The sequence below is a fragment of the Thunnus albacares genome, chromosome 12 (assembly GCF_914725855.1).
Source record: "Thunnus albacares chromosome 12, fThuAlb1.1, whole genome shotgun sequence".
Classification (NCBI taxonomy): domain Eukaryota; kingdom Metazoa; phylum Chordata; class Actinopteri; order Scombriformes; family Scombridae; genus Thunnus; species Thunnus albacares.
Genome location: NC_058117.1, coordinates 18628964 through 18773142, shown reverse-complemented (window position 1 = coordinate 18773142; position 144179 = coordinate 18628964). Strand labels below are relative to the sequence as shown.

The following is a 144179-nucleotide window of genomic DNA, read 5'->3' as shown; positions in this document are numbered from 1 at the left end:
GTTACTCTGTGGCTGCTGGATGTCTAAATACAACTGTGTGATGATCCCTCTGCTTGCTTGCCTTGCTCACTGCTGTGTTTTCTGGCTACAAGGGTGGAAACCTGAAGGTAACATGATTGGGACAGACCTGGGCCTGGTGTGTCCCATGCATACATAAGGCCAGAGTCCACAGAGGTCTCCCCTTCCCTAAAACTCGTATCTTTTTCACATTACAACACACTGTCATTCATCCACTTCCTACTCTACTGAAACTACAGACTTGTCATGCTTACTTACACTTAGGTGTGGTATAATTTGACTCTTTCATTAAAATGAATGTACTCTCTTTGTGTACTTACTTTGTATACCTGTGTGTTATCATTTTTGCCACAGATCTGACAACTGTTTGCTAACACCTTCACCATATCACATTTGTAAGGTGGTAATATGTCAATGTTGTGCTTACAGAAAAAAAAAAAAAAAGCAATTCATTGGAATAACACTCAGAATTGTCTGATCCTCTTGGTAGCTGATTCATCATTCACTCTTCACTGATCATGCATACACAGTCAACTGTGCAAATATTCCTCCAGAGTAAAATACTGCTTTAGAGAAAAATCGAGGAGCAGATTACCAAAGACCTCTGACAAGGACAAAACATTATTGTGGAGATTGCAAGCCATCTTGTTTTTAAATGTGCTGCTTAAATTTCCAGCGAACCAGCCCTGCTAATGGCATTTAGTTTCTAATGAAGCCTCTGCAAAGACTTTTAGCTGAAGAAGATATTCTGTGATTTACCTCCGTTGCCAGGGTGCTGTTTGTGGAGATTCTCTGCTCTTAACTCATACTCATATGTTATAATTATGTTAACTTGGCACCTGGGAACACCACATGGCCACATGGTGGATACAGAGCAGAAAATGTTTACCATGACAACATAATTTCACCACAAATTGTGTTACCATCTCTCACCTGAGCAATGAGAAACAGCAGATGTCTCAAGTCTCCGAAGGTTTGAATGAGAGCGCCAACAGCATCGTGGCTCAGCTTTATTGGCCAGTTTTATAGAGCAAAAGGCACAACATGACATCTTTTACAGTTGAACTGAATTTTGAATTTGTGTAATGTGCATCTTTAATGCCACAATGTGTTGTCATCGAGTGCTCCGGAGAAGTGTTTAAAACAGGCATCTCATGCAACACAGAATACTCTCCAACACTGTGACATGTATGGTGCTCACCATCACTGAAAAAACAAGCACAAGGTTAATCTGAGGCAATGGGAGTGACATCCCGTAAGGCGTTGCTCTTTGTCAGGCGATTTCACAAGGGCACCCAGGGCGTGTCAGTCTAGCACGCAATATTATGATGAAGATCATGGAAGGAATCAGCCTCTGGGAAATAAAGTGGCTGTGACCAACATATTTCTTCATCATCAGTGAGTAGATGTAGTGTCTGACATGCCAGCTCACACAAGCTGACTCACAGAGTGGCAGTTTTCGTATTATACTGCTGTATGAGCATTTCTCCACACAACATCATGAGCTTCTGGAAGGTTTTGATTATTGAGTTACATACCTTTAGATAAATGAAGAAATATATTTCCATGCTCACACTGGCAGTGCACTACACCTCCTATTCATTTTAAAAAGACAAATGGAGGAGTCTATGAAATAACACCAAATTGCTATTAAATTAGAAAGCATTGAGTTGCACTCTGTAAATGAAACAAAGCTTAATTTGCGCTGCTAGCTATGCTTTTAAACTGTGTTTGAATGATAATTTCATGCACAAAATTAACTTTGTTTTTCCTTCTGGGCAGAGCAATCTCTGAAACACTGTTTTTATTTCAGTGTTCTGTTACATTGGATGCTTCCTTGGAGGTTGCTGGGAGAATAAACAAAGCGATGGTGATTATGGCTCATTTTAACCACAAGGGCCAGACTGAGGCCAGCTATTCTTTCAGAAGGTCCAGTTAAATTAACCCTGAAACTAAGCGTGCTTGCTTTGGCAATGTTGCGGTGAAGTGTAGGAAGAATTTGTGAGGAAGTAAAGTCAGATTGGTCTAAAAATAAGGCATAGAGTGGGACATGTAGCCCACGGGTATTGTTTTGTACAAACAAATACATTTCTATTTGAAGTACCTTTGCATGGTGAGTAGAATAGAAACAAGGCATTACATTCAACCATAGTAAACCACAGAGGACACAGGAGGACCGTAAGAGGAAACTGTACACATATCTGGTAAGCTCAGTGCTTATAAAGTTACACTATATATATGTTTCTGGTCTGTCACCTCATGAGAAATTAAGCTTAGTGAAAGTTCAATCAGGAAGACTTAGAGGATTTTTGCATGATTTACAGTTCAAAAAACTGATTTATCTTATAGTGGTCCATTATGCAGCCCCTCAGTTCAACCTCTGTCTGAAACAGGCCATATGAGCTCCTGTCTCTTCAAGGCCCCCCTCCCGATGATCCCGCTCTGTTCTGATTAGTTAGGCTACACAAACAAACAATAGCAGTAAGATCTCACTTCTTTTTCTTGTTCTTTACTTGAAATAGAAACTTCTCAAATACACCTGCACATGTTCGAGCCCAAACCCGATCCGAAAAATGCGAGTGGACGATGTGAACAACTCGTGGAACAAGATTTGCAACAGAAAGTGGACAGCTATTTGTGGGCATGCTCCAACAATCTGATGTCATCAAGAGGAGGAAGTAGAGGTGCATTGCAAACAAAGTGTTGCAGGTTGAAGCCCTGGTTTTTGACTTGCAGGGAGCATTTTATATACCTTCACCTCAACTTTTGGAACTTTGACCATGACATCCAACGTTATAACAGAAAATAACAGAAAATCACAAAAATATATGTCAGCTGGCTGAGTTCACATTTTTCACTTCAATCAATAAAAGTTTTATCACAATCTCTGAGTCAGTCATCTTCTTACTGTCAAACTTTAGAACTACAGTGTCAGATCAATATAAGCCACCTCCACCGCATTCACTTCCAATTTCATCAGAACCAGCTGTCCATTGTCTGGACTCCATGGGGAATATTCCTGCACAGTTTATGGCGTGAATTTCTGTGTAAAAAATATCTCGTTGCCAGTTGTTATCAGAACAGATGTGAAGACTTGACTATATGCAGCATGTACATGGATACCACTCCTACTGTTTGAAACCGAAGCCTTTTTGCAATAGAGGTTGATTGCACATAGCAATCTGTGTTGTTGGTCCTAATAAGTCTATAATAATAAATAAAACACTAACAGCCACAACAGATTTATTCACATAGCACTATTCTTGTCAGGTACACTCTATATTCTTTGTACAACTCAAAGGGGAAAACATACACACCCTGACACAAAGGCTCTGGAAAAACAAAGACAACAGCTGATAAGTCATTTCCCATCTTCACCCTAATAACTCACACCTCCGAATCCCGAGAGTCCTGGTAATAACACAAACAACTAAAAGTCATTTCAGATCATCCACTTGAGCCCCACTTGGATTATCAACCACTTGGATTATCCTTGCTGCAGCAAAGAAACAAAAGACATCCAACAGCACACACTCGAGGGCGCGGGTGCTCGCAAACAGACACAAACAAACAGCACAAACACATCAAATTGGATAAAGAGTCAAAGCTTGAGCTGGACATCCACAAAGTTGGGCTGGTCTCATTATAGAGTTTCCTCCTATACCTACAGACCCCTTTGCCTTAGAATTTTTATTTTCTTGAGCATATGTTTTCCTCTTTTCCCCGCTCTGTTTTACAAACTGAACACCCTCAGGCTAGTTTCTCTTCAACCCAGTTTTTTTTGTCTTTAGGTACTGTGACGCGATGGTTAAACACTTGCAGAACGTGATTATAAAATACCTTCTTTTTATACAATTCAAGTGAATGTTTATTCTGGAATGTATATTCAAGACGCTAAGAACATAAATCAGCATTCAAAGTTGTTTGTAAAGTACACTTCAAAGTGATGCGAGACACAAAGCCAGCATCAATAGGACGAAGCCGTACATTTATCTACAGTGCAACAGCAGGATTTGCAGCATCTCCGTTTGAGCTCAGCCTGCTATAATGATCTGCTTTTGCAAACAATTTTGAGCAAATATGGGATTTCCATTCACCCGTCATAATGCATGGACAGTTGTGATAACACTATATTTGTCACGGCTCAGCACGGAGGCAGAGTTAGCAGTACAATATAAGCAGATATATTTACATAGATCCCAGTGACAACAGTTCATTTAGTTTAGCACATTAATTGCAGTACAGTTGCCTGCCATAGCCCACAGAGAGGTCATTTACAGTCTTTTGACATGGGGGTGTTTTTTAAACAGTGCAATGAACTTGAGGATTTAACCGCTGCTTTATGTACACACTACAGACATAGTAAGCAGAGGGGTCAAAGATTTTCCTCTGTGAGGCATGTGTTCAACATGTCATCCTAGTGCTTTGTGGCACAGTGACTCAGAGGAGTGGGTCATGGCTGGCAGCAGCAGGAAATAAACAGACTGGACTCAACTGCTCTGATCCTCAGCCAAATGAACTGTCTGGGAGTCAAATGGCTACAATGACTATGGCTTATCACTGGTGCCACCTGAGCGAGGCTCAGAATGTGACTGCTGAGCTGCACTGTCACACGGCTTTAAGCTTTGATTAAGTCACCTTGAGGGCTTGTACCACTGTGCATGAGGATATTTATTCGGCAGCTGTCATTTCACTGAGTACAGTGGCTCATACTAAACCCAGCAGTCATGCAAAGCTGCTCAGGCTGACTCATGAGATCATTTTGCCCTTCCATACTGTAGGGAGTCATGTTAAAGCTTAATCAAATCCTGCCAGTGTGCACAATAATACAAAGCTGTATTGGCTTTTTATATTTTACACAATATGTTATCACACTGACCTTTTGTTGTCTTTAGCCAATGATATTGTTTTGTTGTGTCTCATTTAGGCAATTGTTCTGAACCCAGTGGGTCCTTCAGGTGCTCCAAGGTGCACTTTGCGTTGCCTCCCCTCAAGTTGTCTCTCCACAATTGGTTTCTCCATGCTGTGCCCTTGCTCACAGCCACACCTCCATAATCCTTCCACTCATACTCAGCCTACAGATTTTCTCATTCTTTGGGAACTAAAAAGGTATCTTTTTACTGAGCAAAAAGGCTCACTTGCACAAAATAAATTCATTTGAATTAGGTCAAGTAGACTCAAAGGGTAAAGGATTTCGTTCAAAGGGATTTCAATGTGCCAGTGGCAACAAAACTGCCAGAGAGGGACTGGGATGTCCCATTAATCTGGAGTGACTTATGTGGTTTGTAACCATATGAACGGCCTCAAAAAGCACATGTGAAAAACAGCAATAATCACTAGTAACATCTCTCAACGTTCCACTATACACCTGATTAGTCATCCCCCAGCCAGATGAAACTGGCTTCTTACTCACAGCCTATACTTACATTACCAAATAAAACTCTGCGTTATTGAACTCCCTAAGGCTCAGAATCACCAGAAGCATCCCACACAAAGCAACACCCTTTGATAAATCGGCAATCCGTGGCTGAGTTGAGTTAGGTGGCATTAGGCTTAAATCCCTTCGGGTCTCGAGATACCTTATTTGATGTACAGTCTGTTGTTGAAACAAAGAGTAGAGAGAACATATTATATTACAATGTTTTGTCATGTAGGCAGAGGAGAAAAGTATCTTATACTATTCCCTTTCTGCTAAAGATACAAATCTTTGCTGAGCTGAAATTTTGGGCAACATGACAGATTACACATTATCTAACAAATGCGCTCTTCAAGCTGATCCTCATTATTGTGATTTACAATTCCCTTACCTCCAGCAAAAAGAAGCCCAGAAGATGGCAATTTTGAGCTATAAACAAGTTTAAATGGTAATTTAGCAAAAAGCTTTGATTAATCAGTACAAGACTGTGTTTGTGTCTAGTTTAAGTGAGCAGAAAAGCATCTCAAATCTCTCAAAATTTACATTTTTTATGTTTGTAGTTGAAATAATAATAATAAAGTTTAAATAATGCATATAACATTTTATCTGGCTTCAACATTATATTATTTAAAGGATATATTATATATATATACTTTATTCTGATACGTAAAGTAATTGCAGATTCTTTATATGTAATTATACATAAAGCACTCTGCAATCTGTGAAGTTTCATGAGATATTCAACCCTATATGAACATCATGGTCATTACCATCATTATGGTGGTGATTATTGCGATTTTGCCGCATCTAAGTGTCTTCAGATGAAGAATGAGAAGGATTGAAGTCCACAATTGTTCAGTTTCAATTCAAATATTACATAAACTTAACAATCTCAGAAGCATTGTGTGACAACATACAACAAAATAAAACAATATAGATTTTTTAAATGTTACAAGATGTTTTTCCATCACCAGTAATCAGATTTAAAAGAAGCAGTTGTGACAAACACAAACCTTTTTCCTCCCATCGCAGAAAATGGTGTAGTACAGAGGGGGTGCTGTGGGAGAATTCATTAACTTTTTTGTGTACTATTAATAGCGACGGGCAATTAGAATATTCATGTACACCGCATGGCCAAGTCAACATTCAGATGCTGAAGTTAATACTGTGTGTTACAGATCTATGAGTACGTGATCTGAAAGCACAAGGAGGTAAGATGAGATGCTGCGTGTGGAAGCTTAGAGGGAGCTCGCAGAGAAAGCCTTACGCTGGCGAAAAGGTCATGTCTCAAATTTAACAGGTAAACAGCCAAGATATTAGACTCAGTTATGAGGCACATGTCTAGTCTAGACACTTTTGATTGGACAGGTTTAAGGTTTTTGGCCCTTGAGTTTGAATATTTTATTTACGGCTTATATTTACAATTTTATCCTTATGACATTTAAACAAAAAATGTAAGTGAACTGGTGGAAAGGAGTACACTTTTTGTTGGTGCTCTATGAGATTTTAACATTGTGACCCTATTTTTGTTTTGATTTATTTTATTTAGTGTTGCTTCTTTGCAGAAACAGCTGGAAATGGAAAGTCCAGGGGAGCTGAGTAAAGGTCAGTTTGTTAATATCACAAAACTCAATGACTGAACTGAAGTTCAAGTTCAGACTGCAAATGTCTGGCTATAATGACAAGTGTTTATTTGACTGATCCACAAACTAATGTGCTGCATGTGTGAAGGGTTTTAGTTTACATGTGACACATACGTAACTCTTACACCAAACTCTACACCCAGCTGAATCTGTACTAAATGCAACAGTTGATCATTAGACAGGAGAGACACTCAACCTTATTGTAACCTGCAAATTTTGGAAAAATGTTAAGTGGTGAGAGTATTGAACTGAATGCTAATTTTCATTGTGATCATAATTATTATTATCAAATAGGCCTCTTCCATTAAAGGGGAAGGCCATCTATTTTAAGAACTCTCACTCTTTCTAAAGCTATAATCACTGAAGTGTAAAATTAGGCTCTGTTCCATGGAGCGCTGCCTTTGTGGAGTCACACTTAGTTGAGCAGTCACATTAAATTATTTTGTTTGTATTCCAGCATTGCGGACACATATCAACCAAAACTCAAACAAATATCATATTAGGCATCAAAAGAGACTATCCTTACTAGAAATACGATAGTATCTGTGGTTTTTCCACTGCTTAAAACAACCTAATGTTTTCCAGACAAGTGACACTTTCTGGTTGTGTGAATGACTGTCCTGTCTCAAAAGCAAAGGAAGAAGTAGTGTGACATTGTTATGGTGTGTTGTGGTGTAGGAACAGGTTGAGGTGGAAGGGTCGGTTTATACTCTATCAGTTTGCACAACGTGTTCCCCAGAATTTTATTCCTGGCAGTATGGAGAGGACTTCAAAAAGGCATTTGCACTTTCATGTTTGTAGATAAAATTTGCTCAATTATAATAGGACAGGTAACTAAAACATAAAAGGAACAGTCCAAATAAATTTAGACTTTTTATCATTTGGTGGTCAAACTTTTCTGAGGGTGTTGGGGTGTGTTAGGGGGATGCATCTCTTCAGTATTTCTAAAAATCCCCGCTACAGCCCTGATCCTACAGTATGTAATCATTTAGGTAGGAGGACTTCATTAAGCCCCAGTCATTGCCTGTGGAGCAAACATAGATTATTGGCTTTTAGAGCACAGAAGCGCATGATGTTCATAAACATTACCTAAGACCTACTGTAGGTATTAACAGGTAAATTAATTGATAACCTATTAAGCCATTAAGTATTATGTAACTTTAACCAGAAAATAAGGCCTTCTAAAGAGAGAATGAAAAATCTTTTTGTAAACTTTCAATTTGGAGGTGATAACTGAGTTGAAGCTGGCAATAACAATTATTGCGTCTTTTCTGACAGTGGGACACATTAGTTGTCTTTTTTCTTGTATCTTGTAAATGATCTGCTTTCTAAAAATATTTGTCAGTACAGCCTTGCACATTCAGGTTACATCAACACTCATCAACAGGTGTGCCTTTCATTCTATATCTCACCCACACTTTCTCATGTGAATGCAGGAGCCCTTTTTCCAACATAAATGATCATGACAGGTGGGTGGCAGGTGTGAAATGTCAGAGTGACAAAGCCCATGATCTGGTCAGTTCGCTGTGTCGGCTGTCTTTCGTCGGGGGTTGCTGCAGCATGTGGATGGATGAGCGGTTCCGCGCCTGTGATTGGCCAGGGACGCGGTTCCCAGCAGGAGCACTGGGCTCTCTACTTGTCATTACTGTTGCTCCGATTCACAAGCCCCATGAACACCGCTGGGCTCAGTGTGCCCATCTTCTCTGCTCGGACTTGGGATTAATCTCATTATTAAAGCGGCGCTTCGCACCATGGATGCCACCATTTATCAGATCATATTTGGAGAGCTCGGAGACCTTAACTGTAGTTTGATAGATGCTTTTCAAGACACTTTTTTGGAAAACGCTTCATTGTCACTGCTGAGCACTGATGGTAAGATGGAATGTCTTCATTTTTCTTGTTCAACACTGAGAGGTGTTTTCGAAAACAATCGAAATTATAGCCTAAGCGTCCGCTTTTTTGTTTTACTTTATTTTTTATCCAAGGTTTATATTGCAATGCCACAACCGATGAGATTGGAACCTGCTGGCCACGGAGCAGCACCGGGAGGATTGTAGAGAGACCCTGCCCTGAGTACATCAATGGGGTGAAGTACAACACAACGAGTAAGATATTTAACTGTCATGGCAAAAGTTCCTCATCATGCATTTGTTTGCAAAACCGGCGAGATTTTTTTTTTTAGAGCTGGTTTGTCAATCATTAAAAAGAGATATTTGGAGGCAGAGATGTGCTAATTTCAATTAAAGGTAAAAATAAATAAATAAAAATCTTTAGGGCAGATGTAACTACTCCTTCAATATAAGAACACACAGACAGCAAACAAATCCAGCAACTCAGTGACGCCCAAATATGAATTTTCATTCATAATTGGATGATTTTCCTTTTCTTGGTCTGTTGAACTACCATCTGTTCTGACATGAAATGATGGCAGTGAAACTGAGTGATCATTACACCTCCCGTCACTGGAACAGCTGCACCACAATGAGCATGTGTCTTGTTCACGCAATATTAAAGGACAAATCCAACAAAATTTCACAATCCTCATTAAAAAGAGCTACTTGTGATGGCAATTCTTGGTCTGGTTTTGTGAATTTTGGGTTATTCCATCACATAACCGGCCAGTAACTTGGACAACATGGACAATGTCACATCATATTGATATTTGTGGTGCAGTGGACTTTTACATATAGAAAGAAACACCAGCAGTAAAATCCACCATTATGTGTAGTTTTGCACTTATGCTCAACAATAATTAACAAACAAAACAAAACAGGCAAAGAACAAAACCACACAAACAGGCAAAGATGCATATTTTTTCATTCGCAACAGCCTTAAAAACAGCATGTATGCTGAAGGTCTATCAGCCCGGCAGCACCATTTTCTGGCCACCTAGTTGAGTTCATTCATGCGGTCTCCTCCTGCTGAATTTAGGCCACAGCAATTTCAGAAGGCTGGATTAATGGCATTTCAGCTGCACCTCAACCACCCCTGTCATTATTTAACTCATGCATACAACCCATTGGTATACTATATCTATGAGTGTGGTAACTGTTTTTATACATTGTGACCTGATAAAGATCCAACTGGAATCGAAACAATTTCAATAATTTTGGAGCCTAAAGCGTAAAGTTGCAGTCAAAGTCACCTGCACTATCTGTTGTTCCCAACAACAGCCAACTAACACTTTCAACTTGCTGATAAAATCAACAGTGAGGTGAAGAAGGGATGGTTTTATCTGCTGGCTTGAAAGGGTAAGCAATTCCAAAATTAAACTGTATCAGCCAACAGTTTTGCCAAGAGCTGCGAAAAATGTATCACAGCTCTCAACCACACCAACACTGTTGTGTTATGTGTTAATCATAAGACAGATGAAGATGTTGAAACACTCAGAAAAGTAAATTACACCATTCATTTTAGTAAATAACTCCTGTAATGCTTCAAGCACAAGAGTTCAGGGTGACTGTGTCTGAGGCAGGATTTCTCTTTTAACACAGCTGTTATCCGAGTAATAGGCTTAGGTGCAGTGTCATTGCCCACTAACCCCCCACCACACACACTCACACACACCCTGCTGTCTACCAAGTCACCTCTTACTGCATTGATTTACCCTTTGCCCTGCTGGTGCTCGGTATTAGTTGGACATACCTGGTAGTTTGATCCACTTGGTGTGAAAAGCTCAGTCATTTGCCATGACAACATGTGCTAACACCTTCTCTGATGTATACCTTCACTTGTTGATGCCCTTGTGGATCGATATAATAATATTTTTGACAGGATGAGAATTAGATATTGCGGCAGGATCGCAGTGATTGAATATTTCTGTAAAATGTAACATTTGGCTTTAGTATAATGGAATTATATATGTGCATCTCTAAGGCGATCATGTGAATTCATCTCCTGTGGCCTCCTGCTCGTTTTAACAGATTTGACAAATCAAAAGAGAAAGAATGAGTGCAGTAATAAAAGAAAAAGTCAACTCTTTTAAACTTAAGTTAATGGACCAGATGACAGATTTTTTTTTCTTTTGTTCCCTTGTGTAGAGCCCATGCTTAAGGTAATTATAGGGATCAGTCTTCCTGACGGCAGATTGTACAGTTTTTATTCTTGCGCTGTCAACAACATTTATAATCAAAAGTGTGAGTTTATTTTTACCACAGATTAGAGGGTAGATTAAAATTGATAAATCACATACATGTGTTTATTAATGTGTGTGAAATAAGGGTAGATGCCATTGTAGCGTATTTCTGTCAAGAAATACTAATGATCATTACAATGGTGTGTAAACAAGTCATTCTATTTTAGAGCTGTTAATATTGTTGATTTTTCCTGACACATTATGACCAAGACTGAGAACCGAGAACTGAGAACAACATGTAGAAATGGGATATGAAGGAATGTATATTTTGCAGTCATATAACAAAGGGTATTTTAACAGTTGTTTCACACATTCACTGAAGTATCTTGGGACTGTCAGCTGTCCAATTGTAGTGGAAGATAATGGACTTGTGGATTATGGAATAGTTATATCAGAGCCGCTGTGGCATACTTGATCGGTTTAGGTGTCTATGATCAATTCTCATATGTGAAACAAGGCCCCACAGGAATCACGATCAGGAATTTTAATTGGCTGGTGAGAATTCACCGTGAGAAGCTTTTTAATGCACTTTTGATCATGTGAAAGAGCTTTACAGTCTCTGTAGATTATGGCACCGATGTATGCAGGTCTTTGGGGGAGGTTGATGAGACTGCAGCGCGATGTCGCATGCTTAGTCTTAGCATGCACTTCTCAAAAGATCAAAAATAGGTTTAAATCTCTGGCACTGTTCTGCAAAGTATACTATAGAAAATCTGTATTTATTAATTTAGTATTTGATTCAATGTGTTTTTTCATGAATATATCATTTGTACAGCAATAAATATTCACTTAGCTGGATATTTAAAGGATAAGACTGACAATTTTCTATGTTTTTCTTACTGTCAACAAATCTTGTGCAGAGCCAAACCAACAATGAAATCATCCTACTTACAAGTATTGTGTGTGTAAAGCAGATGCTACTGCACATGTGCGGGAATGTGGTTAACTTAACAGTACCTCACTAGCTTGTTGTGCAGAAAATATCACAGCCTCTTGACTTTGTTTGAGAAGTTTCTTTGAGAAATTTACAATGTAGTACAAAGTCAAGAAGCTGTAATATGTAGCTTCTTTAAATGGAACCACCACATGTTGTGTGGCGTCTGCTTTACATTGAACTACTCTCTGGAGACCGAAAACGTGATTGCTGTCATTAGACTTTGGAGCCGTTTCTGACCAAACAACTGCCCATGCTCTGCGGGGTTAAGGAACAGGTCACACAGTGCAGTGGTGTGACATATTGACGTGTTTTTAATAGTGAACAGAACTCCCTATGCACAATCAGTATTTTCAATCAGGTGCTGGTCGGTCACAGGAACATCTTAGGTGAAGATCAAAATTAACCACCGCACACTGAAATGACTTTACTGAGATTTTATCAGGAGTGAACAACATGTTTCAGATTGCATGTATGTTTGAGATTTGTTGACAATAATGTAATATAGAAAGAAGAAATACAGAAAATCTCCAGCCATATCATTTAATTATGGTTATGGGTGTTGAATGTTACATATAGCTTTGTTTTAAAATACTGTACATTACTGTACCGTGCACTGCCACATTGCACCATGACCTTTTACCACATGCTGTATATGTACTGTATTTGCAGTGTGAAACTCTGTAAGGTATCAATACTGTAGGTCTCCACATGTACATCACCGAAAAAACACAACTCACTGATGTTTCTTCATTCATTTCACTCTAATTTCAGTTAAATAGTATTTTTGGATTATTCTGAGAAGATAAAGCAGATAGAGCACATATGGACAAATTATGTCAAAAACTGAAACTGATGTAAGCGATTACCTCAAAGGAAATCATCTGGATGTTAAATTTCAAGGAAAAACTGTATCAGGATTAATGCATTAATGCAAGTAGAGCAGTTTATAAAGCAGATTCTGGTTAAACACAGTGGAGGTGCAATTTGCAAAACTTCTGATTGCATAATTGATACTTGAGATTCTGCATACTTTAGATTTACAATAACGTGACATGGGACAATAGAGGTGATTATCTTGAACCTGCTTGGTCTCATTAGCAGCACCCATCTGCAACCGTAGATAAATAAAAATTTTAAACGAGAAAATAGGTCAGACTAAGAATAGATGTAGGCTTGAACATCACCCGAGCAGGTGTTAATTAAGACAATGCAGTTACACAGAGATTCTAAAAGTACAATTAGAAAATTAATTTGATGTGATGCTGCTTCACATTGTTTGCAAACTAAGGCAAAATGGATGCATGTTCTTTTTAATTCACTCTCTTTGGCCACATACAAGATCTGACCTATGGGGCTTACAGCAGATTCTCTTCCATTTGCTTCCTTGGTATGTCTCAGAGCTAAACGTTTAATGGCCTGCATATTAGAAAAGCGTAAACCAGGATGGACTACTGTCCCAGTACTTTGTTCTCCCAGTTGTTGAACACTGCGGGATATACTGTAAATGCCATATCTTCTGTGGAACCTCATAGGTTTTCTGTAGTACTTTAAAATGAACGGCTGAGTAAGTTTAATGTCAGCAAAATGGTGCAATTCTCTACAAAAATCAGAGTTTTCGTAGACTTAACAGGCCTGCACAGGTAAGGGGCTATAAATTCCTTTCCATTTCTTCAAGCATATATAAATATTAATGTCTGTGCAGAGTGGCTTAAGAGGTTTATGCATTTTTAAATCTTCCCGTGTCCCTTTTTTTGTGTGCATTTATTCAGGTCTCTGGTTTACATGAAATGCACATCACCACTGTTGGGGCAGAGTTGTTAGATGCGGTTTTAAGTCATTCATTGTCTCTGCTTTGTCACTACGATGTGACGTGCTTTCTGTCAAGCCTCAGGCAAGACAAGATGTTCACAGCGGTATAGATGAATGATATCAACAACAGAGTGTCAGTTTTGCAAATTCAAGCCATATCTCGGTGGCCCATTTGCTTTCTCTGTTCAGTGGAACCCAGAGACCTGTAACTGTAATTATTCAGTGAATCACATTTTCTTCCTTTGGTAAACACACCTCATCCCCCTGTCCCTCTGTTCATTGTCACCGAGGACACATCCTGTTAGCACATAATGTACCTTTCTAGTCAACACAGCTCAAAGTCAGGATTGCTGCTCCTACAATGGAACGTTATTGATTTTCTTATCTGGATTAATAAAGACCAAGTCATATCAGTGTTGCAGTGTTTATCAGCTTCAGAGAAAGGACCGGAGCTGCTGCAGCATAGCATGTTGGGAACACAGCTTGATGTTTTATTTTAAGTCAGAGATGAGTCTGTGCAAAATACCTTGGTCTTTCCAAGGCAAAAATTAAACTGAAATAGAACGGTGAATACATCGTGGCAGGTATTACCATTAAACATGAAATTGTTGGCTTTCTTGATCAAAAGCGTAGGAAGTTCACGGTGATGCATATGTGCATTTTTGTTGCATGGTTTTATCTGTCAGAATCCACTAGAAAACTGCATGAAAGAAAACATGGAAGTCACAATGAATAAGATGCTTCATTGAGAATGGGATAAATGTCTTATTAAATTTGAACCACCGGTGACATTGAAGCAGTGGATTCTTGGCACAAATCGTTTAGAAGTGTTTGAAGAAGTAATGTAGATACTGTCAGGAGGTATGGTTCTTTAACCAATTAAAGAAATGGAGGACATTTACTCAAGCAGTGTAATAGAAATCCTTCCGCTTGTCAAAAGCTTACTCAATGTACTGTCTGCATAATTTAATGACTCACTAATGTTTACCACTATAAAGTTTGATGACAGTCTAAATGACCATAATGCTGCTTTGCCTCTTCTTGTCAGTCATGTCCCTAGAGTTCCCTTGTGGAGGAGTAAAATGAAATCCACATTTCTAACTTAAAAAGCTGTGAGAGGGCATGCAAAGGCTTGTATACAGACAGTGAACAGTTGAACTGTATTGGTTTGGAAATTTCCAAACCACAGAACATCCTATTTTAGACACTCATCCTAACTGACGCAATTAACTTCCCATGCACAGTTTCTCATGCTGGGAATCACACACTTCTAGTTGTTACAACGTGGTATTTTTCTTTTTTGAATCCAATGATTGCACCAAAGTTTTCTGTAAAGTACCTCCCCTGTGGTGTATGTACCCCCTTGAAACCTTTGATCCACTTCTTCACGGTGAAACTGGGTAAGAGGTTAGTCAGTCAACAAATTCAGGTCGAGCGTGTGAAGCAAACATTTCACTAGCCATTGCACACTAAATTCCCCATGGGAGTCAATCAGCACCAGCCTCCTCTGACAGCACTTAGGACTGGCTCAGCATCCACGCTACACTACAGTGCAAGAGCTGGACAGCCATTTTTAAGCTAGACCCATGCAATACTCACATCCAAATAGTAGAGAGAGGACCTCTTCTTAGGGATTAGCTTGTGTTATTTAAAGGTCCCATGTTGTATAGAGGGAGATTTCCATTTCTTTTTTGATTTTAAAGCAGGTCCAGGTTCTACATAAATACTGTGAAAGTATCAAAATACTCAGTCCACAGAGAGATGACCACAGCCCGTATTCAGAAACTGTGCTTTAAACGAGCTGTCTGGACTTCTGTAAGGTTATGATGTTAAAACTATACGCTCAGCGTTTGCCTTGGAAGGGTGGCCTGCTCCTCCAATGGGACCACTGCCCCTCCTGAAAGAAACAAAATATGTTTATGTTATTTACCTAATTTATGTGCACTTGTTTCATTTAAGCTCAGTGTGAGAGTCTCCACTGCGTTTTGCTGTCATTTATGTTTGCGCTAGTTTCTCTCCTCTCCTCTGTTCTCTGTGTTTCACTGGGGGCAGGGCTGCTCCTCAACACACACATGGAGCGGAGCAGAGGAGAGACCAAGCAGCAACCTCCGGGGCTGGAAAATGAAGTCAATGCGGAAGTGCCAAAAAACTGCAGTTCCTCGAATGGCCACTTGAGGCTGACTGCAAAAGCGAGTCAATCCCCATAGATCCCCATGTTAAAATGCCCAACTTTACAGCAGAAATAAACATGTGTATAGCCTGGCACAAAAAACAGTTTTGGTCTCTATAGCTAATTTCCCCTTTCATGACAACTGTACGAGGGGTGAATTTTTTTATAACTCACACGTTTAAATTTTATTAAGCCATAAGGTTATGCATAATTAAGGATGGGGCTGCTTTGAGTGACAGTTCGCTAGCCACTAGGTGGCTTGTCTCAGCAGCCAGGCTTCATTTGGCCCACCTCAGCTCCACCTCTTAGCCCGGAGTTAAGTGGAGTCAGGCACTGCCAATATGGTGATGGCCGGAGCCACCCACTTTGAACTTCAAAACCACTCTGGGTGACGTCATGGTGACTACGTCCATATTTTTTACAGTCTATGGGAGAGACAGACAGTGGCGCAGTTGTTGGATGTCAGGAAGCAAATATGTCATATAATAACATTATCCTCAGCTGTGGCCATCGCAACTTATCAGTGAGTTTTACCCAGAGCCCTGGTTTTCCTTGCTACAAGCTAGGCTACAATCTGTTACCTGTGGTTGGCTTGGGCATGTGTCACTCAGAAAACAGTCAGCCAAGCAGAAGAGCGGGACTTTGAACAGACACAAAACAGCCTGTTCTCTGTAGCGCTCCAGAGAGAGACTTCAGAGAGATGTAAAACTACACAGAGATGGTTTTTGGTACTTAAAACCACAAAAATATCTTCTCATGATATCAAGACTTCAAATAAAACACCGGAAAAGTGTAAAATATGGGACCTTTAAATAATCGCAGTCAGAAGAGTTAGTCAAGTACCAGTCTTTGATTGTTTCCCTTGCAAAAAAAAAGAAATATACAATGAATTGTTCCTGATCTTAAATGCAAGGTTGCCTTATATGGCAGTCAGTCACGTTTAGTCTAGACAATTTCTCCAAATGATGCTGATTTACCAATCCTGTCTTGATAGATGGGTATGTTGTGTCTTGCATCCCTGACACCCCTGCCTATCCTACTCCAAATTAGTGTTTTCACACATCAAAACACAGAGGACGGGCCTTGCTTGTTAAGAGAGCCTAAAATCTCAGCACCCATTGAGGTAACAGTGGTCTCTGGTATTGATCAACACTTGTAAACTCCTGCGGTTCTGTGGCCGCCAGTGTAATGCCGTCAAATAACGTTATGTCTTTCTCATCGTCTATTTCTGGAGATGCTTCTCCCTCTACTCTTGTTTATGTTATCATGGTTAAACAGTTTTCTTCACTTTTTGACACACTTTCAGAGTGTTTTGGTGTGTTCCCTTCACATTTGTAGTTTACATATGATCAGTTAACTACTAGAGTTTAAACTATATTTGTCTTTTTCATATTCCTCAATGAAGCTTGCATGCAGGAGGAACTGCCCTAAAGTCTAAAGTCAAATGAAAGGTTTCAACATTATTGGCTGCATCTCTGGCTATTTTAGTCAGGTACACAGTAAATCCCCCTGCCTATGAGTTTATGAGATATAAAACATGTAACAACCACTGCACCTCTTTTTCATATATAACTAATTTACATTTAATATTGGTAGGAAAATAAATAACAATTTCACTTTTTTTAAATCAACATAACAAGGAAATGTTTATATTGAAATAAAATGCAAACTCTTCACTTCTAATTCAAAGTCTTCACTGTCAACATATTTAACATGTATTTCTTCCGGTATCTGCCAACTAAAGCATGGTGCATTTTTGTATATGTATGTCATTTTGTATATTTTTGTATAAGCCCTGTGCTTTGTCTAACCATCCACCCTGACCTTCTCCTCATGACCAATGTGCAAAAGGACATCATCCTTCTGAAAAAAAAAAAAAAATTGCCAGTGAATGTCAGTGAAGAATCTCAGTCATCCAGGTCATGAAGAAGGAAGGCAGGTAAAACATTTCAAGAATCTAAAGCCAGTCCACTTGCCCTTTATTCAGGCCTTTTGTTGCCAGTGAATGTAATGCAGGAAGCATTTTTTTTTTGCAAAAATGTATTCGGCAAAGCAAGCTAGAAGGCAGGGTTACATGTCTTGGGAGTGCTATGTTGTGGTACCAAGGCCACAGTACCAATACAAATTAATTGTTTGATTTTAACAATAACGGTCAGACTGAAAAGAGTTTTTTCTTATGGTCATGACCTACTATAAATGAATTGCTTATAAAATCTGACAGCATATGCATGCTTTTTAGTTGTGTAATGTAGTATAATATGTTCTCATTATCCAGACATGCTATCCTCCATGTTTGGCTTGTTGGTTTCCCTCAGGGCCAGAGACTTGTAGCGCACGCCATTTTGCTCATTTTCTCTCACCAACTGGTTTCAATGTAGCTGTGAGGTGTGAGAGTTTGACAGCAAACACGCAGGCAAACATTTGAATCTATGACCTACAATTGGAGTTATTCCTAATGTGCCATGAGGGCATGAGGAGAAATGGGATAGTTTAAGAGACACAGCTGTGAGTAAAAGATTACCCAGCAACTTCTCCTAAGGGTCTGTTGGCCTGTCTGCTTCAGTGGTCATCACTAAAGGCACAATGTTTTTTAAGAGGGATCTAGTGTTCCCTGCTAAACAAGAGGAAATGGACTGACAGTTTCCCAAACTCCCTCTCACTGCCGTAGCAGTTTGATGCTTATAAGATGTGTGCTACTTGTATCCAAAGCTGTACAATGTTTGTTTAACCATCCAAATGATTTTGATCTGTATTTGGATCAAACTGGACATTGATAGGGTTTAATCAATTAGTCAATCAACAGAAATTAATCTGTAGCAATTGTGATAATTCATTGTTTTAATCATTTTTTTAAAAAGAAAAACCAAGCAAAATGTATCTGCTTCCAGCATCTCAAATATGAATGTCTTCTGTTTTATGTTGAATATGTCACCTTGAGCTGATGGGCATTTTTCATTATTTTCTGATATTTTATGGACAAAATTCATTAATTAAACAAGAAAATAATCAGCAGTTGCAGTCCTGTTTGTATCATTAGCTCTGTCCCCTTGAGATAATAAAGCATTAAACTCATAGACATGGTATAGTGAATAACAATGACTTATGAAACATATTTAAATATATACAGCAAAGAAATTGGACAAAAGTGGAGATGTTTCTTTTTGCAACCATAGACATTGTAGTTTTGTTAATCCATCATTAAACAGCCAAGTAATTATGAATATGAATAAAAGTTTCACCTTGAACTATACAGTGTATCATTGCTTGAACTTGTTGTTCATCCTGGATCATAAACTTAAAAATCCAGGAATGACCTTCACAACCTTCCAAATCTGCATATTCATATATTGTATACAAGAAAAACAAAATCTTTACTTAAGGTAATAATAACAGTTTCTCTACCTCCTTGCATAAGTCCAGCAATTCAAGGCGACTGACTCTGAAACTCAAACAAAACCTGCCCCCTTCTCCTCTGCATTGAACTGAGAAAAGTCACTTTCTTTTCACTTCTCTTCTTCTTGAAAATACTCACTGAAAATACTAAATATCCTCTAGAGGATATTTATTTCAAGGATGTGTGTCATGGCTATACAACCTCATCATAAGGCGTAAGCTAGAAAGACATTAAAACTTCTGTCACGTACTGTATGTACATCGTGTTCCTTCCCATTAGTTCATTATGAAACTCAATGAACCATCACAGTGTCAATCACAGCCCCCACCCCCATCCCTTCTCAGGAGGAATTTATAATTTGTCAGTCTTGTCTGTTCAATTGATATGTTAAGAGACATAAAATATCCTTAAAAGTTCCAGCAGGATCAAACTAGAATGTGAATGTGTTCAGAAACATCCAGCTGTCTGCTGTCACCCTATTCCAAGATGTCTTTGAATGCAGCCAAAACTGAACAAGCTATTCTTTGTAAAGTGGCATATTTTCCACAAGGTTGCTCAACCTCTATTATGCCTCTGAGAAAAAAAACCTCTGGTGCTCAAGCAGAGCAGCACAGCTCCCTGATCAGGTCACCAAGTCACAGGCAGCTGGTATGTTTTCCGAGGCCTTCAGAAGATATAAAACATCACTCTCTATACTACACTGCATGCGCAGTTATTAGGCAAATTGTATTCCTCATAATTCATTTGTATTGTTGAATAAATACAATACTCCCAGTCAATCCAAACTGTTATTTAACCCCAAACCTGAATGTTTAACAAAGGAAAAATTAGTTTTGTTTTTCTCAGGGGAATATATAGGCTAAATGTGCACAATTATTAGGCAACTAAATTACAAAAAGAATTTTTCCCAAATCACATGTTTATTCTCAATTAAGTGTAACAAATAAATAACCAATATAGCTTCTTTTCAGTAACTGCCATGAACCTTCCATCCACAGAGTCTGTTAGTTTCTTGATCTATTCACGATCAACTTTCTCTGAAGCAGCAACCACAGCCTCCCAAATGCTGTTCAAAGAGGTGTATTGTCTTTAGGGCCTACCAAAGATTTTCCTAGTCGACTTGCAGTTGTTAGTTCAAGCCATTAGTTGATTAGTTGTTGCATGTTTATGGTATTATGTAATTATTTAAATATATGTATTTTTGGGGCATCATAAAATGGTTTGAGTTCCAGGGCTGAGAAAGAATGTTATAAGTAACATTGTTATGATTGTCATCTTTGGGAAGGGCCCACAAGTTCTTAATAGGATTGAAGTCAGGTGAGGAAGGGGGCCGGGTCATTATTCGGTCATCTTTGAGGCCTTTGCTGGCTAGCCAAGCAGTGGAGCACTTGGATGCATGTGATGAAGCATTGTCCTGCATAAAGATCATGGCCTTCTTGAATGCTGAGGACTTCTTACTGTACCACGGCTTGGAGAAATTATCTTCCAGAAACTGGCAGTAGGTTTGGGAGTTGATTTTCAGTCCATTTTCAACCCGAAAAGGTCCAACTAGCTCATCCATAATGATAGCAGCCCATACCAGTACCCTCCTCCCCTTGCCGGTGCCTGACTCGAAATGGTGCCCTGTGTCCATTAGTGATTCTATCTTGCCAGACTAAGAGAGATTCTCCCAGTTTGGTGGAACGCCATATCTTTTCAAGTTTTTGTGGGTTTGGGAGTTGTATCATGGAGCTAACCTCTTTTGTTTTATTATCTTCTTTTTTAGAGGGTTGCAATGGAGTCAAGTATTATCTGCAGTGAGCCTGTGGCACTATCAACAAGATGATCAATTTGAGAGGGATTAAAGTTAGCATAACCGTCCTTTGTTTTGAGACATGGAATTGAATTAAATGCTGATGGAATCACTTCCTGTGATTTAGCTACAGCACTATGAGATACACATCTTGTGAAGACATTTTTTGTCTAATGGCATGTAGTCCAGTAACAGGAATTCAAAAGTTATGAAATTAATGGTCTGATAAAAGAAGATTCTGTGGAAAGACTATTAAATGTTCAATTTCTATGCCATATGCCAGAACAAAGGCGAGGGTGTGGTTAAAACAGTGAGTGGGTTTATTTAAACTCTGAGATAGAGAAACCAATTTAGTCTCATAATGAGATAAACACAGTGCTAAGGATATCATTATCAACATCCACATGAATATTAAAATCGCCCACTATAATTACTTTATCAGTACTAAGGACTAAACATGATAAAATCTCCGAATTCCGATGAAAATTCAGAGTATGGGCCATGAGCGCGGTACATCATAACAAATAGAACTGGCTGTAAAGTTTTCCAGGTTGAGTGTGAAAAACTAAGAACAAGGCTTTCAAATGAATTATGATTAAGTTTAGGTCCAGGGCTGATTAATAGGCTTGAATTGAAAATGGCTGCTACTCCACCTCCTCGGCTGGTGTCTCAAGGAATGTGAGTATTAATATGACTGGGGGGAGTGGATTCATTTAGGCTGACATATTCTTCATGACACAGCCAGATTGCAGTAAGACAAAATAAATAAACATGATAATCTGATATTAGATTGTTTGCTAATACAGCTTTAGATGACAGAGATCTAATGTTTAAAAGTCTACATTTAATTCACCTGTTCTGTTGTACTATTTCAGTGGTGGTGTTAATTTGTATTAGATTTCTATGTATAATGCCTCTTCTGTTTATTTTAGATTTAATTGATTTAAGTGATTGGGGGGAAGACACAGTTTCTATGGGGTTTTAGGTGGGTAACTGCTCTAACAGAACCACAGAGAGGCGTGTGGGACTGCAACTCTGCCTCTTGGTCTCAACTCTGGGTTGTCATGCTTTTGGTCTATTAATAAACTTGGCCATATTTCTGGATATGAGAGCTGCACCATCCAACGTGGGATGTTTGCTGTCTCTCCTAATCAGACCAGGTCTTCCCCAGAAAGTCTGCTAATTATCTACAAAGCCCACATCATTCGCTTGACACCACCTTGACAGCCAGTGGTTGAATGATGACATGTGGCTATATATATCATCATTGGTCCGATTTTGGCAGGGGCCCAGGGAAAACTACAGAGTCTGACATTTTCTTTGCATATATACAGTACACGCAGACTCAACATTAACTTTAGTGACCTCCAATTGGCATAACTAAGAGTCATTACCGCCAACGTGAATAATAATTTTATCATATTTACGCTTATCCTTAGCCAGCAGTTTTAAATGGGATTCTATGTCACCCGCTGTGGCCCCGGCAATACATTTGACAATGGTCACCAGTCTCGTTAACTTAACTTGGAGGACAATAGGAGCTACACTGGGAGCTCTGCTGGGTCGGCCTGCACTGACTACTGGGGGCTGGCCAACAACAGTAGCTAATGACTGAGTTTTCATGGTGCAGAGCTGCGCTTTTAACTCACTGATGGTGCAGACACACAGACGTCGGTGAGGATGCATCTGGATGGACTGGACCACTGAACGCCCTGGCCGTTGTGTGACGTGGTGGATGACATACCATGAGTTGGACGGTGCTTGGTTTTTGCTCTGCGGTTTTCAACAAGGTGGCCACGTTACAAACTTTCTCATTTTACAGCTGCAAAGTAGACTAAAAGAACAGTAACAGAATCTTGATTCATATTTGATCAGCACTGCCTAGTTTGATAGTTTGATCTGAATTTCGTAAGCCGGCTGCATTCTGCTGGATGGACCTTATTTGCATAAAGTTCGGGATGAGTCATGATCATATAAATTTAGATATGGTGGTTGGTCCATCAACTCATCGTGCCATATTCATTATGCACTGTGCGGCCAGATCTCCTGCTTTAAATAGAAAATGAATGGGATCCGTCGACTTGACATCTGTCAATGAATCTGGTATGTCTGCACCTTGAGCCTTGATTGACAATGGTCAACAATGGTTTTAAATGACAGGGGGCCCCAAGCAAGGGTAAATTTGCAGAATGCATCTTAACCCATTGACAAGAAGTAAAAATGACAATAATGCCTATTTATACTTTCCATCATGTTGGAGGAAAGGCTGCTTGAGACACACTTAGGCTACAAAATGACTGTTAAGGTCAAATCGAGTGAAAAGAGACTGGACTTTCCCTTTGCGTACTTCTGTGTCTCCAAAATGTACATTTAGCCAGTGAAAATGCACATCCCTAGCATTTATTTGTATGCTAATATATGTTAGATCTACTAATGGATCATCACTAATAATTACATGCTTAGCTCATGAGAACATTGCTTCTGCAGTACGTTACCACTGATGCATGTAATCCCTGGTCTGTAATGAAGCTGTTAACATATTCTATGCTTGGATGATTTTTTTTTTAGCATTTGGCTCCATTTACAATGATTGTGGAGTGACCTAATGATCCCATATCTGGGGAGTAAAAATTCTGGGTTGCAATTACTGTACATAATTTAAAAGATTTGTTTTAGTCATATCGTGTTATTTCTCATCTGAATACAGAGATAATACTACATAAAGCTTTTTAAAAAGAAAGCTGTGTGACTTTGCAGGTGTCTTACTGATAAAAAATCTGCTTTTGAGGACTCTTGAAACAGTAAGAGAATGATAACACCATGGAAGAATGTGTCTGTGATTGAGCTGTTGTTACATGTTGTTAGGCCACTTCTCCTCGTAGTTACACTGGCAGCTTTTCTTGTTCTGTATAATCAGTTTATTCATGACTTGACAATTCCTGACTGAGAGCCAGATGTTTGATGGGAGGGTTAAGCATTAAAAGCTAATTGTTCTCTTGGTTTCTTGGCCTTTTGCTAAATTGTGTAGCTTTCTATATATCTGTGTTCAAGGGAGCTGCAAGTGCCACTGGGATAAATTTAAGCAAGGAAGGGAAATTTTCATCCGAAAGCAGTGAAGCTCTTTACAACTTTCCGGCTGCACACTTGCTTTATCCTCAGGGGGCAGTGCATGAAAAAAACATGTATTTTTCTAGCCATTGGAGTAAACCTTTTTTTTTGTTTTGAATAAGAATGTGATTTTTTGTTTGTTCCTAAGTTGCCAAGAAAGTTGTTCCTGCATTCTTTGTGAAGCATGGATGTAGGAAAAAGACATCTGACATGTGACTGTATTCCTTCAGCAGGTTGGTCAGGCAAGCAGCCAAAGCTTTTAGACAAACCCCATATGTCTTTTGTTGATTGGATCAGTGGAGGTTGACCACAGCTTGTATGGTAAGGTGGTCCATGACAGTGCACCAGGACACAGTCACTTTGAGAAATGTCTCTCTTTTAACCCAGTGCAGCATTTCTGCAGCCACATCTCCAACTGCCATCTCAATTGTCAGGTGAAGGAGGAAGAGTGTGGCACAGAGGCTTACAGTCACTGAGAGAAAACAAAACAGGCAGCAGAGATTTCTATTCTGGTTGGTCCCCTGTGCACAATTCTACCTTCCATCTTGTTGGCTTTCATACAAATGATTTTTGGTCTTTTTGGTATCAAACTGAAATCTGCACCCACGTTAGTTATGTTCCTGAGATTTATTTTCAACTGCCTCTTTATGGTAGAAGTGGGCGTCTAATTTTGTCAGCAAAAAAATATGTCGCTAACGTTTCAGCACAAACCACAAATGTGTTTGACACAGAAAAAGCTTGAGCGTCTTTCTTTAGAGCTATTCCTCCCCCTTAGGCTGTTCCCTTTATATAAGACATGGGTGTGTAACAGATTTCACAAAGGAAACAGATGACAAAACAAAGCAATTCGGTACAGGTTGTCCATGTGTATTTGATTTCTAAACTTTTAAACAGTATAATTTATATCATATGCAGCTGTTTAGTGCAACAGCTTTATTTTCCTGGAGCAATTCAAAGGACATCAATAGATGCATAAATATTCCTTGGCAAAAAGAAACAAAAATGTATGTAATGAGACAGGACAGGTTACAAGATAATAGGCTTTTTACTATGAGCATATTTAAGCAATGATGTGCTCATTACTGATAGAACTCAGCAGGCAGTGCATATATCTGAAGCTCAGAGCATCAGAGTAATATTGTGTAGCTGTAGTGCCAGAAAACTCTTGCCTGGTGAGATGAGCTTAAACACTTTGTGATCTACATGTGACTTGTGATCAAATATCGTCGAATTATCAAATATTGTCATAGAATAAATAGCCCTGAGACTTATTTTAGTTAAACCAGTCATTTGGAACATGTGCTGATAATGCCAGGGAGAGCAAGGGGAGTTTGATTTCTTTGACAAGGATCAGCACCTCTGACAAAATGTATAACAAAGTGAATGTGACAAGGGCGGGACAGTATTATTTTTTGTGAAGCGGTTTAGCTGCCACGTCGCGTTTGATCAAACTTGGGTCAATCAAGGGTTTTGGAGCAGTTGCATTTTAATGCGGTGATGTTGGCATGTTAGTGTTGACAGGTTAGAGTAGCTGGAGATATGATATGATCTGAACCACAGGTCATCTAGGTCATAAATATATGATTTTTGGAAACTCGAGGCTTGTGATAGTTTCTCTCAAGGGTAGAGAACACTTTGTGTTTTCCATTATATATTGTGCAGAGGGAGAGCTCTCACTGCTTTCCTATGAAACTTAATTCTGCATGCGTCCACCTTCTGGGTTCATTTAGGGTAGTCCTTTTCCAGCCAGATGATAAATACCAGAAACATGTGAGGAAAAGAAAAAAAAAATTACTTGCCCTTTGAAAAGGACAATTTTGCATCTAGGACAAAAAGGGCAGGGACGGTCACTGACACACACAAAAAAGCAAAAACAATAGCCTTAGCAATGAGATTCAGGCCCCAAAATGGTGTGAACCATCCTGACAATGCAAAAAACATACCTCAGTAACTCACATTATTATACAACAGTTCCAGACAAATATCAAAAAATGTGGCACTCCATAAAAAAAAAACTGCAGCCCTCATTTTCCAGTTTATTTGCTCTCGGTCTCTTACAGTGACGGAGATAGTTTAACTCATTCATCTGGGATATTGAACAAATGTTAATTTCAAAATCTTACTTCCTATAGCTGATATTACTGACACATACACTTAAGAAATGATGATGATTAAAGGAATATGACAAAAAAAAATGCAAAATGTTTAAGTATTTGTTTTGTATCATTAATGTTTTTCCATCTATCATCCAGATTCAATTTCTTTCCTCAACAAATTACTGCTGGTAGTACAAGAAGTAAATAACTAAGTTCATATGCAACTAAATGGTTTTACTTTGTATGATTTGTGAAGTATTACGTTCCTGTATTACGTTCCACACAGAAGTCGTAACGAGGTGGTCGAGTTGGTTGCTGGAAGAGAATTTTGACACTGGAAACTGGGGCTTGCGTCTTGCATCCTGTGTGTGATTAGTTTAGATTTAGGCCGCAAACTGCTTTGATGAGTCAAAGATGGCGATTTGGTCAAATATTTTTAAAAGTAAACACGTCATATCTTGTATCACCGTTTGCTTTTCAGTATTCAGCCAAGTGGCTAGTTGCCAGGAGTGAATATTGTCATGTCATGATCAATGATTGTCATGATTTTTATGTTGTCATGTTGTATTTGCACCCTCCTGCCTCCATGTCCTCACCTGCCCTCTGACATCTGTGTATGTAACATTGCAGCTTTGCTCCAGTTCCTGCTGCCTAAACGAAATATCAAGCTGTGAGACTCCCGTGCTGTTATGGTATGGCCTAGTTTACTCTGCCCCCCAGCTCACGAAATTAAATATCACAGGGTTTGGAGGTAAGGCTGCTGTAACTGGCTCAGGTGTATGCCTCACATGAGCAGTTTTGATCACTCACTTTTGAGATATTATAGCCTTTCATCTTTACTCCAATTTGACACTCATCCGAATATAAGCCTCCAATTTTGTTATTTCACAAAACAACTGGAACAGGGTAATTTGTGACAGGCTGTGGTTAGCAGCTTTGTGCTTTGAGGAGGCATAGCAGTCATATCATGTTTTTTTTCTTCACTCCATCATTCAGTTAATCAACATACTGGCACAAAAGTAACACAAACCCGAAGAGACAGATGACAAACTAAAGCACAGAGCAATGAGACCCAGAGAAAGAAAGGCCGACTTGGCTTCTGGTCCTCAATTTTTGAAGGCTTCTGGTCCTCTGTTTTGGAATGTCTCTCATCAATATGTAACAAAGCACTAAAACTTAACCTCCTTACTACCATCGTTTGGATAGTCCAAATGGGGGAGGGCCTTTCGGGTCAATTAAGGAGTTTTAATTGGAGGGCAAAAAGGCCATCTTCCTTTACTCAGTGGATCCAGGAGGTGATGTCAATGCTAAAATTAGAAAAGATTGTAGAAAAGTATGTTGTACGTGGATCATACAAATTATTTGATAAAACCTGGTCTCTGTTTATTAGTTATGTTGAGGGCCTTCAATTTCCTTTAAATAAATAAGTTGCAACTGCTGAACATATATACTGGTCAACTGGAATACAGTGTATTAAGATATGTCTGGTAACGCCTGCCTCTTATAAAGCCTGACTTGCACTGTATTATTCTGTATGTATGTTATTATTATTTATTATTTATTATTTATTATTTATTATTTATTATTTATTTATTCTTTCTCTTTCAGTATGTGATCATTCTTTCTCTGTCTGTGATTTTCATGACCTTGGACGAGAAGATGTGGGAGTGGGAGGGTGTGGGTGAGGGAGGGGGAGATGATGATAACAGAATGTATATGTATCTGCATGTCAAGATGACTATATTTTGTATAATGGAAAATACCAATGTAAAGAAGTTTTTTTTTAAAAAAAAGAAAAGCCGGCTTACACAGTCTTTAAGTGAAAAATGTTGTACTGTAATATTCAGCATTGTTGCAGGTCCCACGGTTCGGAGCACAGCAACAATCAGCTGAAAGAAACAGGTCAAGCTCAGCTGCAATGAAGACATTTTGTTTTTCATCCAAATTAGATCTGCTGATTTATTACAGTTACAATTAATAACTGAATATATTTAATTTTCTACTCATAATTGAAGTCCCTATCACCAATGAACAACCAATCCAGCCCAAATTTATGTAATTCAAAGATCCTTTCCTCATTTTCCCTCGACAAACAAGCTTGAGCCATCAGTGTTTATTTGCATGTTAATATTTGTGCATCCAAGAAAGGCAAGAAAGTTGGCAGGGTGGCCGTGGAGGAGGTGGGCAATGTTGGCAGGGAGCACACCACATTTCTTTCTTCTGATAAATCTTCACACCAGTGTAGTGTGGTCAGCGTTGGGTAGCTCACAGCATTGTTAATACCTTCACGTGGCAGCTTATACCCAAACCCCAGCAGAGAGAGACTGAGTCATATAGTTATTTTATTTTAACTGTGTGAATATAATGCATTTAAAAGAAAAATGGGAAGAGAATGGCTTTACCACGCATAATGCGCAGATGGTTAGTCAGAAATGTGTTTTTCCTGCACCAGTGCCTTGAATTAGTCTTGCGTCAGTGGAATAGCTCACAGGGACAAACCTCACAACCTGCTCCCCTTCCTCTATTTCTGCACCATCACTGCTTGTTTCACAAGCACAGTGTGATATTTGCCTGGAGAGACTGAGAACTCTAAATGGAAAGCACCTTGTACTGCTACTGTAGTATTAGTTCAGACAAGTTAAAGGTTTATATTAGTTTTAATGATTTTGTTTGCAGATATACTAAGAATTGTGTTCTTCATAATGTTCTGTAAATGAATCTATATTTTAAAAGAGATTTTTAAGAGACTAGAACCTTGAATTGGCAAATGACACCAACTCTCTGGCTGTGGTGTTGATATAACAGACCTACCTGTATTATCTTGACTTGAGGTGAAGCCAGTGTCCTGTTGAGAGTATCATACTCACTCAAGTTGAATACCCTAAACAGTCACAGTGAGACAAAATGATTGTCATGCTGCCTAAATTACCCATTGTGTGCTTTGTCGTACTCATATTGGGATGGAGAAGTGACGTACTGTTGCTTAATTACTGATAAAATGAGGTGTGTTATAAAAGCAGCAGTTACTGTAAAAAAAAATAATTACCTGTCTGCCAGGAACAACATCTTGTTTGGAAAATGTTTTAATCATTTCAAGCATGTTGAAGTGAAATATACACCACATCCCCTGGTGCTTTTTTAAGTGTTGTTATTGTTCCCATTGAAAACTATCCATAGACAGCATGAGATATTTTTAGTGTAGCGGCAACTATGGTGTTTAATCAGAGAAAGTATTCCAGTAATCACACCTTTGTAACTTTGTAAGAGATTGGGCTTTTTTCCATGCTAAAACTTTTGTAGTAAAGTAAAGAAAAGAAGAGTAAAAGAAGTAAAACTGTCCCCACAAACAGATTCAAAAGACAAATAAACCTCTTTTCAACGTAGCATTTGAAGTGAGTGGAGGTTAACTTGAAATTGCTGGTAAAAATAACAAAAATTAAAATTAGAAATGCAATAACTGAAACCATATATTTGATGTTAGTCAGTGAAATGTTGTGTCTTCTTTAAACGTTTCAGTTCCACTTGAAGGTGTGATCAGATAGAAAGCAAAGTGAAATTTTCACTTTGCGCCATTCACGCAAAATTGTCCGCTGGTTTATTGTACTGACCATACAGGTGTTAGCTGTAAGCTGCATATGGAGGCGTGTACTCTGTTTGCGAGAGTGCGACTGTTCTCCTTTTTCCTCTCATCTCTGTATGCTTATAAAGCAGATTCATAAAGCCCTGGGATACGTGTGAATTTGATTTGAAATATATTAAACTCGCTCAGACACGTCTTCACATCAGTTCATGCCTACCCAGGTGAATTCATGTCTAATCTTGGCTTTCCAATGACTTTGTATGCAAGAAACATTCACCACCTCTTAAATTCACTTGTGTCTATTCTGGCTTTATGAAGAATGTTTATTACTGTGTGTTAAAGGGTTTTATGAGTTGTAACGAATGGCTTTATTAACAGTTAATGAATCAGTAACTACTTTACACATCCATTATAAGCAATTAATAAAGACCACTTGGGGTTGCCAGTTTGTAAAAAAAATAATTTTGCCTGATTTTTATCCTCTGTGATAATGCAGTTGCATGCAAGAATAAATGTTGGTAATCCATTGATAAATTCTCATTTCTCACTTTCCAATAAGCCAACAAGTCTGCAAATCTAAATGTTAATAAGTAATTAATAGCCATTAATAGGATTTTTACATAATCCATCAAGGTTGTAATAATAAAATTGTTGATAATTGGATTTTAGTCCATATCAACTCTTTTCCAGAAGGTCAGGTGTCAAACAGTCCTCTAGAGGAGTCTTCTTGATTTAAGAGCTAAGAAAACAAAGGAAGTGCCATGCTGTAGGGACTTTTCACAACCTGGCAACCCAAGACGGTGTTCTTATTAATGGCTTACGACTGGTCTATGAAGCTTAATAAATTATTTATTAACTTTATTTAAATTTATTAAGCTATTAGTTACAGCTCATTTTCAAAACAGCTGTGCTCCAGCTACTTATGAGGTGCACTCTGCAAGGGAAAATAATCAGAAGTCAAAAAAAGCTTTCACACTCTGAAAGATGTCTCAGAAATCTCTCTTTTTTATTAAATTACATACCTGAGCACAAAGACAGATATTTCAGCATAGACACATTCTTCAGTGTGGACAAACCATATTACACCTCAGGTATTTCCACCTATTCAATGTGACCAGTGCAGGTGGTACTGATGACACTGATTAGTGCTGAAATACTCAAAACAAAGACCAAACCAAACCAGTGAAAAAACTAGAGAACAAAGATGAAACTGCTATAGCCTACTGTAGAACAGCAAACAAAAATCATGCAAAAAATACAAATATACATATTATATTATAATTATATAGTATTACACACTATATTAATTACAGCTTATAAATGCCTTATCAGAAAGAGGCAGCAAGTTATACATACAGTATATACAGTACACGGAAAAACATGTGATTCATCCCTTCAATAAAGACCATTACTGTGTCAAAGAGTACATTTTTGAGGTTGTAGTTGTGTTTTTATATTTAACCATGTTATATACAATGATGGATCCAATTCTGTCTAATGAAGTACAACAATACAGGCAATACAGCTTTGAACATTAGTTGAATCAGCACCACTCTGCCTATTGTCTTGGATTGCATTACAATGTACAACATTCTTGTCAGTCAGTATGCACCACAATCAATTACACAGTGACTCCAAACTAATGTAATTTGTTGTGATTACGCAGTTGAATAAAGTAATGTTCCTCTTGGTAAACACTTGAAGTCACTGATTGGTACAAACAGAAACTGCAGTCCTAAATCTCTAGTTCATTTGCCTTAGTTCATGTTCAAACCATGCATAAGACATTAGCTGTCCTATCACGGTTGCCTAGACTGCACAAGAACTCTATAAATGCCACATGGCAACTGATCAATGAACATGTCGAGGCAGTTTTTCGCAAAGTCAAACAAACAAGGACAGTGTGTTTTAAATGTACTGCGATTGACTGTGTTGCTGAGTCTCAAGGGATACGTGTTCCACTCATTCAAGTGCTTTAGCCATTTAACTGACTTTGATTTACTGCTGTGCTCGTGTTTCGTGCTCGATACACAAACGACTGAGACCTGGGATTTCCCCTCACAAACACAACACAAAGCATTGTCTAGTCAAAATACAATATGTGTTGCCATAAGTCAAATGAAAGCACAATATGAGCCTGTTTTAAAGGATCTTCTTCTACTTTATTTTTACTCTATTTCAAGCTGCCGCAAGCAGTTTTCTGCTCTCTGCTCTCCAAATACAAATGTCACATTACATAACATTAATTCGAAGACAGAGGATCTTTAGCTGCTGCTGCTGCTGCTGCTGTTGCTTCAAGAGAGGCTGTAGGCATTTCTGAGGTGGATGATTCCCCCACTTTCTACCATATTGTTTTGTTGTTTCCAAGAATCTGTGATACAGGATGAGTGAATGTGAGCATTACAGTCTGCACTTGTGTGAGATTTGTCTAAACTGCTAATTCCCAAAGCAGAATACTTACTATTATGCAACTTTCCGAACACTGAGATAAACATATTTTCTCATTCATCCGTTCACGTATTTAGGGAAATATCAAAGTAGCCCCAGGGCTAATTTACTCACAGGAAATAGGATCAGTTAAGCACATGAAATTATGTTGAACAGTTTAATTATTTAGATCTAAACTGATCATAAAATGAGCTAAAATTAATCCGACAGCCATTTATTTGTAACTGAATACACTCAAGGCCTTGAACTATCAAAATATTTTTTAGTAAATAATAATAAAAAAAAAACGTACTGAAACTATTATTGTGGATGCTTTTTTGAAACCATTGTTTATCAGACAGCTATAGTTTGTGACAGCAGCAAAATCATAATTGATGAGAGTTTTCATGCACACTAGAAAAAAGCTAAATAAATGATGTGTATCTTGGCAGCGGAGTGGTTAGAATTATCACTTTATGTGACTGGTCATAATAGAATAGAAGAAAATAACCTTTATTCATTTATAGCTGCTCTGTTTTCGCCTCAACTTTAAATTTTTCAGTGTTAAAGAGATAAAGGGACCTCTGAATGCGCGGTGAGGAAAGAGCAAAATGAAAAAATTCACTTCAAAGTTGATTATGGAAAGCAGGTTTTAAAAGATATGCAAATAAACCGACTGAGTAAGAGGCTTTGCATCTCCCTGCCATAATAAAAATTTGTATTGCTGAATTGGTATTCTGTATAAGAGTCAGACAGATAGTAGCGCTAAACTTTGAACTGAGCTCTAAGGAAATTACAAAGATATTTCAGCTAACCTATTTGGCAAACACATCACTGTAACCTTGACACAACAAATAACCGGCTTGTACCAGTGCCGTCTCAGCTGAATGCAGTGTCCGATATTGAATAAAGATGTCAGATTTGAATGGATGTACAAATCTTGAAAACTATCTCTCAGTTGAGATCAACAAGTATTTCTAAAATACTGTCAGTGTTGGCAACGATGCAACAATTTCGTTGTTATCTCAACTGTGCTCTCAACTCTTCTTGCAGGGAGTGCTTACAGGGAATGCATGGATAATGGGACGTGGGCGTTGAAGAGCAATTACTCCAATTGTGAACCCATTTTGGAGGAGAAGGTTAGTTTGATGACGCAGGAGCAATCCTGCTATGCCCTTTATTCTCTAAGCAATCTGTTAAGCATCTCAGATAATGCTCATCATTACACTAATGGCGCAGAGGGAAAACCAATCAGATATGGCAAAGTAAATGTGTTTTGTGATTGCGCAACACTTATTGAACTGCATTTCCTTATTTGACATAGCGCATATAAACGTTTTTAAACATTTATTTCCGGATGACTTAACAAATATGGAAATACAGTCATGTCTGTGTCTCTATAAGCAAAGCCTGAGGGCAAACTATAAGACTGATGTATTGTGTGTAATGAGTTTTGGCCTGATTTCCTCACATCATGTCTCCTGATTATGTGTATTTTTGGGTCTTGCTCTATTTTCTCAGACAGTTTTAAGCCAACACATCTGAATTGTGTCAATGACATTTGCTTTCTCTCACTAGATCTCAAAAATATATATATAAAAAAAGCATAGATAGATATTACACTGTTGATATTTATGTATTCCTGACCCACTCTCTTTCTTCTATTATCCAACAGTAACATTTAAGAAGTAATTCAAGTGTTGTCTTTCCAGAGAAAATATCCAATGCATTATAAAATAGCGCTGATCATCAACTACCTAGGCCACTGTATCTCTGTGGGAGCTCTAGTCGTGGCCTTCATTCTCTTCTTATGCTTAAGGCAAGTACAGAAATAGTGCCCATTTAAATGTGTCCTGTATGCATGCGACCTCACAGAAGACAGTCATGAAAATTCATTTGATGTCCTCGGAATGCTTATCATTAATTCGTTTATGTCAAATGAATAGATCCCTGCAACTCAGCACTCATATAGGCTACAGAAGGTATAATGTGTATTTCATAACACTTCTCTCTTCTAAGCTTCTCTTTTTATGTCCCGATTTAAACACACACACACACACACGTACGTCTACTATGACAGAACAGAGCAGATACTAAACAGCCTCAGCTGTGTTGTGCACTAGGGTTTGATTGATGTGTGCTTCTGAAGGCAAAAAATTGATTTCTTTAGATTAAAGACAAAAATAGTCAATATTTGGTTCTGAGATTAAATATCTGTAGATTTCACAGATTTAAAGAAAAAAAAAAAAACTTTTTCTGTGTTTTTCCCACAGAAATGTATTGTTGGCAGGATGGGAAATTTTCTAGAGCAGCATCTGAACCTAGATGACTGCTGCTGCTGTTGAATCACTCAAAATTCACATCCACACCAATTTCATAACCTGTGATGACATAAGTAGAAAATGCTTTATCTTAGAGGGGTCACAAGCAAAACAAGTTGGGGTCAGTTGCTTTAATGAATGATGACCCACCTCATCTACACTTTTCAGTGTCACAGTATAAGCCTTTAAATCTCATTTTAATAAGTACATTGAGAAAGAAATGTATTACATAAATGAAAATACTCTAAGGTCTAACCCTATCATAGACAACACAGATCTGGCATTTTTATTTTCTGATCTTGAATCTCATTTTACTTTGAATATGCTTTACTGTAGTAATAAAAGCATCATAATATAACATCTCTTTCACTCGGCTCGTTGTGTAGGAGCATACGATGTCTACGAAACATCATCCACTGGAATTTGATCACCACCTTCATACTGAGGAATGTGATGTGGTTTTTGCTTCAGTTGATTGACCACAATATCCATGAGAGCAATGAGGTAACAGAACTGATTTGGTATAGTATACGCAGCACACATATAACATGTAAATCCATTTAAATTCTCAGTAAGTTCAAGTAAAAGAAAAGTATGTTGTGTTTCTGTATCTTGTCTTTTTCTTTTCAGCCTTGGTGTCGATTAATTACAACAATATACAACTACTTTGTGGTTACAAACTTCTTCTGGATGTTTGTTGAAGGATGTTACCTTCACACAGCCATTGTGATGACTTATTCAACCGACAAGCTCAGAAAGTGGGTCTTCCTTTTCATCGGTTGGTGTAAGTATGCTCATGTTGACTGTGCATTAGTGACGCTACACTGTTTTTGTTTCTGTATGATACACAGAATTCATGGTTTGAGACACTCACATATCTCACAAAGGTAGAATGAAAGCAGTAAATGGCAGTACGTATTTAGTAAAAGTTGTTTTTTTATAGATTTCATTACAAAATATAAATATCAGAACCAAGTGAAAAAAAACAAAAACATTTTAAACTCCAGTTTAACCTTATATTTTGTGACCTACAATGCATTGATTTTATAGATTGATAGTATTTGGTATTCATTGATCCCAAATCTTAAGCTTTATATATTTTTTCTGATTATAAATTAAATTTAAAAATTCATTCTTGAGCTTCACAACAGTTGATGAAACAATTTCATCACAAGGTCTATTTAGTAGCAGCTCTAGACGCTTCCTTGCTTTTGATCAGCAGATGGTGTTTCATCTGTTGTCATGGAAATGAAGATGTTTAAATTTCCATTTTTACTGGAATGGAAAGGACTTCACATACATGTTGGCTGAAAACAGCTGATGTTCATTTTTAACTTTGGAAACAGTAGTTGAAAAAACATTCTTACCTCAAGGTCTATTTAGTAGTTGTTCTGGATCTTAGGATCATATCACCTTTTTTTCCCACATGATTATAAATTATCATAAGCGTTCTGGATTAATTCTGAGTTTACATTGTTATTTTGACATACAGTAACTGATGCTTACACACATTATATTTGTGTATAAGTGTCGATCTCTGGTTGGCTTCTGGCACTAATCATATATCTCGCCAAAATGAAGAGTGTCAGAATTTATGTTATGAATTTGTTACATTTGCTCAACTTTTGCAAATGAAATTCTTGAGGCATTTAGATCACAGTTTTAAATGATGAAGTTAACGTTTGCTTGAACGGAGGTACTTAAGTGAAGTCTGGTCAGCGGTGAAGTGGATGGAGACCCTTCAGTGCTTCAGACTCAAGCTAATGCTCTGATTTCATAATAGAACAGAGCTGCAGTGATGTGTGGAAAATGTCATTTTTTTGTGCTTGACTTCCAGTGATACAATGAGTTTTGAACATGCAGCAGATGCCCTGTCATGACCACATTAATTATCTATGCTCACCTTGAATTCAACTATTAGGAGAAGCATATTGTGAGTTGGACAGACCCAACACCAGTGTCAGAATATTTCATCTCGAGGCAGAAAAATGCGCATGGAAACACGCTTGTATGCTTCCCTGAGACAGTCTGACATTTCCGTCTTTCCTTTATGTAATGGACAATGTGTGTTCTTGCTGGAAGAAATAGAAACAGATACTTTACTGCATCTAGGTCATGCTAAAGTGACTCAACAGAGCTAAATAGCAAATGAACAGATGACATATCATAGCTAATGACATGAAGCCAATATTGGTTTTAAAATAGAAATAACCAAAGGAAGATATCACCCATATCAGTCTAACTTTAATAACCTAATGTGATTAGATTATCTACACAACTTCCTCTATGAAGAAGGTCAACTCATTAGCACTTGAAAGTCATCAAGCACTCCTGCAGGTGCAGATTACAATTGAGTTTGGTTTTAATCAAATCTGTGTGGTTACATACCCTGTAGGATGTATTTTCAGGAAACATAATACCTTGAAAAATACTATTTTAATTTCTGTAAATAATGTCCATAATTTATAATATTTCAGTATCATTAGCTTGTTACAAAATATAGGACTTTTACATGTTTCAGCCGCAGAAGAAACAGGTTAAAGTGGGAGGAAACTGATTAAAGGAAAAAAAAAGAACCATTTAAAATTAAATAAATGAGAAAGAATAAGAATACATTACGTTACATTACAATACCTTAGACAACATATGCAAATATTTCTGCAAATATTCCAGTGGTGACTTGATTAGACTCATACTGAAATAGAAGCAGGCAGCTATAGTTCAATCAGGAGAGACGAATGAATGAAGCACAAAGAACTGTTTATTATACAGATGATTCTAATGATTAAGTGCTGTCACAAGTCTTTGGCACTTAGACTCTACAGGGAGATTTTGTAATTGAGGGACATCAATCCTGAGCAGCAGCAAGATAAATCCCCCCATGGGGTCTAGACACTGGTGGTGGTGGTGGTGGCTGATGACTTCTGCTGAGACTGATAAGGCTGATGAGGTTGATGAAGTGATGAATCTGCAAAGACTGGGCGGTGATGGGGAGGTGGTGGGGTGTGCAAAATGGCAGCAGGAAAGCACTAAGGTAGAGATGGAGAAAACATTTAAAAGGACAGCTGCAATATGATAGGCTGGCGATGAAGGTGTGTTACTGTGCTATTGGTTAGATGTGACCAGCTGATGTGAACAGCTGATGTCTTAATTGACACCCAGGGGAATGACAGCAAGGAAATTATGAATGAGCATGCATTAGGGATGGGAATGACAGATGGTTTGAGAAATAATACTACAGACCTGAGCATGCAGAATATAGCCTTCCTGACTGAAATTTCACTAAGCTTTATTTTATACAACATATAATATATATACAGTTAAATAGATATAAGTATGATAAGTAATCAGAGCGAATTCTCTTGTTCTTTCATCTCTACAACTGCTGCATTGTGGAAACCATGAGCCAGAAACAGAATAGATTTCTCATTGTGTCGCTGCTATTAGTCTTCAGAGATTGTTAATTAGAATTCATTATTATATGATGGAAGTGGGGCAGATTAAATCTGTCTTCCACCAGAGACCTGCTGTTAGCTGGGATCAAAATAGTTTCAGACCTGGTGCAGAATATGTTTTCAGCTCCATTAAAGGTTATTTCACTGATCATTTAACCTTTACAAACAGCTGATCTACTTTGTGCTGCTTGTTACAAAACTTAACCATATTAGATCAGCTTTCTGTCTTTGTGTTTTTGTTATTTAGCTAGAGGATGTTTGTTCAGTTAGGTTGTCGGCTCACCGGCAAGGTTAAAAGCCAAGAATCAACTACTTGTTTGGGAAAAGCAGACTTTCCTTGAACTGCAGTCCAGACGGCTTTGGGTTTTACTTTTTTTTCTTTTTAGTTCTTCTATCCTAACAAGCCACAAAATGCAGCAAAACAGTCTCAAAACAGTTTATAAAATAGGCATAAGCTCTGAAACACAGACCACATGTACATGAAAACAAATAAAGGATTGTAGCAAAACACATTAGGTGGAAGTGTACTGTGAAAAGTTCAAATGAAAATACAGTTTAAAGTGTAAATAGCAATATGCTTCTCTGAGAAAAAATATGTTTTGATTAAAATTTGATTTAAAAAAATGTTATTACCATAATGGATACTCATTCGTTCTTTCAGAAGAGAAAAATGGGAACATATTTATCCTTTTTTCAAGTTTCTGCTTTGTAACTGAAGCTTGTAGTGTTGTTATTTTTCTCCATTTTGATCTTGCTGTACAAAGGTTTCAAAATGAGCAGCATGAGCTCTTAAATCTTTCTTCTGAAATGGAGAATATGGTTCTGAGTTTTTTTTTTTTAAAGGAGGACATTCTGTGATTTTCACCTTCATCATTCAGTCCTACTGCCTCCACGCCATCTAAAAGCTGTTTGTAGCCTGTGGATTAATACATTTATTTGCAATGGAAGCTATTTTCTAACAATATATATGCCCCTTGTAAATGTTTAATACTTTATCTAAAAACACTGAATGACATGGATATTTTTTTCTCTCTTTTTCAGGTATTCCATTCCCTATAATAGTAGCCTGGGCTATTGGAAAGTTATATTATGAAAATGAACAGTAGGTATTCAACAAAAATTCAAGTCCATATGATTTTCTGTTACTGAGATGGTATTGATTTATTTCCTTTATTTCAACAGATGTTGGTTTGGTAAAGAACCTGGAAAATATGTGGACTACATTTACCAGGGACCAGTTATTCTTGTGCTTCTGGTGAGCAACAGCACAGAGATGTGTTGCACTGTACATTCATTGTCATTATTTTTGCATTATTTTTGAAACCATTCATTTATATAACACCATTTACACTAACCTAAGATTCATCACTTATGCCTACTTGTAGGTGAAAAATGAAATGATGAACGAAAATGGTTTTATAATGAGCGTGCGGCATCTAGCTTGTGTTGAGGTAGAATTAATCTTCCTGAAGCGTTAAGCGTTTTCACACATAGGAATACTGAAAATAAGAAACTGTATTGATGCTGTAGGAATGTATCCACTAATGGTTATGTACAAGCTGTTACCAGCATGTAGTAATGCTGTGACCAGCCTTGATTTCTCCAATTCCTCTAGCACTGTCTTGTTGAGAGAGGAGATGGTTTTGACTTGTGTTGCCCTCTACTCCTCCTACTCAGCATTTAATGAGCAGAGTCTGGTCCTAACGGAAAATTGCTCTCGGTGTATTTCAGTGTAAGCCATTAGCACCTAGAGTTCAAAACTAATTGTTTTGTTTGTCTTCTTCTAGATAAATTTTGTTTTCCTCTTCAACATTGTAAGAATTCTTATGACCAAACTGAGAGCTTCTACCACATCTGAAACGATACAGTACAGGTGAGTCGATTCTGTGTGTAATTGTGTGCAATGTAGAAATTAGGCTCTTTTTCTGTCTGTTCGCTTCTTCCGAAGACAACATGGAGCGTTTAGTGGCTGTGAAGAAATGTGTAAACGAATTTGAACCATTACTATTAGTGTCAATGTTTAAATTCTGACTTAATTTCATACAAATCAGAGCACTCGATGCCCTCAGAAGATATTAGGGGACCAAAGAACTGCCAAGTACTGTAATAGTAGAGCTCGATTATAGTTCTAATGGCTTTTGCTGTGCCACTTTCAGGTTAAGTATTGCCTATAATTGCAATTATTGCTGTCATTTTAAAAGATTAACTCACATTAACACTGAAAACCTATTTTTATGATGTGTTTCACTAAAACACTGCTATTTCAAGCAAATAAGAAAGTCATCTTTTTTGTCAGAAAGGGGCAACAGTCAAATCCTTTCTAATCTTTTGCATGTTTTGTATGTTTCTCAGAACACTTCCATATTATAGTACTATATGGTAGATATTGTAGATACTCAGATTAAGTTGTGTGCAGTTTCTCTGGTTTCTCTGGTCAAGCAGTTTCCTTGAACATCTAAGGTGAAATCTGATGTGTTTCACTAATCTCCTTAAGAGCCCATGGCAGACAGGGTTTTTATTGTAGAAATTCATTCGGACTGAGTTCTGTAAAAAAAAAAAAAAACGCTAAATATCCCTGTCATTAAAAAAAAAGAAGTCTAGACAAACAAATTGATGTGAGTGAGCACAAGGTATTTACAGTACTCCATCCAAGAAGCCATTTCATTTGGTCCCACCAGTAATCTTTAGAGGTGGCTAACCTCTCATGTGTCTGATGAGACTTGATGAGTGAGTAATGGCAGAGATTTGGTGTGTCTGTGCTTGACAGAGCCGATGCTGTGTGCCGCTGTGCACTAAAATTGTGAGCTTGTTTTCTCGCTTTTTATTAACATCAAGTGTACTTTTCTCCCCTGGGGGGATTATTCAGAGTGTACAGGGTGTTAGCGGTGTCACAGCTCAGACAACTTTGATTCAAGTACTTCAAGCCAGAGTTGGATTTACGGTTGCTCTGACAGATATGCTGACATGAGCTATGAAGATTTAAGTGAGTGCAGGACAGGGATTTCAGGCAGAAATTGTTGACCTAAAAATAGAAAATAATGGTTGCTTCGACACGCTGCTGGTTTTACCAGAATTACACAAACCAGGGGATGAATTTGACAAAGAAAGACAGGATTTTATATGATGTTTAAATTGCTAGCAATGTACAGCATGTTAAGATTATTGGCAGAAAACATATTTGAAATCTCGGTTTCATTTTAAACATCTTGCTGTACCTCTCTCTAGTATGACACTCTTCATAAAGCATTGATAAGTTATAACCAACGGCTTTATCAACGGTAAATAAATAATTTACTATTGCTTTATAGATCAGTTAAAAGTCATAAAAAATCTTTGGGTTGCCAGATTTCAAAAACACTTGCTTTGTCTTTTTAGCCATCTCTTAAGTTCATCAGAGGAACAAACATCCAAAACAAAACCTGTTGATTACAATGTATAAACATCTATAACTTTAATAGATTATTTTAATTGATGATTTAACATTTATATGTGCAGACCTGATGGTTTATTAGAAAGTAAAAAACAAAACAAAACATTATTACCACATAAGAGGGATGAAAATAATAAAACTATATTTTTCAAAACCTGAGAACCACAAATTTGTTCTTAAAAATGGAAAAAAACCCTATAAAAGTAAAAGTTGTACATTTGATAATCATGTGTACAGTTACAACATACAGTATCAGTTTTGACTGAGACTGTATACACCATTTATAAAGAGTGTCTTAATATAAAATGGTAGCTATAATGCAAACTAGGCTTCATCTCTCTAATAATGTGTTGGTATTATGAGAAGCAAAGCTGTGTGTTTATTTATTCTGCTGACGCAGGATCACGCATTTTCTAGAGTCAACTTGGATGAAAACCAAGTTCTTATTATATTATAATTATAGTTAATTTATTAATGAGGCTCATGATATTCTGTTTCTGTCTTCACAGAAAAGCTGTGAAAGCAACACTGGTCTTGCTACCTCTGCTGGGAATCACCTACATGCTCTTCTTTGTGAATCCGGGGGAGGATGACATCTCACAAATCGTTTTCATCTATTTCAATTCCTTTTTACAGTCTTTTCAGGTGAGAATAAAGATAATGATACAGCGTGACGTGGGTCAGTGCTCGAAAAACCAGCGCGCACTACTTTTAGAGTTAACAATGTGAATCATACTGATTTCGTAATGCGTCTCATCGTGGGGATGTATCACTTCTTTAAGGATGACTTTTCAGGTTATGAGCCTTCTTGTGGGAAGATGATCTGAAGTAGCATCCTGGCTGTGCTTCCACACAACATGGCCCTGCTGCCTCGTGTTCAGGACTCTCAGCTGTCAGGATTACCAGGGCCATGTGGGCATGATTTCTGCTCTGTGGCGTGGCCTTTTTTTTTTTTTTTTTTTTCTATGTCCTGTGCTTAAATGTAAGACTGAGTGGGAGGAGAAGTAAGGCTTTTTTACTGTCAAGAATTACATTTGCCATTGCAAGATTTGCTCCCTAAATTGAACTTTTTTTTTTCACCTTTTCTTCTCATGACTGCACAATTTGAATTCTCTCATGTCTAATTAAGGTGTGATTACACAATACAGCTGCATTTACTACTTCTAATAGTAATGTGTCTTATTCTGCAGGGGTTCTTTGTGTCAGTGTTTTACTGCTTTCTAAATGGAGAGGTGAGTCATTGGAGCTTTGCAATTTATGAATTTAATCAAATTGTCAACATGATTCCTGATATGTGATCTCAATAAAACCCCAAATTGATTTTCTTGATTACTTTAGTAATGTCTTTTTCTAACCTCTTTCTATCCCCTTCTAGTTATAGTTTTACTAAGTTCAACCAGGGGAAGGATCAGGTAGCTTTCATAAACAGTTTAGATATATATTCTGCTCCATCAGTGAAATTGCAGCATTTCGATGATGATCCTTAAATATGATAAAATACCTTAATTGAGTTCTGTCCCTCTAGACTAATTAAAATAAAAGCAGATTCCTGGAATTCCAGCTGTTTGAAAGTCATTAATGCCATTACAAGAATTACACATTTGCTAGTAATTCTGAAAAATGAAGTACCCTCTTAATGCTCTCTCCCGGCCCTCCAATAATTGAAACTCGAGGGTGGGGGGGCGGTTAATTTGATGAGGAATTGTGAAGAATTTTAGTCATCCCTCTTGTACTGGCAAAAATGATTGCATGGCATTAACGGAAAGGTCTGAATTGTTTTTAAAGGACCGTTTTAATTTGGTACTCACCGTACACATACATGCAGGGAGTTTTCGTGTTTGTAGTCATTCTTCCTTCTTCCTTCTCTGGCCCCTCGACTGATGGAGAAGTGGTGAAACAGCTAGTTGACAGCACCTCTTAAGCTACTAATTAACACGTTATATCTTTAATCTGCACAAAAAACAAACTAACAATCAACGTATGTGTTAATTAGTTAGAGGTGCTTTCAGTTTTTATGCTAAACTAAGCTAAATGTACAGTATATTCCTTTAACAAAAAAATCAAGTTCTGACTTTCAAGTTGTAGCGTTTCTTCTTTTCTGCATGTACACATTAGTTTTATATGATAGCAAATAGAAATAATAGCTGTATTTATCGTCAACATTTAAGGTACGTTCTGCAGTGAGGAAACGGTGGCACCGCTGGCAGGACAACCATGCACTCCGAGTGCGAGTGGCTCGAGCCATGTCCATCCCAACGTCTCCAACCAGGGTCAGCTTTCACAGCATCAAACAGACCACAGCTGTGTGACTGGGGGAGGGAAACGAGTGCATAATCTCCTCTACACTAAGGGATCAGACTTAATCTTTTTGTCCAGTATAAACAATGAATTGATTCACAGAAGAGACTGATATCCTAGATTCCGCCAACAAGGCCATAGTGCGACGGAAGAATCATGGGGAAATTTCTGTTGCCTGTTGAGAACAATTGGCGTCTAAAGGAGTAAAATGGACATGGCGCATGACATTCTGTACATGAGGAACGGGGGTAAATGGGGGTATTGATTTTTCTGGATTTTGGAGTATTTAAAGACATTAAAATGGCATCATCAAACTGTCACATCTAAACGTTAGCAAAAATCTTATCGTCTGATCTTACAATGTTCTTATCGCTGTCATCTTACTGCTAAGTGGTTATTAGGCAAGATAATCCTACAGGATTTGTAGCAGGATACATCAGCAGCTCACACACTTGTAAGCATGCTGCTCCATTGTTACTTAGTGGAAGGGAAACAAGGAATATTTGCATTTTAATTAGACACATTGACCATGATGCATTCAAAATGTTGCCCAAACAACCATTTGTATTTAGCATGATGAATATCAAAATGCAGAAAGGCTCTTTGAGTTAATCAGTGCTCTTTGGCATCGACAGCTTCTTTTGACAGCTAAAAAAGAGGCTTTGGGGAAGAAGTGGGTTCGCCTGAATTAAATATCAAAAACTGTACTTTATAAAAGGTATGAGATTTAAATGAGGCACTGCTCTCTCTTGAGGAAAGGGGATTAAGAATAATTTAAGTGAAAGTGAACAATTGGTACCCACCAAAGCACAATCACAACATGCTGTGATATGTTTTGGTCAATGTGAGCTGACTATTTTACACAGATAAGCCATTCTAATGAAGCCTTCAAATGTTTCCTCAAAGTAGTCAGAGTCTCTGGATTCTTCTTGAAGTCTGTGTTCTTTTATACAATGATACATTTTTAGTCTGTATACTGTTGTAAACATTGTTAAAATACTTGTTCACAAACTAAGCTTCCTCTAAAGGCTTTCTCTGAGCTTTTTGTTTCCACCACAATTTTTGCTTCCCATTTGTTGGATTTTTTTATCCACAAAGAAGGAGGGTGTGAATATAAAGAACAATTTAACATGTTATGTGTTTGAACTCCCAGAGGCTGATGGATGAGCGGTCCCAAATTAAATCTGTGTAGATCAGATCGTATAAATACATTATCTTATGGAGTTGGAACAGTGATTATAAGGCATTTATGTAATGTATATGCATGCTAAGTGCCATGCATGGATTTATCATGCAGGCACAGTGGAAGCAGCTTAAAGTCTTGGCTTTACGAAATCCTTGTGGCTTTCTCTTAATCAGTGTCACAACTAAGCTTCTGGTTCAAGAGAAGATGAGCTAGATGAAGTGAACACCAATTGCTTCCCTTAATGCTTGCCCTGGTCAGGTCAACATGCTGCCTTCCTGTAACACCAGCACTTACATCTTCTTCGGCTGCTTAGACAATAATAACAGGAACCATCTATTTGCAGTGACCCCAAATTACTGTTGTACTCTGCAGCAGGATAAACAAGGGGAGAGGTAAAATTAGTTTTGAAAAGAATTTTGAGAAATGGAAAAGTCTGAATTATATTGCAAGCTTAAGTTTTGATGCAGATGTTCCTTTATGTGTCTCTAAATTCACTAAATATCATCTGAAGAGTATTTTGGTTTGTCAGGTGGTATAATAAAGAATGTTTAGAGGGATAGTTTGACATGTTGGGGAAATAGGCTTCGTCACTTTCGTGCCAAGAGTTAGATGAGAAGATCCATACCACTCACATATCAGTTAAATATGAAGCTACAGCCAGTAGTTAGGTTAGCTTAGCATAAAGGTTGGAAACAAGGGTAAACAGCTGGCCAGACTCTGTCTGAAGTAATCTCTGTTCCTCACTCCAGGAAGTCACTGCTCTCAGCCAAGAAAGAGTCTGGCATATAACCCCTCTCAAAACTGCAAAATGCTGTTTTTTTTTTTACACTTCAGTGAAACAAACAAACAAACAAACAAACAAGCTGTAATGTTTTAATTAGTGAGTTTTTGAGGTTTTACCTTTGTACAGAGCCGGGCTAGCTGTCTCCACAAGTTTCCAGTCATTGTGCTAAGCTAAGCTAACCATCTACTGGGTCCAGTCTCATATTTAACTGACAGATATGAAAGTGGTATCGATCTACTCATCTAGCTCTCAGCAAGAAAGCAACGTAAGCATATACCAAATTGTCAAATTATTCCTTTAGTGATTAATCTTGCTTTATTTTAGTTTGTGTATATTTATTTATATATCTATTTACAATTCTTTGATATTGTCGTGGATTTAAAAAATGAAAAGAAAATATGCTGAATTTTTTTTATTATGATCAAAAATGAACTGAAATCAAATGTGTTTGAGGGTGTTGTACTGTAAAGAAGATAACATATTTCACAACTTATTGTTGTAAAATATACATTTCATATGTATTTTGTAAACTTTTGTTACATTACAGCAGACATCAGCTTTTGTTGTTGTACTGCTCAACTGGAAGGATGTTAGCCGCTACATTAATTGTTGATCATCCAAAGTGATTTAGATGTAAATATTTTTTAACATTAACCTGTGTTTCTGTGTTCATCATCACAACATCTGCCACATTACCTAATAGTTGTGAAATATTTTCATACAGAAATAAATAAAAAAACAAACAAACCCAACAACATTTGTTCCAACTCACCAAAGAGACAAACCATGTTTACCAACAAAGAGATTTTTATTGTCTACATGTTTCTATTGTTGCCACTGCACTTTGTAGACCAAATCTGGTTGACTTTACTTTGTACACCATTTACTGTACATGATGAAATGTATTCAATGAAGTGTGATGTCATATTTAGTAACTTATTATTGTACATAAATACATTTGACCTACTGATTTTATGAAAAAACTATTTGTTGAACCACCCATGTTGCCTTATAAACAAAAGAAAATGCTTTTTTTGTGAAAAGGAAGCTAATGTTTCTGTTAATTACATGTCATTGTGTTACTGATATACATTTGTACATGCACACGTGAAAGGAAAAATATCAATTTCAATTAAAAGTATACTGTTATTTTTGCTGTTGGACTCTTCATATTAAAGGACGATTTTAAAAGGAGCTGTAAACAACAGTAATCAGTGTTGACAGAGTATATGATGCATTATGTCTGTTCATTTGCACTGGATAATCTGACATTAACTGTAGATTGCACTAATATGATTTTTTTTAGTTGATTCATTTGCTATTTAGATAATATAATATCTCCAAGAATAGTATGAGATAAATGCAGCTGTACTGTAATGACTCAGTCAAATTATGTTCATGAGTAGAATACTGCAGCTTCACTGGCACTGTGGCATGTAATTGTCTTACTTGTAAATATAGTTTTTAGTGAAGGGAAGATGCCCTGAGAGAGTGCCTGCTAGGTTATGTAATATGAATGTAGATCTAGTTTCATACATTTCAGGCTGGGCTGGAGGGAAGTGGAGCAGAAACTACTGCCTCTGCCCAGAACACTCAGGACTCGATGAGTTATACAACCCCTAACAATTAGCTAGGACTCTGATGCAGCCCAATAATGGCTTGTTGTGACAATTAATGCTTTTGATGGTTGACAACAGCATGAAAGGCGGACAGGATGTGATGTTATGCAGCCTACCAATGCCAGAGGCGAGCAGCACATCTTAACTTCATTGTGGATTGTTTGCCCCAAGCTCCTTTGTGTCTATATTAGACTGCATTTCACCAGTCATTACCTCAACTAAAAATAAATGACTGGCATGACAGCCTGAGGCCGCCACTATACAGGCTGACAATACCTCGTTGTTTATAATGCTACGCTGTGACAAGGGGTTTCCCAAAACACAATGTATCAATTTGAAAAGAAAAAAGAAAAACATTACTGTAAGTTAATTAGCTACAATATCTTATCACCTAATGAATTATTGCTTTCACCAGTAAGGATGATGTGTCTGAGTGTCATCCTTTGAACGGGCATCCTGCTGATTTTACACGTAAAGATCTGTTTACTTGTTATAGGCAGAGCTAATACTCAGCATGTGAAAACAGTTTAATGTCTTGTGTGGCTCTGGAGGAGCTTTGTCAAGTCTGAGATAATGATCCTAATGCTGTCGTCAGGATTATCTGGGTTTGGGGAAACTAATTTGTAAGAGCAAGCCTGCATGACAAACTGGGGCTATGGTGTTTGAAAAACACCAGACAAAGAAGGTCTAAGGAAAAGGTGTTCTTGGTTGCATTATGGGATATGTAAGATCCTGCATTTTTGACTAAAGACTAAAGACTAAATGTCAAAATATCTTTAGACCAAACAATCTCATCTCAAGGTCCATTTCTCAAGCTTTCAATCATGCCACATTATCCTCTTCATCAGGTGGAGTTTGCCTTTTGTAGATGTGTAGATGTTCACATTTCCATTTTTTCTGAGCACTTATTGGACTCAATTTTGCCTTGAAAGTTGAAGTTCAAACAGTTTCATCTCCAAATCCAATAAGTAGCTGTTCTGGGAATTTCATTCTTAAGAAATCTTCTTCATCTTTCTGTAATTGTTTTTAAATCTATCTCTTGTGAGTTCCCAAACTTAATGAAAGCGCAATAAAGAATCACTAGAGTGCCCTTTTAATTGATAGTTTCTCCTGAGAGAGTAAAGCAAAGTGATTTGTAAGCTTCTGAATGGGTCAACATTTACCTTTACAAAAGTAAAAATACAAGTACATTTTGAAGATTGAGTAATGCAAAACCATAATATCCTCCAGCACTTATTTGTGCTTTACAGTCTTGCATTGTCCATTTTGTTGTACTTTATTTTAACCATAAAATTATTGGACAGAGACATAATTCATTCCATTGGCTACATCAAAGCCACATGACAGAAGCAGCTGTTGCCAACAAATCATACATTTATGGGACACATTATTTTATTGATGCTAGTAATAGGTGGATGGTGGACTGCATTAGTGCTTTATGCATGTCTGTGACACTGAGACTAAAAGTCAGGAGCCTGCCAACAGAGTCATATATTGTAGCTCAAACCTTTAGCCAATAAATTTGCACAGTGACGGCTGAATATATGTATGTCTGATTAATCACACTGATCAACCTAAAGCAAAGAATGTCTAATGAGAGTATTTTATTTCAGCATTACATTTCCATAAGTGTGCCTTTAGGACCTGATGTTGAGTACAAGTAAAGTGCACTTAACAGGAACAGTATTGCTCTTTACCAGGAATCATATTAAGGAAATGATTCTATTATGATACAGCCGGTTTACTGAATTATTGAGGCAGCTCAATATGATTGAAATATCTTAGCAACCATAAACTGGTGCCATCCTGGAGGTCCGGTGGAAAATTGGCTATGCACAAATAATGGCTATATATATATATATATATATCTTGATGCTCAGGCTGGGAGAGGAGCACTGACTGAAAAAAGATTATATGGTGTGATGAAGGTCAGCAGAGAGGAGAAGGAGAGGTGCTTGAAAAAGCTATTATAGGTGAAGGTGAAGGTCATATTGAATGTTGAAATTAAAATAGTTAGGTTGGGGATTGTTTACGGGTCAGTTAATGCCCTAACAAACTCACACTGTGCATATTAACATCTTTCAAATCCACAGAACTTAAGTTTAATTCTAGGAGAGATCCACAAAGTTTCCAAAGACATCAAATATGTTGCTGATTATGTTGCTGGATTTTGAGGAAATGTGTGCAAAATTGTGCACAAGACATCTAGCAGCCATAAAACTATCTCACTCACATTACTTTTTAGGAGTTTAAACAAGCTTGTAAAAAACACATGATACTGTCAGTGTGGACTGAGATTATTTTTCCAATCTTTAAGCTAATTTAAGGGTAAACAAAAGATGAAAAACTGTTATCCCATTGTAAAATATTTTGAATTATAACTTAAGAATTATCAGCTCAATTAAACTGAACAAAGCACTAAGCTAACTTAGCATTTTAATTGATATTTCAGCATGAAGATCAGCCCCATTTACAATGTGTTAGCAACCACAAAGAGATAAGTGGTAAACTGGCATGAAACCTACTGTATCTATAAGCTCCAAGAACGTGTTCAAGCAGCAGTGCAGCAGTCTGTGAGAAAGATGTTATTTGACTTAAGAAATGTGCATTTGAAAGAAAGATTAAAAAAAAAGATGTGTTATTTATCTCAAAGACCAGAAATAAATGTGTGTACCTTTTGCACTTTTGAGGTGAAAAAGCTTCTAGCAGTTATGCTAATTGAGATGATTATGAGTTTCTGTTTGAGGTGTTGAAAGATGAAGATTCAATGCAATGTAAATGGAGCTCTGCCATTGGTTGGATCAAATAGAAATTTAAATGTAAATGACATTCAATTTTGTGGCACCAGATTGGCTGTGTGTGTTTTAGAGGTTTAATATATTCTCATTGGTTGTTAAAAATGAGGCTGGAGCTTTGAAACTAACTACACAAGGAGTCAAAAACCATAACCACGTTTTCAGAATTATTAATATTAATTCAGCAAAGATGCACTCAGCATGTTGTTTTTCCCCCCCAAGTATACTGAATCCCTAAATTGAAGAGAATGGAGAGATTATTTGAGCAATATCTCTCTCTGCTGGCAGAAGGTAGGAATTACTACTACAAGATGGGTGAATGGATCATATAATTGAATCCATATTTTATGTTTTGTTTGATGTTTTGCAGTTCTTGTTATTGTTGTTTGGTTTTTTACCCCGGTCCTGCTGTATTTTTATTTTTTAATTTGCGATGACAGATAAACCTTTTGATTTGTTTTTTATTTTAAAAAGATATGATGTTGAACAGGATTTGTGTGAGTCAGTTAATATTTTCTGTACGGTAAGTTGAGACACTGATACAATAAGTTAGTAAACATTCATTTTACATTTTGTATCAGGTTTACAGACTTAAGTTGTGTTTTTTCCTCGTTTTACTTCTTAGTGAAATGGTTGAGTTATGGAGAGTTAAATAAGATTACAAAATATCTTATAAGGTACACCGAGCTAACCACTATCTTATATAATAAAATGATAATAGTAGTAATAGTAATTTTGAAATTTTATCTAAAAAATTATATTTTATAACACTATATTATTCTACACAATCATTTTAAATGCCAAACCACTTCTGTCTAAAAGAATCAACAAATGAAATACATTTTGTGGGATGCCTTTCTTTCTTTCCTGTTAACCCCACCCCCCTTTCATTTTTCCTGTGTCTATAACCTATGTTTTGCCTATTCTTATATTTCTTTTCTATTTTAGTGATGTTAGACGAAGTTTTGCCTATTGTACTGTACACCTGGTGGACAGATGTGTAGGAAAATGAAATCTGTCAGCATCAATCCATGATGGAAGTCCATGACTGAAACATTGTTATTTCTAATTAATTCAGTGCTGATGGAAATTCAACTTACTCTTGTGACATAAAGTGTGTATAACTCTCTTTAATAAGTTGTGGAGTACTGTATGTAAGTTTTCAGAAATTATCTCCTGTGGAGAATACAGACAATGAACCACAACTAAGGAGCACTGTTTTGGAAAAGAGAACAATGAATTTATTTATTCACCATGATCTACAATATGAACACGGGCAATGTGCAATGTGTACACAGCAGCAACACGAGGGGTCTCAGAAAAACAAGATGAAATATTGCTGAGTTATTGACCCATCTGAGACACATAGAAATGAGAAATATACAAGATGGGATTTACAGAAACATAAAGATCCTCTGCCGTCAAAAATTCAGGGTCTTCTTTTTCTAGTGATGGAGAAAAAGCAACTCATTACTCACTCATATTGATTTCATAATGCAGATTAACATAGCATCAGAATGACAATGAGGTTGAAATAGACATGTACCCTTTTTAAGATGCCATAATGTATTTTACAAAAGCTTCGTAATTTATGCATCCATTAGCGTCCTCTTGGTTTTGCATCAGCTGCTCCACCTCATCCTCCCGCATCTTCTCACCTGTGGCCCACAAGGAAAAAACCAAGATAAGTGTCACCTCCATACTTATCCTTATTATGACAGATTGTTTATGAAATCAGATTGCATTACGACTGTTCATCTCACCCAGTGTTGCCAGGACGTGTCTGAGCTCAGCACCCATAACTGTGCCGTTGCCCTCTTTGTCAAACACCCTCAGACCTTCCACAAAGTCCTCAAATGTTCCACGATCCTTAGCCTTGCAGATGTGTTGGTGTATGGGCAGAAACTGATCAAAGTCGAGCATCTTAGACTGCATTTCTGTTGAAGATAATGACAATATAACATGAATCCTGCTTTTACCAAAAGAAAAAGAAAAAACACTAGACTGGTTTGACCAGTTGAACCTTATTTGAACCTTTCCTTGTATTCTGCCTTTGAACCAGATTCAATGCAGACTACTAACACCAATCTGACAGCATACATTGACTTCAGGGGAATCACTCAGCGCACTACCCACCTTCAGCCTTGGGCTTTCCAAGCACAAACATGATCTCTGCGTTGGTAGGATTCTGTCCCAAAGCTCTAATCAGGTCACCACACTGGGCGTAAGTGATTTTCATCTCATTGGTTGGTGTCCTGTCGAACAGCTGGAAAGCATCTTTGAAGTCTGTGATCACAAAAACACCAGTTAATTCCTTTTAAATTCTACTCATTTCTTTGTGATGAAAAGCACATGCAGAATCTTTGAGGAAAGGCCTTGATGATGCTGAAAAGTAATGATGGCCTGCCTCGGTTAAAAGGGTCCTTGGCTAAAGACAAAGACAGAGAGGGTCACACCCTAACGTGTTTGGCTCTACTTTGATTCACATGAGCCTTTATCTCCTTTCAAAGGGATCAATTTAGGTGGATGTGTTTATTTCTGAATAATAGCGTAACCCTGGGCCACTGTGTCATCAGCTGTTGCTGAACATTTCTCACATATTAATAGAGATCATGATAACATAAACCACTCATTCCCTCTATAAATAGCTGACAGTCTCTGCAACACAAATGACAATTGTAACAACAACTTCAAACTTACCCTCAATTTGCTCGGGTGTGAATTCCAGCTGAAAAGAGACAAAGCAAACAAGGAGATTAGAAGCTGCCAATCACTCAAGAATGAGTACAGCTACAAAAACGAGTGAATGGAGAGCAAAAAAAAGAGGAGAACAAACTGCTCGCCATGACCCCTGACAGTTCCTCCACTTTCATCATGTCATTCCAACAGATCGAGTTACAGTCTGCATCTGTTCTGTTTGTAGAGCATTGTTAATCAGTGACCTTGGGTCTAACACCCTCTTCTTACAGTATGTAAACTGTCAGCTACTGTTAGCTTCATTTGCGTTTATTTTTAGATGCAATATTTCGCAAAGAATCTTTGGCGCTATACTGTAAATACCACCAGGATGTGTTTCTTCAACAAGGTTAGGAATTCACTATGTAATGATTATGGTATGTTGAATATTTGAAAAAGAAAAGTGCTGCACATTTATATTTAGATTAGAATGAGATGCATTGAATTCATTAACCACTTGTTGAGTGAAACCAGTGGTTCAAAACTTTAAAGGGGACACTATTGAGAAATATGTTTCAGTTTTTGTAAATGCTTTGAAGCAAGAAAAAGGATTTACATGAACAACCAAATTATTATAAGTAAATACCAAAGAGATATGAAGTTTTGTAGATATTTTTTCAGAATTTAGGGTAAAATCAACTGTAGCCGAAAGAGACATAAATGCTGAACCTGCTACTGTATCTGCATGACAATTCACATTTAAAATCTGCATTGCACTCTAGTTTAATCTGTCATTCTAAGTCTAAAAATTAACCGTTATTCTAAACGCCCATGACAAATGTTGACTATTTATACTCCATGTATATGTTGGACTGCCATCAGATAGAGCCCTCAGTTTCTGTCTGATGTCTGGATATCTACAAAACCCAGCCCCTCCGTGAGGCTTAGTAAAAATATTATCCAAACACTTATCTAAGCATGTTTAAAGATGGATGGCGACGGATATAATTATCTATATTTTTCTTCCTGCTGGTTTTTCCGCCCTTTTGCCCTCGGAGGAATGATGCGGGTGGTCTGCTATTCACAGACATAATGAAAATCATATTCTGTGGCTTTCATTGTAACATGGTGGCTCGCTTAACCAGGAAAACATTTATCCATTGAGAAGGGGCCAAGTCAGCAGAAGACAATGTTTCCATGATGTGTGGTATCAGCCAGTTTGAACTTAACAGAAACTTGTAACAGTTTGTTCAACTGTCTGGTGTAATTTGCTGTGCATGTTTAAAGTTTAATAAATATTCTGTAAAGCTGTAAAATAGCTATAATACATACTGTATTGCCAATATAACTAGAATCATCCAAATGGCTGCACAGTCCAGTTTTGCATGCACTGCCAGGTTTATGTCACACGGTGTCTCTGATGTTCTTTAGAGACATGCTTGGCTCGTAACCATGGAACAATTTCTATGAAATTTCCTTTTCATCCTTATTAGTGATACTCTAATTGTAAAATGCATAAAAATGCTGTAGAAGAAATCTCTGAATTTCAATTTTAATTTCTAGTGTGACTGATGTCAAAGATTAAAACACTCTAATCTTAAATCTCAAAACAAACTGCAGATCATTTTCAGCCTATGCATTGCCAAATGTTGCGGTTTGTGTTTTGTTTTACCGTGACTGTTGCAGGGTCAAACGGTGGGGTCTTAGGGCGCTCAGGCTCTGGAGGTTTGGGTGGAGGAGGTGGGGGCTCTTCCTTCTTCTTAGGGGCCATTGCAAGAAGCTCTCAGGAGACAAAGGGGAGGACTGACGAAGCAGAGGGATCCAGTTAGAATGGATGGAGGCAACCCATTAGAGGCCGGGTCCCTTTATTCACTGTCCACAGGTGTCATCTCCTCCCCCTTCCTGCCCCAACACATTGCCCACAATAGGAGGAGGACTATAAAAGGATATGCCTTTGTGCTTCTATTTAAGACGAAGGTTGTTGTGCATGTCATCAGAATATGGATGATGGAAAATTATATTAGCTGAGCCTGGAACCGTCTGTTAATCAAGCTATTTCCATCAACACAAAGTTAGACCTCGACTAACCTCCCTTATCTTGGACTGTTGACCTTGTTTGGTGAAGTGTGGCGGTTATTAGTGAGGAGGGGATGAGGAAAATGATGATTGCTGGACAAGAGCGGGTGAAGTTGTTCAAATTACAATGTCACAATGTTGTATGATGAACTGCAATTCCCAGCAATTATCCTTGATTATCATTCAAATTGTGACTTGTGAGAAAGCTTCACTGTGCACATGATGTGCCAGGACTTCATGGTGACCGTTTATCTGTTCTGATCAGGGGGCTTTGCTGAGCATTAAACTCCAGTCCACCCTAAAATAGGATGTTGTGTCTGTCTGATCCCTGACTTTCGAGTACAGTTATATGTGAACAAGCCCCTCTTAAAGCCAAGTGTCAAGAACATAGAAGTCAGGAAAGTAATGTGGAATGACACTGAGTGCCACTTTGTGAAGCTGCCATTCACACTTGGATGGAGACAGCCTTTGTAGACAGAGTGGCAGCCAGGGTGATGTTTTAGTGTGAGCACTGAGGTGAAATAAAAACCATGTGAGTGTAAATAACTCGAGCAAACATTCAATTAATTTGCAGATTAATTTAGAGTGGTACAGCCTCCAAAGATCATGCTCGACATTCTTATTAGAGTAAAAAAACTGAAGGGACCCCGTGCACAGCAGTGCTTCTCTCCTGGGTGCCATCAATATTCCAGCGCACACCAGGATGCTAGGATTGACACTTTTTATTAACAGATTACATTCAAAATAAAAAGGGGCGAACTACGTGTCTGGCATGTTGCTTCATCAGATTCACTTTCACTCAGATTCTTATTAGAGGATTAATTTCTTTGATTTCAGATTTCACAATTGCTGCTTAAGATATTAATCTTAATATTATTTTCTTTCCAATAGCATTTGTTACACTGCACCCACACTGTAGAACTGTAACCACACAGTAACATACACACTGATATGCCACCAGTCTATCAACCCAGCCGATTTCTCAAGTCACAAGACAATAGAGGTAATGGTGTTTATGCTTTCTTCATTTTAAAACTCAAGATACTTTAGTTTAGTTTAGCTTTTTTGAAGCTTTTTTAGTGTCTTGTCTGTCTATCTGTGTCACTTAACTTTTTTTTGTTTTCTCGCAGTGTAGAAGCTTTTTTTTAGATGTTTGAATATGAGATTGTGTTCTACAAATAAACTTGAATTTGAACTCACAATGTGGATATTATTCAAAGAAAGTTCATAATAAGTGCTCACAAAGGTTGAAGCAGTAAATCAATTTAACTATTTAGCAATAAATGTAAATGTACTTCATTTATGTTATCAAGAAAGAAAGCTTTGATTTAAAGTTTTACCAATGATGGTATGCTTGAAGAATGAACTTTTCCTCATGTTACAAGACAGCTTATTCAAATAGTTTTTCTCATGGCAGCAGGTAAGACTGATGTCATAAATAATAATCATAATCATCATTATCATGAGGGCTGAGTCATTTAGCTGACAGCCTACAATCCTGCAAGACTAAAAATGGTTTTTATATTATTCAGTTTGTATGACTGTGGTTATTTTTATTTTGGGGCGATGGGGAGTAGGTATGGATTAAAAAGGACATGTGTGTGCAGGTGTTGTGATCTATATTTATTTTTTATCTCTTGACATATGGAGGATGAAGTATGACCTGACCATAAATAAACAAAATGAAAAAAAGGAAACAGTTTCTCATGCACCTTCAAAGGCTTGTCTGACTCAGAACAATCCATTAACAATACAGCAATAAAAAAAACATTCTTGCCAAGAAATATATAGTTTTTTTGTATTTTTCATTTTGAATCAATGTACCCAATAAATTATTTATTTTTCTTCACTCTATAGCTTGATAATTTATAACCACACAGACATCATTACATCCCTTTGTCTTTGCTCTGAAAAATACTCAACAGCTGTTCTCTCAGCTTGTATTTAAAGCCCCGGCTCCCCGCTTATCTCATGTGACAAATGTGGCAACCAATCAAGTCAATAGTAGCAAATGGTGAGTTATGGCAAATTCATTGTCAGGAAATGTTCTGGCACACATGTGGTCTGGAGGCGTGGCCTTTATCATCATTTGTTGGGCTTGCAATGCTGTACCACATACATTCCTCTTATGTCTTTGCCCTTAAAGCCCGGTTTTGAAGAGGAAATGAATGGGTTTTTAGATTTCCTGTCCATAATGAAAAGCAAAGACTTTTAAGTCAATATGAGTACTGAATGAGCTCAGATATCATCTTTGCTCTGCAATGACAGGTTGGAAAAACCAAAATTACCCAGTTCAGGGAGCCTGAACAGGGTTATTTCACTGTGGTGATGATAATTCAGTTGTCATGCATGATTAAAAAAAATCTAACAATGTCAATCAAACACAAATCATAATGAAGTAACTGGAGGATTTAATCAACATTCATGGGGTGATGTCACAGACAATATTGGGTTCAGACCAAGATGGCAGCTCACATTGGCATGACCTGTCAGTAACAATTTGTAGAAAGGAATTGCATGGATTGTTTTAAGACTGTCTTTTTGACATATCAGAGCAAATTGATATTGTTCACTCATGCATGAGAAGACACCAAAACATAATGTCAGATCAAGAGAATCTCATCCTTTAAACACAATTACAAGAAAGACACACAGAAAAATAATTAGCCTCATTCTGCTTCTCTTTCTCTCTCTCTGTGGCCTGAGCTGCCGTGGGAGCAATGGGACATCGGAGCATAAAATGATCACAAAATTACTGAGTACTGTAGAAATAATAAGTCATGGCTGCAGTTTGTTCCTCATTATTTCCAAATAGCACATGACTGACGTTGTCACAGTCTGGCTAAAGCTAACCTACAGTGAGATGCAGACGGAAACTGTGTACTGTATGTCAGTCCGAGTATAAATGGATCCAGCCCTGCATAGCACACTGCTAGCCGCCCTTCATATCCAACCAGGTGATTGCCATTGACAGGCTGTAGCAACAATTCACAACATGACCAACCACATCGAGTCAAGCTCCTAAAACATCTAGGACCTGTGCAGTTTGCTATTTTGGAGTTAGCCTGTTGTCTGGCTGGTATGTACCTTGGAAAGCCTCCAATCTGTTCACAATGCCAATTGTTACTTGGACCCATCAGATGACCTTCAGTGCAGCTGTGGCCTTTGCAGTATGGTGGTTTAAAAGCCTGGATAAAAGCAGGGCTGTTATATAATTACCCCCAAAAAGTGGTAGAGCAATTCAGATGTGGCACTACAGCAATGCTGTTATTTATCAAGAGGGAATCTTGTGGCTGAAAGACACAAAACCACAATTTCAAACCATTAATCAACTGTCCAAAGTGTCACTGCTGTGCAGTTCAATTTTGAGGCAATATATCTCACCCTGCTTCATGCGTCAAGTGTGAAACCCAGTTAAGGAAAATACAGAGAACCCTATTTTCTGAAGGAGGAGGTGGATGATGAAAAGGAGTAATGCTCTGAAATCAGCTGCAGTAGCTCCCCTGAGAGGAAACGTTACGACAGGAAAGTTAAATAATTCTGACAATTGTTTCAACAAATCACAATTTTGAATATGAACTTTGATTCAACTCTCTTATTTGTATTAATCATATGAAAATCATTGTTTATTACTACATCTTTTTGAGCATGTGCAATTTCATGTAGGCTAAGTGTAGGTTTTAGGGTTGTTTGCTTGTAAAATAAGATGAATCTTTAGTTGAAGACACTTGAAGACACATTATATGATCTCATATGTATTTTGCTCCTCGCTCCTAAATTAATCCTATAGCCTCAATTTAATTCATTAGAACTGATCAAGTGGATCAATCAACTAACTAGGACAAACAAAAATCAGACCAAATCATTCCAGTCCCACATTGGTTTCTTTCAGAATACAATTTTCAAATTCTCCTCTTGGTAAACAAAGCTCTTAATGGCCTGGCTCCACAGTGTATACAGTATCAGGCATACTCTCAGTGTGCAAACCCAACGGATCTCTCAGGTCACAAGGCGCCAATCTCCTCAATGTGCCCAGAGCGTTTTCAAAGTCAGGTGAGATATCATTATGCATGTCAGACTTGCTTCAACAATGTGTTGTTAAAAAAGCAAACTAAAGACTTGAATTTATTCAGTCTTTATTCTCTTAAAGGAATTTACCTGGGCCTTAGTATTGTTGTACAGTATATACAGTATATGCATGTGTATGAATGTGTTCAGTATTCCTGTATATGTTTGTATAAATGCATCTATGTATATGTGTACAGGCACATATTTGTCTCTTTGTTTAATTATTTTATTATCATTATTTAATTATCATTTATTTAATAGAAAAAAATAATTATTGTTTTGAACCGTCACACTATATGAATTTATAGACATAAACATGGTTATGATGTAATCGATCTAGATACATTTGTATCCACCAATTGAATACTGTTTAAAAATGTAATAAATTAGATAGTTTTTACATTCAAAAAAATGTCCCATTACTAATATTTGACTTGAGGTACGTTCACATATAAGATTAAAGAGTTATAGATTTAAACTTCCACCTTTTAGCCTTTTGTGTTTTTCACATCTGATCACTATTCAAAATATATAACCCTGATTCCTGCTGTTTGCAAACAGTTCTGCTCTAAATCAACTGCACCAGAGAACATTCATTCATTTCATTGTTGTTTATTTTTTTAAATTAACTGTACAAATATATCCTGTTAATACACAGCCATAGTTTATTTACACTGTAATTTTACATTGGTATTTATACTGTTATTTATATTCTGCTTCTTGGCACACACACATAGTTTTATTATGTCAATATGCACGCACGAAGTCCACCCACACTACACAGAATGTTTGTAATTTACTGTCCATCTCTTTCTTACTCAGTTAAGTTTGTGTTTGTGGTTATGTTTAATGTTCATGTTTATTGCACTTTCTTTTGTCTTCTTGACTACATTCAATTCGTTGTACTTGCTACTTAGCGCATAAATCTGATTCTGTACTTGAAGGACCTGCCAATAATGTTGGAAGTGATAGCAGATTCCAATCTTGTGATTTGTTTCTTTTGTGGCCGGGGAGCCCTTTTATTTACATTTAGATTGCCTTAAACTGCAGTATCAAGTGTATTCAGCACTCTGCAACTGCATTAACAGACAGAAACTCCCTTAGGGCTTTGTATTACCTCTCTGTGGAGCTGTGGCGACACTGCTCCACTGCGATCATTTACCAGCACTCAGGATATAGTGTGTCCATGCCAACGCTAATACTAATAAGGTTGTTAATACACCAGCCGGATTCCCGGTAGGTGTGACGTGTTCATTATCAAATCCACAAGGCCGTCAGTGAAGTGCGTGAGCATGTAATTAAACTGTCCCCTGTCCAACTCGGACCAAATGCGGCATCCAGTTTAGTGTGCAGAAGTGGTGACGCTGCCAGTCTGTGCAGGCTTCACTCCAACATAGACTCTGTTGCTATGTTGTTTGGCAGAAGTTCTTATTTAGTAACGATAATATAAACACTGTTTTTGGGGGACACAGCAGGATTTCCGTATATAAAACATTTTCGCCCTAATAAATAATGTTTTCCTGTTTGTGTGTGTGTGTGTGTGTGTGTGTGTGTGTGTGTGTGTGTGCGTGAGTGAGCGTGAGTGAGCGTGAGTGTGCGTGAGTGAGCGTGAGTGTGCGTGAGTGTGCGTGAGTGAGCGTGAGTGTGCGTTGTCAGGACACAACATACAAATAAACTAATTTAACTATTCCTGGTTCCATTTTTTCACAATCAGTTAAACACCTCTAACTTTTATTGAAGATGCATCCTTGGTGTTCACAAATGAAAAGTTCATGCATTAAAGATTACAATCTGAAAAGTAATTTGGAAGTTGTATGCTATCATTTATTCAGGGGCAGGATGTCAGTCTGGAAGCCTAAATTATAAGTTGTCGTCATCTGTGTTGTCACATACCAGCAAGCTGAGCCATCAGCTGAGCCACAGTGCCCTCCTTTGGTCACAGGGTAGCCTATCATTCATCAGTTTGAACCTTCTAGTAGTGGCATACTTAAACTCCCAGTTTAATTGATTTGTCCTCCTTTAATTGCCTCATTTCACCTTCTCCCCCTACTTTCATTCTGGATGTTTTTACCTCAGTGAGCATGAGTTTACAAACAGAAACAAGGGGGTAATTTAGACATTTGGATGCTGAGCACTGCTGAGCGGCATCACTGAATCACTCTATCATTTTCAAGATAACCTTGTTTATAATGTATGCTCACATTAGGTGGATGACACATTCGATTAAAAACCCATCTGCCAGCATCTCCTTACCCCGTCAGGACTGTACAGCTCTTTCTTTAGACAATGAAAAGCAAGAGATATTTACTAGGGGTACCTTATGTGTATTGATTGTCATGGGTAAATTCATTCTCTGATTTGACACAGCAGAGCAATAGGCAGCCTTTCTGCAGCACAGTGAACAACACCAGAACGTCCTTGCTGCGAGGCGACAGTGCTAACCGCCAAGCCACTGTGACAAGTGGTCGTTTATTTTAAAATTGTATTCTGGGTTGTGATCTGTCTGCAGAGTGCAGCAACAGCATTAAACTTACAAACAACCTTCTGTGTCGCAGCTGCTCTTCACTCCTTCAACCCCAGCGCTGCTGTTTGTTATTGATCAGTTAAATGGCCTATTCTCTGCTCTGTCTGCATCCTGTTCATTCAGCAGCCAGATCTCTGTGTTCAGGAAAGAAGAGAAAATTTGACCTGTGAGGAATCCAGTGTTTACACTATATTTGGCTGTGAAATTTAATGATTCTGGTGGTGATTTATAAGTGACAGGAAGCATTTCCTAAAACTTGAAATGTCAATACATTGATGGTGACGACTGAGCAGATAGTGTCTGACCCGAATCTATGTGTCATGTAATATAAAAAGACTCACATAAAAACAAATAGTTTATTCCACATTCTACATACATAATTTCAAGCTGATTTTTTGAGATTAGTTTGGTTTACTGATAATTATGTCCGATATACTGTAACTGTTCTAAATACTTCTGATCTACCTGGATGGGTCAGTTGGACTCACCTGAACAATTTCAGTTGCTTTATCCAGTTGCCTAAATCACAACACATATTTCTATTTTCAATATATAGTTTCATTGTACAAAAACTGTTAGAACATTTTGTTAAATAATGACTAATGTTGTTTTCATTCGTTTTTATTTTTTGTTTTTTTCTGTTTCTATGTCAGGCAGTGATCAAATGACAAAACAGCAAAATATAACTGAAAACAGAATTCTGTTATTGAGACTGAAAGTTTATTCTTGGTCTTTCGAAACAGCAATTGACAACACACTCTCCATTTAGTAGCTTTTGGAGCTACTCTTCCTCAGCAGTGTCAGAGTTTGCTTGTTTTTCATGGAAAACTAGATGTTATTTTTATGCTGCTTGAAAACTCAACAACAGCTATTAGATCATGAGCGAACTTTCAGTCTCAACCTTCGAGCAAACATGGCTGAGAAGTTCTTAAAGTGCTGAGAAAAATGTGAATTTGAACAGCTGCAATTTCACGATGACAGATGGCAAACACCATTAGCAGAGGAAGATTGTGTGATACAGCTGAAAGCTCCAGAACAGCTACACAGAATCTGTTTTGTCAACTAGCATTCTGTTAGATTCTGCATGTTTGCAAACTCGTACTCTACTTTCTGGACTTTGACATTAGTAACACACACAATGCCAGCACAATTGTTTGTTTGTTTTTCTACCACTGTCTCATTGCAAAAGACTTTGGTTACAAAGGAATCTGTTGACACTGTTAGACATTGTTGACTGTGAAACATGACAGCACTTTCTGTACTTCAAATAAGAAGAAGTTTGGTGTTGTTTTGGTTGTGTTAGTTGGCTTGTTTGCGTGTGTTTTTGTATTTACGTGTATTTGTGTTTTAATTGTAATCCTGAATTTCGGAATAATTTGTGATGTGAATCTTGAGTAGGGTTCTTACTGGACAGCCTTTGCAAGGACCCTTGTTTATAACAAAATGTGTCATTTTAATGAGTAATATATACTTTACCAGTAGGTGGAATGTATGACTTTCAAAACCCTTGTGGGAGAAAAAAGTATTTGTATTTGTATTAATTCAAGACCTGTTGCTGTTTTAGTGATCACTAAGTTCTGTATAGAGGTCAGTCAAAGTCATTAGTTTCTTAATGCTGCCTTATCTTCCTGAGCCATATGTTTAATCAAGGTGGTCTCCAAAGCTATCAACATCAAGGTGGAAAAATGAGGCTTGTAATCATAGACATCCACCTCAGCAGTGCGTATGTGTATGTGTGTTCAGGGTGACAAGAAAGAAGATTCTTTGGCCACATTTGTTCCTTTACTCTATTTCTGGGGTATTCCTTTGGGAGACCTGAGTGGGTGAGCACCGTGAGCTGTCAAGCTCACAAGAGTTGATTCAGAAAGGATGAGCTGACCCTGTTCCAACTGGAAATAGCTTTCTCTGGGGTACTCCACCATTGTATTGTGCATGATGTTTGTTGTCTTGAAATCATGGCTACAGTAAATGGAAATGATTAAAAATGAAAAGAAAGCCCTTTTATAAACTCCTAAGTGCATTTTAGGGGCTGACTAGTGGTCGTGCGAAATTCACGGTTTTCACTCGTGAACTGTATTTCTGCATGTTTAACATTCACACGTAAATAAAATTTTTGAATTTCTTTGTTAGTGGTTATGTGAAGAGGTGAAAATGTGGGTGGAAGCATGAACATAAATGTTCATATGGAAGAGATAAAACTGAAAGTATAAATAGAAATGTTCACATCTGAAGTCATACGTGCTACATGAAACCATAAGTATGGTGCAAAAAAAATGTTCCCACATGAAAACCATCATGTGTCCAAAACATACATGTGCTTTGAATTTATATGTGGGTTTTCACTAGACTTTTGGGAAATGCGTCACACAGATATAGAGTTACAGTGTCCCCACTCTTAGATTGACTCACATATAGTAGCAGCAGGTATTTAGGGTATATTGTTTGATTGTTTTCAGTTCATATGTAAAGCAAAAATAATAATGATAATAATAATGTTAAGTGTGAATACTGGCTTGTTTATCTGGCGCCAAAAATAAAATGAAAAAAAAAAAAAACTTGGACGGATGTTAACATCCAATGAAAGCCAGTGAATGATTCAGGAAGATATCTGACATCTATAACAGATAGATTAAAAAATCGGTTAGTGTAATATTTAATGGATTTCTTGCAGACTCTTGTATCTAGGACTTTGAACCCATGTTCAACTTCCTGGATGATGGAAAATTTCTCACATCTTCCCTGCGAGTGGTCCCATGGACATTGACATCTGACTCCCATCATACAACCAATATAAAATCAAGAAAAGAGGCATCTACAAACTGACTTGATATTGAATGGGATTCAGACTACAATGGCAGCTTGCCAAGCTCCTTCAAAGAAAATTGCACCATCATTTTATATACTTGGCTGCTGCAAATGGCTCAGTGAATGAACACCTCTTATACCCCTAAAGATGCTCATGTCTGTTTTGGTGCAAATAACAGATGACGTTTGCCAGAGCACTTGGGATACTCACCAGAGGTGGATATTAATCATTCCAGATGGATGTCAAGGATCAGAAGCAGCACACTTCAGTGATGAATATGATGCTGGAAGCTGCACGACAGGGTCGCAAGGTGAAAAGTGAAGATTTTCATAGCCAGGATAAGTACCATAACCAGGCATAATGGCATGAAGACACAGTAACAGTGAGGCACATTTAACCTTTAAGAGAGAAAAGCCTGTTCTATGTTTTATTTTTAAGAGAGAAGAAAGAGTGAGGCACATTTAACCTTTAAGAGAGAAAAGCCTGTTCTATGTTTTATTTTTAAGAGAGAGGAAAGAGAATAAGAGAGATGTTGCCAGATTGAAAATGGAATGGAGATTATGCATATTATGTCCTGAACACAATCTCCCCTATTAATCTTCTGCAGCTTACAGTATTTTGAGTTTCCCATGGAGAAGCAGTAGGGTGCAATCTTATGCATGGCAGATGAGCAAATGTATGGTCACATGTCTCATTGCTGGCTGCTTGTTTATGACAGCTTTCATATTGTTCATTATCTCTCACCCCAGGAATAACCTATTCATGATAGAAAACGAAACCTGGGTTGATTAAGGTTGAGGATACTGTTACTGTAATACCGTGATCATGGAAAGATGAATACATAGAGTTTTTTTTAAAAAAGGAAGGAAAAAGGGAAGTGGAAAAAAGGAAAATGTATTAATACTCTGAGAACTGTACAAACAAAATGTGTTTCATAACATGCATGTTCATGCGCAAGTTAGAAAACGTCTCTTTACAGTATGTTTCAATTTTGCTTTTGTCTTTGATTTACTGAGCAAAGCAACACAGCAACAGCTTTCAATTGCATCTCATGTTCTTCCTCAGCATATAGAGTTTACTTAAATTATAAATCAGGTAATATTCTCTATTTTTATCACTGCCAACAAATTCCATGTAAAGACCAAAACCAACCATGAATTGATCATGCTAGCAAGTGTAGCAAAAGCCTGATATAGCTTATTCCTCTGTGCCAAAGACATCCATTTTTGTCCAAAATCTGTTAAAAACACATCAATGAGACACTGTTGCACTGGGTGATTTACTAGATTAAGATTAACTTTATTATTATCTCAGAGGGAAGTTGGTTTGACATACACGATGAAAACATACACACTAAAAAAGAGACACAATCAGCAGCAATCCCAGAGTCCATACATCCTTAGCAAAAGTGCACAAAAACTAAACAGCACCGTCCAGCAGTGCTCATGATGTACAGTGTAATTTGAATTGATCCTTCATTCATTGCCCTGCTGCCATAAACACTCACAAATGCACTGCATCAGCAGCTATTACTCTATATCTAGCTATTACTCTTGTTTAAGTGGCGTTTGCTGAAAACTACAGAACCAGTGCTCCAGTGTTTCATAGTTTTGACATAAAAACACTGATGCACAGTATTCGTACTTTTTACACTCATATCCATCTCAAAACTGAAACTAGGACTATGGTATGGCTTATTCACTCATTATTTTAATTATGGTAAGAATTGCAAACTTGCTGTATATCAGTCAAACTTGACTGTTATCACTATTTAAGTGCTCGTCTCTTTTGCGTATTTGAGCATACAGTCAAAGGCCCCCACATGTGCATTCTCAAGTATAACTGCACATGTAATGAGTGCAGGCCAGTTAATATTTGATTTGATGTCATATTATGTGATGATACTGTCAACAACATCAGAGACCACATGGGGATAAATGACACTTTAGTGGAGCTGCTTTTGTGCCAAATCTCCACTCTCTGTGTGGCAGCAACATATGGCAGTGAATAACTTTGATGCTGGAACATTATTCTCTCCATTAGATAACGTGAAATGTCCCAGTCCACGTCAACAGTCCATCACTGCATGTCAGTGGTGAGAGCTTTTACACCAAAGCTATTTTCAGTATGTCTTTGTTTGCTGCTCGGCATGTATGCTGTGTTACAGCATAAAGAGTCTGGGAGGCGATTACCAAATTACACAATTATTCTGCTATCATAGCTTTGGCCCTGCATCGTTTAATAGGTGGAAAATTTCACTCATATTGCCACAGTTAAGTGCCCATTCACTGTTGAGAGCACACATGGAACATCTGTATTGTACTCTCAGCTGTTAGAGCTGCACTGGTTATACACAGTGCTATTTCAGGGATATTTTCCACCAAACTTTTGTGATCATAACCTGCAAAATTCACTAGGTGAATGATTCTGTACTGTGTTTTGAGAGATGGCAGTTTTGTATTCAAACAGTTGGACAGCTTCACACTTGAGTTGGTTGAAGAGGACATGCTGGAAACAGAGCAGCAGGCAGTAAAGGCTTCACAATCAGAATAGCCACACTTTAAATCGGAACCCATGATGACAGAAAGACAGAACCCATGATAATCTGAATTTAACCCTAATGTTCTGTTTAGGGTCCTGGACACCCCCAGCCATTTTAGCAGCTCAAAAGAACCTACATAACCTTTTTTTTATCAACTTGATACTTCGCAGCTTTTTGTTATTTTAAGAGAGGTCCGTTACAGAAAATTACACATTACTTCTGTTTGGGGTCTCCAGCATAGTTAAATACAGTCAATTTGCATAATGCTCTATATCTGTGATTGGTGTTGGCAATACTTTTAAATGGCACTACTCTCAAATCCTAAATAAGTGTGTGTGTTGCGAGCCCCTGCACAGGCGCATGTGAGGTCTAACAGTGAGTTAGCGGGTATAGTCAAGTAAGGTCAGGTTAATTCGATTTGTATAGCCCAGTATCACAAATCACAAATTTGCCTCAGGAGGCTTTACAATCTGTACAGCAATACAATATCCTCTAACCCTAGACCCTCATTTTGGATAAGGAAAAACAAATAAAAACTTTTTAAAGGGGAAAAAATGGAAGAAACCTCAGGAAGAGCAGCAGAGGAGGGATATAACTGACCCCAAACATATAAGTAACATCACTAACACATTTGCATGCATATCCCATTAAATAGGAAAATGTTTCCTTATTTGGTGTAATAACAATTTTTTTTTTCATGTCTGTTTTTTTTGTCACTTTAATCAAATGTGTAACCCCAGTTTGTGTCAAATGAAGGGTTTCCACTTCAATACTTTTCTTCATGTTGAGTTTTAATATGTTCAGAGGAAACGAAAATAACTGAGGAGAAAAAATGCATTTAACTTTGCCATTTTTATTTTAAAATAGGCTTTAATATTGAAATTCACTTTTGCATGCCCATTTAACTGATCTCCAATAGGACTTTTGGTAACACTTCATTTTATGGGTCCGCAAATTTCAAGTTAATTAGGTGGTATTTAGTAAGTAACTTCTTTGAAATTTCTTTGAAATTACCCCAAAATTTGCCTTGAATTTCACGGTAATTAGGTGATAATTAGCAAGTAACTTTTTTGAAATTACCCCGAAATTACCCAGAAATTACCTCAAAATTTACCATGAATTTCATGGTAAGTAAATATAATAAGAAAGTAAATTATTTGAAATTTTAATGAAATAACTCCCAAATTACCCCAGCATTTACCTCAAATTTCGTGGTAAGTAAGTGAGTTGTTGCAGCTTAATTTCCAAGTAGTTTCTGTCTAATTTCTACTGAGCGGACCCCTAAATTGAAGTGAGTTGTTGCAGCCTAATTTCCAAGTAATTTCTTCCTAACTTCTGTGGATCAACTTATCTTAACTTGTTGAGTGGTGTGAAGACATTATTAGCAGGCCTCAATAAGCAAGCAAGGACTTTTAAAATGTAAACTTGTAACTTGATTTTTGATTGTCGGTAACTCGCAATTTATGGTGGCTAACAATTTTTTAAAAAAAGGATATTTAGGAAATTTATTACAAAGTTGGACTGATCTGCTGAAATTATACAGAAATTGGTGAGAATATAAATGGTTAAAAAACATACTTCAATTTACTGGCCTGCAATTAACTTTCATGAACTGAAAACACACTGAAATAGTGACGACTACGGCTATGCCTATACTCTGTGAATATTGAGTTATGCCATGGTTGCATTACTTAACCAACATTGTCGCCATGGCTTGCCTGTGAGGGCACCCACCTGTCACTCAAAGCAGCCACACCCTTAATTATGCATAACTTTAAGCCTTAATAAAATTTAAATGGGTGACTTATATAAAAAGTCACGCCCTGTACAGTTGTCATGAATGCGAAATTTGCTAGAGAGACCAAAATAGTTATTTGTACCAGGCTGTAAATATGTTTATTTCCTCTGTAAAGTTGGACATTTTAACATGGGGGTCTATGTGGATTGACTTGCTTTTGGAGCCAGCCTCAAGTGGCCATTCGAGGAACCACAGTTTTTGGCACTTCCACGTTGGCTTAATTTTTCAGCTGAGGATGATGCATGATGAGGCTTGTTTTTCAAGAGAAAAGGCCCTAACGGACACTGTATGTTAGCAGGAAACTAGGCATGGGCCTAGTTTTTCAAAATAAAAGCCCCAGACAGTAATTGCATCCCAACAGGAAGCTCAGGATGAGGGTTGTTTTTTCAAAATAAAAGCCTCCAGATGGTAATAGGAGCTCACCAAAGGGCCAAGGGCTGGAATTTTAAAATAAGTAACTCATTTCAGATATCTGCATTTTCAGCAATGCTTTCCTACTTATTCTTTTTTTGTATGTTTTTCAGTCGACTACTACTTCTGCATACTTTGAGCTACGGACACCATTTGAATGTTAAACCTGCTCTTTACGGACATGTATGTGTTTATTCAACTTTATTCTACCTTTCCTACTTAAAATAAAATAATTTATTACAATAGAAGTGAAAAACTGACAATATTACAGTTTAGCTTCCAGCTTTTTTAGCAATACATTTCAGCTCATAGCTTCCTTAGATAATGCAGTTCAGCTTCCAGTTCTAGCAATTCATTTCATATTTCTGCATTTTCAGCAAAGCTTTGCAATTCTCAGCTCTTTAGGCCAATGCCTTTTCTGTCCCCAAGTGTTTAGCAATTAAGTTAATCTGTGTGTTATTAATACAAGCATTTCTTCTTTCCGCCTTTTCAGGCAATTTATTTCAACTTCCGGCTTTGACAGTATTAAAGTTTAACTTCCAGCTTTTCTTGTAATGTATCTCAACCCTTAGCTTCTTTAGGTAATGCAGTTGAGCTTCCACTTCTGCCAGTTTTACATTTCAGCTTCCAGGATTTTTCAGCAGTGCAGTGCAAAGCATTTCAGCTTTCAACTTTTTCAAGCAAAATTCATTTCAGATATCTGCATTTTCAGCAATCCTTTGCCATTTATTTCAGCTGTCAGCATTCACACGCATTTTCTGCAGGAAATGCAAATTTCTAGTTGTAGTTACTGCCCTGGGACTGTTCATACATTTAATGTATGCCAAATCACCCAGTGTTCAAACATAGTGACTAGTTTAAAAGCTGTCAGAGAAATGTGAAAAATGGATGCTCCTAAAACTCAAAATGTAAATTATAGTAAAGCAGCTGACTGTGCCTGAGATAAAAACGGACATCTCCTGCATTATGTCTCGGTAATCCAATCCTACTAGATGCAACTTTTGAGAGAGTGCAGGGGAAAAAAGTGGTTTGGCAAAGACCCTGCGATCTGTTGAATGTAGAGTTTGTTTGAGGGGTGAGAAAATATGTCATTTCGGAGTCGTGGTTTATTCCAACGTAAGAGAGTGCGCACCAATCAGAGGCTTTTACGCTCCACCCTACCTGCCTCCTTTCCGCCCCCCCTTTTCCATCCACATAGGCTACTCACTACTGAACACGACCTGCCGCCTGCCACATCTGGAGACGCTTCCCAACACGAGAAACTTCAACTTTTGCGTTTACTCTGCGCAGAAACACTCAGGCGTTTGCGATTTATCTGTCCGTCAGGGTGAATTTGGCTTTCTCTTGATAGTAAGTAGAGATTCTTGAAGCCAAGCTGGCGTCTGTCTGTCTTTCTCTGAGCTTTTTACATCACCGTTGGTAAACAGAGATCGCTTGGGAGTTTCATACATTCAGTTGCGGTGTAACTGCCACGCTTTACTGTGTTTTACTTCAACACCATTTCTTTTCATAACACTAAATGACACATTTCCATGTTGTGCTCCCACTTGTTAGTGAAAAAGAAGCGTAACCAAGGAAAGAGAAGCACAGCAATGCATTGATTCACGCAAATCAAGTAGTCAAATCTATGAAAAGTTTGTAAATTCACCCTCATACAGTTAAAGATTTGTCAAAATTGTTATTTGTTGTTAAATGATATGATTAAACCCTGTCTGAGAGCCTGCTGGTTTACTGTCGCTTGTACAGTAGGCTAGTACATTTCTGCGTTGATGGTGACATGAGTCAGAGGGAATCAAACTGTGAAATTCAACAGCGACCGATGATGGAGTGATACATTTTGGGCTTATTTTTGTACAGCACTGATCTAACACTTTGGAAGAGAAGACTGGAATAAGCCATAAGGCGCACAGCTCCATACTGAAGTGTTTAAGTTAGTCTGAGGGGAAATTTAAAAGACCTAAAAATACAGCGTTGGTTTCTTCCCTACAAAGAATCATTTGAACTTCCCACCGCAGAGCGAGAGCGACATAAATAGTTCTGACATGTGGATGTAATTTCAGAAGAGGAAAAAAGACAGATGCAGAGAAATAAAGAGAGCGGACTGAGCCTGAGCATATAGTAGATTATAGGAAATTAAATCGAGGGCAGAGCGAGGCGATTACAGAGTTATGATTTCACAAGCGGCCATAAGCATCAAGAGGCCAGATGGAGTAAAAAAATACAACTCGCTCCGCTTTGAAGAGAGTTAAGTAGATTAAGTAATATCATTTGAGCATCATCAGCATCTGTTTGAGCCCTGCAAGGACTCTTGGAGGTAGAGCTGCCTCAGGTCAGGGATGGGATCCGCTCTGCTGCTCCACAATCTGGACTTTCTTCTCATCTCACTACTCAGCAGTTTATGCCTGGTAAGTAATTTTCTTTAAAAAAAAAAAAACAACAACATATACACATGTAATTATGTATTCTGTGTAATAACTGATTATGAACTGGAGCCAACCAGTCCAGTGGTGCCTCCTCTGTGCACATCAGCATGTCAGAGCAGGCAGAAGAGCAGCTATTATTGCAGCTGTTCATATGTAACTGTTTTTCATTAGGAAATGTTGTAAAAATGTAATACCACCTGGATTTTTATTGGAAAAACATTTAGATTAGTGACATCTGGAAAATGTTCACTCTCAGCTTTTGATTCCTACAATATCTGCTTGTTGCAATTCATGCACATCACAACTCAGGTAACCTATGGCCACGGTTAAAGAAAGATAATGGTGTGCAATTTTTTAAAAATGTTAAAGCTGACATCCAGAATAAAATACTGAAAGAAAACCAGTGCTTTGTACTCACATTCACCTGCATACTTTTAATTGTTCTTCTGGGATGTGCATGTAACGCCTCCTTGTATTTGGTATGTGTTGCCAGTCGTGTATGAGCTCAAATTGCAGAGGACCAGGTTATATATTGACACACATATTGACAGTTTCATTACTGGGCTGAAGAGGTTGACACGGTTCTTGATGGCAAGCTGCTGTGACTAGTGATTACACTTTTGTTCCATTAAACGCACCTTCTCACAGTTACAACACAATAACACAGTGTTTGTGTTTGTGTAACCTTGCTTGTATTATAGTCAGGGCTTTGTGTTTACTACAGATTGTTACATAGCTTTGCGGCGCTCTTGCCTGCTTTGACTGAAGCAATTCCTGCAGTCAGAATGGGAGAAAGTATTTCATTCACAACTCCTGGAGCACCTGAACAATCCTCCCTCCCTGATTCACAGCTGTGATTCTGATTTACTTTTGCCCGACATTGTGATTTATAATTGCGCTCTCAAATATTGCCATAGCTGTACTGTATCCAGAGGGCCTGCTGCACACACACATACGCTGTACAGGCAGAGCCGCGCACCAAGTTGGTTCTGTGTGTTTTGGCTGAGGCTGTTGTGCATTCAACAGGCAGTTCGCCCAGGCTCTGAGGTACAGTGCATTTTCCCAGTGATGTGGTCCATCAATGTACCGCAGTGGACCTCTAGGCTCATTGGTTTAGATGGCAGAGGAAAACAATTATAACATAGCTGTGTATTTATAGCTGATTCAACATTCAGTCGTTAAAGGCTCTGTCTGTGAATGGTGTTTACCCGTTTTTAAGTTTGGTGTTTGCTTAGTCTTCCTCTCCACAAAAAAGTATTTTTTTTCCAAACTGCGACCAAAAGGGACGTCGATTTCGCTGGATGCCAAAGCTAAGAGTGGAAAGTCTGTGTCTCTGTTTATAGAAAGAATACAAAGCTTTTAAAATTGAGACATACAGTTGACAAACGACAGGACTGACTGTGCCGCAGGCTCAGAATATAAATGATGATTTCCTGGCATCATAAATAACAAATATTGTGAAGTGCAACATTGTGAGGTGCATGTTCTCCAACAGTTTTATCTTAAGGAAACTGGCTGATACAAGAACAGACGAGGAATCTCTTCATTGTGTTTTACATCTCAGCAGAAACCCCTCAGCAAGCATGTTGCAGGGACAGGGCACAGACAAAGCCTTACCTCATAGCGCCTTTGTTCAGTGTGACTGGCTGCCTCACTTACTCAGTTATTACATTTATTAAGCGGAAGCACTGCTTCTAGGAACCTCAATGAGCATTTAATTTTTACCTCATGACTGTGTTTTCCTCCGTGATGACTTGCATGTGTGTGGATCCTCACTGGAGGGACTCGAGCTGTATCTCTATCTATCTGTCATAGCCAAGCGTTATGTCAGCTCTATACAAAATATGACTTTGAGGGCTGTCATGTTTTGTACTGAACAAGGCAGTTTTGACTAGTTTGAAATGTGGAAAATATCTGTTGTTGACTATTTAAGCCCAGAACGTTGTTTGGGTCTTTGTTCCTCTGGGACAACAATGTGAAAGAATTTCTAGATTAAGTATAATTTAAATCAGAGCAGACTTTGACCTGAATATTTGTAACCTTTGATATCATGCACAGAATATTTGTCAAAGTGATACTAAACTGAAATAACATTATAACATGAGCAATCAAATATGCTCTAATTGCCATAAATATCATATATGAATGCAGAATCTATAGGCAACGGGACAAGATTTTGGTACTGGAAGCTTTCTGATTTCCGTTTGTAGTTTGTGTGTAGTCTGAGTAGTATTGACCAATCACGTTTGAGTGGGCTTTGGTTGCATGCAGGTAAACAGTCCGTGTGGAGAGCAAGAGGCGGAATGCATTGGCCAAAATGCAATCTCGGAACCCATCGGCTATCATCTGATGACAATTTAGCTTTTTATTCGCTTTTTTAAAAATGTATCTGCATTCATATGCATATATCTGTTTATAGAGATTAGCCAAAATGTCGCCTGGACCATCTCAAGTTGCTAATCAGACTGTAAACAACAGCCGGCGCATGGAAGAGGAAGTCTTGTCATGGATATCTGTTATCTGTTATCTGGATATCTGCTGGGATAACCGATGGGTTTGGGGATTGAATATGCTCTGGCAGATATAGAATTGTTCAGGCTAGTAAAAATACACATGGATGGATGATTTCTGTATATTATTCTCTGCAAAGAACATTTCATTTGATGTTCAGACATGTTCAATCAATTTGAAACTGCAGGATCTCAAGTCCAGTCCACAGTTGAATCAAAATGTATGTCACATGAGACATGTTAAAGGAGAAATGTGCTGTAAAATGCACATAAGAGATGGCCTTTATATGGTAAATCACTTCAGTTTTGCCTTGTACACAAAGTGTATCATTTAAAAGCATTTAAAATTAATGGTACTAAAAAGCACACCCTGCATGCCCCTCAGAGTAACCTTTCAGAATAGCTTTATCCATCTCTGCCAAATTATCCTCAATGGAATTTCATAACACAGATTAGAGTACAGGATAATCTCATCTCAATCTGTCTCTGGTAATTAGGGGCAGCAGATAACTTCTCACTAATTCATACGAACTGCTGGTGCATTTGTGAAATAGGCTTTAATATTTAAATTCATTTTTGCGTGCCCCTTTAGCTGATCCCCAACTTGACTTATGATTTTTTTTCTACTATTGTCTGGGTTTGTGTGTGTGTGAGGGAGTACGAAATGAAGCATCTCCTCAAATGTATCTCATGAATTTGCTTTTCGCTGAGTAATTTAGGCAAAACTGCAGAGACAACAGTCTTTGTGATTGCCTCTTTTAATTATACTTAGTCTGCAGCTTCATGCAGAGAGTTGTTTAACATTAACTTTCCCTAATAGGAGACGATGAAGCTGATCCTGCAATATAAAGCTTGGTGATGGCATATTAAATTCAATATTATCATTAATCATCTCTCCACATAACACTTTGTGACAGAATTCTCATCATGGGAATTAGACTTTACAATCATCATGTCTCAACAATAAGTCAAATTTTACTGTCTCAAATACTGATAAGATGATAAGATTTGTAGCCCGTGTCCATCCCGGTCAGGATTTTGTTTTTGCAGAATACTGAAAAATAATTTTATTCAATGAGATGTACACAAGTTAAATTGAACTTTTTGTGCTTTAATTTTGAATATATTACTCAATAGAATTGTGATTGTGATAATGCTGTGATAATTATTGCAATTATTATTATTGATAGTTTTGTCCACAGTTCCCATGACTGCAATGGTCTTGAGCACACAAACAAACTTAATATGTGTCACTCATTCGTCATTCATTTCCATTTGAAATAGAAATTACACCTCTTCACAAAATTACAGGTAACATGGAAATAACACTTTTATTATAATAGACTCTTAGACTGTCAGATGTTATAAGATGTGTTACCTATTTGGACAGATGAGGGGGGGTGTGGGGGGTCAGTTGGGCCCTGTCTATGAATGTCCCCAGTTGTGATCGGGGTTTACTCCCTTAGCCATTGAACCACCCATGGCAGTGGGGGCAGTGGCTGTTGAAACCCCTCTGGGGGCCACTGCAACTCCGAGATCCCCTCCCAGTTCAATCTTTGGGCACAGAAACCCCAGTTAACATGGGTTACTATGAGGAGGCATGGTAAGAGTCTTGGTGAGGGAAAGGCTATGACCATGGAAGACCTACTGTATATACTGTGGGAGGCCAGCGGCAGAAGCTTAGGAGCGAATTGTAGGCATCCCTACTTGCAATGGCTCACTTAGCAAAACTGCAGTACACACATCACAACACCCTGCAGGCAAAGATCCTGCCAACCCACAACTTAGCCAACCTTGTGTCTTAATGGGGCCATCGGGCAGAGGGACAACAAAGCGCTGCCAGGACCAATTTACTCATCTCAGGGTACTTTTCTGTCAACTGGATGTCATTTCCTAGTCTTTTTTATTAAAGGAACCTCCCTCAGATATAGTATTCACACAGTAGGTATCATCAATTTGTGTTGGGTTACTATATGATCAAGGGCTCAGTTTTTTTGTTTTTTTTTTAAATTTATTTTTTGTATGATGCACAGCCAGGCTATATATCGTGACCTTTACTGCTTCCAAGAGGGAGGAGAGAATCAGCAGGAGGTATGTCAGCAATGATTAGGTAGCAAAGTGCAATTTCGGTGTCAAGAATTACCAGGATTTCTTGCCTGCCTTCAGACCACGTCAAACGCATATGATAAAAGTTGTATTATATTATACATCGGTGGTTTTCCCACACAATTATTATATTTTATTTGCAGCAAAGGCTTCTTTTTAAACAATCGGTTAGTTGTGTGCTTTTATGCTTGGCTTTACCAAACCTCTGCTGGGCATCACAACGATCAAGAATGGTCACCTATGCAGTAAATGGCCTGTTAGTTGACCAATGAGAGCCCACTGCTCACAAAAACAACAAAAGAACTGAATGGGAACCCCCCCCCCCCCCCCCCCCCCCCCCCCAATCCTAACACAGTTAATTTCCTTACTTTATCCAGTTAGTTCATTTTAGCAGTCGGGGATCTGTGGAGCAGATTGCTAATTGTTGCTTAGATTGAGCAAATGTGAGCTCTCACATGGAGAGAAACCACAGACAAGGCCAAGGGAAGACCCTGGCCATCTGGCCATGTGAACCCACCAAAATCTATTCCAGAAAAAAATTTAAAAAAATATAAAAAAATCATTGATAATCTAGCATGTGGGCTCATATTCAACATTGTTTGTAAGAACTCTACTGGGAGGCTATTTTTTGAGGAAAGTTTTATACATGCCTAGATGGGATCAAGTACAATTTTTGTTAACTGGACTTTTAGTGATTTTCAGGCTCATTGGGTGTCATTTCGTATAGTTTTTATATGACATTGTGATTAGCTTTGCCTCATTGTTTCTGCTGGTAATCTTTAACATGCCTTTTCTTGATACCTCTTCGTCATACCGGTCAGCTTCACAGACAAAACAGCAGTGAGCTTCAGACTTGCCTTAAGATAGTTGTCACTAATTTGTATGTTACCTAATTTGACTTTGATGCTAATCCTTCAGACAGGAAAAGGATGAAACATTTTTTCATGATAACCTTAATTAGGCTTTACAGTTAATGATTTGCTCCCACTGTCTCTCCAAGTTACAGGGCCCTAATAATGATGATGATATTATCTGGTTGTTTGGAGATTTTTAATAATGCTTATTGTGCATGCTTCATTTCCAGGGCCCAGTTAGAAAAGTCTCATCATTATAACTCTGGCTAAATTGAGATCAGATAAAATTAAGTTAAAATAGGGTCTGGCAGAATGAGATAGACTAAAGAAAATGATGGTCCCAACCTCTCTTTGCGTCATTACCAAATATCATCAAACCATTTTCCACATTGTACCAGAGCTCTCCTAGGATGAGGGCAACATAATAATCAAATGTGTTATCTCCTCCAAACGTATTTAATTTAAGAAGCAGTATGAACAAGGACAGCTGGAGCTTTTATGTTAGATCCACTTCAAACTCTTCTCTCCATCACAACATTACAAAACACTGTTGTGCAGAAAACAACTGCATTCAAAGGGAAGATATAGGGACAGTCTGGTTGGTTATCACCAATGTCAGCCCCTACTGATGATTCATCGTGTCTCATAGTTCCACCTTATTTTTCAACTGTACATGTAATGTTGCATGCTCCTGGCCACAAAATCAGCAAACATCACTAACCATGCCCTGTGAGCCCACACCCCTGATTCCTGAAAACAGAGCCTGAAGTGCTGTAATCATCAAGTTTGCTGTATTCATTTCTTCCCAGCCTGCCTCCCTGCTTTTACTTAAGTAAGGGATTTAGAAATGATTTTTGGCAACACTGACGACTATGAAATTATTACTTTTAGTCATTGGCCATTAAAATTTAGCTAGGTAGTAGGGCTATGCAATAAATCTATATGACTCTATCAACCTTTGGAAGAATCAAACAGTATTGGGGGTGATATGACCTTTTCATGTTTCTTCAAATTTCAACCTTCATCAATTGATTTTGTGTACACTTGGGACAACACAACAATGCCCTATCATAACCTTTTAAAGTTCATAAAATAATAACAATAACAATAACAATAATAATAACTTGTATTTCATACAAAATTTGCAGCTAAAAGTGCTTTACATGCAAATGACAAAGTGAAGGGTGAAGGAAAGAAAAACAAACAATAAATAAGTCATTCTTTTAAAAAAAAGCAAACGGTTTATTTACACATTCAGCAGACACCAGCAATATTACCATTAGTGCCTGACTGATAATGGATTTTTGAGTCTGATGCTGATATTGATATTTGTCAATTTAAAAAAACCAATATATCAGCCAATAGTCTTTTATTAACATAAACACATTAATACAAACAATCTTGAGTAGGATTGAGTAGATTTTTTTTTTATTGTGACCAAGATGACAAACTCACAATCTGTAATAGAGACACTGTTTCTAAATTACCTCAATGTGGCGTTTCTGTACTGCAATTTTTTATTACTTAGTGGCTGACATACACATCTATACCAATATACACTCAACAAGCATTTAGGGACACCTGTGCAATTTAATGCAATCCAATACAACAGCTCTGCCATACATTCTACTTTTATGAAGCTTATACATTTTAAGTTTTTGTTAACATTATCTGAAAGCTGATAAATCTAGTTTATTATTTTTATATTGAAAAGTGTTCATAATATTTTGCCCCCCTCATGTAGGTTAATGAGGTGGACAAAATTCAAAAAACACCACCACCCACTACAACCTCAATACTAAACAAAAAGTGGAATTATCATTGCTCTGACAATGTAAACAAAAACTGTAAATGTATAAGCTTCATAAAAGTAGAATGTGTGTGCAGAATTTATGACAGAGCTGTTGTATTGGATTGCATTAGATTGCACAGGTCTTCTGTGACTGTATCAGCAGTAAACTAATATCGGCCAATATGTCAGCCTGACTGAATTAGCAATCTGGCTCTAATGACCATTCATTTGGAGTCATGTTTCTTTTCTTTGTCATGGTGTCCACAAACTCCCTATAGAAATATCTGGTTCTTAAAAACTGCTAAATGCGCTACTATGTTTACTGTAGGACTTTAAATATGTCACTTTATTAAGTTTTAATATTTTTTCAGGTGAGAAATTTGATCTGTGCAGCTCTTTGGTGATTTACTGCTGGCTCTAATGTCTCCACAGCATTTTGATATATGATATAATTCCTTTTGGAGGATAAATGTGGGTCTCACAGATAAAATTTAACAATTGCAGCTGCCACATTAGTTTGTCTGAATTTTAAGTGAAGCTTCATGTTTTCACTGGACAGAACAACAGCGCTGCCTCTGGGGCTCTATATGTACAGATATCACCACATTTCAATAAATACAAATGTATTAAAATGAACAGATCAGTCTATATTCAATTTTGTTTTATTTTATTAAGCTACATAACAGTTTGGATTTTTATTATAGCTATATTACAGACTGAATAACATAATTTACTGCATCTCTCTGTCAATGAGGTTATTTTTTGTGAGAAAAAACTGTTAGTGGAGCTTTGAGTTGAAATTATTTTGTCACAATACAGTTAGGCAGTTGTGTTGAAGCTGAGCTGTTACTGTCAGCAAGTATGCTGCCATTATGTTGACAACATAACGGCATGCCACACAACACACCCCTCTAACCCTAATCATCTCACTGCCCATGCCTAAACACGGGTGTGTCATGTAGTAAAGTGTCTTGTGTCGTTACTGCGAGTCCGCAGATAGACCTACTTGGTCAAATTGGTCAAAGCCTGGTGCACTTCCTGGGGACTTGGTCGCCATGTGTCACCACTTCCTGTATCCATTGTTTCAAATTAAAATCCCTCTAACGTTTCATACACAGTCCAGGCTTGTACTAGGTTTTGACCTAGTCTTGTCGTGACTGCTGACTGTGCTGACTGTTGTGGCTGGCAATGACGCTGATGAGAGCGGTGAGAGTGAACCAAAACAATAAAGTTGCAGGCCTAAAAAACTAAACAGAGAGAAAGTGGTAAAAGACACTAAAAGGATAATCCAGTTCACATTACACATAGTCATTTGATCCATATGATATATAATTAAAAATATTGATTAGTGCCGCTTTAATATTTCTCGTTGTTGTATGTGTATGAAAACTTTGGTCTCACGTAATATATAACAGTGAAATTCAATTCTTTGAGAGTAAGTTAAGTTTTTATGTGTTTTGGCATGCGTTTGCTATGTTGTGACATATTCAGTGAAAAAGATTCTTTTTAATATTGTGATTTCATCCGTGTCGACAAGCCCTACTTGCTCACCAGTTTGTAAACGTTAGTGCATGTCACTACCTACTATTAGCATTGGTGTTGTTCCCCATGGAAACTTTGGAAGTGGGTTTATTGATAATTATTATTAGCAACTTTTTCCGACATATTAAAAGTAGCCAGTGAACAAAAAGCAATGACAAAAATGTAAAAATCACTTTAAATTAGTAATCTTAAATCCCTAATGATAGTCTCAACAAAACCATTTGATGCCACTTCTTATTTCCACTCATGACACAGTAGACAGCCTGCCAGTTGCTCATGCTGATGCCAGTTTGGCCTGCTGTTAGTGAAAATAGTGGGTTCACATCATTGCACTATTGAACAGGATAAGAGGATTGTATGATGTCACTACTGCCGTCTTTTATGCCCAGTTTTCACTTTGCAAAATGTCCCAACAAACACTCAAAATCACAACCCTAATTTACATTGATTATACTACTTGCTGCAGGTCACTGTGTTTGAACACTTAAAATGCACAAAACAAGGACGGGTGATAAAATGGTTTCTTTTGAGTTTGGTATGAAGTGGAAATTTATCATAATTGTAGTGACCCTGCAGTTTCTGATAGACAGACTTTGCCTTTTAGCCAGTTTTCCGGTGGCTCATAACACCTTGCAGATTATTATAATAATTTTTTTCTTCTTCTTTTTTCTTTGCTGTATTGTCACACTTGGTTTTGAAGATTACCCTGAAACCTCACTCTATAGAGAAATATAGATTTATCACCACCACAGGCAAGATGTGAATTAACAGTTACAAGAGGCGACAATGGGTAGGGAAAGCTTTTAAAGTTGTGTTCGAGGTATAGTTATGGATAGTGCTTTAACCACAGGGACCACGCAGCTCGGTGAAGACTGTCCGCAGATACTGCACTCGCTCCTTGAATGAAATGTCACATCATCGAGTCACTGAAACACAGTAAAAATAACATGTTTACACTCTCAGCTTCAAGAGTATCATGTAATTGTGTGTGATGGACTGTGAAGTAATGGAAATCAGCAGTAGTTTATAAAGCTGAAGGATTTGAGAGGGCGTATTTTTGTGCACAGATGGTATTTCTTATTAAAAAATGGATGTCAGCAAATGTTCTTAAATTAAACCCGGATAAAACTGAGATCCTTTTTATTAGTCCTGACAGACTGTATCTTAGTATCCAGTACTCTCTTGGTCCCTTATCAATTAATGTTAAACCAACTGTCAGGAACCTGGGTGTGCTCTTTGACACTAACCTCACTTTTAAGAAACACACTAACAAGGTTACCCAGTCATGCCTCTACCATCTGAGGAATATTGCTAGGATACGAACAGTGCCGAGTTTTTAATGACACTCAAACTATCATTCATGCTTCTATTTCTTCACAGTTGGATTATTGTAATGGTCTTTTAATGGGTATAAACCAGAAATCTAATAGATTCCAAGTTTTGCAAAATACAGCAGCAAGACTCCTAACAAAAACCATGAAAAGAGAAGACATTATTCCAATTTTAATGGTTTGCACTGGCTGCCCATTTATTTTAGGACTGATTTCAAGATTTTACTTATTACTTTTAAAGCCCTTCATGGCCTGGACCCAGAGTACATATCTGAACTGCTGTCCCCTTACTAACCAGTGTGCAACCTGAGATCCTCAGGCAGGAACCTGCTGACTGTTCTCACCTGAAGTTTAAAGAATAAACAACACATCCTAACAACACGGTCTAAAATTCAGACCGGCAAAAACAACCTATAGTTTACTCCATCTAGCGGCCGTAGTTATGCACTCCGGATTTCTAAAACTGTTACAAATCACTGTTAAAAAACAATTATGTTTTATGGTGTGACATTGCTGTGGCTAAGGTCTGGTTAGGTTTAGGCACAAAAAGCATTTGGTTAGAGTTAGAGAAAGATCGTGGTTTGAGTTAAAATGATTACTTGAAACGTGGTTTACATTTCCTTAAAGTTACACAACCTTCGTCATCATGGCAACAGTAAACACCACAACGTAACGGTTTTTTAAGAAATGTCCCGACCTGCGGTTGGAAACAGGAAGCGAACAGCGGTCTCCTGCAGCAAAGTCCAATGTCCATTTAGCCATCCAACCAACCCGCGTCCTAAATAATCTTATCAAGTCACCTTATATTGACGTCATCTGAACTGCGTCACTTCCCGGGGTCATAATTACTACGGCTGCTAGATGGTGTAAACGGAACTATAGATCATTTTTGCCAGCCTGAATTTTAGACCTATAACGTCATTTTTCTTTTGAGGACGGGCTGAGACTAAAGGAGACCAAGCGTTTGCTGTTTGGGCTCTACGGCTGTGGAATGACCTGCCTGAGGAACTCTGGCTCGCCACATCAGTATCTTCTTTTAAATCATTTTTGATCGAAAGGCGTTCTTATAATTTTTCTTTCATTTTATTTTTATTTTTACTCCTAACTGTTATGTTATGGCGTACTCTATTCTTGACGTTGCACTTAAGTCTTGCAGTGCTCTATTTTAAGTTTTAAGTCATCCATTGTTTTCACATTTTATCTTTAGCGTTTTATTTATGGTTTTTAATCATCCATTGTTTTTAAGTTTTCTTCCTTTTGTACTATGTCTGCCTGTTTATTCATACATTGTTATTATTATTGTTATTGTTATTTATACCCACCTTGGTTAAGATGTAATTTCTCCATCCAAATGAGATTATGTGGTTGGCAGATTTTAGACAGTTTTGTAATTTAGTTTTCCAGCAGGCAGTGTGGATTTAGGCAGCATGGAGGTGTAAACTCTGTATCAGTTGCTGTACATGGCTTGTCGCTGTAGATTGTGAGTCACTGACTGTCGTCACTAGTCAGTTAACATGTTTGCCTGAATTTTCCTGGGATCATCATGGGATTCAGCTCACAGAGGCAACTTGTAGTGGGAAAATACCCTTCACAAAACATATCATTATACTCACAGCAGAGCATATGCTTTACTGTAGCTGAGAGGATTCCTGAGATAACTGCAAAGTAATCTAATTTATTGAACTTTCTCTCAGAAATGCATACATCTTTGTGCCATGGTTGTCTTTTTTTTCTACTGACTGACAGTTTGCTCAGTTTTTAGAGGGCCTGTGAGTCAGACTCATAACGTGTGTGTTAATAGGAGAGTCTTCAGTTTCACCAGCATGGTAAGGTTATACCATGGCTGTGTTTGGCTCAGGAAAGGGCTTGTTTTCTTGACTTACTGTGACCTCTGCTTTTTTTTCTTAACTTTTCCATTTGAGAAAAGCTAGAGTATGTGTAACTCAATGCCACTTTTACACCTCACTGAAAAAGGTACACTTCTAACAGACATTTTAATGGTGTGTCTCTGCCCTATGAACTTCAGCATTCATAAAGATCTACCGTTTGGCTGTGTGCTGTATGAGTTGAAGTTGGTAGCGATGTTAGCTTTTTTTTCTTCCTTTATTTTTTTTAACCTCAAGGACTTAACGATGCATTTAAATCATCTCTTTGTACTCAGTGATCCCTTTTTGCATGTTGCATCTTCAAAAGCTAATGAGAAGCAATTTGATGAAAGATCAGTAAGCGCGAAGGAGGCAGTATTTAATGATGCCAAAGACGCTTTACTAAACTAGATCTGACAGTTCCACTCACATCTTTCTATTTCTGTTCCTCATTGTGGACATGCTGACATAGATTAAATTTTTTTTTTTTCTGCAGACAGTTTCCAAGTTTCAGCTGAATACCACGGACACGCTGTATGCAGTGATGGTTATCTCAGGGAGGTTGAAGTCACGGCCATGTGTCAAACATTTGACACATATCAGAGTGTGGGGCTGTCTCTCCTCTGTCAGTCTTTGATAAGGTGGTCTGGATTCTATCTTCTACTCACTGAGTGTTGAGAATGTCCAATATCAACATTGTTTTCATTCTAGCATTGCACTAAGAAATTGGTGGACAAAGGAATAACAGTATGTTATAACAATAACAAGTCAAAAAGTCAGGGACACACTGATTGATTGCATGTGCCATGATGAGTTTGCGTCCTATGTGGTCTTTCTTCATCAGTTACCTGCTGTATCAATATTGTGGTGCAGACTTCCTTCCGGGCAATAGGAATCCCAGTGTACCTCAGTCGAGTTGACATGTGAAAATTCTCAGCTATGTAGACGCCTTTGCCATTGACCGAAGGTATCCGCTGAGCCCTACCCCCACTGTTGCTGAAGGGATTGAGTTTCAAATGTACAGAAGTTCCCAGACCCATTCTACTCGCCTAAATGCAGCATGAATTGAGTTTGTAGACAGTTACAAGTCAATTCCCCAAATAATCAACACCAGAAAGAGTAGGATTTCACACTTCTGATCCAGTTGTTTGGATGCAGCTCAAACCCTGGGCAGGAATACTCCCCTGACACATGGCTTATGGCTGAGAGGAGGCCGGATTTCTTAAAAGGACCTTTATTAGTTTCATTGCAAAACTCTGGAGCTTATGGGTTTGTAAGTATGCAGTTCACGGCTCCAGATTTTCCAGCAAATAAGTAAAGAAATCCTCTCACTTCAGTACAGGACAAATCTCAGCCAATTTAAATTCAGATAACAGTGCAAAGTTTGGCTGGTCTCTCCTGCGTTAGCGCTGTGGCATTTAACACTTGAGCCAACAAGAGCACAAACTCTTCATGCGGTTGAAAAGTTATGGTTCAAGTCACTGCAGATCTAAAGTTGAAGTGTTCCATATGAATATACGTCTATAGTACTGGAGGGATTTAATTAATGTTTGGAACTGACATTTACCAGTGCAATGTTAATTGTGTATTGAAGGTCAGACAGATGATTAATTCCAAGTGTTATTGCAAACTTTTTTGCATGAGTACTTCCACCAACATTAGAAGATATTACTCACCGGTCAAAGTTCACTGTGTCTTTCCCTGATAGACTGGTGACGCATGCATTGGAACAAATTCCAGCCAACCCTGTGGTCCTAAATAATCAGCGGGTAGTAAGAAATAAATTAATGACTGAGTGAGAGAATTATATAATTAACAAATTAAAATTTTGGTTGTTAATATTTCAGCAGTCAGTCTAATTCTCTCTTTTTTCAGGGTTATCCTGAGGGGATTGGCTTGCATTTTTTTGAGGACAAAATCAATGATTTAAAGTTCAGACAGACATCAAATGTTATTGGATTGCACCAATCACACAGTGCATGGTGTTGGTCACTCGATCATGTTTCAACTTGCACCATGTCTGTATCCATCTGTACATATGTGGACTGAATAGAGGCAATGTTTGAAATGTTGCCCATTGATTTGCTGCTGTATGTAGCGTGCTGTATGGAAACCTGGCAGTGTTTTAACACTGAGTTTCATAATTGATCAAACGTCACTTTCACTAATTTTGAAACAAAATGAAACACCCATTAGAGTTTTTTTTGGCTTATTTCTGTAATTATTTTTATTGAGTTTTTTATTTGACATGGTGGTTTTTTGGAAGATTAAAGAGCCCTGTGTGGAATAAGTGTATTTAATGTGCCATTGTGTGTGTTTTTTCAAGAATAATCTGACTCATAAGGACTAGAGTTAAAAATCTGTAACTGATCAGTCAATACGGAGTTTACATTCTCCATATACCGTGCTCAAAGACTCAATTTTTTTCGTTCCTACAAAGTTTTAGAATTCAAGACCTAAATACAACCTGTACAAACTGTGTAATTACAGAATTTCACTTATTTCACTCATAGCTACAAAAAATGTAGTGAATGAGTGCAGTGAATGAGATTTAAAACACCAGCAGTTAACAGAAGAAGGGGTTGAAATGCTTCGATATCCCAACTAATACAAACTCTATCATATTAAATCTTTAATAGAATATATCCCAGCCACTATATAGTACGCTTATATGCTCTTAAACAAATTGATTAATACATTTTTTGTCTATAAAAAAATATGTATGTCTCAGTCTCATAAATGATTCACCATACATTTTGTAACTTAAATCAATAATTAAAGTTCTCAAAATCAATGGAAACTCTAGTAAAAATTGTTAGTATTTGAATTTTAATTGTAATTATATTACAACCAGATCCATAACAGCAGTCGAATAGGAGTACTTTGTTGGTATAGAGTATAGTCACTGTGTAACTATATCACTGACATACTGTAAATACAGTTTGTGGGTGGAATTCAGACAGGAAGTTGAGGAACAGAGAATTATGGGAAACTGAGTTCCTGTTCTGACATGTGAAGCCACTACAAAATCAAAAAAATGTGAAAAATGCCCATTGTAATTTCCCAGAGCCCCAGGCAACAAATTCAAATCTCCTGTTTTGTCTGACCAATTGTCCCAAACCCAAAAATTATCAATTTACTAACATATATGACAAAGAAAAGCAGCAAATCCTCATAATTGAGAAGCTGGAACCAGAGCTTGTTTGGCATTTTTGCCAGAAAAATCGATGAAACGATTAATTAGTTATCAAAGTAGTTGGTAGTCAGTCAGACAACTTGTCAACTGATCTTTCCAGCTTTTGAAATAATTTATTATTATGCAAGTATACAATTTGACAATCTGCAAGGTAAAAAAGTTTGGTTTCAGTTTAAAATATGTGACAAGTCAGATAGACTGTCTTGGGTACATTTGAAGGGGATTTATAAAAATTATGTGGATGAGGAAAAAGGTCAATACTGTATAATCCTTTGATGTGTCAAGGATCAGTTTTGCTTCCATTCACTACTGCTTCAAACCATGGCTGTACGGATTTATTTAGATTTAAGCCCTAAAACGACTTGTTATTAGGCAGCAGTGCAAACCACCAGATTTAGATGGTTGATTTTCTTATTAAAAACATCATATTCAGTCAATAAAGATGATATTGCGTGTTGGTTCTCCTTTATAGTGACTGAGGTGCAATTCAGTCAAACTTTGTTACTTGGTCGTGTTTTCAGCGAACCACGTGTGTGATATTGATTTGTACCGTTCTCATCCGTGCACACTGTTTGCCTTTTGCAACAGACGCTGCCTTTTACCCATGAGTTCAAGTCATTTTCAGTCAAATAAAAACACAGTTCAAAGACCTCAGCACTAGTGACCTTGTAGTAAGTGGAAGGTGGAAAGCTCATGCTGACAGGCCAGTTACAGGCCTCTCAGTTGGAATACACCGAGAACAGTGTAGCCCATGTAAACGAGGGTTTTTCTCACTCACTAGACGGGTTTTCCTCACTCACTAGACAGTCTGAGTATCATCATCCTCAACTGCACGCATTACCATTTGTGTCTCGGACATGTATTAAATCCCTTAAATGCAGCTATAATGTGATGCATATATGTAGCTCTGTAATCCATTAATGGCTTGGCATGTCATTTAGTGGCTTTATAGAATCAGATTTGTGGAAGAACAGCTTTTTATAGAGTCAGCAGGCATGTGGGCAGCTCTAGAAAATAAATTAATATAAAAATTACAAAGGAAATGAAAATTACTGACACAAACAAAAGCAATAGAGACCGTGTTTACTTGCCAATTATGCTATTTACCATTTTTTATGTGTTGCAGATTGCACATTCTCTGGCTTGAATTGTGGATTGATGGAAGCTACAATTTGGTTTTTATTTAATCTTTCTTAATAACTTGTGTTCAAGTGGTCTTCTGTCATGTGAATGCTTTTTCCTGGAAGCCATGCTGGGAATTATAGTGCATATTATTTATGTTAACCCTTACAGTGATGCTTCAGGGGAAGATGAAACATATGGATATGAAGGCATATTAATGCTGTTACTATTATGTTTTAATAAATCACTGGCAGGAGGAAAGCCTGTGGTTCAGTTAAATTATTATGAATATCTTCATTCTCAAAAGAAATTAGCGCACATTAAACCTTTCATCGTTATTCATTACACTTTGAAATCTATATTGATTTCATGATAATTGTGATTTAATTAATTGGTCTTTTCTGTTGTGTAAGATAAAAGAGCTCTTACATGGCTTAGCCTTTGCTTTGTGATTTTAAATTCTGTTTGTGTTAGAAAGGCTCCACTGAAAAGCACTTCAATCAAAGGTGACCATCTGCACATGGCTGACTCTCAGCAGCCTCTTCAATAAGCAAATCACAAGGGTGGAATATTAGCAGGCAATGAAAGACACCTTGGGTGATTAGGCGCTGCCTAATTGGTCTACAATTTAGAGGCTTTATTGGGAAGGCAGTTACAATTAGGGATCTTATACAAACACTGTCCTTGCCCTAGTTCCTCGCAGGCAGCAGGCTGTTCATACCCCTTTGGTTAACAGTGGAAAAGGGGCTGATTATGTGTGAGTGTTGCCCTCTAGATGTGTCACCTCTTTGCACTCAGCTCTTTCTTCACTCAAATGTTAGACTGCGTCCAGAGCACTGATTGCTGTATTGTGCTCTACTTGCACTGATAATGGCGCACAAAATACTTGCTGCAGAAATTATTTTCATCACGTTCATAAGGTCAGAAGGGCATATGTTACATTCTGACTTTGCAGCGTATTATTTCACTGTGTCCAGTTGAACTGGTCAAACTAGTGGAATTCTGCACACACCAGCTCCAGCAGCTTTTTGCATTTGTGTGCGTGCGTTGCCTCGTGAGCAGGCATTTCCAGTTTCTTTTTCCAGTTTTTTTGTCCATTGCTTTTAGTTCAATCTTCACAAGCAATCTTGTGGTGAAAATGACTTTCTGGGCTTTTTAGGCATTATGTGTCTGACTTTGTGCAAGATAAACCAGACGACTGGATTCCTTTTGTTGCTTTGTTGTTCTCTCATGCTAGCCATTGAGCATAGAGGAGGCTGGGTGATATGGATAAAATCTTTTCTAACGATATATATAATTTTATACAATATCATGATATAGATATATATAGTGAAATTTTATATTTTCTAGAAATTCAATGCACAATTTACTTTTACTCTGAACATAAAATGACCTAATGGTAACATCTGCTTTTAGCTAATTCTGTGAGCTAGCTCTAAATTGGTGTAAAAGCTTTGTAAATCATATATTTTCATACATCATTCTTGTTCATTTATGTGCAACATTGCCAACAATTACCTAATACAACCAGAGATATTAAAATGATAGCTACAAATCTCTATTTTCTCACAGCACATACTGTCATATCATGTGATCCTCATTGGTAGTGATGCGCTTTCTTCTTTTGTAGCTATTTTTCCATTTTCATTTACAGTACGCACAGATTTGTATAGGGAGGTGTGTTCAGCTCTGTTTCCATTTTAGGCAAAACTTACTTATTTATTTGTGAACTATGAATGCTTTTCAACCATCAATTAATGAACTGTATCGCAATACACTGAGTGACCAAAATAGAAACACCTCTGCAATGCAATGCACTCCAGTGCAACAATCCTGTAATAGATACTACCTTTGTGAATATCAATATTAATTTAAATTATTTTTGACAGTTTGTCAAAATTATACTAAGGTAAGGTAAGGAGTTCCATTGTTCCTCTATATATGAAAATGAGAACAAAATAATATCATTGTTGACACAGTGTCTGTTGTTGACAGTTTCTATAAGGCTTGTAGGAAAAAGCCTCAGCAAGCAGAATGATGTGCATGCCGAGAATGCTGATGGTGGCTCAGTGGTGGGCAACGCTCACATCCATTTAGACTTGTGAAAATGTTAGTCTGTAATGACACTGGCTTTGTGATGTTTAAACAAAGTGAAACATAAATCGAAGAACTCCCTGCAGACAACTAATGGTAATGTTGACAGTGAGATTGAGTGCAACAAGATTCTGCTAAATTGAGTGAATTTAAGTGAATTAGCAGCTGAAACAGAGAAACATTTGTGGCAGCAGTGAAGATGCTGATGCTGAAACAAACCTTAGCTCACTGAACATTGTACCTGAACCTCAAAAGACACACGACCAACAGTCAATTCACTGTCATCATTCATTTATGCAATCTTTTGTATAAAAGAATTACCTCTGGAGAGCTTTCAGACATTTCAAGGCTCATCCTATTTTCTCTTGCCGCAATATGTATTTTTGTGAAAGTGTCATTTAAAAATTGATGAGTCCATTAGAACATACCTGCTGTCCATCTTAATAAATATTGTAGAGCCCTACTTTTTGCGACCTCACCTATTTCGTTTTCACAATGAGGTCAAGAAGATTTGCAGGTATATAATTAGATTGACCCACAAATTTGACACTTCATTCATTATAGCAGCCAATACTAATATCTAAATAATCAATTTTCAGTGGCTTTCTCAACATATAATGTGTAATTGTTTGTAAGGTGGTGAAATGTACAGTACTGGACAGTAGTGAATATTCATCTGATGAGAATAAACATGAATGAACAAAGCTTTTTGGATGATATTAATATGAACACTAACATCATCTCGTGTTTTATCCTTAACCGCTGTGCTTTACTGCTGATTGCTGCCGCTGTGGATTACTGCTGATGTTGCCAAGCTGTGACTGGGAGGGTATCATATGCGATTAATGCCACAGTGTATGGAGTAAAACTACATGATCTGTACATCTGAGGAAAAAAAAGCTCTCATGGAATTCTCTTTGATATTTTTAAACTATAATCTTCATAATCCGTATATGAAAATAATCATTCACCCATGACTATTTTTACATTTTTTATTGTGACCCATTGTCTTGCTAGCAGTCTGTCACAAATGTTATTGGTTGACACTTTTGTGACATCCATTAAGATATTATGAAATGTCTGGTGTATTTCATTGTTATATAACTATTAGTAGTTTTTAAGCTTTTGATGAAAATTAAAATGCTGCATTTGCATTCCTATATTGAGGGATTGGCCCATACTTTGTGCATTAAATCACTTATATAACATAAGAGTCGTCCTTTTTAATTTGAGAGAACAACAACGATCACAACTATCTGGGCTCCATGAGATGCATGCTGCCTCTCAGAGCACACACAATGTTTCCATCAAGGACAAAAGTGCTGTTCTTCAGGCTTACGACCAGAGCAGGGTATAATTAGGAACTAAATGCTGCTTTAAGTCAGAATGTGGTCTGCAAGCATTTCCAAAGGACAACCAGTCTTGTGGTTTGTGGTTTTTATCATCAAATGCAAATTGCACAGTTGAAGAGGAGTGGCACTGACTCATAGAGTTTATAATATCCAGGAACCTCATCCGCTAAAACATTCATGCGGTGCAATATGTCAAAAGTAACATATTCATGTTTTTTCCAGATAGTGGACAGGCCATTAAAAACAAGATTCAGCGGAGAAAAAAAAAAAAAGATTCAGCGGAGTTATAATTTTCTAGACCCCCCTATTTTGTGGAGAAAAAAAAGGTACAGGAAAGTCCAAAAGCCCTTGGGATCAAATTTTGAATATATGCCAACAACAAGGAAGTGAATGTTAGCCTATGGTGTAAAGAATGGCAAATGACCAAAACAAGTACATAAAACAAACATTCGACTGTATTCCCATAATAGAGGCGCTTTACAGCTAGCAGAGTAAATATTATCTGTATATTATTTATCATCCATGTGACGAAGTGTGATCTGGAAAGGAAAGTCTCACTTTATATGACCATTTACCCAAAAATCTCATCCTCCACTGACGGATCAGCTAACAGAGAGAGGCATTATTGGATGACTCTGAGGTGATACTGAAAATTAATATGGTTTGTGTTTCCAGTCAAAATGCCAAAGTTGTGATCAGTGGTTTTATGTTGACAATCAAAACATGCCAAGAACACTGAAGCAAGACACATAATTGTATCTACAGCATACAGTTTGCCCTTTTCCCCATGTTTTCAAAGTCATTTAATATTTACTCTGACATGAAATTCTTCTACAAAAACATTTCCATACTCTGTCTCACATCTATGTAAAAAGCATTGACACATGCAGTGTTTCCCCACAATTTGGCAAGTAAATATCTAAATGATGTAAAATATTTAAAGATCACCTATGGTTGACACGACTGATCAATCTCTTGATAATTTCATCATCATTATGCTATGCTCCTTTTGAAACGCTGAATTAAAAAAAACAGCCGTTACTATTGTTGTTGCACTCAGCAGTAGTACTGTATATACAACAATATCATAGTTTTATCAGTATAATGCAAAAACTTCACGGATATCATGAAGTCATTGTACTGAAATATCAAAATCTGTCGTTGAAACAAATGAAATGTCAGTTTTTCTGTATTATTGTTCAGTTACATTTTTTTTCAGGTGAATCCCATCTCTGAATTTCTGCTGTTGGTTCAGATCTGCATTTGAGCTAATCTGTTTTGTTCACGTTGGAGATGAAGATGGAGAGCCTGTCTAAATCCCAACTGTTGGTTTGGCTCCCAGCCAGTGACTGACTGAGTGGAGTCAGCTCCTAGATTGTGTGGACTCTGCTTTACTGGTCTAAGCTGGAATCTTGCTGGTCAAGCAGCAGACACTGTCATAAGTAGGTTTCAGTGGGATCATTTGGCAAATTGCAACATTATTAAGACGTCTATTTGAGAGACTTGGGATATTTCCTTGAATAACCGCGCTTCAGCGTTTCTGTGCTGCATGTTTGTTACACACCCTGACCTTATAGCAACTTCCTATAATTCATACTACAAACAGCCTTCAGTAACAGTCACAATAATCGAGAAATACATAGTTATTCACTTATAGCATTACTATTAAACTATTAAACTTTTTTACATGTATCGGACACTTCTCTAACACTAGCTATCAGGATTTGTTTCTCGCCATTCTTACTGTAAAAAAATGTTGATCTTGGCAAGGAAAATTTCTTTTAACTTTACTGTTAGGGAGTTCAGGGCAAAGTTCAAACCCCATTGGAGCTTTGATGTTTTGCTCAGACATACAGGACTGCCTGGCATCATGGTTGCTGGAACATCTGGTCAAACACTGGTTTAATTCTCTCAACTATTATTTACGTCTCAATTTGATTTTGTTGTTCAATTTTGTTCTTTTTTTGAATTTAGAACGCTCTTTCATGGTCTGAGATACTACTAATGAGATTGTTGGGCTGTACTTTGACTTATTATGTTGAACTGGTTTTGCGGTTCGTTTAAACTTTTTGGATCCTCAAGGTTTTTTGTTTTGTGCTTTCTAATGAAATTCTACCTCCCATGCTCCAGCGTTTGACTCTCTTATTCACTGCAGGGCATTTCAGGAAATGTCTTTGGTCAACCACAACTTTCTTGAAAAAAAAAAGAAAGAAAAAGCGCAAGGCTGTCCACAATCAAGACTGTTGGTAATGTACCGGAAACCCAGTGTCTCCACTCAATGTATGAATGGCGTCTATCCACATGACTCCATTTTTTAATGGTCAATTTTTTAAAATATCTTTTTTAATGCTTTTGAAACACAATATTCCAAAATAAACAGAAAAGACAGCAACATAAGTTTTATAACTATATATAATCTGCTTTTGGCTCCCAAAATAATTTAGGAACCAAATGTATGTATTTAATGTTATTACCAAACTAAACCTAAACTGCAAATGTACCTTCAGTTCCATAGTGTGAATAGTATACACAGTAATACTTACTGTCCTAGTCCTAGTGGTTCAACACTGTCTTGACACACCACCCTAAATACAGTTCTCTCAATATTGGTCTTATATCCTCGCAGAGAGCTGCAGTTTAAGTCATCAAGCCGCAGTTTGGGCAGACAAATAGAAACTTGTGGTTTATTCAAGTGGAGTTTGTATTCTGGCGACCAGTGATGAAAACACACATATTTATATGGTGTGTATTTTTCTAATTTTCATTTTGGCACACGCTCAAAAGCATTTAACAAAAAGAATACTGTGTTTTAAATGAAATACAGTAAATAAGAATGTCCATGTTTCTCCCTGTGAGAGTTGTGTTTACTTTGGAGGTTTGGATTCTGGCCAATGGAGGAGGAATAGTTTTCAGAAATAATCAGGGGGCACACTTATTACCCAGGATTCTCTTCTTAAAATGGTAAATGATACTCTTCTACGTCCCCGTGAGCAGAAGTCTGCAGATGAAGGAGAAAAATTCCTCTAGTTTTTAGAAGGAAAATAAACCCCCCAAAAATCCATGGCTCATTTTAGTTTAATGTTTCACAGGGTCTCAAACTGCGCCGTAAAGGTTAAGATATTTGTTCTTAATGTGTTGGAACAGCAGCCTCACTTAACACGTTTGGAGGGGGAAAAAAAGCTCAAAAAAGCAAACTGGAACTGAACTTTACTACTCAAAGTGTAGTAAACTGGCTGACATTTCAATCTACTTTGAGGTTTGTTAATGAAAGCAGGAATAATCCTGATAACAAAAAAATGCAACATATGATACACAGTAACATAGATACTAGGAGCTAGTTTGTTCACATCCAAACTGTGAAAATTCAGTGATGATAATAGCACTTGTTCTTTCAGAGCAGTTAGCATCCGTACTCTGTTTCTGGTTTCCTCTTGGTTAAGCTCTCAGCTAAAGTAACCCAGTCAGCTATTTAGATGAAAATAATGTGAACGTCTCAGGAGCTGTCAGTGGAATATTCTATATTGGCATAGTTAGCACAGTAAACAGGTAGTATCTATCCTTGTTCGCCTGTGGTCAAATGTTGTTCCATCTGTGGTTGTTTACAGTGCAAAGCCATAAACGTCTTCATTCTGTAACCTCATTCAGCTCTCAGACTGGACATCCTTATTTCAGGGCTGAAAGTAGTGAAAATATTGATGGATTGAGGTATTATGGTTTTGTGTGCAGCAAACCCACGACGGCTCAGTATTTACAGTTTAATTTTAAGCTCACGAAATTAGGCACTTGCATCAGAGACAATGTATACACATCTTCATTCCCAAATGACTCCTTGTCTTAGTGTGCAGATTTAGAAGTTCCTTAGCTGCTTTTTTGAGAGTATAAACAGGCACCGGAGAAGGCTAAAAAAGTCAGGAACATATCCAAAGTTTGTTTTACTGCAATAGTTGGTTCTCATCGTCCTTCATAGCAGCCAACTACAGAACTACTGCCTAGTACGCAATATTTCTACTATAGTAACTGCACAAACATACCAGTAGTGGAATGTAACTAAGTATATGTAAGTACTGTGTGCATAGGTACAAATTTAAAGTACTTATAGTTAACTAAGTATTTCCATTTTGTGCTATGTTTTACTCTTACTTAATATGGTACTTCTTACTCCACTGCCTGTCAAATAAAGTCAGTGGAGTAAGAATTTATAGAGAAGCTATAGTACTAGTTAATTTGCAGCAATTTTATATATAAAACATTTGATTGCTTCATAAACTAAGATTAATTGTGATAGATTTAACTGCCCAAAAGTATAAAAAGTAGTTAGAATTAGTTCCACATTTACCAGCTGCAGCATTAAAATGTTTCTTACACATGCAACAGTAAGAATAATCCAGTAGTATAATATGGAATAAATAACTCCAACCAGACCATTCTCCTGCACAGTGTGTACTTTTACTTTTGATACGTAAAGCAAGTTTTGCTCATGAAGCTTTTCTATTTCAACTTAAGTAAGTAACTTGTAATAGCATTTTTACATAGTTGTACAACTTCTTTTACTTAAGTATAGGATCTTCACTGCATGTTTCGTAGTGAAAAACAGAAAGCAACACACAGTGAAAACCCACCCTAACAATTATGTGCTGAAGGTTTAAACACATTCATCATCGCTTGTAGACGCCTCAACACAAACATTAGCATACAAACAGCCTCTTTTTTAAAAAAAGTTGCAACACATGTGCATATTTAATAAATCAAATCATGTTAGCTAGATTAAAATCTCATTTTCAAAGGAGACTTGGACAAATCGGTGCCAACAAAATATAGGAGAGAACATAGTAATTATATCATAATAAGAATTCTGTCTCTGCTTTTTATCAGTGGGAGAAGAGGCTCTGATTTGATGATCATGCTCTTTAATTTGTTTTTATATCAAATATTTGAGATCTGATCTATTTGTTCTAAGAATGGCTACAATATAGTTTTTGGGAATTGTAATCTCTCAACATGTATACATTTAACCTCCTCGCTTCCTGTTTCTTTCTGCTTCTTGGCATGCTATTAGTATATTTCTCCAGTATGTAAACCTGCCTACTTCTTTTTGTTTTGAAGAGCTGATAGAAGTGAGAGCAAAATTTGATTTCTTGATGTAATTTGTGTCTTGAAACTGACAAATCTAACTGCAGCCAGTGAGTCAGTTGCTCTGAGTAAAAGTCTGTCTTTAATTTGTGCTGTTTGCTCTGCATCACTGAACCAAAAAAACAAGACTGGGTGTTTTTTTAGCCATACCTCCAGGCACACTGTATGGCATACACGTTAGTTTGTGTTTCATTGTGTGGCTACATATTGCATTTTGCTGCAGTATTGCTCAAACAACCATGAAAGCCCCTATATGACGGCGTAGAAAATCCTGGTGATTTGAGCACTGATCTTTGCTTTAGTTTTAGCGCTGGGTTTAAATTGCTATGTTTTCATTTCTACTTTTCTTGTCACGCTCTGTTAAAAATGAATGTGGTCATTTTTAATACAGTCACATTTGTCATTGCCCGAAAGTGATCCACGGGCAAACAGCAAGCCAGTCAGTGTGACCTATTAGAATGGAAAATGTTTCCTTGACTGGAAAACCACACCTGAGGTACCACGCCGCTTTCAAACACAATGTTTAAAAGCTGAAGTAAAAAGTGTAAGGTGTAAGAAAATGTTGGAAATAAAATGTTGCTTTTGTCCTTGTAATAACTTTGTCATGTCCGATTAGCGCCCACGTAGTGGACATAACTACAGGAATACAGGCTGGAACTATAAACATTAAATGAAACTGATACTGTTTAGTTGAGGAAAAACACGTCTTTTACAACCTTTTTTTGCTCCATGACAGCTAAGACAGAAATAAATATACGGCTTTGCTTATGAACACTTTGACACGGACTGTTGCGGTCAAATCTAATCTGACCTTCCAGTCACAGAACAGGCTGTACAACATCCAGGCCACCCCGTTGCAGTCCCTCAGTACTTTCACTTATATTCCATCTGAGAAAATGTCAGTAGTGTACATTTTGAGGAGTGTTTCATCGAAGGAAACCCGATTTAGATAGTGCTATCCGCAGCACTATGACCAGGGGTGCAGAGAGCCGTGGTTAGAGGGTTGTGAAGCAGCTGTGAAGAGGAAATCATGTCTGGATATCAGCCAACTGATGCATTTCATGCTGATTTTTACTCTTAAGAGCAAATTCAGAACCTTTTCTTCAGATCCAGATGGGACCACAAATGTGCAGTAAAATATTAAATGAAAACTGCCATTTAGACTTCAGTATTTCACTTCATTAACTCCATGTTTTTTGTTTTTTTTTCTATTTTTGTAGGTTTACGCAGATGATGTGCTCACGAAAGAAGAACAGATAGGCCTGTTATTCAAAGCCAAACGGAAGTGTGAGGGGAACATCAAGTCAAAGCACAAGGTCGCTGGTGAGTAAAGAAACAAGGTTGAGAGTCAACAGCCATGCTAGCGGCTCTATTAAGCTATACTTAAACACAGCAGAGCTTTAAGCTAACTGCATGTCAAAATGACAAAGATAGAATGATGATGTTTCACAAGTATAATGTTTAACATGTAAACCATGTTAGCTTATATTTGCTAATTAGCACAAAACACAAAGTACAGTCGAGGCTGATGGGAATGTTATTAGTTTTGCAGGTATTTGGTGGAGGATCACCAAAGTCATTACAATTAATCCTGTGGGGGACATGAATGTCTGTATCAAAATTCTTTTAATAGTTTTTGAGATATTCAAAACCAAAATCATCAGCCTCATGGTGGCTCTAGAATAAATGTCAGAGAATCACCAAAGTCAGTAGGATTCATCCTCTGGGGAACATGTATGTCTGTACTAAATTTCATGTGAAAGAAAGAACTCGGCAACACTAAGCTGACTTCTGGAAGAATCTTCTTTATTTCACCAACGCATTGCGGCATAAAGCCTTCATCGGGATGATTTGTATTAAATTTCATGACAATCCAACCATCAGTTGTTTAGATACAGTGCCAGTCACAAGTTTGGACACACTTTTATGGGGCTAGAACAGCGACAGTTAAATTTTGGCATCGAAAAGAAAATTTGACATTGAAAACAAAACCTGAAGTGAAAAAGGAAACATTGGCATTGAAACACTTGTATTGGGAAAAAAGCTGTATTGGAACTGAAAAAAGTTCCACTGAAAAATGAAACATTAGCATTAATAAAATTACAATCTTGTTATTTATGTTATGTTATTATCTTATTTTATTTAGATATTTTTTGCATTATGATGTGTTTTTCAACGTCAAGCTTCAGATTTTTTCTTTAAGTCTGTTTTTTTTCAGTGACAGGTTTTTTTTTTTACGCTGTCAGTTTTCTTTTCAGTATCATTGTTTTTCTTCTTCAACTTTCTGTACCATTTTGGCATAGGCCTACATTACCCAGTATGCCTTGCAGTCCAGTGAAGATATCCAAGGCCAATGGCATCATGGCGGAGATTTGAGCCAGACTGTTGTAATTTTTGCTCTAGGACTGTTAATATGTCACTTAATTGAGATTAAATATTTTTTCAAGAGAGAAAGTAACCATGTAGATTCCCAATATGTGATCAGTTTATCTAAATGACACCTGTTTATAAATCTGCTGCAATGTTTTCAGAGCCGCTGGCTGGCTGAGACCGGCCAGTCATCTCGCAGCCGGAGTCCTGCGTCATCATCCCAGGGAGAACATGATCTGATGAACTGATCTGTGCAGCTCTTTGGTAATTTACCGCTGGCTCTAATGTCACATAGTATTTTGATATATGATATAATTCCTTTTGGAAGATAAATGTTGGTCTCATAGATGAGATCTAACTGCAATAGCTGTCACATTAGTTTGTCTAATGCACAGATCAGCTCATTGGATCATGTTCTCCCATGATCACTCAGGCTGCTGCTGCAAGATGACCGCCCGGTCTCAGCGGGCCAGCAGCTCTTCACATGTCTGCAACACTGCGAAAATTACAACTGTCTGGCTCAAAATCTACGCCATGATGCCATCACCCTCGGATATCTTTGTTGAACCACAAGGCATACTCAGTAATGTAGGCCCTCCTCTCTATGCCAAAACGCCGACAGAAGGTTGATACTGAAAAACAGTCACACTGAAAAAACAACAACAAAAAAACCCAAAAAATACTGACACTGAAAGAAGACAGACATGAAGAAAAAAACTGAAGATTGACATTAAAATACACATCATATTGCAAAAAATAAGATAATAAGATTGTAAGATTGTAATTTTTTTAATGCCCATGTTTTATTTTCAGTGTAACTTTTTGTGTTAATACTTGTTTCAGTGGCAATACAACTTTTTCCATTACAAATGTTTCAATGCCAGTGTTTCCTTTTCCAGTTCAGGTTTTGTTTTCAATGTCGAATCTTATTTTCGATGCCAAAATTTAACGATTGCTGCTCTAGCCCCATACACTTTCCCATACTAATATGGCTAAAAAAGCAGGAATATTAGAAAATATCAAAGATGCTTACATTCATTTTAGGATGTGTTTTTTTTTCCATCAAGAGCTGGTAGCTGTTGGTCCATTGCTTGCCCCTTTAACCATGTTGTGATTTTTTTTCATACCATACTACAGTAGAATGACAAAATGATTATATTGTTGATGTTTGTCATGTCAATCACCCAATTAAGTGCATGTTTTGGATAGATAACAGATAAAATCAATGATTCTGTCCATCATGGCTTGCGTATATCGACCAAATGTCTTAGCAACAGGCTGATAGGTGTTTTGCTGAAAGATGAAAACTGACGGAGACTAATTATGCAGGATGTGTAAGATTCCAATGAGCTCATGTGAAGGCAAGGTCCCACTTCATTACCTTTGATTAGTTTTCCAATAGTGTGATTTTCCACTACCTGCATTGGGTTGCCCTGAAAAGATTTCTGTCAGAGATGCTCATGTCAAAGGATACAGAGCCATTTATTGCAGAAAAATGGTTTTATTTGTCAGAATAGGTTCAGCTATTGAGGGTGCTCCCGATGAATTCCAGCTGGAGCGGGAGATTCAAATGGGAGTGCAATAAATCCCCCACAGGCTGCACAGAACACAACTTCATGGAAACATATTTGAAATACACATTATGTACAAGGCAGGAGATGCTATCAGAGGTAGGAGGAGTACCAGGAGGAGGCTGGATTTATCGATGAAGGAATCAATCAACACAACAATAAAGTTTATCAGGTACTGTTGGAGCAATCAGCATCACCAGCAGCAGCAAGTTGATCACAAGAGTGAAAGTTAAAGTGCAACAGACGACTGTAAAGGCCAACTTGTTGTCTTGATTGAACGTGATTGGTGACTTGTTTAAATGTGATTGTTGATTATAAGTGCTTATACTAATCAGCTGATGTTATGCACACTTCAGAACCAACTTGCTTCTTTGAAAAAAAAATTTAAGAAAGATAAGGATTTTTGAGACCTTCTCTTTGCCGTTACGTTAAAATCAAATACTTATTTTCAGAGCTAGCCAGTTTCATATCCATTTGAATGCATGAAAAATGCTGTTCTGTTTCCTTTGTCTTCCTTGTGGCTTTTTGGAGGCTGGAACTGAAGACGAAGTTGATCCTGGGGTGTATTTGTGTATTTATGGGTGTCTGAAGAGCGCCATTTTCCAGCCGACCCCAGCATCTACTGTATCTGATTGTGGTTACTGTCATTTTCCCAGTTGATTGTTCAGAGAAGGATTTTGGATTCCAGAGCCAAACCAATCGTATTATTTTCTCTTTAACCCCAGTGCATTGTGGTCGCATTGAATTCTTGGACCCTCCAAACGATACCCTTTTGTAAATGAAACACATAATTAAAAATGTTTACTTCCACTCTACGAACACAAAAGCTTTTGTTGACCGTTCCCAGTAGTTACATTGCCCTGCGTGATATTTCCCAACTTTTCATGGTTTTGATAAACGTCCACAAATATCAAATTAGACCTAAAAAAAAAAAAAAAGACAGAATTGCTACTATTGAGAACTGCAGGCGCCGAACAGCAGCTTGTGCAAGATGTCCAGGGCTTATATAACGATGCTGTGCTTTTTCTCAAAGGATATTTAACAGGATGGCCATAGATGCTAATGTAGAGCAGAGCAGCCAGCCAAACATGAAGCCTCTCTCAGATGAGTGTCTGTGTTGCTCATCTGACCACCATCATGCTTAATCTATCCTGACATGTCATAGTGAATGGCCAGCCTGGTGTCACACCCGCCAGCCATCTCCATGCACATTTGCACCTGTTTATTCCACTTATGTAATTGATTTTAGATAAAAAAAAACATATTGCAATGTTTAGCACTTTATGGCATTAAATTAGAGCTAAATCAATTAGTCGGTCAACAGAAAATCAATCTGCAACTACTTTGATTTGGTTTTTTTAAACAAAAATGCAAAAAAAAAAAAAATCAAAAAAATCACTGGTTCCAGTTTCTCGAATGTCTGGTTTTCTTATTATCCTATGATAGTGAAATGGATCTCTTTTGGGTTTATACTGTTGGTTGGACAAAACGAGCCATTTATAGACATCACGTTGGGCTCTGGGAAACTGTGATGGGCATTTTCTTACTATTTTTTTCTTTTATTTAGAGGAAACAATTTATTGAAATTAATAATCAGCAGCTTAATCTACAAAAAATATAGCCCCATATTAAACTTGACTGAAGATTTCAAGTGATCTTGACTAGACTTAGATATTAGAAAGTTATATCACATTTCTTAATTAATTAATTGCAGATGTGTCAGTGTAATTCCTTCATGTTGTGCTGGAATATTTAGTTGATTAATAGAGTAATTGATAAAACTATGTTGGTGATTTATTCATCTTTTAAGTATTTTACTAGTTTCTCAAACGTGACTATGTTCTACTGATCTCCGTTTTATAAAATGAAAAAATGTAATTAAATTAAATATCTTTGGGTTTTAAACTGAAGACATCATCTTGGGCATTTGGAGCTTGTGAAATTTCTGATATTTTATAGACTAAATAATGAATTGGAGAAATAATTGACAGATTAATCTATAATAAATATAATTATAGCTGCAGCTATAATGCACTATATTACATACACTCTCATGGGTAGATTAATATAATGGGGTTTTTTTGGAGGTTTTTTTTGTCTATATTTAAGGTGCTGTAGGATGCTGAATCTAGACTCTAACAAGCCCATCAGGAATGTCTGACTGGGATCAGTGGAATGAGTTTTGAAGTGGGGGGACATTCAGCTTTGGATGACGTAATAGATTAGTGAACTTCCTTTCAATCTCAGCCTAGCCTACCATTTTTGTACAACTAAGATGTGGTAAGAAATGCATTCCCTGTTCTCATCAGGGTAGTTCCACATCAAAATGGTAGCAGCAGCTGCTTTTTTTTTTTTTTTCAAGCGCAGTGGTTCACCAAAAAGCGGCTAAAAAGGTTTGACTCAAAAGGAGTGTCTTGGCTCCTGTTGATACGGACCATTATGTTTTTCACTCTGAGAATTGTTACACTGTAAACAATCAACCAACCAACCAATCGTCTTTTTAAATAAGGTTCGAAAGAGAACCAAAATTCATTCCCTATTAAAACAGAGTCTTTACAACCAGTATGCCTATTAACATGCAAATAGACAGCACTGCAGCAGAGCAGGGTTTAGTCCCTGAGGCTTATTTTACAAAGTACTGAGTGTGCCTATCAGTCCCAAAGCAAAAGTTATTTAACACTTTGTTTATGTCCAAGTCATCAGGTCCAACGTGTTAGAGTAGGCTTACTTAGACGTACCATTTTATTACTGTTATACTTTAGTCTTGTTGAAAAAGTCTGGTTGTCCCCCATATTCCTGCACCAGTGACTTGGACTCTGTGAAATGCTTGGGGTGCTGTTTTGGGGGTACTGACCTGCATACCTGATGATGCTGCCACATACCGGATTTGACTCATCCCGTATGTGGTGGCTGTTTGCTGACCTCTTTTGGAAGGTTGCACACGTCTGTTCAATCACAGCTGAAGGAATTATGTTGAGCATATTACCTTATTAAAGAAAAAAATAAAGAGTCCCTGGTGTGGTTGCTGTATATGCCTGGATAAGCACATATGTGCTCATTTAATGTGCTTGATTTGATTTTTTTTTTTTTACTTAATGGACCATTAATTGCTTTGACTTCACTTTCACATTTGAACTTAATTTGATCTTAAGAGTCTCATCTGGTTGTTTGTTTGTAATCATGTAATGTGGAAATAATTTAAAATCTGACTAGCGGTTTGCTCTGATGTAAACTTAAATTTAGGAGGCCGTCAAGATAAGATTTGAGATAAAGTATACAAGCAGTTTTGGTTGCTTAGTAACCGGAGGCGCAACAGTAGTGCAACCTCCCAAGCACCTTGGATAAAAGGATGAAAGCAGCACAGCTGGCGTTTTCCACGCGTTTTTAGACGCAACATCTGAACATCCCCCTACTTGTGCTTTCCAATGACCCATGTAAGTGTTTTTCTTGAAGTGGTCGTACGGATTTGGACAAATTTTACTCTTGTAGTTTTAATGGCTTTGGCCTCAAATATGTGTTTTTTTTAACGTTGTGGTGTGACCTTGAAACAGTGGGTTGAGAGAATAGCAGCTAGCATGCATTTTTTAGGACTTTCATCTGTATTTGTCTTGCCTGTGTCCTGCCTGACCACCCCAGAGTTTTTTTTTTTTTCTGGCACTGTAAACTTGTGGTTTTCGGATCTATTATAGGAGAGGTGGAGTGATGACTATTTTAAAAAGCTAGCAGTCTGTAATGTAGGATTTGTTGAGTGTAAAGAATTGATCGTGCAATTCAAGGTTCATTGAGAGAGGATTAGGTCCCGTGTGAGGCTGAAACCTCGTTTTTGCTTGTATTTCAACATTTTATCGATTTGTTTTTATTTCTCATTTGTGCTTAAAATACACAAAAGTCTCCATTACGTGACTGAGACAAGGTTTTCATTGAGGGAAACACTGAGGTTTGCCTGGAGAGGACAGTGGAGGGATGTGGGTTCAATGCCCCAGACCTTGCAGTGTGAAAATAGCACAGCCTTCAAGCTTGTGGTCTGGGTGTAGAATAACAGCAATCATTATAAAAGGTTGCATGTATCAGGAAAAAGTGCAATATGTGTTTTGACATCTGCAGGTCAGAATCAAATGAGTCGGGGGGGAAAGAAAACCTTATTAAAAACCCCAGTTACATCACTAATACCAAAGTCCCCCCGTAGTCACATTTATATTTAAATCGTGGTTAAGAATTTTACGGGAAATTATATATGTGTATGTGTTCGTTGTTTAATTTAAGCCTGTTAGTAGGTGGTCCTATGGTAATAAAACCTATGGCAAAAGTGAACAGCAATTCTACTTTTACTCCCAGGATGTGTGGTCAGTGTGATTTTCAAAACTAAGCGCTGTTCTTCCCCCACTAGAGATCTACAGGAATCATTCAGCTCCACTCAGTCTGCTCTTTAATTTTGTGCTCCAAGTGACAGGCAAATAAAAAGCATGTCGTCATTGCGTCAGATGTTACTTTGTAACTTTGATTACAGGAATGAGAAAATAATGGATCTACTGCAAAGAGACGATAGTTTTAGTTTTATCCTTAGCTACTTATTAGTGGTCAAAGTGAGGCAGATGTTTTCAATAATGCAACATAAATGCCAAGCCATAAGGGAAGCTTTTGCCAGGAATCTGTGGGGAAAGGGACTTTGCTCCCACTATCGGAGGGCTGAGGTCTACGGTTTAGCTGATAATTAAGGGGCTTGCTGCTCCGAAACAGGATTTTTTTTCCTTTGAACCTGCAGCTCTTTGTCTGAAGTATAGATGCGTTATTGCAAAGTCTCATGCAGGGAAGTGTTCCCTGAAAACAGTTTTTGTGATCTCCAGGAGAAGCACATTGTCAGCATTTTGTAGCAATCTCAAGGGTGTAGAGAAAAAATTGAGAGGTTCACATTATAATGATTTCTTGACAATTTTTTACATACTAAATGTTCCTGACCACCATCTCAGAAACTCCCTATAATTTCCTTTGAATCAACCAATCCCGTAAATGAAACAAAAATGCATGTTATAATTATAATTACAGTATTTTAAATGATTTATGAGCTTTTCTTTTTCTTTGCAGATACATGATATTAAAGTTGAATTCGATGCATGTTGAAGACAGACATCTTTATAACATAGCACTTCTATTTTGACATAGTAGGCTTCTCAGGATACTACAATGCTGCCAGTATTGCATGTAACCTTTTAAATGAGATCCATACTGAAATCAATTCCATACAACATAAAAACAGTATGATGTTATAAACAATGTAGCAGTGATGGAAATCTGCTGAAGAGACCTCTGCAGCTAACAAACAAGGTCAATGAACACTAGATTCAATAGACAACTTGTTATCAGCATGCTGGGAATTCCATGATTGTGAGTCTTAATTATATGACAATAGATGGAGAGCAAACAAGAACGTGTGTTATCTGGGTGACCCATGTTTCCTTAAAAAAAAAAAAAAAAAGACTCATTTACTGTACAGTAAGACCACAAATTACAAGACTGCTCTGGGGTGCTAATTTACATACTATGTAAAGTCCATGCATTTGCCCTATTTTTTAAAGGACAACAGAATCCTTGAAAACATAGCCTACTGCTGCTCTTGTAAAGGCCCGAAGCCATGTAATGTTGGAATCAGGGGAGAACAACACTCTCTGTGGCTCTATTTTTAAAAGTCAGCACTGCTTCTGTCTCCGCAGATGGTTTCTGCTCACCAGAATGGGACGGCATTGTGTGTTGGCCTGAAGGAGCTCCGGGAAAACTTGTATCCACCGCATGTCCAGAGTATATCTATGACTTCAACCATAAAGGTAAATGTGGCCCTGAATACAGTCATGAATTAACACCCTGTAGGCTCATTTTCAGTTAATTAAAGAGCACTATGCCTCTGGTTTTATACTGTGCAGTAGAAACCTCTTTGGCAATTTTAAACAATTATGCAGGTTTAATTAAGAAATAAGCTAAGGATGTCTAATTGATTGTGTTGGTAATCAACAATCGAAATCTGTAATTAAAAATAGACTTTTCCGCTTGATGTCTAGGACTGGCATACCGTCGGTGTGACAACAACGGAACATGGGAGCTGGCCACAACCAACAACAAGACATGGGCCAATTATAGCGAATGTGCAAAATTCCTCTACCATTACAACCAGAGCCATGAAAAGGTAAGAGCCGTCTCATTTCCATTTTCATGCTCATTGACACAGTTACAGTGCCGTTCTCTGCAATAATTGAGAGCAATAGCCTTTGTGAATGCATTGCGTAAATTGTCACACTTAAGATATTACAGCCTTTCAGGCAACTACTGTATTGCACCATTTCACCCTGCAATTACAACCCCTTTGAAATTTGTAACACATGTCAACATGTCTCCTCACTAATGTACAGTGTGAATAAATAGATAATGACAGGAAGGCAATGTGGTTGCTTTGTGATAATATAAAGCTTCAATTAGCTAAATGACCATTCAGATACTGACAACAGTGTCCCATTAGCCTTAATTGCAAACTACAAAACTTGCCAGAGAGCATTCCATTCACAAAACACTAAGAAATCTTCAATCATGACTAAACCTCGTAGCTGGCTTTCTTGTTAGTAGACAGAAATAAAAAGAAACTGAGACCCAAGGAGTCTGCCGTGTACTGATGTCATGTTGCCTTCCCGGTAATGGCATTCTTAAAATAAAAAGGTTCTGTCTCACAGCCATTTTAGGCTACCAGTGTAGTGCAGTTTTAAATATATATATTTTATTGCTGTTACTGAGCTCAAACATTCTAATTGTGTTTAATCTAAATGGACACAATGGCCAAAAGTATGTGGACACCCAAACATTACACCCGTATGTGATCTTTGAACAAAAACCTTTGCCATTACTTTGCTTTTATGACAGCATCCGCTCTGTTGGAGGGGCTTTTACAGTGTTTTGGAGCATGACTGCAGGGATTTCGGTCCCATCCAGACACAAGAGCGCCAGGTCAGACACAGATGATGGTTGATAAGGCCTGGCTCACAGTCGGTGCCCCAGCTCATCCCAGGTGTGCTCAAGGTGTTTGATGGGATTGAGGTCAGGGCTCTGTGCAGGCCATTCAAGTTCACCACTAATCTCGGAAAAACATTTCTTTATCGACCAAGCTTGGACCATGGGGTGTATTGTAACATTGACACAGGAGGGGCTTTTCACAAAGTTGGAGGTGCACTTTTGTCACTGTAACATAATTTTATTGTGATGATAAATAGCTGCAGAATAAGTACAAGCACATACTTTTTGGCCATATTGTGTGTCTTTTATGTTCGTCATGCTAAAAAATTGAAAGGGATTTAATTCTATTTAATTTGTGGTTTAGCTGTTGTTATGGGTGAATTAAACAGTTATTGTATAATTACAATAGTAGAGCTAATATTGGGATGATCCTTGTTTCATACTTGTAGCATTGGTACCCAGTGTTTCCCTGTTGTGTATCGTAACAGAACACACTACTAAGGTTGCTCATTTTACACAAGGAGAATTTTGCACAAAAAACACACAGTTGTTGTGTAAGTGAGGATGTAAAACTGGGCAGAGTCATGGTGGGAGAGACTGCTGGGGCAAATTTAGAATAGGTCTGACTATTCTCTCGGGTCTGCATCTTTACACCCATAACGCAATTTTTATTAAACATAACGACTACATACCAAAACTTACTACTCAGCATATTCCCTAAACATAATCGTTAAGCTCAGCCAGCTGTAACATAAAACCTAAACATGACCATCACGTGAGAATCAAACCTTAGATCATAAACACTACAAACACTGACATCACCATCACACGTGAGAGGCACATTGTGTCATAAACCAAACACTGCAGCCTTTTACTATCTTCATCCCCAAGTGACTGACAAAGGTAAATGTGACCCTGATCTCAGTTGCTCCTGTAGTATTTCTCTATCGTTGCGTGGGGGCTTGGATGTCAGAGCATAACACTGGCAGTGAATAGGACTACTGGGTATTGTAAGAACGGCTGAAAACAGCCAGAGCCTGGCTGTAAATGGAAAAAATACCATTTACACAGCCATTGTTGTGTTTGTGTACTGTATGAAGTTTTTTGTGTAAATAATATCAAATTATCGACTATTATTATGCTGAAATGGCTTTTTAATGCAATATTTGAATAATAATCACGGATATAAGTCTGTAGTCTGTAGCTTTTAAAGGTATTATCATTATATTAGTGGTCAGTATTAAGTGGCTCTCCAGTTTGTAGGGTTGCTACTGGTTAGCCTTGGAATTTGTCAATGAATAGAGGGAATAGAGTAATTAGTACCTCACTGGTAAATACATTCAAAGCTCGCTCCAAATTTTTGTACAGAAGGTTTTGGTTTGATTTTAACTCGTAGTGTATTTTTGCCATGAAACAATACACATCAGCTTTCCCACATACATTTTCCTCTCCCCTGTTTGAATGGGGTGTAGAGGATGTGGGCATAACCTCATCATGGCGCCCTTCAATTTCTTTCTGACTTTAGATGTTTATGTTGATGGGCTCCAGTAAAAGCGGTTGCAGCACTTAATGACAAATGCATATGCACGAATGAAAGCCCCTGACTGCATAACCGCCATACCGCGGACCACCATCACTACTTAGATACACGTTTGGCACAGAAGCCCGATGCTAAATGATAACAGCAGTGGAGTATCTGGTTACATCACATGAGGCTCTCGGCCCCTTCAGCATGTTGACGCGCAGAGGGTCTGGTTGGCTCCCCTCACAGTGTCCTCTGGCTGCCAGCTCACTGCTTAGAAGATCAAACCACCCCACCCAGCCTTTCTCAGCGCCGTCACCCTTGTCAAATGTTGTTTCCATCAGTAACTTTTGGGTGCTTATGACAATTCTGTCACCAGGTGGCAATGCATTTTCAAACGCACGGAAGCTAACACATTTTGAAGCCTAGTTTTTAGGAAAAATTCTAACATATAGTGTCAGTCTTTGAGAAATTTCCTCTTTCTATATTTATGCAGCTCTTGGTGAAAACACGCTGTGTGTAATAAAATCACTTGCCTAAAGCAATGTTGTCACTAAAATTTTAAGCACAAAGAGTAATCGAGTCTTGTAAAAACTAATGGAAAAATAGTTAAACCGAATGGTTCTAGTTTCCCAAATTACCTGGATCACTAAAGCTAAATGAAGCCTGCCAGTATACCTATAATTTTCCAACAAAAAGAGATATACATTTTTCACACAGTTTTTTTCATTTTTTATGAAAAAGATCATGTAGTATTTCATTTTAGTAGATGAGGATTCTTCTTTCTATATCTCTGCAGCTCTTGGTGAAAACATGTACTTTGTAATAAAATCACTTGCCTAAAGCAATGTTGTCACTAAAATTTTAAGCACAAAGAGTAATCGAGTCTTGTAAAAACTAATGGAAAAATAGTTAAACCGAATGGTTCTGATTTCCCAAATTACCTGGATCACTAAAGCTAAATGAAGCCTGCCAGTATGCTTATGTTTTTCCAACAATAAGAGATACATGTTTTTTTTCTTTTTTTTATGAAAAAGATTATATAGTATTTCATTTGAGTAGCTGAAGCCTCCTGATCCTTATTTATTGTACATGAGATAAGAAATATAATCTATTATGAACAGTATAAATAATAAGTATATGTTTTTCTAAAGTTTGTTGTTCCCTGTCATCCTAACAGATGTTTCATGTGATTAAAATGTTTTGTAGTAAGTTGCTGGATCAACAATGTAAACTACCAAACTCTTATGTGCGTTCGGTTATTTTAAAATAAAACTGCATAGATGCTGTAATTGCTACAATGTATTATTTTGTAGATGCACACGAGTGTTGACCAGGTTAATTTGCAGTTTTTTAATGTATTTTTTCTATAATGGTGGCTAAAAAATGAATATAGTTACAGTTGTTTTATAAGAAAAAAAAGACAGTGATCTGACTAAAACCTACAGTACATCTACAGTGGCACTACAGTAAAGAGAAGCTATGCTGTAGTCTTCTCAAGCTTAGTGTTTTTATCCATTTTGCTGCCCTTTCAACAGTCTAACAAATTATCCTCTTCCAACAGGAGGTCTTTCACCGTCTGTATCTCATCTACACAGTGGGGTACTCCATCTCTCTGGGATCACTCATGGTGGCTGTGGTCATCTTGGGATATTTCCGGTGAGTCGATGCTGTCACTGGAATTTTTCAATCAGCCTTTTCAACCACAAACGTTCCCAAGAGAGGGATTTAAATGCAAGGTCAGAAATGAAGGTTGAAGCAGTTGCAGAGGAGATCAAAACAGGCACTCTAAATGGTTAATAGCATGATGACATGATAAATGGCAATTTCTAACCATGCCAGTGAATATTGTTAAGTTGAAAACAGCAGAGAGCATATTAATTTCATGATGACTTAAAGGATAAAAGAGGCTTTATCATGAAATCATGCGATTCTCCCTGGGTGTATAAGCATGCGACACAGTATATTTTTTGTCACGGCAACAACATGAAGCATGCAAAATGTAACATTACCTTTGACTTTTACTGTACTTTGACTTTTTACAGACTATGATATGTCCACCTTTGAGGAGGAATCTGCCTCCAGGCTTGCAGCAATGCATGCTCAATCGTCTGACATTTAGGTTCTTTGTCATTTTCATGCCGATTTAGAGTTTCGATGACAAACAACCAAAGCTCGGATACTGATTTTGTAATTCCACCAAGCTTAGAAAAATAACATATCTTAAGTCACAATGTGTGTGAGTGGTGCTTTTTTCCCTGTTTTCTCCACTGAAACATATAAAGTAGATAAAATTGTTTTAAAAGATGTGAATAATATAAAGATAAATGCTATAAACATAAGTCTAATCTTCAATCTCTCTTGCCTCAATGGCAATGAAGAAAACCCCAAAACAAGGCTGAATTCATTTTTTGTGTGGTGACAGTCTGATTTTTTTTTTTTTCATGGCTGATTAATGCAGGGCAGATTTGTCATTATTTGCTTATTTTGTTGAGCATAGGGAGTATCAGAAATCGATGTGAAGGAGCTGTTTACCAATGTTCCCACCAGCGTGACTTACTGTACAGGCAGGCAGTCAGAAAGCTTTAGGAACGCTCCCAACTGGCACCAGGAAATCTACGGGCCAAATGAGTTTAATAAGTTGTCCCAGGGGTCCATCTGACATTCTGGCTCTGTGCTCCAGAGCACTCCAGCCATGTCTCACCTTCAACATGTCAGCTTTCAGACAGGAGAGCTCATAAATGTTTTCCAGGGAGAGAAAAGAGATATTTCACATTAGCAGTTATGTTTAGGTTTTTTTTTCACCAGGGAAATGTACGCTAGATTAGATTTTGCCCACCACTTCAAATCAATAGTTCTCTAAGGATAGCTTGTCAAATATTCAGCTTATTAATAAGGCTATTGAGAAAGAAACAGTCAATAACTACTAATTTCAGTATTCAGTAATTGTTAAAGATTTTTCATGGGACTTCAGAATATTCTTGTTCAAGATTTGAAAAACAAGTTGATTTCTTGGATTTATTATAACACCAATAAATATTCAGTAAAAATGATCATCGACTATTTTTACTTGACTGTGTAATGATGTAACCTTTATGGCCATTGATCTAGCAACTTGATTCCAATATGCATGACCTCAAAGGCCCACGCCACAGTAAACATTCAGACAGGATGTTTTGGAAGAATCTTTGATAGATAAACTTGTGCTTGTCTGGAAGGAAATTCACATGCTTTTGGAACTTCTCAACACATGCTTGCAATTTTGTTTTTACAGCTCACTTTGAGCCTAGCAATTCAATATTTGTGTGTTTCAAGCCCCTAAATCTCAAGAATGTGTTATAGTCAGCGTGGAATTCAGCTGGCTCTAATTAGGATGAGTATTGTTCATGCGTAAGTGTGTGTGTGTGTGTGTGTGTGAAAATACTTACACACTCTTACATGAAGGTGTGCCAGCCCACACGCGCGTGCACACACACACACACACACACACACACACACGCATGCACGCACAGACACACACACACACACACACACACACACACACACACAATTTTCAACAGATCTGTCTTTTGACCTTGTCGCTCTTGTTTGTTTTCTCCCTAGACGGTTACACTGCACCAGGAACTACATCCACATGCACCTATTTGTGTCCTACATGCTAAGAGCTATAAGTATTTTTGTGAAGGATGTTGTGCTCTACTCTGGATCTGCCTTAGAGGACATGGAAAGAGTCACAGTGGAAGACCTCAAATCCATCACTGAGGCTCCGCCAGCCAACAAAACACAGTTTGTAAGTATATCAACACAATTAAAAGACACATATAGAAGTGGGCAACATAAAGCACATTGTCCTTGAAGAAATACAAGGAAAGATACAAGGTCAGAAAGAAAACATGTACAGAACAAATTTCTAAAGATGATCTTTCCAGTTATATGCTATAACAAGGAACAGAACATACACAGTATTTGTCTTCATGTAACATAATGTACACAATGGCATTTGACAAGATTTTCATTAAGGTTTTCCTGATTTCTCCAAAGAAAATCAGAATAGGAATCATCATTGTTTGATTGCAGTACATGGCCAAAGAATTTGACTTGTGGTGCAGTTGGGCGTTAAAACTTTTTGCTTCCTAAGAGGAAGTGGTCTTTTGCAAAGTCTCACCTGCTTTTCCAGTGCTGGAGCAAATAAACTGTACTGTTTGTCACCATGCCAAGCTTTTACTAGGCCAGTACTTGGCTTTTCCTTTTAGAGTCAAGTTTAAAAAATGGGTAAACTGGGTACTTTTCATGCATGCTTTAATATGCAAACAAACAATTTGTGCAATATATTTAGTGGGCGCTTTAAATCCACTGGCTCTCCAAATTCAGTGTAGTGAATGTACTGTATAATTAAAACTGCTTTGTTATAGTACAATTGAACTTATTGTTGTCGTCCATTAAAAACCACATCTCTCCACATTTGAGGATTTTTTTGGTTCTCAGATTAATTGAAGGATTAAAATTTCAATTGTGGGTTTAGACAATTCTCCGATGTCTATGACTTAAACTGTCATGAAGCTCGAGCAGTTTTTTCTTATTTCAACAAAATAACATAAATAATAATAATAATAACAATTCAAATATAAAGTCAGTGTAAGTCTAGATAAAAATGACCTTATGTAACTAGGCTATTTCACAGATTATGGTGCAAAAGTAGATTGTCATTATTCACATTTCATTTGCACATTTCATTTCATTTGCTCGTTTTGCATATTCATCATAATTTGATCAACCTGTCTGATTCCTACACATCTGTCTTTTATGTCTTGGTAAATTGCAGATGGTGTATTCTGGGCACAGCTTCTTTGTCAAGAACTCAATAATGCGCAGCTTTATGAATCAATTTTATCACAAAATTAATGAAAGATAATGCTCATAGAGACAAAAATATTCAAATTATAGACCTGTGTCTAGGCTGCAAATAAAAAATTGGAGCATCTTTTTAGTTAGTCTAACTAAAAAGATGCTCCAGCGAACAGACAGATGCTGTCTATAAGGCACACAGAGAAAGGAGCGCTGAGAGGAATTGGCTTCAAATAATCATTACATGACAATACGGCAGCAACAGCTGAAGCTGGATAACAGTGTGGAGGTTGACGTTAACTGGAGCTGAATCGATGGCTGTCTAAATCAGTGTGGGCCCCTGGGACTCCCATACATTCTGTCAATACAACAGCACATAATATTTACTGGATTGTTATTAACCGCTGTTCAAACACAAATAATCCTTAAGAAAATAAAACCTCATTTTGTCAATCAGTTTTACGATACTGATTGTGAACCTGGATCTTATTTTATATTGTTTTATTTTATTTGTTTATTTAATTGAATCTCTGACTTGCATCTCCTGATTTTTACTCTTGTCCAATACAAGTCAGCTGGGCCCAAGAGAAATTCACATGGTCCAAAAAGCAATATGTAACTGAAACACAAAAGCTGATCACTTCTGTTACACCTCTGGTTTTCCAATAATCACTGTCCTGAATCCTGAGCATGCTATATATTGTGATGATTGCACTGTTATTTTAACAATCATTAATCATCATCCCAGTCATCTGGGAAAACATTCTCGTGGAGTCTTTTTTTTTTTTTTTAGCTCATTATGTGTCAAACACACTACGCAGCTGAACACTCTTTTAAAGACTCGCTACCCACATGTTACATTGTGATAACTGCCGTAGTTTCAAAACCGCATATCATATGTAAACAAAGCTAAACTACTTTCACTGTCACTCGTGCAACAATGAAAGTGATTACATGTTCAAACAGTAAGCTCAGAATAGAACTTGGTCTTCCACGAGTGTAGATAATGAATCAAGACACTGCGTCAGAGAGAAATAACAGGCTGTGAGTGACACAAGCACAAATGCGATTAAAATATGTGAATTTTAGGAGGAGTATACTGTAGGCTGATACTCATACATGCCAAGAAAAAAATATTCTGTTTTTAAATATGCATATGCATTAGGCTATGTCCATTCATGATATGTTCTGGCTTTATATGCAGGATATCTGCTGTAAATGCACTTGAATATAAAACACTTTATATGTAAACAAAACCTGAAGGGCTTTTTTCCTTTTTTTTCTTTTGTTAAATGTCATAGCCTTAACATTTATTAAAAACAAAACAAGTATCCCTAGGAATTATATTGATATTGGATGATTCTACAGAACACAATCCATCCAACACCAACATTCAATGCCAATTAAGGAAGTATAGTGTGTCATTTATTCAATATGATGAAAGGTCAGGGTGGGCTGATCAGGGTGGTGGATGGTTGTCGACTTGCGACAAGGGTTTGTGTCCTGTCTTAGATCAACAGTTAATGTTGGCTTTTTAAATATTAAACCATGACGATACTCCCCTAACAATGATAGTTTTAATTACCAAACCGCCAAACCAAATGTGCAGAATCATCTATTATCAATGTTCTGTTGTTTGAAATAATTCAAAGTAATAACATGTCTGACTTTGAGTAATTCAATTGCTATACTGTATTTCAGGTTTCATCAAGTATGTATTCAGTAATATGCAGTAGAATATTCCACTACAGCTTACTGAACACATGCTCCATTTCCAAACCTAGAATAGATATTGCACTTCCCAACCTTGAATAAATACTTGCCTCCAAACCTTGATTATATATTCCACTTCTAAACTACATTTACTTCTATACTCCACCTCCAACCTCAAATACATACTTAACCTCCATGCATCACTCCCAAACCTTGATTACATACTCAGCTTCTAAACCTTGAATACATTCAAGACAGGTGGCAAATTAAAGGAAAGGCCTGAATAAATGAGTGGTGAAACATAACGAATGCAGATGCTTCCACACAGGTGCACTGCATGGTACAATTAAGCAATTAACATCCAGTCATGCTCTGTGGCATGTTTAAAAATGTGTGCAGGCCCAGTTGATTCTGATTTTGTGTGAAGTTGGAAAGAGGAAAAGATCTAAGTGACTCTGAAAGAGGGTCATTGTTGGGGTACGGATGGCAGGAGCTTCAGCTGGCTTGTGATTCAATAGGAACAGTGATTAAAGTGACATCTGCATTTAGATCTGTGGGATCATCAGTAAATAGGGTCAGAACTTGTGGTCGACAGCGCACATTTGATGACAGTGATGCTTGTGCATTAGTGTGATATGTAAGGAAAAACAGAAGAGCAACTCTTACGCAGGTGACTGAGAATGTCAATGCAGGATGTGATCAGACTTTGTCAGCAAGAACAGTCTGTCTACAATTACATAGAGAGGGATATTATAGCAGGGTTGCAGTGCATAAACCCCTCATTACAAAGATGAATGCACATTTGAGAGTTAAGTGGTGCAAAAACCATAGGCACTGGTCTACAGAGATGTGAAAAAAAGTGATATGGTTAGATGAGTCATCCTTCATCATATTCTCAACAAGTGGGCGAGTGCATGTGTGGCGTACAACAAGAGAACAGTACAGACCTGAACGCTTGACCCCTACAGTGAGGGGATCCAGTGGCTCTATTATGCTGTGGGAGGCATCTTGCTGGCTTGGTTTGAGTCCACTTGTCCCCTTAGAGGGAAAGGTCACTGCAAATCAATACAAAGTTGTTGTTGTTCTGAGTGATCACCTTTATCCTATGATGAAACATTTCTATCCTGATGGGAGTGGTCTCCTATGCCTATCCTATGCCTATGCCTATAACCTATGCACTGAAGTGTTAGACAACACTCTCCACCACCATCATCAAAACACCAAATGAGGGAATATCGTCTGGAAGAATGGTGTTCATCCCTCCAGAAGTAGAATAGTAGGATCAATGCCAAGGTGCACTGAAGCTGTTCTGGCAGCATGTGGTGGCTCAACACCTTACTAAGTCACCCATCTATATATACATTTCAACTTCTAAAACTTGAAAACATATTATACTTCCAAACCTTGAATTTATACTCCGGTTTCAAACCTTGAATACATATTCAACTTCCAAACCTTAATTACATACTTGGCTTTCAAACCTTAAATACACAATATACTTCCAAAGCTTGAGTACATGTGAATACATTTACACTTCCAGACCTTGAACAAATAATACACCTCTGGACCTCGAATACATACTCAGAACCTTGTTCCCCCAAAACTATTTAATGACACATGAATGCGGTGTAAATGTTAAGGTATTTTAAAGAGTGTGTTTTGTGTTGGTCTCTTTGAGTTTTACTTGGCTCCATATGACTACATATGCAATAGCTGCTCTATGCAAACTAAATCAGAATTAATAAACCAAATAATCAAAAGTATCATTGTCATCTACATTTCTGTTCAAATATCCCTTGCGGGTGAAATAAGAATGTGATCAAGCCTATATGCAGGAATCATATACGCTATAATGTAGAACTACTGTAGCATTATGGGAGAAGAAACAAGAGATTAAAGTGATAGGAATACATGTGAACAAAAATTGAAACATTATAACTTTTTTGTCAATGTGGGAGTTGATTTGATCTGTTCTCCTTGCTGTTTGTGTATAGATTGGCTGCAAGGCGGCTGTGACCTTGTTCATGTACTTTCTGGCGACCAATTACTACTGGATCCTTGTTGAGGGTCTGTACCTCCACAGCCTCATCTTTATGACCTTCTTCTCAGACAGAAAGTATCTTTGGGGATTTACTCTGATTGGATGGGGTGAGTGCTGCTTCATTTCCATTCTATTTGCAAACATGATTACAATATGATTTAATACCATGCAAATTAAATCTTATGAAAGATATTTAATAATTGATGGATAAATTAGTATGCATTAAAGATTTTGTAAGAAATACAATGAAAGATGCTGTCAAGTCTCTTGCTAATATTGTATTAATAACTAGCTGAAGACAATGGAAACTCATGACTATGACTCAAGTCTATGTGAAAACATAGCACGAATATAGATGGGCTTTACAGTTCCTGCATTGTACACACTGTGCGTATTAGTCACATAAGCACAGCGCATACAATGTGGATGCTGTGCTACCCAGGTTCTACCCATATGAGCAAATTACGGACTTTTCTTATGGAATCATATAGAGTAGTTTGCCATAGTGATGGCGATTATATCATAATGATTTATTTTTTTATTTTTTTTATTCAGGAGTGCCAGCTATGTTTGTGACAGTTTGGGCAACTGTGAGAGCCACATTTGCAGACACAGAGTAAGTGATCTGCATTATTAATCTTGTTAAACTTTAATAGAGAAATACTAAGGTCATGAGTTCCTTGAAGCAAGGAAGGCAGGTGCAAACAAAGTTAATGATGGAGTACATTTTTCATCAGTAATTTATTGATCAGATGTATTGTTTGTGGCAAGTTTCATTTAACAAAAATACCACAGTATTTCACACAGGTCTGAATCTCAAGGGCTTATATGGGGAGATACAAAGATTAGACTTCACAATTCACAAACCATGGCCAAACATGCCATGGGTTTATGTAGTAAAGATTGAGAACAGGTTTGAAAGCTGCATATAAGGGAAACTTTGGTATTTTTCAACCTGGACCCTATTTTCCCATCATTTTGTGTCTAAGTGACTTATGGGGACAGTTTATAAAATTGGTCCGGCATAGAGCGAGAATGCTGCAGCTGGCAGCTGTGAAATCAGCTTAATATTCAGCCATTACTTTGAAAATCTTTTAGATAACACTAAGCTATGCTTTCTGTACTCCAACACAGCAAACTCCTGTCCTGTCCTCCTGGCACTCCTCTCTCTAACTCTGTCATGGCTGAATATTTAGCTGAACTCAACAACAATTCAAGATTTTAGAACAAGACACTTGTCAGACACTTACATTAACAATCTGAGCCTGGCAAAAACAAGCACTTTTAGTGGACGTACATTGACGTTGCGCAATTGCCCCAAAAGATACATTGCAGTCCATTTTGCTGTTGCTCAATACTGGACCAATTTCAAAAATTGTTGTCCCCATTAGTCACTTAGACACAAAATGATAGAAAATAGGGTCTAAGTTGAAAAATCCTGAAGTTTCCCTTTAAGTGGATTAACCTTCCACTTATGAATGGGCAGCCCTCAATAGGCAAAACTGCCTGAAACCAACTTGGCGGGCCCTCAACATCCTCTGACTGGCACTATCTGCTTCCTCCACATTAGCTCTGTAGAACATTGAAGACTTTGGAGCTGAGAGCTCACAGTTAAGCTGGTATCCAGTGGAACTAAACTACATAATTCACTTCTCAGTCAGCAGGAGAGCTGCAGAACATTTCCACCTCCCTTTTAGACCTTTTTGGGCACAAAAACAAACCAAGCATGATAATAACCACAGTTTGGGTGTGTACAGTCAACTGTAAGTGGTACATGTAGTATGTAGTAAGCAGTAATAGTGGGCATTTGGCTAAAAATCAAAGCTATTTATAGCAGATTCTATCAACCCACATCAAGCACTCAATGTTTTTTGTCTTCAGATCTATGAATCTTTCTTGTCGCTAAAAGCCATAAACCCCCAGAAAAAAAACAACAAAAAAAAAGACACAGAGCTGACCTCAATATCCCCATTTGAAGCTATGGGCCTAGTTAATGACATGTGACAGTTTAGGCCAACTGAACTGTTTTAATACCAACTAAAATCAGACACAGATTTTGTTATTTCAATGCCTTGGCACAAACTAAAAAAGTATATTCAAATTGCAAATCATGTGAAACCCAGGGGTAATGAATCAATTCATGAGGAATTAGGGTTGAAAATATCATGTAAGTATTAATTTTGACAAATTCATTTCTGAATGGTTTCATATGATACTTGTATCTAGAGCCTTTAGATCAACTTTAGAGAGTGAGGGAGAGAAAAAAATGTCCTTTCTAAATCTCACCAGAGTGAGCAGAGGGATCCTGGATCATCACACTTTGCAGCTTGATCCTTATTTATCTCTTGCTGATCCCTGTTTTGTTGTTTATCTACTGCAGGTGTTGGGACCTAAGTGCAGGCAATTTGAAATGGATATATCAAGTGCCTATCCTGGCAGCCGTTGTGGTGAGTACATGCTCACTGCTTGCACCTTTCCCCTGCTGTGTAGGAAATGATAGTATTTCACAGCACCTGTGGCATTACGGCTGCTTGATAACACACCTTTTTATGTTTGCAATGACACTTAATTCTATCATTATGTTTCTATTTTCTCTTCAGGTTAATTTTATGTTATTTCTGAACATCATCAGAGTCTTGGCAACTAAACTACGAGAAACAAATGCTGGAAGGTGTGACACAAGGCAACAGTACAGGTACTGAGAAGTAGAAGTATTGTGCCACATTAGTATTTACATTTTTCAACCTTACTAGAGCAGTGGCTTCTCCTGATTCATTCATCATATGACGTATTTGTAACCCACATCACTGCCAGTCTGATAAAATCATGAACGCATTTATGCTGACTGCATTTACATCATGAGATAAGAAAGGAAAATACCCAGCTCTTTCGCAAACACCTCTGCACTTGATGGATGAAAGGAAGAAAAAAAATCTGCTTCTATGCACTCTGTGCACCGCCTGTTGGTACCTATGTCCTATCTAAGTCAAACTTAGCTTTATGGCACTTATATATGTTGTTCTCTCCTGACTAGACCCCTGCTTGTGTTGTATCACCTCTCAGATGTATGTCACTTTGGATAAAAGTGTCAGCTAAATTAAATTGTAATTGTAATTGATTGTAATAGATAGGCTCTAAGTGAGGATTGCAAATGGTAGATAACAATGTACCTTTACAGTCATGAACCAAAATAAGGCTGCAACTAAAGATTATATCATTACAGATAATTTAGTCGGTTATTTTTTCTATTAAGAGATGTTTTAGTCTATAAAATGACAGAAAATAGTTAGAAAAATCCTAGAGTCAAAGGTGAAGTCTTCACCAAAACACTAAATCCTCACATATCAGTAGTTTGAAACAAAGAATGTTTGGCTTTTCTGCTTGATAAATTGTGTTTTAAATACATTTTCCATTGATCAATTAATTGATTAATCAACTAATTGTTTCAGCACGTAACCAAATACCTGTATTTAAGTTAAGGTATTCATCATGTTATTTGTTCATAAAAGTGCATAGCGGCCCCAAAAGTGAGGCTATAGTTACAGAGGTGTACCAGTGATCTTTCGAAACAATTTTTGAGATTATGACTTTTACTATTCTGTATTACAGAAAACTGTTGAAGTCCACATTGGTGTTGATGCCACTGTTTGGCGTCCACTACATCATATTCAATGCCATGCCTTATACAGAAGTGTCTGGAGTTCCCTGGCAGATCCAGATGCACTACGAGATGCTTTTCAACTCCTTCCAGGTAAAGCCACTGTGGTAAAATGCCAGGAATGCAAATGTATCTCTGGGGTCCCTCATTAATATTAACATGTCCTTTCAAGTTTAACAAATCTGATTGACCTGATCAGGATTTCACATGTCCTCAGGGTTAACGTCTTAATCACCAAAAACAGAACGATCAAGACAATGGAAGAGATCAGTTGTGTAATAGTTAGATAGTTGCTTATTGTTGAGTTACTGAGTGGTGGTTAGATTTTAATTAAGATGAAGAGAAAGAGAGGGGTGGCTGATGATTAAAAATACCATATTAAATATCCAATTATACACTTAAAATGTCATATTAAGCGCACATATAAGATAGCTGCCCTGGAAATTTGTAGATGAAGCAAGTAAAATTATTTTCTTCTCTTTTCCAGGGATTCCTAGTAGCAATTATCTACTGCTTTTGCAATGGAGAGGTAAGAACTCAAATACCTTTAGCATGTTATAGTAGAAACTACTGTATAATATTCAAGCTGTTACACAACTAAATAACTTCTTCTCTTCCAAGGTGCAAGCTGAGATCAAAAAGTCCTGGAGCAGGAGGACTCTGGCCCTGGACTTCAAAAGAAAAGCTCGGAGTGGCAGTAACACCTACAGCTATGGACCTATGGTATCACACACCAGTGTTACCAACGTCACTGCCAGAGGACCGCTGGCTCTCCACCTCACCACGAGGCTGGGGCCGGTGTCTGTGAACGGGCACCGGAACCTTCCCGGGTACGTGAAGAATGGTTCTGTCTCGGAGAACTCTATACCTTCGTCGGGACAGGAGCTCCATATTCCCGAAGAAGAGCATTCTGCTCATACACGGCCCTGTGAGGACGAGAAACCCTCACCGGTGGTGGAGGAGGAGAGGGAGACAGTCATGTGACCTCCAGGGTGCTGTGTATAGGGATAAAAAACTGATAAAAAAAAAAAAAAATCATGAAACAGTCTCAGGATGGTCTGAAGGGGAAGGCTGCCTGCATCAACACTGCCAGTTTTTTCTCCTGTGAATTGAGCTAGAACATTGCCGACTGATGAGGCTCAAGGCAAAAAGGGTGTATCACCTCTGTGAGCTGGACCACCTTTATTTGAGGATGATGACCCTCATTGTTGTGGCAAATACTCTCAAACCTTTCACCAAGCACCTGCCACAGTGAATGTGTAAAAGGCTGAAAACAGACTGCCATTTCTTATTTCTTTTCCACTGCCATAATTGTTATCTTTTTTGTCTTGTGCTCAGTTTTTGTGCATAAATCAGACTGGGATTAGTTAGTTGCCAGGAACAGCCTTAATCACCTATTTAAAGCCAGGTGGATCTTGAGTGCACTTAGTGGCACATGTGTGGGTAATTTCAAAACATTGAAACAGATTAAGTTTTAGGATTAAGTCGGTGTGAATAGACTAAGTGTAGGCTTGGCTTAAAATAATTTTAATCCTAGCTGTTTTGAGGAATCTGTTCATCTTTTCTGGCATTTGTTCTGCATTGACTTAAATCCACTTCAGTGTAAAAGGGAAGGTACTCAGGTAATTGAAGTCCTCTGTTGTTGCACACCTATTTTTATACTTTTAAAGTGGTGTTTTAGCATGGTCAGCATTTCTCTCCAGAGGATGTTGGTGTGTTATATAAGGCTGTGTTCATTTTTATTTCTCAAAATGTACAGTTTCTGCTGTTTAGAATGACCCAGTTTTCATCTCTCTAATTACAACAGATCTCATAGAGTTCAAATGAATGTTTCATATTCAAATTTTCTCCCAAAATACCCTGACACACACATACACACGTATACACACAAACACACACACACTCACACACACACACACACACACACACACACACACACATACACACAACATGATGCCAAAGTAAGAATATTTCTTTGAAGACCATATCACTCTTTGAATTCAGCGTTAGTTGAGGTAAAGAAGAGCTCTATGGTTTTCTTCAAAGCTTTCAAAGGAAAAGACCCCACTCAAAAAAAACACAGGGTGCAGGAAACGGTCACATTTTCCAATGGAATGTTAATTAAAAGAGGAATCCAAGAAAATCTCAAATTCCGCTGGAATTCCAAGAGTGACATTTGTGGTGGCTATGAAGGAAAACCCAGAAATGAATAACACAGTAATTTTTACAGATGGTCCAGTGTTATGCTGCTTTTTGATGTATATACAAGTCACAATGTTTACAAAGATCAGAAATACATTCTAATTGTGAGCTAATAGTGTTCATGTGTATGAATATGTTCAAAAGCTATGTTTCAGTGTATATTTTTTTTTCATGTGTTCGTTTACAGAATGTTTGCAATATTTGATTATGTATATAGTCCAAAACAAAACTTGGTGAATATATTTACAGGTGTCAGAGGGCATTCAAGACAAGCATTTAATGAAGCATTCCACAAGATGTTTTAAATTCTGTAACTTGTAACTTACTGCACTCAACCAGCATGGTTCACAGAAGGTTAAGTCACATTATCTATTATACCAAAGAGAAAAGGCATGATCTGCTGCCAGAGAAAAGGTTATTTTGCAGCATTTCTTTGTATTTTCATCCACCATCTTGTTTACAGTGACCAAAAAGTCTTAAAGGTACAGTAAAATTACCCCTCCAGAAATATTTGCTACTGGTAGGTAATGAAAGAAAATGTCAATATTAAGGTTTTGAAATACAGCCCCCCATACAGTTTCTTTTTAAATACTCAGTTTCATGTGCACAGCAGTGAGGCATGAGAAAACCATGCTTAACACTCAGTAGCTTAGTAACAATTGACTGAGACCATTAATATTAAAGGCAGTTTTTTTGCTTTCAAATCCTGCACTTGGATTTTTTGACCTACCGTGGAATTGGTTTTCACATCCCAAGAGCCCATTTAGTCGCTATTTGGTTTGGACTAAAAGGTCTGACGGACTTGTGACTCAGATCAGATCGAGCTCCTTACCTAAATGAGATGGAGGAGTTTTACCTCACAGTATAGTTTCAACTGATACATGACCAAAGTTAATATTTGCTCTTGTTTGCAGTGTTATTCCACTTTTTAAAATTTTTTTTAGTTTTACATCTGGTGACCGCCGTTTGTGGACAAGCTCTCTTGTCCCTCCTGCTGTCGTTGTCTTCTGGTGAATTCTCACTGACTGAATTATGTACCCAATTAACTGATTCCCAGATTTGCTTCACCTGTTGCTAGATCCATTAAGATGTGTGCTTTGATTGTGTTTTGAAAGGTTAAAGCCTGGTCTGCTGCCGTTTGTACTGCCTCAAAGTCCATCCAGCAGATTTACTCTGCATGTAAAAGACTAGATTTAGATAACATTAAAATTAATTCATACTTTTTCCACACAACATAAACCACACAACCTTACAAACATTATAAGTCTGGTAAGTCATAAGTCTGGTGATATATCTATATTAATCTTATTGTAAACAAATCCCATGAAAAGACCAAAAATAGAAATGAACTGATTAACAAGTATTGTCTCTGTACCCAGAGTCTGATATTCCTCTGTGCCATAGACCTCCATTGTTGTCCAATCTATTAAAAAGTACAAAGGAGCCACATCATTACACTAGGTGACATGTTCTTTCAATATTAGGAACATGGGAAGAGTAGTTTATGTTGAGTCAATCACAAACATTTGCAGAAATGCTCACTAGTACACCAAATGTGTTGTGTGGTAATCCACAGCTAAAAATAGTCCCCAACAAATGCACAATTCACTGCTGAGGTTTTAGTTAGTTTTTTTTTTTTTAAAGGAAACTATACATTTGTGACCAATTAAAAAAAATAAAAATTACAAAATTGGGCTGAGAGACAAAGACAGGATAGAGAAATAGTAAAATATTGAGAAATACTTACACATAGATGTCATTGGTCTTTTAATGGCATTTTTTTACAATAAGAAAAATGTAGGATAACTCCAGCCTTACAGTCATTTTAGAAATATCCACAACACGCATTTGAGCCAGACAGCTTCCAACTGTTTATTTACGGTGGCCAGATGCCTGCGCATTTTGACTAATTAGCAGTGGAATTCTGAGAAGTGCATTTTGGCCCTTAAGGGACTCAAATTGGACTCAACTTGAACATTTCCATGAGGATTGGTCATGATTGCAACTTCAGGTTGAGTGGATTGACTACAACACTAATTACAGATGGCTGTAGGCCACATTGACGGAGAAAGGAAAAGACTGAAGTGAAGAGAAACCTTTGACACTTGATAATACAGTATCTCACTGTCACTTAAGACTTATTTCTCATATTTAACTGGGTTCTTTGAGCAGGTATTCTGGTATTCTGAATTTTTAGCCCATATAGGAGTGCAGTTGTATTACATAAAACATAAAAAACTGCAGTTGACATGAGGTGGTTATTCTTCAAATCCAATCTGGCTTTCCACTAATTGCCAAGTGAACATTATGTTAGAGTTGTGTAATCCAGACAGTTTCTAGACATCTTTAATTAAAAGGGCGGGAGGTATCGGAGCATGAAAATCTTTTATTAAAAAAACACTTGGAAAATTATATTTGAGCACTTTAATACCCTATAATACAGTATTTTGTTCTGATTGTATCATGTAAAATGATTGTGTTTTGGAACTAAGTGTACAATAAGGCCAATAATCATAGAGCTAATGTATTTTGTTGTTTTCAAATACCTCTCATGGAAGTATAAAAATGTGTTTCATTGTCTTTATTTATCTCGTGCCGAAATGTACTCAGTGGAGCCAACTTTGGTCTTCATGCTTTAGATACAGTATGTGGACAGTGTTTGCTAAGATACATCTCACCTTCTCATCACTCCATAGTGATTTAGGCACGTTGTAGATATCAGTGTAAACTCGGAATAAAATAAAAAATATGTTTTCTGGTCTCTAATGTTCATCAGTGAATTGTGAACAAGACAATAAACCTATAATTTTACTGTACGGTGTTGTTAGCAGAACTGTGTTTGCAATCTATTCTTTCATGAGTTTGAAGTAGACAAAATATCAATAATGCATTTTCTTTTGTGTAAGAGTTTTATTTACTTTAAATATAATATCATACAAATGTCATTTTAGGAAAAAAAAATGCTTCTTGTGAAAAATGCAAAATTATACTTTTCAGTTTTTGTCCAAGGAAGGCAGGGGTCACTTTTGAGCTTTCTTGGCTCCCCCTTTAGCCCCTCCTTTGCCTCCTTTTTCACCTTTTTCTTCTTTTTCCCCTTTGTCACCCTTCTCTCCAGATTTCTTCCCTTTTCCTTCACCACCTTCTTTGTCAGATGCTCCCTTTTCACCCTTTTTCTTTGTTGATGCATCCTTTTCATCTCCTTTCCCTTCTTTGGCACCTTTGCCCTCTTTCTTGCCCTCTTTTGTCTTCTTCTCCCCTTTATCAGCATCTACTTTCCCGGAGACTGTTGTCACCTCCTCATTTTCTTCCGCTTTTGCAGCTGCAGCAAGACAAGCCAAAAAAGGTTAAAGGCATCAGGTATCACCAGGGTACTGCCTCTAACGGTAATTGGAAGGCAGAATTTAATCCAACAGAATGCTGTGCTAAGTAGGTTGCATGTAATGAAGGAACATCTGTTTCTATCTGTTCTAGTAAGCATGGTCTATTTATTCTTTTAATGGAACTGAAGTGCTTTCTGAGCGAGAAAATGGAGTGCAAAAGTTTACAGTCCACTTTGTGTGTGTTGATAGAGACAATGTTTTTTTTCATCATTATTCAAGAGGTGACATCCAGAAGATGTACATGATTAACAGAGGTAGTGAGGATAAATATCACCTTGAAGTTGCTTGGATTGAAGTTGAGGAAAAGTACAGTTAAGTAGCAAATATTAAATGTATATTTCTAATAAAATATCTGTTCTGGACCGAGAGGCATAGTTCAACATATGCTTATTTGCTTTCTTGCTGAGATTATGATGACAGTGTTGATGCCACACTAATATCTGTTTGGTAAGTTGCAGTCAGATGCCTGTTATCTTAGATTAGTGTAAAGACAGAAAACAGGGTTAACAGTAGCCTGACTCTGTTAAAATGTATCAAAATCCTCCTACCAGCACTTCTAAATCTCACTAATTAACAAGTCACATCTCATTTGTTAAATTCATACAAAAAACAAAGCGTAAAATTGACTTGTGGTTACACCAGGCAACCAGTGGTGACTTCAAAGTGTCAGGAAGTTACTGTGCTCAGCCAAGAAATAGTCTGGCACATAACCCCAAGAAAACCACAAATTGTTTCTGCACTTTGGTTTTTGTACAGATTAACCAAATGAGAAATAACAAGTTAATTAGTGGGATTTACAGGTGCTGGTAAGTGGATTTTGTTACCTTCAGAGCCAGGCTAGCCATTTCCAGTCTTTATGCTAAGCTAACCATCTTTAGCTTCATATTTAACGGACAAATACGAGAGTGGTATTGATCTTTTTATGTCACTCTCGGCAAGAAAGCAAATAAGTATATTTCCCATTTCCTAAAATGTTACTACTACTGCATTACATTCTCCCTAAATCTTCTCTGGAGCCCAAACCTGCCTAATAAAGCTTAAAATTATGTATGCAAAAGTAATCTTAAAACAGGTTGCCTGCATGTGGAGATTCTGAACTAGTAAATGTCCAAAAGCTGTTGACCTTTAGATGTTAAGTATACCCTGGCCTGCAGCCTCCTTCTTTTATAAATCTAATCATAATTTGTTCAAGTTACGCCTTGTTTAATTTGTTTGCATCAAGATTTCTTTGTTTTTCCATGAAAACTAACAGTTGTCTTTAAGAAGAAAGAGAGGGTTTCTAAAGCTACCCTTCCTTTACAGAAAAAGAAAAACTCTAAAGGTATTTTCAATTCATTTCTAGGAACAGTTGAGCCCACAGCAGTCTCTTTCAGGCAATAGATTTGACAGACAAATTCTCCACATGAAATATTCACCCCAATGAATAGCTGACACAAAGCTAACAGGGCCCAACAGATCCCCAAAAACATGTAACAGCCTCAGGCAAGATTTAACAAATTACACCTGACCGTGATATAGATCTAGAAGAAAAATTGGAGTGATTTTACACTCCAGCAACTATTGTTTAAAGACTGTGAAAATTGCTAAAAGGAAAGACTGTAGTCAAGGCCAAATGGAGCTTTATAGCTTTTTTTTTTTGCTTTCTTTTTGTATTATTTTTTCAGTAGCAAGGCAAACATTTTCCCCAAATGCTGCAGAGACACTAGATACACAAACGAAGGCCAAGAAACCAAATGACAAACACGAACCAAATGTCAAAAGTTGCTATGACTGGTGAATCCAGCTGACTTAAAATAATCAACCAACCAGATGTTTGTGAATAGATTTCTTTGTATTTCGACTGAATTCTGAAAATAACTTATGCTCTTATTCTCATGAATTTCTCCTTCACTCATAAGCTCTTTTCTCTTGCCTCTTTACTTCTTGCTACTTCACATGCCAGTCTGCTTTTGACAAAACTTGGAGATGATGCATCAGTATTTTACACACATATTTACATTTTATGCTACTTTATACTTGTACTCCACTACATTTCAGCAGGAAATATTGCACTTTTTCTTTACTACGTTTATTTGACAGCTATAGTAACTAGTTATATGTGACCAGTTTATAAAACACAATAAATATTGAAAATTAAACCACCTTTTGTCTAACTGTGGCTGATTGTTATGCTTCAGATGTCTGAGTTATTAGCAAGAGTGGGTTCCCCTTTAAACTTCACATGGTTTCATTTAAGTTCAAGGCCCAAAGAGATATCTTTATATTATCCACTATTTCACAAAAAGTCTAGATGTGAAAAGTCCAAAAAATGAATACAGATTTATCTTGTGGCCCTTTGGAGGGGGTTCCAACCCATAGATTGAGAACCACTGTACTAAACTACCAAAGAGTATAGAAAGTAGTTAAATTAACAATCTAATAATGTCATATACAACAATATATCAGGCGTAGGGGCCATTTTTCTGCAGAACAAGCACTTTTACTTTTGATACTTAAAGTGCATTTTGCTATGCTTCTCTACTCAAGTAGTATTTGGAACACAGGACTTTTAGTTGAATACTTCTTTCAAGAAAACTATTGGTGTTTACATACTATATTGCGTATGGCAGTGGAATTACAAAAGGTTAACGTCACCTTCTACAAAAGGCCCTGACCTTCACACCATCCCTAAATGTCAAAAAATCAGCTCAGATAAAGCTGGTACCATTTTTTTGATAAAACCTGAGGGCGCAGTGCATTTTGGCATTGTGACATTTAAAAAAAATCACAGTTCAATGTGACTGGGGCAATATAATTCATTGTCAGAATTGTAAATCTGAGGCGTGATGTTATTTTGCTTGCCAGAAACTGTCTCACTAATATCCCAAATAATGCCTGTTTTTTTTGGAATGATTTTGTTTCCTCATCCTGAGGAACAGAGCGAGACTTGTAACCGGACCAAATTCCTTTTCGCAAGTCCGTCACTCATCAGTCGGTGTGCTCTGAACCTCAAACGACCTTTTCCTCACTACCCTTTCAGAGCTATAGGCGGCAGATGTGTAAAAATGTGTTTGAGTTGTTAAAACAACAGCTGCAACTGTTTGGCGACACTGAGAATTTCTTCTTTTTCAGCTGCTTGGAATTATGGACTCTGCACTGTAGAAGCAGCAGGTCTAGTGAGAGTTGATAGATAAGTGAGGGCGGCGAATAGGGGGGTTTGATTCACAACTCTGCCTCTCCAGTCCCTGTATTATTGTTTAATGTTTGTGAGAGTGCTTGTAAGGGAGACGAAGAGAAATGGATGATAGAGACTGACAGAGTGGCAGCTGTTTGTTCTTTCCTTCTGTTTGTCTCAATGTGTTTGCAACAGATATTGGCTGTGAAACTGGAAAGGCTCACCACTTTCTTTTCTCATATTTTGTCCCAGATGGTTTTAACAGCTCGGTATGTATGTGTAAATGGAGGCAGAGAGAAATTCTCAATGGAGAATGTCAGGCATCTTCAAAAAAAAAAAACTAACTGTCTGACTCTTTACTTATGCACAACATACACTATATTTTTCTGCAAATGCATAAACAAATTTGACAAGCTTCCATTATGTGTGGAAAATATATTCATGCACACATCCAAAAGATAAGAGTGGGGATTTCTTGACCCTCATTTGTAACTTTTAATTACCTGCTAAATTATATTTGGTGTTGTTTTTACTGATTGCACTGGAAGAACATTTACATTTTTCATTTTAAAAAGAAAGCTCTGCTTCTGAATTTCATTTTATCTTTGTTATAGTTTTACTGCTTTAAATTCTATGCCACTAAATTCACTCCCTATTCTCTCAGTGTGGTTATTTGATTTTGCAGATATTGCATATTTCATTATGACATGTCATAATCACTGCACAAAGGCTGCAAATGCAATTTGCATATTTGCATGCATGTTTATGTTGTCCCTCTCTGAGTTAATCCAGAAGTAAACATTACAGTACGGTTTGTTTGGAGTTCACGGTTGAGAGCAGCTGATCATCCTCAGTCTTTATAATGGCTGCAGTCAGTGAACCTCCCCCTCAGCCCCTCTCCCGGCCATGCACTTGACTAGTTAGTTCTATAGTCACGAAGGAGGATTTACTCCAGTGCATATTAGATCAACTCTCCGTGATGACACTTGAGATATGGCTGTTCTTGCCACAGTAGGTTTATCATGTGATGTAATGTGTTTTTTCCCCCTTTAACGCAGATGTTATTTGACACAGTTATCATGCTGGAAAAACATATTGACAGCTCAATGCCTTTTCTTCCATAATAATGACACAATAACCATTTAATGTATTTGTGTGCACAAATGCATAATATATCCACAAGAGGAACAAGACAAGACAGATGTCAGTCTCTATATGTGTCACTGCTCTTACCCTGAAAAAGCCACAACTAAGTAACTACAATGGCTTAGATACACACAAGACCGATCACACCAAATTCCTGAGAGAAAGAAGAAAACAAGAATATTTAATCACAGATGAGACCAGTGTTGACATCAGTGATCATATTCCATTTACACTTGCAGAGGTCAGTGTAAATGATTTGGTTTATTCAAAGCTAATCTTAGCAAGGCAAACAGACAGGTAGGGAAAGAGACAAACACAGAGCACAAACATTTGAAGTGAGACATACTACATGCATTACTATTTTCATTGGTGACTGTAATACCAATTTTCTGTGCCTCAGAAAATTCACAAAGTTATCATAAGTCCTGTTCTCCCACATTTTCATGCAAATACGCATTAAGCACCTACAGTATTTTAAAAACATCCAGGCTTTAAGCAAGAAGAAAGCCTCGCAAGATACAACAGTCCAGCTGCCCCAAAGAAATCATGTGTGCAAAAATAGTACAATCTGTATTTTGTAGCCACAGTAAAAGTTCAATTTTCTACGACACAGAGTTACTGCTGCACTACATCGAGACTATGGAGCAAATTCTTTGATTAAATTCAAATCCAGTTCTTTTTTTTAGCCATATATGTCAAAAGAGATGTGCTCAGCAGTTGAATGAGAGATGAATGTTTTTGAATTCCACTTACAGCAATAAGATTTGAGGAAGACAAAATGAACTGCTGCCTCACTAACTGCAGGACAGAGGGTCAATAGATGCAGGAAGTGGACTTTCAGAGTGGCTGTGAATGTATACACTATGTTTTTGAAGTCAAGAGGAGTGTCTGAAGGAAGATAAGTGTAGACGAAAAGAAAAAGTCATCCCATCTCTGGCAAAGTGAGGGAGCTGGAGTGCTCCTCGCTGACCCTAACTCCTGAAAGCTGGCTGTTGTTAGCACTTTGAGTTTGGACCTGTTCAGAGACTGTCTGTACCGCAGAGGCATCTGGGGTAGCTGGAAGAAAAAGGAGAAGAGAAGAGAAGAGAAGAGAAGAGAAGAGAAGAGAAGAGAAGAGAAGAGAAGAGAAGAGAAGAGAAGAGAGGAGCAGAGAGGAGAGGAGAGGAGAGGAGAGGAGAAGAGAAGAGAAGAGAAGAGAAGAGAAGAGAAGAGAAGAGAAGAGAAGAGAAGAGAAGAGAAGATTTGCAGATAAGTATAACAGCATAAAACAGAGCAGAAGAATTGAATAGAGTGCAGTGAGTTTTGTGAGGTGACAGGGAGAGACAGCAACAATCTAAGAAATTAAAGCTGCCTTAGAAATAATGTAAGTATAGATATTATGTAAAAAAGGCAGCTGTCCTCTTGGCCTTGATCATAAAGTGGGACCACAACAGTGAAAAGTCTTGTAAGACCCTGTAGATTTGACAAAAATGAAATTCTGGTATTAAATACACTTCTCTGCCCATAGATAGAGACCAAAAACCAAACTGTAGTGCTGCAGAAAGCTGGACCAGAAAGTTATTCCTCCTAATTTTGAGATCTTCTGGGTGTGCCTTTGTATAAAGCAATCACAAGACTGGTCCAAGGGGGCTTACTGTACTCTGTGCAGTTTATTGACGTCACACGAATTCACTGTGTTAAAGTTCAAACAGTTTTCAAATATTTATTTTCCATTTTCTCATTTGGAGCCACCAGTATTTGAAGTTGACCTGTGCGGAGAATTTGAAGAAGCTGTGACACAAGAGAGAATGAGCAGAACATGCAGGAAAGCACCACAGTCGATATCAGAGTAGAGACCATTGTGTACATTAGTGGATATTACCAATTTAATATAGTCATATAAATATTGGAAAGGTATCAGTGAGAAGTACTTACATCCTGGGATCTCAGTCAGTTCGTTCAGAGGTGGCACTGTCTCTAATGTGTTGGCGTATTTCTTGGCGGCCTGTCTCTGTGCATGCCGTGCCTCTATTTCCTTCTTTGTTCTTGGGATTCGACATTTGAATATACAGCACAGAGTGATAACTAGAGAGAGAGTAAGGAGAGTTTTTTTTTAATAGACACGTTATTCATTACAATGTCATTTACTAGATGATGATGTGTTTTTTTAAATCGTTGATGCCAAAAGTGATATTTTCAAAACCTATTGCTGTCTTTCAACATAGCCTATTATATTTCAAGTTTATATACATGTGCAGATTACTACTGTAATGCTCAGTGACCGGCACTTTCCAAACACAAATGCAAACACAGTTATAACACAATCACTAGTGGTAATAACCGGCTATTACATGCTACCTGCATACTGTGAAAAAAACCTTTACATATCTTGGGATCCTAAAGACCTATAAACTTTTTGATCATTAAAAGAATGAGTTCAACAATTCTGACTTTTTGACACAAACATAATGCGACTTGAGGGCATCATTGAATAATAATGAATAAATTAGACAATGTATAATTTGGTCCCAGGTGTCTAAAGAACTGAGGTTTGTGGCCAAAGATCAACAAGTCACTTATGTAGTCAGAATCAGAAAATCTGTTTGTTGCGTTGACTGTACTCAATGTGTTGGTTTGGATTGAGAAACTTCTGCATTTTGACCCAAGATTTGTTGTTTTGTTGATCAGAGACTGGGAAAAGTAAAGTGAAACTTTTCCTTTCTTCGCATTACAGTTACAGCTATTACTTTTATTTAATCCTTTATTTAAACAGGTAGTCTCATTTATCGGGATCTCTTTTTGAAGAGAGACTTGGACAGGTAATTCACAGACACACATTGAACATTTGGTTTCACATTAAGAAAAGCAATTACAAGTGGGATTGCAAATACATAAGGACAGCCTTTTAAAATCTTCAAGTGAAATCAGAGAGTGTAACTTGCTCATTTGTACGCAGCATAGTATTTGAACCCACTTTTTCCAAGTTCAGCATCACCAAGAGTTACTTGGATGACTCACTTCCAGAAACTTCAAAGTGATCCCTCATCTCCTGTCTCCTTACTCCTAATCACACTGTACTTAATAATCACACAATGGACTCATAATTGTATGCACAGACATCTTTAGCCTAGCCTGCAGTGATTTCTTAAGAGAGCATCTATATTTCAAGACAGTATGAAAACAGTATGAATTTATGGTGATATACTCACCAACTGCTAAAACAAACACCGAAAAAATGCCGATGACCTGCCATAGCCGCAACCCCCAGAAAACAACAGTCTCTGAGTTGACAGGGTCCGGCTTCTTTGGGGGCTCTGTGGGTAAAAGCTGTGGAAAAAAGAGAAAACATTGATTTTTTTTTTTTTTTAATCCACACAACATAAATAATCCCACAGAAATAGGCTTTACAGTGGAGAGGAAACCTCATGGAGTAAACAAGATGTCAGTGGAATTCAAGCTTCACATCTTCTAAGAATTATGCTCAGTTTTCTGTGTCATACTTTGATCTGTGCCAGCAAAGTAATTGGTGTAAGATTTTCCAGCCACTTCTTTCACTTTCTGACTTGAAGTAGAAATGAGTTAACGATGAACCCATTTTGAATCTAATATACATAATACAGTCATAGATTAACACAATTCAGATAAAAAAGAAGCGTTTGAAGTCCTTAAAAAGCCACAGGTTCCCTAATCACCTGTTATCTCATGAGTGTCACATGGCCAAAATGTTCAACGGCAATTTCGGTCTCCTTTTCAGCACAAAACATCCTCAAGCATGTGTCTGACGTTCTTATACAAGTTCACCATTCAATCTGCACTCAATTTCGAGCCCATGATGTCATACTTTGTTGGAATGGTTGACATATTCTTTTTATTTATTATTTATCTATCTATTTAGATTTATGACATTTAACTGAGCTGACATGCAGTCCCTGACAAGAACTCCACAAAACCACAGAGCTGACTTGAAGGATTTTTTTTTTCTCAGGGCACAGGCAGAAAAAAACAAACAAACAAACAAAAAAAATACCCAGGCCCAGGTGAAAAGGTCTTTAGCATTTCCAACTACACTTCCAACACCCACATCACCTGTGGGTTTTCATGGCTCTTTCACCACCTCAATCTCCTCCCTTACTTGACACCAACAAGAGCTGCTGGTCTACAAACAATGACCTGCGTAAAATCAAGCAACCTGAGCGTGCTTGTCTCTGGAATTTTCCCGCATTTTCTCTGAATTTTCACAATCGTCTGAGATGTCTTAAGTCTCTGCTGCACAAAAATTCAGTCGATAACGCCAAAAACAAACACTTCTCGCATTTCAAAACACCCCTCTCCAGAGCTGGGGATAGGAGAACAATATGTACAAAGACTGTGTATGTATGTGTGTGTCTTTGTGTTAGATCAATGGCTTGGATCAGTACTTTGGTGGAGCCAGCCAAGCATCGGTTCCCTGATAAAACCATTGTGAGGATTTCTCCCTGTCCACTCTATATCGATCGATCACTCGATTGGATGAAACAAGCTTGTTTTGGAAACTCTATACTTAAGTTCGTAAAGCAATAAGCGATGGATCAGAAAATGGACACTTATTACATTTGCTGGCTATACTGGTAACTACATTATGTGGTGAAACAGAAAAATGTTCTAAGAATAAGATGGGTAGTAAACACCAAGGACGGAGGCTCTACAGAGGATAAGAAATGAAATGGAATAAGTTTGCTTTGGTTTAGGTAGAAATGAACTAAAATTATTTTGTCAAATGACAATGTGCAGGTGTTTGCGTATGTGATTAATAAATAAATGTGTCAGAAGAATACATCTTTTAGTTCATGTGGAGAGAACCAAATACATCAGATACCAAAAGCTTTTGTTTTCTCCTTTGTGCCATGTGAGAAAATCAGAAGCTGTGGTCTTAGCTGTTTGTCGGGCCTGATTGGCTTCAGCGAGCCAACATGACAAATGTGACAGTGCACTCTGTCTTCAGGGTCTCTATACTGTTAGTTTGCAGAGGTTACAAGAGGAGCTGTGAAATTTAACAAAGAATGTGCTTGGAAAATGGTCTGAGTTTACACTCGTGTTTATGCAACTCCCACAGCAGGATTAGCCTTAAGAAGGATATCTAGCACTGCCCTTAAATAATGACATTTTTTGCTTCAAGAGTGATTATGTAAGACTAAGTCCTTTCCTCTAGAGAGGCATTTCATGTGGCTGGATTAAGTGGCTATAAGCCTCAAATTTTCCTCTGATGGAACAAACAACATAGATTCAGAGACATACTGACCTCAAGTTGCCTCATGTTCGTTGTTGAATACCCCAAATTATTACATATTTCTGTTTCTGGGTTAGTTTGTTAGATGGTTTGTTAGTTTGCTCATTACATATTCAATGGCATGGATAATTTACCCCAATTAAGTGTTTTGTTTAGTTTTTCTAAGAGGATCCTTAAGGGACTTTGCAAGATTAGTATAACTGAATGGAAGATTAACATCTAAAAATAGAAAAATCAGCACTGGGATACAGGTTAAGTTATTAGACATGTGCAGTAATAGCAAAGGACCAATAATGAAGTTATTAATTAAAAACAATGTCCAAACAGAGGCATACTATGGTTACACTATTTAGATTTGTGTTGTTTAAAGCCACTATCATCCTCTGTGCTTCAATCCTAAAAATAAATATAATCCATTTTCCACAGCTTTATTAAAACTGTATCCAGGAACATAATCTTTTGGATTACTCACAATCAATATTTTCACAGTGTCTGAGTCATATTGTATATTATTTCAACACTCAATTTATTGCAATGGCATGGTCAATTCGTTTCTACAGTTTTGATTCTAACATTTCAATGAATACAACCACAACCAATATTAATTTTAGAAATTTTTACTCAGTGATGTCACTAGTATGTCCTCTCAATCATGTGTCATGAGTGAATTGTCTGTTTCTCAGTAGCATAGTCATTTTATCACCATGTATTTCAGTAAACATAATGGATTTCAGTTGGTATTTTTGTCAGATTACTGTAGTAGTCCTATCCTGAAAAATGTAACCATCTACACCTCAGCCTCATAGCAAAAACAACTTCATGCCAGGACATATTATATTCATCCCTCTGTTTGCACCTATAGTACGCGTGTGGTTTGGCTTTTCCATGGAACACAATATAATGTATCAGGTTTTAACCTTCACTCACTCCTCGTCATATAAGGCAACAAACAAGTCTGGCAACCTAACAATAAACATGAATTACATAAAACAACGGAACACCTGCCCCCCATCACAGAATAATCCTCAGGTTATTCCTCAGAGGAACCTGTGGAGGACATGGTGATGTATCAGGCTCTCTTACCTCAGGATCCGGGATCTGGGAGAACACGGAGGACAAACACTGAGACAGCAGCACTGCTCCCCAGCCCCGCAGAAGGAGCTGAGGTGGACATATAGGCTGATCCCCAACCATTCTCTCCCCTTCTTTCCCCCTGCAGCCACCCTTCCCCCCTCTCTCCCTCTTCCTCTTCCTCTCTCCCTCTTTCTCTCTGTCTGCCTGCCTTCCTGCCTGCACTGGCGCCGTTTACAGGACAGGACCACAATGGCCCTGGGTGATTAATGGTGACTATGGTGCTGACAGTTTCCTCCCATCCACAGTTGTCTGCAGCTCTTCTCCTTTGTCTCTTGCCTCCTTTCCCACAACACTGCAGGAGCCCAAAGACACACCAGCGGTCACCACTGCATGCAGCTCAAAACTGCCCCACCACAATGGATGGAGCCAGCCCTGCAGTTAGGGTACATTAATTAATTAATAGACCTGGTGTGGTTTACAACCAGCTCATCCTGCTGGGGACAGGCAGTTAACACTGTGAGGGGGGATGGGCAGCACAGTTACCCAAGAGGTCGGCCTGCGCAGGACAGGGAAGCAAATGGCTGTGAGCGTCATCATTTCTATTTCCTCAGAAGTCTGGAGTCCTCACACCTCAGCCCCTCAGTGTGGAAAATGTGAAGAGCCAAACTGCGGTGGAATCCATTGTTTTCTATATGCACCTGCCTAAAGAAAGAGCAGAAGAGTTAGAATTTTGACTCTTTTTTGCACGACTTTTTCTGCAGTTGTTGGTCTTAAATTCAGAAATAATTTCAGGTTTCTGGTTGCTGATTTAATTTGTAAGAGCTCTGAAGCCACAGAGCTATTTCTATTATGTTTGCAGTGATAGAAAAAGAATTCTTTTCTGTGGAAGAATCAATGCCACACTGGAAAAAAAAAACTCATTCATAACTCACTGATGTAAAAGTAAAGAAATATTAGAAAAAACAATCCCCGTGCTTGGTAAATTTAGAGCCCCACAAGACTCAAATTGCCTGCATCTTCCAGTTTCATATTATATATATTTCATATTATTATTACCTTTATTTATTATTCTCTCTACCTTGTGTCTTTTTCTTTGTTATTACTCATTATACCATAGTCTGTCTGAGTACTCTGATTGGCCAGCAGGTGTGCATTAAAACCATGTACTGCACTCGTAGTTGGGCTCGAGTTTAATCACCGTTCTAAATTCATCCTTTACCCAGCCTGTAACCATAGCAACATTAAAGAGCACAGCTGTTAAAGCTTACTCATTATGAGGTTTTGAAGTATGGGATGCATCAGACAAAAAAGAAATGGAGAAGAAAAGAAAAGGAAAGCGAAAAATGGCACAAGGAACTGACACTTGGAGAGTTTAAAATGATAGAGGCACAGAAGGATGAGATTAATACAAAAAAGGCAACAAAAATTGTTTTGCTTTTTAGACCATACTCTTTAATTTACAGAGACCCAACAATTCCCCCATGAGCAAGCACTTGGTGACAGCGGCAAGGAAAAACTCCCCTTTAACGGGAAGAAACCTCAAGCAGAACTGAGCTCTAGGTGGGCGGCCATCTGCCTTGACTGGTTGGGTTGAGAGAGGAGGAAGGAAGGGGGGTGGGGCAGAGAAGCATAATAACAACAATAACAATGACAATAATAAAAGAGATATGACTAGTAATAATAATAACAATAACAGCAGGAGAAGGACCACGCCACCACAGCCATGGCCCACAACTTGGACTTTTCCTGTGAGACAAGAAAGCACAAAAACTCCGGGAAGAAGCCAAGTTAGTAACATGCAGTAATGGGGCATGAACGCATACAGATAGAGAGGTGGAGGAGAAGAGAGGAGCTCTGTGCATCATGGGAAGTCCCCCAGCAGTCTAGGCCTATAGCAGCATAACTAAGGGCTGATCCAAGGCAAGCCCCGGCCGGCCCTAACTATAAGCTTTATGAAAAAGGAAAGTTCAGCCTACTCTTAAACTTAGAGAGAGTGCCTGCCCCCCGGACCGAATCTGGAAGATGGTGCCACAGGAGAGGCACCTGATAGCTGAAGGCTCTGCCTCCCATTCTCCTTTTGGAGACTCGAGGATCCAAAAGTAAGCCTGCATTCTGGGAGCACAGTGTTCTAGTGGGATAATGGGGTACTATGAGCTCTTTAATATATCTCTAATAATAACATTACTAACATTTTCTTTTTCTCTTCTAGATAACATACTCCAAAATAAGGTCCCTGGACTGAATTGAGAATTCTGTATATTTATCCAATTTTGATCTTCAGAATTTTTAAATATAAATAAAATGTTTGGGAGGATAAATAATATAATTCTAAATCAGGTAAGCTCAGCCCTCCTTCTCTTCTATCTTCTCTACAATCTAGAGGTTTTATCACTCCATATAAAATTTGTTAGGATACCATTTTAAAATATTTTTGGGGAGGGATAATGGGTAACACTGAGAAGATAAACATTTCGGCAACCACACCATTCTAATAAGATTTATCCTACCAACAATTTTCATAAGCAGGGTAACCCACTGTTGACTTGTTTCAGTTTGCTTTCTAGTGATAAATAGTTATCTTTTATAGTTTTTTTCAAGCTACTTTGGCAACCTAAATATTTACAACTTTGTGTACCTCATTTGGGTGCCTGCAATTTGTGAGATCATACTCTGTGAAATCATTGTTCTTGAAATTTATCGACATTCAAGTTCTTTTTTCTCCAAATTCAGTTTATAACCCAAAGTTTCAGAATATCTAGACAACATTTCCAGCACTCTAGGGATAGATGTCTCAACATCAGTTAGATACAACAAAAGATCATCGGCAAACAAACTCAATTTATATTCTTTTCTTCTAACTTGTACTTCAACTTCAACTCAATTTATTTATAGTGCACATCACCCAAAGAGTCTCTGTACACTTTACAAGTTAATAAAAACAACAACAAAAAACACAGGACTTTACATGTGAAAGTACACACACACACATACACACACAGACTCACACACACACATACACAGATAACAATGTTAATATAACAACAAGGTTGAGGTTAGGAATTTAACAAATAGAGATCACATAACTGAAACAGGGTTGGGGTGACTACTTGTCAATGAGTGATTTGACTTCCCAGCCGATGAAATCAGGAGAGGCCACGGTATACAGAGAAAAGATGTGTTTTCAAGCTAGATTTAAGAGTCTCAACAGAGATTGCCTCCCGAATATGCAGTCGTAGTTTATTCCAAATCAGTGGAGCTCGGTGGGCAAAAGCTCAACCACCAAAATATTTTTGGTGGTTGAATTTCAAGTCTGTTAATACTCCTCTCCTTTTAGATATTCTCTGCCAGCGGCTCAATAGCCAGGGCAAACAGAAGGAGGGAAAGGGGGTTACCCCTGTCTTTTACCCCGGCCCAAAGTAAATTTTTCGGACAGGATATTATTAGTAAACACTTGGGCCAGGGGAAATTTATGATTATAATTTTAATTAACTGAATTATCTGACAAGGAAAATTAAAATATTGCCATATTTACCTTACTTATTTTTAGCATATTGAATTACAGTTAGGCAATTGTGAGCATTTGCCTGCATATGTCTATCTGATATAAAACCCATTTGGTCAACGTGAATAAAACTAGGGAGTATTCTAGAAAGTCTATTGCTTATAATTTTAGACTAATTTGCCTATAGTCTAATACCGAATGCTCTGATTTTTCTGGTTTTTGGAATTATCGAAATTACAGTTTCATACCCTGTCTGTGGTAATTGTGTTTTTGAAACATGCACTATTATGTCCATAAATAAGGGTTTCACATCAGACCAAAAAGAGAAGTAAGACTCTATTGGAATTCCATCTGAGCCTGGAGTTTTTATTTTTAGAAAATAAAATTTCTAAAAATAAAATACATCTCTTATCTCTTCTGTTATGTTTCAAGATATTGTTTTTGTTTCTCTGTCATTTTCCTTAGATCAGACATCTAAAAAGTCAGCATTGAAATTTATAGATAGCTCTGACTATAGGCAAGAATAAAACTCTTTAGTGGTTTAATTTATTGTATTGTTATCCATAATTACTTGTCCTGTGGTTTTGTCCCTTTATGTGATGACAGATTTTGCCTATATTTTCTTTACACAAGCCACCATTTGTCTCTCAGGTTTGTTTGCACTAATGTAATAAGCTTTATTAGAAATAAATTTGTAATTATTTGCTCTTTTGATTAATAGTGTATCATATTCATGTTTTAATCATTATCTTCTTTTCATGTTTTCTCTTCATGTTGTCCTAAATTTTGTATGTGCACATTTTCCAATTTTTCCAATTGTGCCTTTTCCTTTTTTATTTTCCTTTTTTTTAAAAATCTCTTTTTCTGAGTGATTTTGACATGGATGAATATGAAATTATTACCCCTCAAATAAAGGCTTTAAATGCATCCTGTTTAACATGGGATGCATTCTTCCATATTGGTGATTTTAAATGTTTCCATATTAGATTTAACATATTTAATAAAATCTGGATTGTGGAGGTAAGCCCTGTTCATTGTCCATACCCACTGAGAGAGGTTGTTATTACCTGAGATAATCTGAGAAGACACAAGTGTATGGTAATATGAATAGAAAGCAATCTCTACTATTAGGGAACCAAATTCTCCAAATTATTTTTCCTAATGAAGTTTAATAGACCCATAGGTGGTAACTTTGAGTTCTATTTAGTGCCTGCTCAATCCAGTTAACTGAAAATATTATTTAGATCACCTCCAATAATGAGACTGCTGGATGGAATATTGTCTAATGTAGTCTGAAGCTCACCTAAGAAAGATAAATCTGCTGCTGATGGAATGTATCAAGAAACTAAAATGAATTCTTCCCCATAAATTATACAGTGCACAACCAAGAGTCTACCTTTTTTGTCCTCCTGTTGTGAAATTAAAGAAAATGACATCTTATTTCTCACCAGAACACCCACTCCCCTACTGTTAGTGGAATAAGTTGCAACATATGCTTCTCCTCCACCACCCATTTTCATTTAAGAAACTGAATTTCTGCCTGTTTAAAGTGAAGTTCCTGGAGAAAAACAATATCTAAGGACAATTTTTTCAAATGATCTAATACTTTCTGCTTTTTTTTACCATCATGTAGGGCATTAACATTTCTGTAACAAAGTGAATTTGATTTTTAGCAGTCTGTATCAAACTCATTATTTATCTCAGTATTCTGATATCTAACTTATTTATAACTTCTCAAACTGATTTATTTTCCTACTCATATCCATTTCTGAGAGAAGTGAGTATTTGCGCTAGGACTTTAAACTAATAACACAACTGATACACCAAACAAGAAGAAGACATATAAAAATACTCTGCTTTGACTAATAATTTGTGTCTAGTATGGTTTTTCCTCAAAAAAGGGTCAATTACCCCCTGAAAAATACTTATAATGACATATACTTCTTCTCCTACATTGGAAAATCCTATATTGTTTGAATATCTTTTTTTTGAATTTCATATGTTTAAATGATTAAAAGATATCTCCCACCACAACTGTAAAATCCATTCTCAGTGTATGTGCATTGGAGGCTTCAGGTTTCAATATCACGCTTGTGTAAGTTGCATACTGGACCACGGTTGCGAAAAAAACTGTGATGTCACAAATTGTGCTCGTCGTTACACCTCTTAAACTAAGGTGAGCACAGAGAAAATTTGAACTTTCAACAGATGAAGTGAAAAGAGTCTTCTAGTGTCAAACTCTACACATACATCAATGCACAATGAAGTTCAAACATCCAACTAAAGGAACAAGAAAAAAAAAACATTTTTGAGTGGATAATGGTCTTTTTCAGTCCATTGCATTGTACATCTGTATTTTAATACAGTTGTAACCTCAATCAATTTATCAATTTCTATGAGCTTATTTCATGTTTTTCATGTGAAAACCAGCCAGTACTGCAGCCATCAGATACACAACTACTGATATATAATACACTTTATATATTGCATTAGTAGCCTATATTATATATTAGTAGGACTATTTATGTGTTGGTTTATTGGTAAATTAATAACATTAACAATGGCTCTGTTACAATATGTGTACTAGTAAGCCATTTGAGTGAATTAGTATGCACAATAGCAGGATCCTGGAGCTGGCTTGTGGTTGCTATTGAGGTTATTGATTACATCCGTGTTGTTCTGCTGTAAAAAAAAAAAATCTATTTAGACATTCAAGATATAAAGCAACATTAGCATTCATTGGGAGTCACGTTTCTGGTCACCTTACACATGTAAGGTAGTCGCTAACCATGTTAATTGTTGTTGGGTTCATCATAGCTTTTTCACTGACAGAATCTGCCTACTGTGTCTGGAAACAAGACTTAAAAAACACTCACTACATGTAGTCATTTGATCCATTATTTATATAAAAATATTAATGAACATAACTTTAAATATTGTATTTGACTTTACATTCTTTGTTACTTTCCACCTCTCGATGTTTCCATTGCCTGATTTACTGTGTTGTATTCCATTCTCATTTTCATTTCTAACATAGGATATTTCCAGAATGTCTTTTAGGATCAGTTATCTAATCGAATATTATCTGTTGCTAGCGTGAACGTAGTATCCAGTTTTCACACCAACTGCTATAAC

At 37.5% G+C, this 144179-nt stretch overlaps 4 protein-coding genes across 4 annotated transcripts; 2 read left to right on the top strand and 2 right to left on the bottom strand.

Annotated features, from left to right (window-relative positions):
• The first annotated feature begins 8736 nt into the window (after positions 1-8736).
• Positions 8737-47162, top strand: LOC122994659 (corticotropin-releasing factor receptor 2). The gene is made up of 12 exons (XM_044369473.1): positions 8737-8949; positions 9063-9182; positions 33579-33664; positions 34238-34344; positions 35233-35350; positions 35477-35630; positions 39343-39403; positions 39484-39556; positions 40089-40174; positions 42241-42376; positions 42922-42963; positions 43900-47162. Exons 1-12 carry the CDS (start codon positions 8829-8831, stop codon positions 44038-44040), a joined length of 1245 nt encoding a protein of 414 aa, XP_044225408.1. The 5' UTR covers positions 8737-8828; the 3' UTR covers positions 44041-47162.
• A 4797-nt stretch (positions 47163-51959) lies between these two features.
• Positions 51960-54944, bottom strand: myl13 (myosin, light chain 13). The gene is made up of 5 exons (XM_044369123.1): positions 54762-54944; positions 53114-53141; positions 52550-52699; positions 52177-52350; positions 51960-52071 (listed from the first exon to the last, which is right to left on the bottom strand). Exons 1-5 carry the CDS (start codon positions 54858-54860, stop codon positions 51965-51967), a joined length of 558 nt encoding a protein of 185 aa, XP_044225058.1. The 5' UTR covers positions 54861-54944; the 3' UTR covers positions 51960-51964.
• A 15553-nt stretch (positions 54945-70497) lies between these two features.
• pth1r (parathyroid hormone 1 receptor) lies at positions 70498-126359 on the top strand. The gene is made up of 13 exons (XM_044369323.1): positions 70498-71719; positions 97852-97954; positions 106281-106391; positions 106623-106747; positions 110649-110743; positions 112688-112874; positions 117637-117790; positions 118239-118299; positions 120064-120130; positions 120284-120378; positions 121293-121434; positions 121829-121870; positions 121963-126359. The coding sequence occupies exons 1-13, from the start codon at positions 71651-71653 to the stop codon at positions 122323-122325; spliced, it is 1614 nt and encodes a 537-aa protein (XP_044225258.1). The 5' UTR covers positions 70498-71650; the 3' UTR covers positions 122326-126359.
• Positions 126360-126518: 159 nt separating this feature from the next.
• tmie (transmembrane inner ear) lies at positions 126519-137662 on the bottom strand. The gene is made up of 4 exons (XM_044368782.1): positions 137552-137662; positions 134412-134529; positions 133138-133287; positions 126519-126862 (listed from the first exon to the last, which is right to left on the bottom strand). Exons 1-4 carry the CDS (start codon positions 137660-137662, stop codon positions 126564-126566), a joined length of 678 nt encoding a protein of 225 aa, XP_044224717.1. The 3' UTR covers positions 126519-126563.
• Between the last annotated feature and the right edge of the window lie 6517 nt (positions 137663-144179).

Bases quoted from the DNA above. Each gene is read 5' to 3' on its own strand.
- pth1r (XM_044369323.1), top strand. From the start codon at position 71,651: ATGGGATCCGCTCTGCTGCTCCACAATCTGGACTTTCTTCTCATCTCA. The intron at 117,791-118,238 runs GTGAGTGCTGCT...TTTTTTATTCAG, and splicing joins ATTTACTCTGATTGGATGGG to GAGTGCCAGCTATGTTTGTG. The intron at 121,435-121,828 runs GTAAAGCCACTG...TCTCTTTTCCAG, and splicing joins TGCTTTTCAACTCCTTCCAG to GGATTCCTAGTAGCAATTAT.
- LOC122994659 (XM_044369473.1), top strand. From the start codon at position 8,829: ATGGATGCCACCATTTATCAGATCATATTTGGAGAGCTCGGAGACCTT. The intron at 35,631-39,342 runs GTAAGTATGCTC...TCTCTTTTTCAG, and splicing joins CTTCCTTTTCATCGGTTGGT to GTATTCCATTCCCTATAATA. The intron at 39,557-40,088 runs GTGAGCAACAGC...GTCTTCTTCTAG, and splicing joins CAGTTATTCTTGTGCTTCTG to ATAAATTTTGTTTTCCTCTT.
- myl13 (XM_044369123.1), bottom strand. From the start codon at position 54,860: ATGGCCCCTAAGAAGAAGGAAGAGCCCCCACCTCCTCCACCCAAACCT. The intron at 52,351-52,549 runs GTGGGTAGTGCG...TATCTTCAACAG, and splicing joins TGGAAAGCCCAAGGCTGAAG to AAATGCAGTCTAAGATGCTC. The intron at 52,072-52,176 runs GTGAGATGAACA...TGTGGGCCACAG, and splicing joins ACACGTCCTGGCAACACTGG to GTGAGAAGATGCGGGAGGAT.
- tmie (XM_044368782.1), bottom strand. From the start codon at position 137,662: ATGGTTGGGGATCAGCCTATATGTCCACCTCAGCTCCTTCTGCGGGGC. The intron at 133,288-134,411 runs GTGAGTATATCA...CTCTCTCTCTAG, and splicing joins GGTGTTTGTTTTAGCAGTTG to TTATCACTCTGTGCTGTATA. The intron at 126,863-133,137 runs GTAAGTACTTCT...GTCTTGCTGCAG, and splicing joins ACTGACTGAGATCCCAGGAT to CTGCAAAAGCGGAAGAAAAT.